This window comes from Rhineura floridana, chromosome 12 (assembly GCF_030035675.1).
Source record: "Rhineura floridana isolate rRhiFlo1 chromosome 12, rRhiFlo1.hap2, whole genome shotgun sequence".
Taxonomy (NCBI): Eukaryota; Metazoa; Chordata; class Lepidosauria; order Squamata; family Rhineuridae; genus Rhineura; species Rhineura floridana.
In genome coordinates this window covers 28,526,991-28,653,819 of record NC_084491.1, presented here as the reverse complement: position 1 = coordinate 28,653,819, position 126,829 = coordinate 28,526,991, and the positions used below count along the sequence as shown (strand labels likewise).

Genomic DNA, 126,829 nt, shown 5'->3' with positions numbered 1-126,829 from the left:
AGTGCCTGGAATCCGTGAGTGGGTGGATGGGAAGGAACAGGCTGAAGCTTAATCCTGATAAAACCGAGGTGCTGCTTGTGGGTAACAGGGGAAGGTTGGGTGATGTTGACCTGAAGCTTAATGGGGTGAGTCTACCCCTGAAGGATCAGGTCCGCAGCCTCGGGGTTGTTCTTGATTCCAAGCTGTCCATGGAGGCTCAGATTTCGGCAGTGAGCCGGGCAGCTTGGTATCAACTACACCTTATACGGAGGCTGCAACCCTACCTCCCTATTCATCAGCTCCCACTGGTAGTACACGCCCTGGTCGCCTCTCGATTAGACTACTGCAATGCGCTCTACGTGGGGTTACCCTTGAAAACGGTCCGGAAACTACAACTGGTGCAGAATGCGGCGGCTCGTCTGCTTACAAACAGCCGTCACCGTGATCACATTACGCCAGTGTTATTTCATCTACATTGGCTTCCAGTTGTTTTCCGAGCCCAGTTCAAGGTGTTGGTGTTAACCTTTAAATCCCTATACGGTCTTGGCCCAGTTTACCTGAAGGAGCACCTCCAGTACCACCAATTAAGCCGCCCGACTAGATCAGCCACGTAGGGCCTCCTCTCAGTCCCACCAATGAAAACAGCTAGGTTGGTAGGGACTAGAGAGAGGGCATTTTCAGTGGCGGCCCCCACTCTGTGGAATTCCCTCCCGTTTGATCTTCGCCATGCCCCTTCCCTGGATATATTTCGCCGAGCCTTAAAAACTTGGCTCTTTGGACAGGCCTTCGGGATTTCCGGGGTGGGCTAAAACTTTTTGTGATTGTTTATAATTGTTGATTGCCCTATATTGTTTTATACTGCTGCTATTTAAAATGGTTATTGTTGACTGCATTGTATTTTATGCTGTATTTATATTGTATTTTATTGAATTTCAATGTGTACGTCACCTAGAGTGGCTTCGGCCAGATAGGCGACACAAAAATTAAATTTTACTTACTTACTTACTCAACAAGTTACTTGCTCTATCCATTGGAAAATCCCCCAGGGCCATTAGAAATCCATCAGGATCTACCAGCCTCCAAGGGCAGACCATCCAAAATTGTCTCCCATCCCAGCAGACAGGAGTAGTTGCTGCAAGACCAAACTTCACTAGGAAGTGGTCAGACCATGACAATGGAGTAATATCCCACCACCACCTACTTCCAAACTACCACCCCTCCCCACTTGGAGCAAAGACTGAATCGACGGTATGCCCAGCTCAATGAGCATTTGAGACAATCCTATGGTCACCATAGAGCAGGTCTGCCTGATCATAGACAATTACATCATGGATTAGCATGGTTTTTGCTATAGTAGTAAGGGGAAACAGTGCTCAACTAGCCTTCTGGTGAAAAAGTAGCGTGCAGCAAAAATATAGCAACCCTCCAATCATTCACTGCACTTTTGTGCATTTTTGGAGGGCTCTGCACTTTCCTTTCAGCACTTTCATGTTCTCACTAACATTTTATGAAAAATGCATCAGCTGCTTATGCCTCCATTCTCCACTCAAAGGCTATCCCCAGCAACAGAGCTTCCTCCTCTTCTGTAAAGCCAGGATATTATATTCCTACGGTTGGGACAGAAGCTGCATAACTATTTAAGGGGCCATAGTAGGAAAGCCTATTTCAGGATGACTTACCTTGGTGATCAAGGGGAAAGGCAGTTTTGGTTGGAGGACAGAATGTTGGAGGGGGGATTATAGGCATTTGCAATCTGTGCCCCTCACTAAGCTCCCATCTCTTCCTGGTACTGCTGGATGCTCTACCATTGTGCCCAACAGTCTGGTGGTGTTGCTGTAAAATGCTAGGTCAGTTCACATCAGACCAAAGGCAGCCTAGTTCAGCATCCTGTTTCCCACAGTGGCCAACCAGATGCCTATGGAAAACCTACAAGCAGGACATAAGCACAATAGCCCATTCCCACTCTTCTTGAGCAGTGAATATTCAGAGGCATGCTGTCTCTGGTTTTGGAGGTAATATACAGTTATCATGATTAGATGTAGCCATTAATAGCTTTGTCCACCACGAACCCATATAATCTCCTTTTAAAGCTGTCTAAAGATGTAATCCAAAACCCAAAGCCCCTGGATGTGGAGGATTAAGATATGGCACATCCAGCCCCTCCCCAGAGAAGGCCCCATGCTGGTTAAATGCCTCCCACTGATGGAAATGCCACCCTATTGGTGGAACCTCATCCACATGCTGAACAGTGACCCAGCGGGTTGAACTCAAGCCCACTGGATATCAAATTGGTGTAACCCCACACAAGAGAGGGTTGCTGGTGGCAGAAATGGGGTGGGGTGTAGGGAGGGCAGATAGCCACTACTTCCAACCCCCTTTCATGCTGCAGCTACACCCACCCAATCAGGTGGAACTTGCACAAGCCAAAAGGTGTGGCAAGGAGGCACACCCATGGGAAGCAATGAGCTGGGTCTGATCCCACCTGACAGCCATCCCCACCTTGGCACAAAGCTGCTCTCTGCATGGTGCGAGATTATGCACCCAATCAACCAATAGCATCCACAGCATATAAACCTGGTCACAGATCACATAATGTGTCTCATGGTACGGCACTCTACTAGATTTCTCATGTGGCATGGCATTCTACCTCATTCCTCATGCTCCCCATGTGGGTACTTTGTGCTTTTCAGGATGGCTTCGAGGAATGGGCACCATGGTGCAAGGGCACTTTGTGTAGCACTGGGCAGTTGCCGGGAAAATGCTGCACTTTGAGAAAAGTTTGTTTCCACAGTAGGGGGAGGGGGACAGACAATGCTAATGCTAACACTTTCCCCTCAAGCTTGACTCCATGACAGGAGTCTTGCAACAGACCCCAGGACAAGGAACAGCCCCAGACACATCTGCAGGACAGATAACATGGAGTCCACCCGCAAGGTATGGCTGGGAACCCTGAGAAAGCCCAAATACACTTCCCAGCCCTCATGTGGAAGACTGGCAGCAGCAGCAAACATCTCCCAAAGAGCCACAGCTATTTCAGCCTTCCACACAGGCCCAGAACTACTGGGGCCACACCCTGCCTCTGACACTCCGCTCACAGTGTATGCAAGAACATGCTCATGCCCCAACAAGCTAATGCGTATTTGCATGCTGTTACAGATCACCCAACACATGCCAGAGCAGCAGTGTCCCTGTTCACATGGATGGGGACCCACAGCCTCCATGTGATAAAAGACCTCTACAACATTCACCAACATGACAGCCACAACTAGGAGCACTCACATGATGTTGATGTGTTTGCTGCCCTGGGCTCTTTTGGGAGGAGGAAGGGAAATAAATAAATAAGGGTGTTGATGGTGTGATTATCTGGATTCTGTGGGGACCACTGGTGGTGTATATCTGTCCTCAGACCTGTCCTGGTTGATATGTTGGAGGTTGGCATGGGCCCAGAGCCCGATCCAAGATCAGAAGTGGCATGAGCCAAACTAGTGTCCCAAGAAGTCCTGCCATCCAGCTCATGATAGAGGAACTCAAAATGGTCCTTTGCATTCATGGAAGGGGTCCTGTAAAGGAGCACTATCAGAAGTGGTTGGTGAGAACTGCTGAGAAGGTCTGGGCTTCCACTTTCTCTTAGCCAGTTTCTACCCCAAGCAATGAAACACCAACTACGGTGCCCTTCACAAGCATGCCCAGCAGGAGTTGTGGATAACAGTGCCCTTCCAGGAAACTTTTTACAAGACTTGGGGCCTAGACAAGAAGGTGCTCACCCTGTTTGTGCCCCATGAGGTGATGTCTGGCACTTGCATCAACAGGTGAGATGCTGAGATAGGGGTGAGCAGGCCAGTTGGCACCTGGTGGTTTGTGTTAGGTCTGATGGTTCATCACTAACTGTGGCCTTTTGTCTCCTCTCCCTTCCCCTCTGCTTGCACATCTCCCCCTGCCAGCTCCTACAGAGCAACCTATGTCAGCAATATGAGCACTACTGACCCACCATGGAGGAGGTGTGTGCGGAGAAGGCTGCAGATGTGCTAGCAGATATTCCAGAAAAGGCAGAATGGCCTCTCCTGCCCATCCTGTGATTCCTTCGCTATAATTCTCATGAAGCCTGGAAGTGAATGTCTCCAAGGTGGCTCCCTTGACTCTGCCTTGCACTTTGTGATGCCCTGTATGCTTGCCCTTCAGGATCTCTCCTGCTGTCTGGTCTGCCAGCCCTTGTGGAGGTGGTGGCTGTCCCCTCCCCAGAGACTGTGCTGAGAGCCCTGGGTGTGCACCATTGTTATTGTTATTGCTGTTTATTATTATTGTTGTTGTTATTATATCCTGCCCTTCCTCCCAGTAGGAGCCCAGGGCGGCACTATGAGAATAACTTTCGCATCTCCCTGTTTGTGGTGTTATCATTACTTGGCATGTGTGTGTGTTGTGGTGGTTGTCTGGAAATGCATGGGGTGCACATGGAGGCTGAGATTGTGGTGCGCATGTGTGTGTATACAGTGGTGCCCTGAGTACTGTATGTACACATCTGATTTGGCATGGTGGGTGGGCAGTGGGTGGTAATTGGGAGATATCAGTGGTGTCCCAGTGGGTGCTGTGGATGTGTGGTTATGTGCTCCACCAGGTTTGGGGACTTTCCACCAGCCGCAGCCCCTCCCAGCCACAGTTGAATGAGGTTTTGATGTAGTGGTTTTAAGGTCAGTGTACTGCCGGCAGTCACTAAACATAAGGTGGATCCTGATAGTTTAGATTGCTCTGTGACTTAGTGGTCATCTCATTCACCACTTCTTGTAGTAGCAAATCCCAAAGTTTTAACTGTGCACTGTGTGAAGTACTTCCTCTTATCTATCTTGAATACCCCACCATTCATGGTTCAATGGTTTTTTTTCTAGTTTTGTGTGACAGGAAGCAAAACCTTCTCTCTGCACACTTTCTTAATAGCATGAATAATTTTATAAACTTGTAGTATGCTCCCCCAATTCACTTTCCCCCCAAAACCAAAGTAACCTTTCTTCGTAATGGAAACGCTGTCTGCTGTACCTTCACATTTCATTTGTCCCTGTGTCTCACTTCTTTCTTTAGGTTCACCTTGAGTTCTTGTGCAGAGCGGGGCCTGTAATATTTTCAGACCCATGAACATGTCACTGGGTCCTGTGGAAGAAAGACACCACAGGAAGCCAGGATGAAGTCATTTTTCTAGACCATGTCTTCATCCAGAGATGGCTGACTTTCGTTCTGCCACACCAGTCTTTGCTGAAATTTCTTTCACGTGTGCCAATAAACTCACCTTCTGCATCCTGTGGAATCTGTATTATTACTATCATCATCTTCTTAATGTCTTTATTTTCCAAAGTTCATGCACCCTTGTGGTGTCGGTGTGGGAATGAGGAGTGATGGCCTTTTAAAGCAGGGTTGCCACTCTCTTCAGAAAGGAACAGGGGCTTTACCCTAGCGCATGGTGTTTAGAGAAATACCTTATCTATCCACTTCAAGACAAAGATTTGTTCACGTTAATTATATGGGAAGAGCTGCTATGAAGGGATCTATGCAATTAATGGCACAGGTGTGTGTGCTTCTCGGCATGCTTCAGCCAGCCTCTGCGCTATGGCTTTTCCCTAAACACAACAGAATCACTTTTTTATTGAGAAAAATATTAAACTGTGAGATTTCCCAGAGAGCGGGAAAGAAAGAGGAATTGTGGAATGGCTGACACAGCTGCATGGTGTGGCTTTAGGCCTCCAAGAAGATCAAAGGAGAGAAGAGTTATTTATCTATTTATTATTTGATTTATATCCTGCCCTTCCTCCCAGCAGGAGCCCAAGAGTTGTTGTAGAGCTAAGGAAAAGAAAACTGAAAAAGAGTTTAAAGAGCAAGAGAAGATTTCCAGTCCTTCCTTATCACAGTGCCTGGATCTGAAGAGGGGGGTATTGATTCAAGGGGGCACAGGTGAGCACTAACCAGGAGCTCCAAAAAAGCAGTGGGAATGCAGGTCTGCCAGCAAATGCAGCACTATGCACACTTGCAGGTAGGGAGATCAGAAGGGGAATTGTATCCCATGGAGGGCAAGCAGGAACACAGGCGAGTTCTGGCATGGTAGAGCAATTTGGTCTGCAAAAAGCTTACAAAAGAATGGGGAGGACCTTGGGGAGTGCTTTCCAGACACAAAGAAGAGGAAGGCAGTTCTCCTTCGCTTTACACAAAAAAGGCAGGGAAGGGTATTAGTACTAATACAATGGGAAAAGAAAGATCAACACTGAGATAACAGAGACTGATCTTTATCTTTTGGGGGGTTGGGGTACAAAAAGAGTTGGGTGCACTCTTTTGACACAGACTCTTACTCTCACAGCTGGCTCCAGAAGGTGGTATGGTTGGACATTTGCTGAGGCTGCAAGACCAGCAGGGGGCCTAATGCTATAACAATGTTATGCCCTGATGGCAGGGTTGCGCAGACATTGCACACATGTGTGCCATCAAAAAAAAGGAAGCAGAGGCATTGGCCTTATAGGGAAGCCTTGGCTGCCATCTTGGTTGATGGCAGGGCTGTGTCCGCAGCGCAAACAGCATTTATGTCAAGGGAGAGGTAGGTAGGTGGAACATGCGTGTATGTGCCGGGGCCCGGGGCAGGCTGAGCCAGCCCTGAGCACCGCCCACCTTGCCCTCCCCGCGTGCCTCTCTTCTTTTCTCCTCGCCAGTCTCTGCAGTTGGCACCTGCCTGGAAAATCCAGGCCACCTAATGGGCTAAGTGGGCGTCGGATAGCAGGGCTATAATCTGGGTAAAACCCAGCTAACCAGGCAATATGGCAACCCTATTTGTATGTTGTACACATCTCCTTTCTGTTCCTTTCAGTAAAATTGTTCAGGTCCTTTATTGCTGGAGAGGGGGCAATGGAAAGGGCCATATCAGTATAGTCCCACTGAATACCGTTTAAACAATACAATCCAACAGGAAAAAAGAAGGAAGGAGAGCTTTAAATGAACATCCAACCCCCAGGCCTCTTGGAGCCCTGAAAAGTTTCTAGAGTTCTGCAATGTGAGAGTTTATCTAGTCAGTCTGATCATTTCCCAAGTAATAAGCTTCATGCAATCTGGGTGGAGGGGTTCTTCAATGATGTTTTTAAAAAAGCTTTTTATAACATCCATCAATGAGATAATTGTCTTACAAGCTTGTAATGAATCCATCTCAGATATTATTTTAACATGTAAGTTTGATCAAACCCAGGTTACTTAAAGGGCTGCCTGCATATAACAGACATAAAACAAAACAATACATAGAACAGGGTTTCTCAAACTTTCTACCCCCAGAGCCCATCTGAGACAGCTGAAAATTGCTGAGTCCCACCAGTCACAAAATGGTAGTGCAGGGGCAGAACCAGTCACAAGATGGAGGCAGAGTTTGGCAAAATCAGCTGGCAGCTACTGACATCACTTTCTGCTAATATCTAAATGAATACTACATAATAATCTTTGGAAATGGCTAAATTCTTTTCCACACTGTTTTCCTTGTGTCAAGGAGTGCCATAGCTCAGTGCCTCAAGTTGTTATATAAATATAGATTATTGATTGATAGAAATGCTGACAACACATATAGAAAGATGACAATGATCTTTGGTAAGTTGGCAACATGAGGCCATTGACCGTTTGCTAAGAAGTCAGCAAAACTGTGAAGAATACAATGAGTAATTTAGACGTTGCAATTTGCTTATCTTGTAGCCTTGTGCACAGTGCAAAAGCACAGAGCATGATTTACCCCCACCTTCGGAATTTGTGTGTGCTGCCAAATGCTTAGAAGATAGGGTATAACTGTATGCCTCTGATATGTGTGCTTCAGAACTCACAACACTGACACGAGTCTATGTGAGTTCTCCACTTGCAAGTGACAATAAAGCCTTGGTTTGCATTTTCTATGAGTCTCCTGTTGAATAATTATTGGGGCCTTCATCCAGTAGGAACGAACCTTAAATTCTAGTGTAACAAAGTTAAGTACAGACATTTGTTCAGGAGTGATTGTGATTCATCCTCCCCAATTTCGGCAGAAGTTGCTGATCCAGAGGCTCTAAGTAAAGACGGCTTTTTCTTTTATATTTTTCTCTGACCACCACCACATTTCTCATGTATTATTTCTGCCCATTTCCTGTAATTTCTTCTTCCTGTAATATATGGGATCGGGTACTTGTATAGTAATTACAGTTACAGTAAATGCCACTGTTTGGCGCTGTTGGCAATTGGGGGTGGAAAGATCTGTCACTTTTGCTTCTCTCAGTTTCTAATTTTTCCAGTCTTAAATTCAGTTCTCCACATTACTGAAGCACTCTGCAAATGTTTCTTTTTAAAAGTCCTCATGAAAATTCTCAAGCATTTTAGTGTGAATTTTTCCTAATAAAACACATTTCTGTAGGCAGTTTTGACTAAGGTACACATTTTTGCAAGCAATTTCTCATCATATAATCGATTTTTGTATGTTATTTTCAGTCATATATTCATTAGTATGCACACTTTCCCCTAACACATGCATATTTGTAAATGTTGTCTGGTTGGTAAACTGCATTGCAAAATTCGAATAAGTGCGAATTAGATGGATTCTCATATTGCATCAGAAAGTGCAGATTTGATAGATTCGACTTGAAATGTGAACTGAATCTAATTTTCTCTCCCATCTCTATTGGTACTAGAACTATATAAGAAGTACCAACAAAGTAAAGTGTTCTTTGTTACTCTGCAAAGTAACTCATAGTGTCTGTCTGCGTAGGGTTGCCATATTGCCCGGATAGCCGGGTTTTACCCGGATTCTATGCATGCCACCAAGCGCCCAGCTAGCTCCTTACGTGGCCCGGATTCTCAGCTTTAATTAAAAAAAAAATTAAGTTTCTAGGTGGTCCGGTTCTCGAGATATAGATAAAAACGTCAGCCACTCCCTCGACTGTTAAATCTTTCTTTAAACAGTACTGTACTATAGCACTTTGTAGCTTTAACCCCGCCCGTTCAGCATTGCAGCCAATCAGGGATTGTGTTTCAGTTTCATTGACCTAGTGTCTAGAAAACAAAATGGTGGTTTCGCCCACCCACCCCCGTTTATCTGAAAATCTCATAAATTGGGTAACTAAGTATATACATTTCAGTTTTTTTTCCCTCTTGTGTGCAGGAGTCGGAGCTTGGGCAGTGTTTTGAAAACCTTCCCAATACTTGCTTTTTGTAAAAGCAATGCTAATCCCATATGCCCAAAGTAAATCCCATTTAATTCAATAGGACTTACTTTGAGTAGACATGGTTATATGTGCTGAAAATCAATGGGACTTTGGAGTGAATGTAAAAAAGAATTATGTTTGTGTTCAAACTCTTTCTGTCTCCAGTCCAATTTTAAAGCAAGTAGGCAGGGCTTACATAGGTATTACAGTTTTTATTCTGTAGGAAAGTAATACTGATTTTTTTTAAAACTAATACTGGTTTTTCTGCAATGACCAACTGGTTTGACAATAAACTATTATATGGGCTGTATGTATTTATACATCTGCTGTGTGTGCATGTGCATGTATGGAGTCTTTCCAACAACCCTGTGAGGTAGGGTTGGAAACCAATGCAGCTCACAACAAGAAATAAAGCCATTTAAAATCCAATGACCATAAAACAAGTATAAACAATTGCAAAACAGCGTAAAGTGGCATGATTCGGAATTTTGGGTTGTGTGAATGAAGTTGCTTATCACTTGAGGTTGCAGTTTTGTCCCTGTTTGAGTAAGCCCCACTTAATACGCTGGGACTTGCTTCTGAATAAATAAATTTAGGATTGCACTATAAATATCTTTACAGTTTGTGTAAATAATAAATATATTTGATAGTCATGCTTTTATACATATTTCTTCATTTATCATATTTTTGGTTTTTGGTTAGGAATCCTGACTGGTTGTGAGATGCTTAGTTTTTTGCCTTACTCATAGGAATCTTGTTGTGGTTGGTATGGTATTACATTTAGGAAAGTGTTACTGCCTTCTGTGTTTTTTTTTCCTATTTGCATTTCACTTATCTTTAACACTCAGTTACAGCCATAGAAGCAACAGCAGCATATGCAAGATAATTAACTCCCATTAGTGATAAGAACAAGAATTTATAATTATTATTTCAATTAAAACAAGAGGCTTATCAATACTTTGAAGAGGACCAGATATTTATTTTATTTCTGAGAACTGGGTCTTTCATGATGCCCGGTGTGTGTGGGGGAGCAGGAGAATAGTCGATAAGACAGACATCCTGGCATTGGTAATCTAATTAGCAAGGTATGTGTGGGGTTGTTGCACACTTCCAGGCCCAGTTTCATTTTGAGTATGGAGGTGGAACCTGTGTAGATGTGGTTGAGAAATTTTGAGTTAAGCAAAGCTCTGCTTTTATAAAACCTAAGAAACATACAGATACTTTGAATGTCTGAGTGCCTGCACCAGTGGAATACTGGAGGAACTTGTAAAACTTGCTGCAACAGTATTTAGAACCGAGCATGTGGTGTGAAAGACTCCTTTTCCTAACATTTTGGCTTGTTCTTCTCCACCCACCACATCTCTGAAATATATTGTATATGTTATGGTTAACCATGCTGCTGCCCTGACTTACTTTATGTTAGTTGCTATTTTGTGTTTTTATTATGTTTTTATATTGATTGTGTATTTTTATTGTTTTTATTATATTTGTAAGCTGTGCTGAGCTCTGTTTTTAACAGCAAAAGGGCAGGATATACATTCTCTTAATCAATCAATCAATATTCCATAGTGTTGGAAACTAGAGTCTAGGCATTTAAGGCTGAAAATGTTGCTTTAAAAAAAAGATTTCTCACATCTTTCCCCAGTTTTTGGTGGTAATTCCTAGGCACAAAAACAGAACAACCGGACAATCCAAGTATTAATATGCAAATATTTGCATAATATGCAAATAATTTTCAAATAATTTGCATAATATGCAAATTAACCTGCCCGGATTTGTGGAACTGGAATATGGCAACCCTATGTCTGCGCCTTCTGACAGAGCAACATCCCCAGCAGAACATTACACTCCTCCTTTCACACTCAACTTGTATCTTATTTCCCCAGGCCCCTTTCCTGGTCCTTTTACATTTACCTCTTTCTAAAACAGCTTTTCTCTCTTATTCCTTACCTTTCTATTCCCAGTTTGTTTGTTTGTTTGTTATTGAACTAGATATCAAAAACATTTAGTAGAAGTCACAATTTTATCCTGATTTTAGCACTTTTTGTTTGGTCCGATAATTTTAATTGAAATGATTTTATATAATCTTCTATTTGCTCTTTTCCCTTGAATTTTTGTAATTTTTAACCTCAAAATGCTTATATATATTCTCTGTATCAACTGTCCTCTCTTGAAATTCTTGTATTAATATTTCATTGTGACGGCCAATGGCTATGAACAATAAAAGGAAACATACATACTGTTATTGACCTTTGATTTCACTTTCTAATGTCTTTCAACATTTCCTCTCCCCCTTTCCTCCCAAACGAGGAGACCTTCCTTCGTTCCCTCCCACACATCCCAGACTTCTGTCTGCCTCTCACCTTTACTGTACTCAGCAGCATGCAAGGAGTTGTTAGTGCTGGCATTGGTCCAAAGAAAACAAGGGTAGAGGTGCATTCTGCATGATGCCATTGACACAAGAATAGTGCATTGGTGGTGGATTTATGCTGGACTGTTCACATACCATTCTGCTTTATTAGTTCTGTGATGCTTCCCCAATGTTACCTCATCATTGCCATCTACACTGGCACTCTTGTACTGTAGCACAATGAAAGCAGAATTTTAAAAAACAACCCCCAAATATTCATGTTATGAAAAGTTACAGGATTTTGATTCCTGTACTGAGCAAGGGAGTTGGACTCAATGGCCTTATAGGCCCCTAACTCTACTATTCTATGATTAAATGATTCCGTGAAAAGGCAATTGCATGGCTAGGGGGCAAAGCAAGCGAGTGAGGAGGTACTGGGCAGGTTGTGGCACTGAGGCCCACCTGAAAGTGGCCTAAGGCCCGCTGGTGAGTCCTGGCCCACTGTTTGAGAGGTACTGATAGAGTAGAAGAAGAGCTTGCATTTAGGCCAGGATTTGTTAATTTTAAACCCTTTCAATCGTTACAACTTGGTGTTTGACTGATGGCTTTATGCTGCTTGTGTGCTGCTGTTTTAGATCTTAATTTGTTGATCTTTTTTCCCAGTGTTGTTTAAAATATGTATTTTATTGACTTTTGTTGGTGGCCTTGGAAGGCTTTACCCTAAAAGAGGAGAATATCCATAACTTAAAGTAATAGGGGGGAAATAGGACAAGCAGTCAACAGTTAAAAGCTGTTTTTTGAAAATAATTCTGTAGGTGTGAATATTGTCTCTACTTGTGTCCACAGAGAAGGTTCTGTGAGGTTGTATTCTGTTCCCTTTTTACACCCACACCCCTTCCATGTGTAATTAGTTCCAGAATAGCTCACTGATAGCTTTCCTGTACTGAGTACAGAGATTTGTGAGGGTTTTTAAAACAGCTGTTTAAAAGCCCATCCCAAGACATTTTGCTGCCTGAGATGCAACAGCCAATGCCACCTCCTCCCCGCCCAAGTCACATTATACCCAAGCCTGGCCAAATTAGTTTGGCACTTGAGGAAGGAAATCCCACTAGCTCCTCTCACCAGAAGTAAAATACAACAATAAGTTAAATAATAAATCAACACTTTGCTGCCCTTTCACAACACCCAAAATTAGCTGTCTGGCGTGGCCAATTCACTCTGCCTAATGATAGGGCTGGCCCTGGCTTTATTTACAGCAGGGGTAGGGAACTAGATTCAGCCATCAGGCCAGACCCCGATTTCTCCAACCCCCCACAGGTCACTTTGACAATCACCATGACATCAGGTGTTCCTTCACCTGTGTGGTTTGATTTCACACTGTAAGCACCAGTAAGCTACCAAGTTTCTGACTGGGAACTTCCTACTGCATCCAATCTCAGTAGGCTTTGCTGTTATCACCAATGAGCAGATCACTGCCACATACCTGATGTGATGTCAGATATAACTTCAGATGTGGGGCAGGTGTGCATGGTTTCAGGAAAATGGCCTTAGAGGTTAAATGAGGAACCCTGGTAGGTCGAATCTGTCCCACAGGCTGGAGGTTTCCCACTGCTGATATACAGAATGACCAGCTGGTGAGCATGCAAATTAGGGTTGCCAGGTTCAGGGTCTGAGACTGATCCTGTATCTTTAGGAGAAGAGAACTTCAGCCAAGTGCAGGTGTTTTTGCAACACTATAATGGGAAAAACCATAAGGTGGAATTCTCCCTTTTCCCTGCATAACTTTTAAAGATACAGAAGATCTCTTGGAGGCTGGGCCTGGCAATATAATAGTTTATTGTCAAAACCAGTTGGTCATAGAACATTTTTTTAAAAAATAAAATAAAATCAGTATTAGTTTCCTGCAAAATAAAAGCAGTGACACTTAAGTAAGCACTGCTTAATTGCTTTAAAAATAGGATTGGGGGGAGAGAGAAAGATTTACACCACAAACAAAATTCTTTGCTATGTTCACACAAAAATCTCATTATTTACAGCACAATTCTAACTATGTCTACTCAAAACTAAGTCCTATTGAATTCAATGCAGTTTACTCCGGGTATGTGGAATTAGCATTGCAGCTTTACTCTCAGAAAAGTGAGTATAGGATTAAAGCATTATATTGGGAAGTTTTCCAAAACACTGCCCTCTTTAATAGCCCAGGGAAATTTAAACTTGTTAGACGCCTTGGCTGATGTTCTCTTCTCCTAAAGATACAGGATCAGTCTCAGGCCCTGAGCCTGGCAACCCTACTGCAAATACATACATGCATTACAAAACCACAGGCTATTTTTCTAGTCAAATTCAAAACTTCATGAATTATCCTTTTTAGCCCCTCATCCTCATATGGTAAGTGCGTATAATATATTCATGAAATTTATAATAGGCAACAGCCATGAGGCCTGTTGTTGTTGTTATGTGCCTTCAAGTCGATTACGACATTTGGCGACCCTATGAATCAGCGACCTCCAAGAGCATCTGTCATGAACCACCCTGTTCAGATCTTGTAAGTTCAGGTCTGTGGCTTCCTTTATGGAATCAATCCATCTCTTGTTTGGCCTTCCTCTTCTTCTACTCCCTTCTGTTTTTCCCAGCATTATTGTCTTTTGTAGGGAATCACGTCTTCTCATTATGTATCCAAAGTATGATAACCTCAGTTTCATAATTTTAGCTTCTACTGATAGTTCTAGTGTAATTTGTTCTAACACCCAATTATTTGTCTTTTTTGCAGTCCATGTACAGTATGCACAAAATTCTCTTCCAACACGACATTTCAAATGAGTTGATTTTTATCTTATCCACTTTTTTCACTGTCCAGCTTGACCTAGTTGAGGCCTATTGCCCAACAAATCCCTATTATTTGTCATGGTTTGAGGCCATACAAATATCTAGAGAATGGGGTGGCAGCATATGCATAACACACAAGTTGGTTTGTATCACCATCATACAGGGACTGATATCTTTTTGACTAGGCTAAGGTTATGCTGATTGACTTTATGGTTCGACAATGTCCTTAGTTCAGAACAGTCTTTATTCAAGAACAGGACGTTACTTTGATCTAAGCAGAGCTGCTTCAGAATGTCCCTACCTGTCAAAAATTGTGTTTGATGTCCAAATGACTATCTCCACATCCCTACTGAACGCTATATAAACAGGCTTTTCTCATCAGCACTGAACACTCACATCAAACTGCCATCATGCAGTTCAGTGCCACTGTACTCCTTGTCCTCATCACAGGCTTATTTGCCTATTCTACAGGTAAGACTTCTATTGTTCTGGCCCCAGCCCTGTAGCCAGCCTTTCTTGTTGGGTGGGGCAGCCACATGTTTTGGTGGGGCATTTGGTGAGGGAAGGCACATAGCACCAGCCAACCCCTTGGTGGACAGGATGCGAGGGCCAGGCCAGGGGAAGGGAAAGGCAATGACCTTTCCCTTCACTCTTCCTCCATGCAGAGTATGTGTTTACATAATTGTGTATGTAATGTCAGGGTAACACAAAATTTAGTACGAGCACCAGGGATTAAATGATTTTTTTATTTTTTTTTAAGAAAAAAGGGTGTTAAGGATATAATGAACAAGGGGATACCAAAAGGTGTTAACTCCTCTGTGGGTGTACTTCCTTTTAGTCTTGTTTAGATTTAGATTTTCCTTCCCGTTAGACAATCAAGGGAAAACGTTTTACCTGGTTGCTATATAAAAGATTAACTATGCGACTGGAAACTAATTGTGGAAAGCGATTGGAATTATTATTATTATTTTGGTGATTGCGGGGTTGATTTTTCTGCCCCAAACTCCTGAAAATGCCTCATGCTGACCTGCACACATGGGGAAGATCAGAAATTACACCTGAGTGGCCAGCCAGCCAGCTAACTGTAGTATGCACAGCAATGTTTTTATTCCTCTAGGGCTATTTTCATTCTTTGTTATCAAGTGCTCAAGGCAAAGAAGAAAAAATAGCCACGATGATTGTGAGTAAAGCGAGTGCTTTAAAAGAGTAAAGGGTTACTTAGGGTAGATATTTTATCATATCACCTTACATTATTTTTCACCCTTTAGCAATAAGTACCCAATCCTGCTCTACTCATCATCAGGGCCGGCTCCAGGAATGCCGGGGCCCTTGGGCATCAGCTTGCCCTGGGCCCCGGCGTGTGCACATTTGCGCTCACGCACAGCCCACCCCGCCCCACCTACCTGTCTCCTGTCTTTTACTATTGCCATTAACCAAGATGGCGGCCACAGTTTCCTAAGGGGATGAAGCCTCCGCTGCCATCTTTGTTGATGGCACGCATATGCGCTATGCGCGCGCATCTCTGCCATCAACTAAGATGGCAGCAGGGGCTTCAGTACCTTAGGGAAACTGCGGCCGCCATCTTTGTTAAGGGCAACGGTAAAAGACAGCAGGGGGGTATGTGGGGAGTCCGCGGCTCACGGAAGGGGAGTGGAGGGGCGGCTGAGGGCCCCCCTGTAGCTCCAGGGGCCGTCAGGCCAGTGCCCAACCTGGCCGCCCTTTAGAACCGGCCCTGCTTATCATAATAACTGCAGAATAAACAAACTCTTACTTCTTACTGCAGGCAACCAAACATGCTCTTTTATTGCTAGTTGAGTAGAAAACACAAGTGAAACAGAAACAGAAAAGCAGAGCAAAGGAAAGTGCAAGGGATGGAGTCTAACTCTAGCCCATAATACAAAGTTCTAATATTTAACTCTTCAAGGTCATGTTACAATTAAGTAACTACAGGGTGATCGTGATCGTGAAAAATCCATCCTCAGTCAGGGAAAGTCTTGAATGAACAGAGTTTGGGGGGCCTTCCAGATGAGGCTTTTGTTGTGCATTGGCCCTGCCTTATTCACTGAATTGTTCAGAGGGTCCTATTCTTAAATTGCTCCTGTTCTTAAAACAAGTTGTCATTCTTTAAATGGAGGCTGTCTTTGTCTGTCATGTCACAAATTAAAAAGTCAACTGAGACAGGTGTTTTTGGGACTATTCTTGTGAAAATGATGTGTTTAAACTGTTTTAAATATTGTATTTTAAATTTCTGTAACCTGCCCTGGGCAATAATAATAATAATAATAATAATAATAATAATAATAATAATAATAATAATAATAATAATAATAATGATGATGATGGATGGGATTGGGAGACATGGGCAGTGTGCTAGTGTTATCATGACAACAATTCTCTGGCATGTGCTATTCCACTCTGATCCTGGGAGGATCAGACAAATGCTACACTTTTGTTCTGTTTGCCTATACATTGCCTGTCAGGCCTTTCAGCTTGGGGCATTCTCCATATTGGATACCTCACTCTATGAGTTGCAGAATCTGCCCTGTAATTAGTGACCCCATCGTAATTCATAATTTGCCTGCTAAGTTACAAAGCCAGTGTTATAAATTCAAGTTTTTGAAGTATCTTCCCATTTAAACTTCGATTAATATGAGGTGTTCAGAAGGATTTTCTTCCTTATCCTCTGTAACAAAGGGAAAAGCATCTCCAAGAGGCTAGGAAGTGTATTTCCTGTTGTGCGCTTTCAAAACAGAGCCAGAAATGTATTTGGAAACTGTTATGGGTGGTATTCTAGTCCTACTCAGAGTAAACCCACTGAAGTTAATAGACATGTAATTTCAATGGGTCTGCTGCCCTGAGTAGGACTTGGTGGAATACAACACTAAATGATCACATAAAATTTTAAAAAAACATGGTGCCCCAATATTAGGACATGGGAGCAGCCATATTTTTTCCCATACAGCCCCTGGAAACAATGTTACATGGTCTCATAGCGCTACTTTCAGGGACATTTCCAGCCACATTTTGAAACACTGCAGCAGAAGTCAGACAGACTTTTACCTTTAAGGAAGTTAAAGACAATAAAGATGGTATGGCTAAAAAGCACTTGGACTGCCACCCCATAGGGCATGATTTATGAAATATAAATCATGTCAGAATTTGAGTCTGGATTACAATAGCAAGCATCCTTTGATCAAAGTCAGGGCTCATTATACATTTGACTTGAGAATTTTGGACATACTACATTCAACAGCACATCACACATTCCAGGTAGGAGCAGGTGAGAGTGAGAGAGAATAATGAATGGACCAATGGAAGGACAGGGAAGAGGTGTGGCAGCTTCATAGTCAGCATGACCTCAGGGACCATCACTAAATTTGCTGTGGTGGTATGCTACAGCCACCTTAAGGGCTAAGAGGGAAACCACAAAAGCAACCTAGTCCCTCTTACCACGAAAACCCCATGAACAGAATATCCAAAATGCAACACGAGATAGTGCTGGAAGATGAGACCCCCAGGTCAGAAGGCACTCACCAAGCTACTGGGGAAGAACAAAGGACAAGTACAAGTAGTGCTGTGACTAATGACGCAGCTGGGTCAAAGCCGAAAGGAAGCCCAGAGGCTGATGCACACAGATGCGAAAGGAGAGTCCGGAGTTGTACGATTAACACAATAGGAACATGGAATGTGAGAAGCATGAACCAGGGAAAGTTAGAAATTGTCAAGCAAGAAATGGAGCGTATCAACATTACAATACTTGGCATGAGTGAATTAAAATGGACTGGAGTGGGACATTTTCAATCAGACAACTACAAAATATTTTATGCAGGAAATGAGAAATCAAGAAGAAACGGAGTTGCTTTAAATAGTGAGAAGTGATGTAGCTAAAGCAATTAAGAGCTACAACGCAAGGTCTGAGCGAGTTATATCAATGAGATTAAATGGGAAACCTATTAACATAACCATCATCCAAGTCTACGCTCCAACATCAAACGCAGAAGAAGAATTGGAGAGATTTTACGCAAAAGTACAGGAGGAAATTGATCACACACCAAAAGAAGATATGATGATAATCATGGGGAACTGGAATGCAAAAGTAGGGAACAGAGAAGAACTAGGAATTGTGGGGAAATGGGGCATAGGTGACAGAAATGAAGCAGGAGAAAGACTTATTGAATTCTGTGAAGCCAATGATTTGTTTCTTGCCAACACAGTTTTTGAGCAACCAAAAAGACGACTGTACACGTGGACATCACCAGATGGTCAATATAGGAATCAAATTGATTATATAATTGGAAACAGAAGATGGAGAAGTTCCATACTTTCTGCAAAAACAAGACCAGGAGCAGACTGCGGTACAGATCATGAACTGATCGTATTGAAAATCAGAGTAAAGCTAAAGAAGAACAACAAAGCACTCATAATGCCAAAATACAATTTAAATAACATCCCCGAAGAATATAAAGATCAAATAAGGAACAGGTTTGAGGCTTTAAACTTAGTTGACAGAGAACCAGAAGAACTATGGACTGAAGTCAGGGACATTATCAGGGAAGAATGCAAAAAGACAATACCTCTAGTTTAAAAGAGAGAAAGACCTCAATGGATGACTGAAGAAACTCTTAAAATGGTTAAAGAGAGAAGGAAAGCAAAAGCAAAAGGAGATAGAAACATGGTCAGAACCCTAAATGCAACTATACAATGACTAGTACGTAGGGACAAAGAAAACTATTACAATAGTTATTGTATAGAAATAGAAAAGGACAACAAAAGGGGAAGAACAAGAGCCCTATTCCAAAATATTAGAGAAATTAAAGGGAAATTTAAACCACGAGTAGGAATGTTGAATAATCAACGGGGGAACACACTGACTGACTGAGATGAAATAAAAGGAAGATGGAAGCAATACACTGAAGAACTCTATAAAAGAGATGACAGGATGACAGATTCATTCACGGAGGAACCATATGATGAAGAACCAGAAATTTTAGAATGTGAGGTGAAAGCTGCTCTTAAAATTCTTGGAAGAAACAAATCACCAGGAATAGATGGCATACCAATAGAGTTGCTACAAGCTACTGAGACTGAATCTGTCCAAATTTTGACAAAATTTGTCAAGAAATATGGAAAACTAAACGATAGCCCACAGACTGGAAGCGTTCAATATATATCCCACTTCCAAAGAAAGGGGATCCCAGAGAATGCAGTAATTACTGAACTATTGCCTTAATATCCCATGCAAGTAAAGTAATGCTCAAGATTCTACAACAAAGGCTCTTACCATATGTGGAGCAAGAAATGCCAGACTTCCAAGCTGGATTTAGAAAGGGAAGAGGCACCAGAGATCATATCGCAAACATACGTTGGATAATAGAACGGAGCAAGGAATTTCAGAAGAAAATCACCCTGTGCTTTATAGACTACAGCAAAGCCTTTGACTGTGTAGATCATGAAAAACTATGGAATGCTTTAAAAGAAATGGGGGTGGCACAGCATCTGATTGTCCTGATGCACAACCTATACTCTGCACAAGAGGCTACTGAAAGGACAGAATATGGAGAAACCGATTGGTTCCCCATCTGAAAGGGTGTGAGACAGGGGTGTATTTTATCACCCTATTTGTTTAATCTGTACACAGAACATATCATACGGAAAGCGGGATTGGACCAAGATGAAGGAGGTGTGAAAATTGGAGGGAGAAACATCAATAATTTAAGATATGCAGAAGATACCATACTCTTAGCAGAAATCAGTAATCATAGAATCATAGAATTGGAAGGGGCCTTGTAAGCCATCGAGTCCAACCCCCTGCTCACAGCAGGAAATCCACAGCTAGAGCATCTCCCGCAGATAGCTGTCCAGCCTCTGCTTGAAGGCATCCAGCGAAGGGGATCCCACCACCTCCCTAGGCAGTCGGTTCCATTGCCGAACTGCCCTTACTGTCAAGAAGTTCCTTCTAATGTCCAATCTGAATCTACGCTCCTGCAACTTAAAACCATTAGACCTAGTCCTACCCTCTGGGGCAGCAGAAAACAAATCTGTACCTTCCTCTATGTGACAGCCCTTCAGGTACTTAAAGAGTGCAATCATGTCACCCCTCAGCCTTCTCTTCACCAGACTGAACATGCCAAGTTCCTTCAACCTTTCCTCATAAAACTTGTTCTCCATACCGGCTATCATCCTCGTCGCCCTCTTCTGAACCCGCTCTAACTTGTCTATATCTTTCTTAAAATGAGGTGCCCAGAACTGAACGCAGTATTCCAGATGAGGCCTGACTAATGCAGAATATAGTGGGACTATTACTTCCCTCGACCTGGAAACTATAGCTCTGTTTATGCAGCCCAAAACCGCTTGTCATTGATACTTGTCATTGTTCCTCTTCTCACCCTCACCCCAGAATCTCTGCCTACAAAATGCACACGTACCCCGATATATGGAAGGTGCAAATTATCAATTCAAAATTATTATTTCGATGTTAACACCAACATGTGTAAGCCATTCACCTACAGTGGTTGCGGAGGCAATGGAAACAACTTTCCACATCTCATTGACTGCATCCGTGAGTGTCGAAAGTCAGGTAAGGACAACGATCATTTGTCAATGAGACTGTTCAGCATCCCAGCCCTACAGCCTATGTCCCTCCTATGCCACTGGATCTACTTTGGAGGGTCCCCAACCCTCTGGAGATTTTGGGGTGGTTAAAAAGGGAGAGGAAATCTCTTCCACCAATGGTGTCTGTTCCTCTGGTGGATAGACACTACTGGGTTTCACAACTGGCTATTATTCTTTTAAATTTTTGTTAACAGCCTTGGGAGGGTAGTGAATCCTGATTGGAGGGTTAATAAAAATGGAAATAAATCAATACATAATGGAGAAAGGTGAAGCACTGCTGCACTGGAACAGGGACTTTAAAAAAAATCAAAGAGTTTTGGCTTCCATTGCTAGAGAGAGGAAAGTGTGATCATTTCTCAGGGTGCTAACATTCTGGTGTTACCTACTCTCCTCCAAAAGAGTACATAAGCATTACTGTCCTTGTTTATTATTGTAAGCCTCTGTAGAAATTTTGGGTTGTAAGTCCTCTCAGAGTAGACCCATTAAAATTAATGAATCTGTTAGTCATATTCATTAACTTTTAAAATAGGACTAGCACTGACTACCACCCATTATAATTAGAAATGAAACCATCATGCTTTAAACTAGGAATGGGGAAGTTGTGGCCCTCTAGCATCTCTGGCCATTGACCATGCTGTGAAGAGTTGATGAGAATTGGAGACCAAAAACATCTAGAAGGACAGGTCCCACACCCCTGTTTTAAGAAATTGACAGAATAGTATGGAAATATTGGAAGATATGTTCTACTTTCCTGTAGTGGATGTCCCTTCCTGAGTGAGGTCCATGACACTCTCACAAACCTATTCTACACAAAACTCACAATTACAATTGAAATAGTCTAGACTACCTTATTCTAGTGAATGCACAGGATCAAGGGTTCACATAAGTTCCCTTTTAACCTTGTGGCCCTAATCTAAGCACACATTGTCTGTGAACATAGGAGATATCCACAGGGGCAGATCAAAAGAGGAAAACCCCACCAAAGATTCTCTTAGGACTAGGGATATACCAGCAAAATAATGGGACCTTCACAGTGGAAAACTAATAATGTTTATTTCATACACATTTAATTCTTAGTTACATAAGTAACATGTATTCCTGGCTCTAGCCAATAAACAGAGTAAAATTCCCCAAACTAAAGTGATGTAATAAAATATGTTAGGCTGTTACACAAAGCCTGTTCAGATAAGCATTTGTTAATGTTATTCAAGCTTTAAAACATACCATTATATAATGATATAGTCATATAAGTCCAGACATCCTGTAAAATCTAAGTATCCAAAACTGGAAAAAAATGAATACTTCCTCACCTACAAAGTTCCAAGGCAAAGCAAGCCCTGAACTTTCTAACAGTAATTGTCAGATGAGGGACCCCGTCCAAAGAACTGGCCTATTGAGAGGTGAGGGACCATGTCCAAAAAGACTAGTAAATTAGGGGTGTTGACACACACCTTTTATAGGATAAATGGACAAATGACAGGGAATGACTCATTATGAAGAATGAATGACAGGGAATGCTGGGATTTTCTCACACTTATCAATCTGGCCATCTCTGAATTCACATGGAGATACCTCATTCTAGTATTAGAGATGTCAGTCAGGCTTCTGTTAGGAACAGGAAAAGCCATAGAAGGAACTGGATCAGGAAAAGCCATATATGGAACTTTTACCTCTGTTTATCTCTGTTTATGGTACACACATGGGAGCTTGGCCAACTTTCCGGAATTGAATGTCAGACTGGAGGGGAAAACAATGGACAGAGGCCTCTTAACCTGTTGGGCTTCTCTTAACACTTATGAAGATGATACCGACAAGGCCAACCCCCTTGCCTGTAAATGCAATGAGGGTTCTTGCTTTCTCCCTTTCTCCGTATCTACATAGAGTTCTTGTATGTCAAACCTAAGTCCACAGATTATCAATAGTAGTCATCCAATGCAGGTGGAGAATAGAGGAGACCCCATTCCAGAATTCTTGAGTCTTGGGAGGTGCCAGAACTTTTCTATTTGGGAATCAGACTTCAGACAGCAGAACAGTCTTTATAATATATGCTATTTATTCATATCTTTCACACTACAACTAATAAAATGCATTCTAGGTAGCCTTAGCCATCATTGCAGAAACAGAAAAATAGGAATACATATCAGCACAAAAGGAGTTGCTGGATATCCATTTAACATCAAAGTATAAAACTTTGAAGGCACATCTTAGTTAAAACAAGTTACAATAGATGAAGGACTGAGTTAAACTCCAAGTCATATTACAGAGGCAAAGTTACAAAGTACATGGAAACATATGTCATAATACATCACTCATCAGATGTCATGGATAGAATAATGGATAGTTCTCCTGCTTTCTTCAATCCCCCACTCCAGCAGAGCTGATGGGTAATGAGTACTATAAAACCTGGCCTTTTATACACTTTCTTATCAAAGGGAAAATGTGTTCCCATGGCCTTATCAGTTATGTTGCCTCCTTGACATCTCTTTCTGCCTTCTCTCTATGCAACCTCTTCAGGCTCTTCATCAGGTCGTTAACCAGACTCTCCTAGTGGGTCTTCTATTCTCAACTCCCTAGAAAGTCTGCTTGCCCTGTCTGCAAGTATCAGCCACACCATATAAGGAGCTTCCTCTTAATTCATGTTGACATTTGCCAGAATGCATTGGCTGTCTGCCCAGAGATCTTCTCTTATACTATACATCATAAGAAAACATTGCTTTATTCAGAAGGGAAGGCAAGCCCATTTTAAAAATGAACGTTTTTTACTTTTTGGCTCTTATGCAGTACTAAGCTATAAGCTACGCAAAAATAAGCAAATGTAAATGATTTCAGCACATTTTATGTATATTTTAAGCCATTATCTGGACTGGCGCATTACAAAGAACTCTGATGGGAAAATCTACCCCTAATCACTATTCTATTAGGGCAGATGGCTAACAACACAATGGATACTCTAGCTAAATATTTTGAGTATCTACCTTTAGAAACCTGATCCCTGCAAGTTTGGACCAAAATTGGGTTTTAAAAATCCTGGGATCATTTGTGTGTGTGTGTGTGTGTGTGTGTTTAGTTGGTGGTCACTGTATTAAAAGGAATTCTGGTTCTCCACCACCAATGCTGCTATAATGTGGTGGACAAAAAATGCTATACTGTGCTACATCACCAGTGGTAAGCTACTAGATATGTATGATGGCATCATTTCCCATTTTGCCCTGTACTTGTCACATGCAGCGCCATTTTTATTCCTCTGCAGTTAGTTCTGACAAAATGTTATTTGCTCACTATTGATTGTGGAGAAAGTATGTATCTCACGTTGTTCCACCCCATTCATTTTAATGCACTGCACTGCAAATGACGGCAGCGGAATGTAATCAATTACATATCGTTTGCAGACTCAGACCAATAATAGCTAATACCTGTCGTATTCACTGGATTGATTTCCATTCCAGGCATAGGATGAATAAGCAAACACTGGCAATTTCCACTCCTGTTTCTGTTTTATCAGAATTCTCCAACATCCCTATAAACTGCCCCTCCCCCAACTCTTCACCTGTGTTGCCCTCCACCAACACCATTGGACCCAATTTTGGGCCCCTTTTCCACACAGGTACCTGAGCTTTGAGCCACTATGAATTTTTGGTTGAGCTTTGTTCAGTACTACCATATCACAGAGCCTCACTTTAGCTTTGTCTATGTCAAGATTAGGCTGATTTCTTTGAAGGCTCCAATATGTCTCCAGTTAAAGCTTAATATTTATTCAATAACAGGATCTTAACTTGAATTAGGAACAGTTCCTGAGTGAGTGTCCAGCTAATTGTTTCAGCTGCCCAAATACCTGTTTCTTTCCTTTATAGAACCCTGTGTTAAAGTGGTTTAACTCAGCCCTGGGCACTCACATTAAACCAGAGCTTGGAAATGTTACTTTTTTGAACTACAACTCCCATCAGCCCCAGCCAGCACATACTGTCTGGGGCTGATGGGAGTTGTAGTTCAAAAAAGTAACTTTTCCAAGCTCTGCAAACACACCATATAGTAACATTATTCTCCTTGTCCTTTTCATAGTACTCCATGCACCCTGGCTGAAGGTGATAGGTGAATCATCATTGAATCACGGTAAGAGTTCCTATTCTTTTCTGCCGTGCGTACCTCAGTGGGATTCATAAGTAGTGCAGAGGGAACATCTGTAAATATGAGAGGGAAGCCAGTCACAATAGGCATATCTGCGCAGGGAACTAAGTACCAAGATGATGAGCGGGGACCCCTTCAGTTTGTCACTCAATTCTGTGAGACATGGGAGCAGGGAAGGGAACCCTACTGGCCTCTTTCTTGGTTCACACATCCAGAAACAAGAGTCTAAAGGTTTGGAAGCTGGGTGGGGCCTCCTTCAACAGTGGAAGTTGTGTGGCTCAACAGGATGGAGCCAGGCTGTACACTGCTTCCAGTTCATCCCTACAGGATTGCAACATCTCCTTCCTTTGACCCCCTCCCAGCAGTATGCTTAATTAAGTTTTTTTTTTACCCTAATTCAACATTAGCCCCACTCCCTGAACTTATTTGGGACTGGCTCCAAGGCAAGGGTGAGTGGCTTCTGGGAAAGACCCAGGGTGGGTCAGACAGATGCCCCTCCCAGGATTGGAGTCACTGGGCGGATCTGGGGGCTAATTGTTATTATCTCATGACCCTAAAGGTAAAGGTGTCCCCGTACTTGTAGTGCGAGTCGTTTCCGACTCTTAGAGTGACGTCTTGCGACGTTTACTAGGCAGACCGTATATATGGGGTGGGATTGCCAGTTCCTTCCCCAGCCTTTCTTTACCCCCCAGCATATCCCGGGTACTCATTTTACCGACCACGGATGGATGGAAGGCTGAGTGGACCTTGACCCCTTTTACCGGAGATTCGACTTCCTCCTTCCATTGGAATCGAACTCCGGCCGTGAGCAGAGCTTCGGCTTATCTCCAGTCAGCCCCTAACTGGCTTTCATTAACCTTGCTATGGTGATATGGTAAATTAGATTAACAGTAGCCCAGCCCCACCTGGGCACTCTCTTCTGTGATTTTACCCATATGACACCATGATCTCTGAATGTCATTCCAGAGTTTCTGTCACTGCCTACTTGGAAGAGATGGGCTCAAGAGTTTGAGATGGGCTCAAAAGAAATGGGCTCAAGAGCAGCAGATACAGCAGATACATGTTCAAATGCCATTGGCATCTGTTGTAGAATAAGATGTTTTGCTTTCCACACACCCCTTTCCTCCTCCAGACCCACCTCCGAAATGCAAACAACCCAAAGAAACAGGATGGTGTAAAGCTAGATTGCCACGCTTTTATTATGATACCTTTAACAAGAGATGTACATCGTTCATATATGGTGGCTGTGGAGGCAATGAGAACAATTTTCTGTCTCTCAGGAAGTGCTATCAGGAGTGTGACGAGTATGGTAAGCAGAGCTTGGAAGATTACTTTGAAAAAGTAATAAATTACAGTTACAGTTACAGTTACATGGCCCCAAACGTAGTAATTACTGTTACAATTACAATAGCTCTAAAAGTAACTGATTACTTTACTTTTTCTCAAAAATACTCACTACAATTACATTTCAGTTACTTTTAAAAAAAAAAACACAAGGTGCTGGCCTTGGCTGCTGCACATCTAAGTAGCCTAAAACAACATTAAAAATAAACACACATACAGAGGTAGTAGAATAATTCTTTTTATCCATAAGATAGCAATGGTGGTCTCTTCGCTGGTAAGGGAGGTGGGGAGGGAGACAGAGGCCACTACTCAGATCTTTGCACATCAAACCAAGTGCAACCCCCCCTGCTCAGCCAGCAAGCATAATCTGTCTCAGTTAACTACCTCCCGGACCCTGCCCTGCCACCAACTAAGGGACACTCACCCAAGCAAACATTTTCCCCTGACATGCAAAAAAGTAAAAATACTGCAAATGCAGCACAGAAGCCAGAGAGGGTGGTGGAGGCCACTTTGTGTGCCAAGTGCAAACACAGTATACACACACACTGTCATCTTTCACCTCCACAGTTCTTTATCTCCATTCTGCTGCTGCCTCCTTCTCCTCCTTTTTCCATGTTCTTGCCCTCTGGCTCCTTTTGCCCTCCACTCCATTCTTCATCACCACCATCCATTTTTTTAAACAATTGTTTTCTCCACTCTACCCGTCTCACTCTCTACCTCCTCCTTCGTTGCCTCCTACCCACCCACAGAGCATGAGGGATGTGCGACACTGCACAGAAGCCCAGTTTGAGGCACATGATTTTCATCCACAAATCAGAGGAGCAGAAGACTTCCCCTGCTTCCCTCCCAAGTAATGCCCAAAAGTAATGCTGGAAACATTACAATTGCTCCTCAAAAGTAATAAAATTACTCCTATTACAATCAAAATGTAAAAGAATTACCCACTTGTTCCTCAAAAAAGGAATGAATTAAAAGCTCTGATCGTAAGGACAACACAATTTTAATTGTTTTTCCAGACATCCCCCCCCAAACCCCTGCACCTTTCTCTTTTCATTATTTATGCGCTAGGGGTATCATAGATCTATCACTGCAATATCATGCCCTTCAATCTTGGGAGAAACAGCTTTGGTACATAGGGGTTGGCATCTTGCAGGTGAATGGATTTTTCTGTTCCTGCTTTTTTTAAAAAATCAGAAGAAATGCAGCTTTTGATGCTAGTCTAGGAAAATTGCACAACCTTCAAAGGGAAAAAAATCAGAAACATGTGCTGCATGGGTCTGGTGTTTGTTTCATACCCTCTCCCAGTAGGATTACATGAGAATCCCATACCATTGACGAGTACAGTGAGGGAATTCAGCCTCTGAAGAAGTAACATTAAGGAAAAAAAAGAGGAAGGGGTTTGGTGTGTGTGCGTAAATTATCACTGGAAACAATGGCAAAAATCAGTTGAAAGCCTGAATGAATAAAAGGTTTTGTCCTGGCATCTGAAACATATCAGACTAGGTGCTAGGTAAATATCATTTGGGACCGCATGCCATAGTTGGGTGGGAACATTACTGTATCTAAACTGACTGCCTTCCATCTAATCTCTGATGGCACATGGAGAAGGGAAGATCTGAATTTATGGGCAGATTCCTACAAAAGAAAGCAGCCCTTGTGATTAATGGGTTCTAAGTGGAGCCCCAATAAATCCTTAGCTGAAATGGCCTAACGTCTGTTGAAGAAGAGATTGGTGACTGGGGGCTAAGAGGTAGCTGTAGAGCATCTGGGGAATTGTTTTGGCTGCTGAAATTTCACTTTTGTCTGTGGCCACGACCATCACCACGACTAGCATACAGCCCTTGTAAGTTGCCTATGAGGGACTGCAACTTTCAGGGTGTAAAAAAGATTCCTCACCCCTATCATATAGTAACATTGTTCTCCTTGTCCTTATAATAGGAACACTTGCCATCTGGGGAAATCCTGATTTGACTGAGGGTAAGAGCTCTATGGCATTCCTCTTCTGACCCTCATATACGTTGTGCCTTCCACTCTTGATAGCTCTCTTCAGTACTGCAGCTTACTTCTTAAGACCTTTTTCAATGTTTCTTTATTATCATCATTATTATTATTGATTAGATTTATTAGGTGCTTGTCACCCAGAAGACTCCAAGCGACTTACAACAATGTTAAAACAAAAACAAATAAAGCATACTATAAAAAGAAAACAATAAAAGAGCAACACCCCTGTGAAGTCACAGGAAGCTTTGGCAGCAGAGCAATAACAGACAACATCATCTCAGTTTATCAAGTGCCTGGGAAAAAAGATAGGTCTTTACCTGGTGCTGAAAAAGATGTCACTGAAGGCACCAGGTAGACCTCACTGGGGAGCATATTCCACAGATGGAGAGCCACGGCTGAAAAGGCTTTCTTCCTTGTCACCACCCTCCAAGCCTCCCTCAGAGGAGAGACCTGTAGAAGGGCCTCCAAAGAAGATCTAAGGGTCCAAGGAGGTCATATAGGGAATGGTGTTCCACAAGATATTGAGTTCCTGAGCCTTAAAGAACATTATAGGTCTAAACCAGCACTTGGAATTGGGCTCGGAAACGTACAGGCAGCCAGTGTAACTGGAACAGGGTTGGTGTTAAATGTTCTGTTTGCCTTGAACCCGTCAACTATTGGACAGCCAGATTCTGCACTAACTGAAGCTTCCAAACCATTTTCCAAGGCAGACCCACATAAAGCACATTGCAATAATCCAACCTTGAGGTTACTGAGCATAAATAACTATAGCTAGGTTATCCCTGTGCAGATAGGGTTGGGCCACCAGCCTAAGCTGATGGAAGGCACTCCATGCCACAGAGGCCAGGTATGCCTCCAGCAACAGCAGTGGATTCAGGAGAACCCCAAGCTATGAACCAGTTCCTTCAGAGGGAGTGTGGCTCCATCTAGAGCAGGCCACACATCACTAAGCCGGTCAGAGGAACCACCCACCAACAGCATCTCAGTCTTGTCTGGATTAAGTTTATCCAGTCCATGATCACAACCAAGCACTGATTCAGCACGTCCACTGTCTCACCTGAAGATGATGAAAAGGAGAAATAGAGCTGTGTGTCATCAGCATATTGATGACAACACACTCCAAAACCCCGCATGACCCCACACAGCAGTTTCATGTAGCTGTTAAACAATATGGGAAACAGAACTGACCCCTGCAGAACTCCATACTGAAGAACCCACGGAGCCAAGCAATACTCCCCAAGAACCACCTTCTGGAGCCATCCATCCAAGTAAGAACAGAACCACTACTTATTTATTTATTTATTTATTTATTTATTTATTATCATTATTTTTACCCCGCCCTTTTTCCAAAACTGGAACTCACGGCGGCTTCCAGATAAAAGCACACATATAATTAAAAACATACAAAAGTCTAGATTAAAATCAAATTAAACAATGTACAATATTAAAACCATTCATACATACAGTTAAAATAATTCAAACTCAGTTTAAAATAATACAGTTAGGCAACAGCTATGCAGCACCCTTCAAGTCCTGTCCTTAACAGCCTTCAATTGCAAAGGCTTGTTGAAATAAAAAAGTTTTTGCTTGCTGACGGAAGGACTGCAAGGAGGGGGCCATTCTTGCTTCCCTAGGAAGGGAGTTCCAAAGCCTCGGGGCAGCCACCGAAAAGGCCCTACTTGGTCGTTTCCACAAGGGTCCCAGGAGCATAGGGCTTGTTTCTCCCAAGCCACAGTGGTATCTGCTCATAGGTACATAGCCTACTATCCATTGGACTGACTGTGCTGAGCAGGCGCTCTTGCAGCCTCAAAATCATGATTTTTGGTGATTCTCGTGGGATAACTGTGAAGAGATTGGCAGCTAAGCTGTGCTCCCCTGCTCAGGCATCCATCTATCCTAACTGACTTAGAGCACTGGAACAAAGCTTTGCTTAGAAGTCATATTCTGGTTCAGAGGTCTTCTGAACTCAACTGCTGTGTTTGTCATCACCCGGAAGATGTCAGTGTCATTCAGCTGCATAATTTATGAAGTGAGGAGGGATGGGATCATGCCCCAGATGGACAACCATAATCTGCATTTGACATGCAGAACTGAACCCAAGACTCTCAGCAAACTGCTTCCCTTCTCACCCCCCCCCCACCATCCTACATACTTGCCCCTCAGTCCACTCAGTTCCGCTTTGTCTTTCTATCTCTAGGGTTCAAAGATCTATCCAGTGACACATTCTGAAGCAGTGAAAAAATATGTGTGGGATGTGCAGCAGCTCCATACTCTCCCCACTGTCTCAAAATGTATCAAGGACATGCAGAAATTCAAGGTTTTTCTGATTTCACATTCCGGTATCTCTCTATAAAAGTCATCAAAACCAAGCTGCACCAAATCCTAAAGGCAATTTTTTCTATGGTAGTATGCTAAACCTGCCTTAAGCAGTCTCAGAAATCACAGTCGCAACCTATCTAGATCTTTTGGTCTGTGATTTTACTTCCTTCTGTCAGTATGACTGTTGGATCCCAATGCAGAGTCTCCATTGTCATCATTGAGATAATCTCAAGAGTTGCAATCACAAACATGGTATTTTCAAGTTTTCTTCTGTCTTTTGAACAATGAAATAATATATAGGAATCTTGTATTTGTCCTTCTCTCCCTCCCGCAATGCCAGCATCTCTGCTTGACACGTGCAAACAACCACTAGATATGGGACCTTGCAAAGCAGCCTATCCTCGCTTTTACTATGATGCCCAAACCAAGAGCTGTAAACCATTCATATTCGGTGGCTGTCAGGGCAATAAGAATAACTTTAGGACTCAACAGGAATGCCTTCGGGAGTGCTCAAGCCCTGGTAAGGCCACAGAAATTTTTATAATGTTTCCAAAGACCCTGCATTATTCTCTTAACATTATTTGTGCAATGCTCCAACTGCAGTAATGCAATATCATTACTTCATGGGAGAGGGAGGAGCTTTGTTGCTGGGGAGCCTTTGAGTCAAGGATGGCAGTAGAGGTAGTTGCACTCTGATGCTAGAGAAAGGAAAAACAGAAAGGAAAGTGCAGAGCCTTAAAAAAACCGCACAGAAGTGCAGGGAATAACTGGAGTGGTGAAATCTTTTTGCTGCAAAATACTTTCTCACCAGAAGACTAGATAAGCACCATTCCCTTTGGCTAGTACAGCAAAGGAACCCACAGCCCCTGCAAAATTATAATGAGTAATAAATAAATACAAAGTTTTTGATAGATTAGTAGTATGGAATGGGGATGTGTCAAGGTATGTCATTCATGGGGAGTGTACCATTCCCATTGGGGTCCATGGCAATCATATAAGCACATTCCACATTTTGTTTACAACTACAGTGGCTACAACCACTGGAATTTTAAATAGTCACTTCCATAGTTGGAAAAATGTGCCTCAGATGAAAGACTGGACAGCAAAGAGATGGCTTTTCTTTAAAAGCAGCAAATCACAGTGGTTTTATACAGTGAGAATGGCCACTTGTGCATTGCCAAAAAGAAAGGGAAATAAGGATATGCACCATCACACCAAAAACGGCAAAAGAGGACACAATTTGGCATAATGGGGTGGGCTAATTTATATGTCTATAAATAACTGCCCTTCTCCATAAAGTAAATTCAACGTGTATAAGATGTGCAAATAGTCGGATGCGGCAAGTTGGTGGCTCAGCTGCCACTGGCAACCCCTTGTTGAACAAAAAGCGAATCCTCAAACTCCCATGGGAAATGACAGTGTGTGATGACTGAATGTTCGGGGGGGGCAGGGAATTTCTGCTTGTATGGGAGCAACCATTTTCTCCATGTGCAATATCCTTGAAAATGGAAATGACAAAGCATGATGAAACTGAGGTTTACTTCCGACTAAACACATATTGATTGAAAATAGGTAAGCTAGCCCTGATCTTCACATGTATCTGTATAAGCCTTGCTGAAGTAAGTGGAGTAAATAGTATCAGAGCCACAGCTAATGTTCTCATGGAAATATATATCAGAGAATCGAAAAAGAAAAAAAATGCAAGCTTTTATGTATAATGTAGGGCAGGCATGGGGAACCATTGGCCCTTCAGATGATGTTGTATTACGTCTCCCATAATCCATGACCATTGGCCATGCTGGCTGGGGCTGATGGGAGTTGGGAATCCAACATCTTGCAGGCCAAGGCTCCCTGTCCCTGGTGTAGGGGCTTAAAGACTGAAATACAGACCAGAAAGTGCTGGTTAAATCCTCACCTCTGCTATGATCCCACAAGGTGACCTCAAGCAAACTACTATAGCTCCCTTCAGGCATTCCCCCATGCACTATTACTTCTGAGTGAGGAACTCCACATGCCCCTACCCCTCATGTCACTGTTGCTGAATCTGCAGCCCTCCATGTGTTGGGACTGAAAGTCTGAATTGTCCTGGTTGCACTCCTTCCAAAAATCCTCTAATGGTTACTGACATTCAGGCACTAAAAAGAATAACATATGTAGGGCCTTGGGTCACCTCCAGACTGTTAGTATTTTGCAGGAGGGATTCAGTTGCTTACCGGAAATGCAGATTTGTAGGCTTAAAGTGGATAAAAGGGCTCTGATGTAACAAATCCACTTTAAACAAATGGAACTTTTGGGGTAAGGAACGTGATGGGAAATGCTCTTGATGGTAAGTGACATAACATTCCCACAAACAAATCAGAATGAGTGCTCAATAAAGAGCAGACACCTCCACACAAATTTTGCACAAGCAAATCAGGATGAACGCCCAATAAACAAGCCATCTGGAGGAGGCCCTCCTGCATCAGACGAAAGGCCTGTCTTGGTCCATCTCTGATCCTGGAGGTAGTATATAGCCATCATGACTAGCCAATAGCCGTATCCACCACAAACTTGTCTAATCCCCCTTTAAAACTGTCTGAGTGGGTGGCCATCACCATTGTGGTAGCAAATTCCATAGTTTAGCCATGCCCCATGTGAAGGAGTACTTCCTCTTGTCTGTCCGGAAACACTCACCATTTAGCCTCAGTTTTTCTACTCTGTGTGTGTGAGAAAACCTTCTCCCTGCTCCCTTTATAACATGTATACTTTTATAAACTTGTATCATGCTCCCCCTAAATTACCTTTTTTCCAAAACCAAACCCCCAAGTAATCTTTCCTTGTAATGGAAATGCTCTCTGTTGCACCTTCACATTTCATTGTCCCTATGTCTCACTTCTTTCTTCAGGTTAACTTTCCGTTCTTGTGCAGAGCTGGGCCTGTGATGCTTTCAGACCCATGAACATGTCTTTGGGTCCTGTTGAAGACAGACACTACAGGAAACTAGGAAAACCTTTCCCCCCCAAAAAAATCATGCTATCATCCAAAAATGGATGACTCATCCTGCCACGCCAATCTTTGCTGAAAGTTCTTGCATGCATGCCAATAAAGCCACTAGTTCCTCTGCATCCTGTGGGGTGATATTATTCTTATTCTTATTATTGGTAGTAGTAGTATAGTCTTTGTCACCACTGCCATCATCATGCTAGATGCCTTTATTTTAAAAAGTCTATGCACCCTTGTTTCAGTGTGGGGAGATTGAAGAAATGGTCTTTTAAAGCATTGTAGGGGCTTCACCCCAAAACATAGTGTTCAGAGGAATGTATTATCTGTCCACCTCCAGACACAGGAGAGTTCAATTTATTTATCTGGTAAATTTATCTTATAGTGCTGCTATAAAGGAATCTATGCAAAATATGAATTAAGTAGCAGCCTCATATCTGGACTTTTAAGAAACCCAAAAAATCAGTGCAGTTATGAAAGTTTCAGTTTGTCATCTTGATTCAAAATGGCATCCACGTGTAGCCAGACATAGACAAAAACCTGCTCATAGATCTCAGAAACCATCATGAAAAATATAGTTAAAATCAGTGCAGTTTTTAAAGGTTGAGTCTTGATTCGAAATGGTGTCCAATTATATCCATGTATTTGGGATGGGCATCATTCAATATTTGTTTATGATCTCTTTAGAGGTCTCTAATTGAACAGAAAACAGACAGACAAGAAAACAATGTTCCAAAATGGCACAGCACATGTGGAGTTCGAAGCATGCTTTCAACCAGGCTCTGGACTATGACTTCTTCCTAAACTAATAGTTGTATCATTACACTTAGGGGTGAGGATCCCTTTCTCAGGCAAGTGATGATGTATGCTCCAGATTCCATATGTTTTAGAGTGTTTTGCTTGGTCTGCAGAAGGAAAATTTGAAGAAAAGAAAGGGACTTCAGCATTGCCCCTTGGCTAAGGTCCCAGGACTGCTGTCTCAATTGGGTTCCACAACCCAAACCACAGCAAACCACAGAGGCAGTTAATCTGTCCTGTCTACACATTCTAACATCTTACATTATTTGTCTTGTGAGATTGGCCTCATGAGCAGAGAATATGAAAGAAGAAGAGAAATGGGATTGACATTGGCCATGGCTGATATGTGTTGTAGGGTTGCCAGAAGCATCCCAAACCCTGAGATTTCAGGGCTGGGCCCCAGTGATGTCATGGGGGCAGGCCCTAGTGATGTCATTAAGCATGATACATTAAGCATCAACCACAGTTGCTTGGAGCATAGCATTCAAACAAACAAACAAAATCTTATTGGAAATTAAGATAGAAATCTTAGCCGAAACAGAGTGTTCCCAAGTCCAGCTGAAGTGATGGGATAATTGCTTTTTCCCTGCTTTGAGAGCCTGGGTAGAGAACATTTAATCTATCTTATTTGCTTTTGGCAAGAAGGGTTAAAGTGCCCTCAGGCCAGGCCAGATGCCAGAAGGCCATTGTAGGAAGAAGGAAGCCTAGTGTTGTGGAAATGTTAAATGGGAACACTCAGGAGTAAAGATGGATGCCCCTGAAGCCTGCAATTCTAAACACACTTGCTAAGGGACTAAGCCCCATAGAACTCAATAGGACTTACTTCTGAGTAGATATAGTTAGGATTGTGCTGTTGGTAAGGCTTGTCTAGGAATCCTCTGCAAAGATATCCATATCAAAGCAGGGTTGTTAACCCCCTGTCTGAAATGCCCTGCCTTTGCCTTTTCACATGGCTGCTGCAAACTTTACAGACTTCACCCTTAACTGCAGTGAGAGGTCTGAGAAATGAGTAAGAGTTAAGAACATTCTCTACCTTTTCCTGCCTACCCTGTGGACAGATATAAACTAACTTTGACAGCCAACCCAATTCCAATGAGTAATAACTGACAGAGAAAAAACACACATGGTTTGGTCTACCTACACAGGCAGTAGCTTGTAGAAACTTTAGCCACACTTCCCAGTATGTGAATTATCTTGGACAAGAAACAAACTCTCATGCAGTCAACAAAGTGCATCATCAGGGTGGTGGGAACTGTAACTGTGAGGGGGAAACTGCACTTCCCAGGATTCTTTGGGGGAAATCAAACAATTTCAATGCAAGTTGGAAGTGCTTTAAATGTATTGTGTGGATCTGCACTACTTCATAAGCTTTCCCTGCATATAAATCATTTTAATTGTTTTTTTAAAATGGAAATCAGCTACAAAGTTTACTGGGTGACCATGGGCTACTCACCATCTCTCATCCTAATCTGCTCCTCAGGGTGAAAACAACAGAGGGGGACCATGACCACCCCAATGAAGAAGGGCACATTTAAAATGTAGAGAAAATAATACTGTACAACCATAGTGTGAAATCAGATACTTATTGAGACATGGTATGAAGAAATATTTATGTATGCATGACTGCCAAAGATGTTAATTATTTATACAGCCCGTAAATATATTTATAGTGCAATCCTATGCATGGTAATGCAGATGCAAGTCCCAATGTATTCAGTGGGGCTTACTCAAACAGGGAAGTGTGCACAAGACTGCAACCTCAAGTGATAAGGCCCTTTATCTACCGAGCCCAAAATTCAGAATCATGCCAGATTAAGCTGTTTTGCAAGTATAAAACTGTTTTATACTTGTTTTGTGGTGGTTGGATTTTACATGGATTTATTTCTTGTTGTGAGCTGCCTTGGTTTACAATCAGCAACCCTGCCTCACAGGGTTGTTGGAAAGACTCCATACACACTCACACCTGAGATATAAAAATACATACACCCCATATAATCGTTTATTGTCAAAACCAGAAGAGAACATGTCATTGCAGAACAGATTTTTATAAAAATAAAAGTAGTGACACCTAAGTAAGCCCTGCCTAATTGCTTTAAAAAATAGGATGGGGCGGGGGGAGATTTACAACACAATCCTTTGCTATTTTCACTCAGAAGTGCAGCTGAGCTACAGCACAATCCTAACCATGTCTACTCAAAAGTAAGTCCTATTGAATTCAGTGGGGTTTACTCCCAGATATGTGGGATTAGCATTGTAGCTGTGTTCCCCAAAAAGTGAGTATAGGATTAAAGCTTCATATTGGGGTTTTCGAAACAGGCTATGAATTAGACAAATACACTGCCCTCTTCAACAGCCCAGGAAATTTAAATTTGTTTGACTCTTTATAATTAGAAAAGTATAACACATTGTAATGGCATCATAAGCTGCACGTACACTTATTTATTTCTATTCAAAAATTATTTGAAAGGTAAAATGCATAATATGCTATTTTTGCAAGTAATTTAAAAAGCTCTGCATGTACACTTCTATTGTAATCAAAACAGAAATTGTTTACTGTGCATGCCTACCAAATTCCTGCTGTGATCTTTTGTTCTAGGACTTGCTATTGCCTGGAGATCAATAGAACCTTGTCAATCACAACCCTGACTTCATTTAAAGGCCTTCATTGAAAAGGCCTCATGCTGAGCTGCATATATTTGGAAAATCAGAAATCAGGCCTGAGTTACAGCCTAGGTGGCCAGCAAACTAGCATAGCAGTAGTGTACACAGCATCATTTCTATTCCTAGGACTTTTATCATCCTTTGCCATCAAGTCCTTAAGAAAAAGAAGAAAAATTGTCACTATGATTGTGAGTATAGTGAGTACTTCAAAAGAGTAAAGGATAACTTAAGGTAGCCATTTTTTCAGTTCACTTTATGTTATCTCTTTATTTCATCCTTTAGCTATAAGCACGCAATTGTATTCTACTCATCACAATTACTATAGATAAACAGACTCCTACTTCTTACTGCAGGAAACAAACATGTGTCTTTATTGTTGGCAGGGTAAAGAACATAACCGAAACTGAAAAGCAGAGCAAATGAAAAGCCGAGGGATGTTTACCTCTAGCCCATAATACAAAGTTCTAATATTTAATTATTCAAGGTTTATGTTACAATACAAGCTGTTTTTTCAGGAACACTTAAGTAATTATATGGTGATCATGATCATGTAAAATTCACCCTCAGTTAGGGAAACTCTTGTGCGAGCAAACTTTTGGGGACTTTTTCACATGAAGAATTTGTTGTGCACTTGGCCTTCCTTACTCACTACATTTTCAAGAGGGTCCTATTATTAAATTGCTCCTGTTCTTAAAACAAGCTGTCATTCTTTAAATGGAAGCTGTCATTATCTGTCACAAATTAAAAAGACAGTTTTTAAAAAAAGATCCTGGGGGGGGGAAGCACAGCTCAGGGGGGCAGTGCACCCATTTGCCTCACCCTGGCTACAGGGCTGCATGTACCACAGTTTGGGAACCCCCTGGTTTATTGTAATTCTAATGCTATGTATCTTTATAAACTGTTTTGTGAGAGTTTTTTTTAATGAAAGGCAATAGAACAATACATTAAATACATGAATGGATTATTTAGTTTTACACAGTATCTTTTCTCCTTAGTTTTTAGGAGATATTTATCATTACGTGTACTTGTTTCTGATCTATTACGGATCTCTAATACGGAGGAGGAAGGCAGATGTTTGGAGTAGTTGTCACCCAACCAGAGATGTAAGAAGGCATCATTTTCCATTCTGCCAAGTATTGACTGCATGCAGTACTGTTTCTGTTCTATTTGCAGTTCATCATCTGTCAAAAACTATATTATTTATCTCATTGCCTATAGTGGTGAAATTACATAATTTAGGTAATTTACCTAATTAATTATGCATATTGCTTAAGTTACGTTGTCATTACATTATTCCACTCCTTTCATTTTAATGCAAAGGAAACACAATGCAAATGGGGGGAGGGACTTAATTTTGCATTGTTTGTGGACTGAAAACAGCAACAATAGTGAATACCGTTTGTGTCCACTGGGTTGATTTCTGTTCTGGATATGGGATAAATAAGTGTGCATCAGCCATTTCTGTTAAAAAGGCAGATTGCACACGAAAGGAACAAAGAGGAAGAAAGGGGGCATCTGTACAACAAAAAGATCATGTTTCATAACATAGGAACTAATGTTAGGATGATGCTGATAGGATTTATGGCTAGCTGAAATGGAACAGCACTTATACAAGAACAGGAAGTTACCTTGAACTATCAGAATAGCTCTCGGGTATTCCTGCTCCTTGGTTAACTGTTCTGGTTGCCTAAATACCCATCTCAGTTTCCTTGTAGAAAACTATATAATGTGGCTTTGATCAACACTGGGTGCTCACATCAAAAAACTACCATGCAGTACAGTTGCATTGCCATTCTCATCCTGGGACTTCTCACATCCTGGTTTGAGCCACTGGGAGGCTCTCTCAGTGAATCAGGTAAGAGCTGCAGTTCTATCCTTTGAAATATATAAATGGCCCCTCAATGTGGGCAATAGTAGATCTTGATCCCCTAGGAAAAAGTGTGCATGTTGCAGATTGTAAAAGGTACTAACCTCAGTCAAACTAGGCATTATTTGGAATGAGTTGGGATTGTGCCTCTAAAACAGGGAAAAGGAATCTGTGGCCCTCCAGAAGTTGCTGGACTTGAGCTGCCATTATCCCTGATCATAAACTGGATGGGGCTGATGGGAGTTTTGGAGTCCAGCTGACTCACTACTCCTGCTCTAAAACAGAGTCACTTACAATAACAAGCCCTTTTGGTGAATGGATCCCAAGCCAGGCTCCAATAGCTCTTTACCTAAAATGGCACAATACTTATAAAAGAAAAGAACTAGGGATGGGGGAGAAATTTTATTCAGTTCAAATTTAAAGCCATATTTTAAAACTTCGCACTTTCTAAAACAACATGAGAACCAAAACACAGCCATCCTTTGAAATGTGCATTTATCCAAAGTTTGCTATGCAGTTCTCCAACTAAGCAATGTTTGCAAAAATGCATATATTAGGAGGAAGTGTGCATAAAAATGTATTAATGAAAATAACATACAAAAATGCACTATATTCGGAGGAATTATTTACAAAAATGTGTACATTAAGTCAAAACTGCCTACAAAAATGTGTGTAATAGAAATTCTCACTAAAACGCTGGAGAATTTTCAGGATTTTTTTAAATTGCAAATTGCTGCAGAAATGTGGTAAATTGAATTTAAGATTGGAAAAACGAGAAACTGAGAGAACTGAAATTGACAGATCCTTCCATCCCTAGTTTGGACTAAGCTTTGGCTGCTCAAATGTCCTTTTTCATTTCCTTGTGGGATACTATAAAAAGTAGTATTGGTCAGCATGGGGGTCTTGCATGAAATATTAACACTATTTTCTCTGGATAGCAAAATCCTATGGGATATCCCTCAGAGATGCAAGGAAGAACTTCATGTCTGCCTTATTCTGACTCGTTCCCCTTGCTTCTCTTCAGTACTGCAACTTTTCCCTTAAATCTTTTTTCATTGTTACTTGCTACTTGGTTCTGATTGGCCTCTCTCTACAAAGCTTGTCAAAACCACCCTGCATCCCATCCTAAAGGCTGCTGGCAAATTTTCTGGCAGTGTGCTAAATCTGCCTTAAGGGATCTCAGAAATCACAGTTGCAACCTCCCTAACTTCAACTGGTCTCTTTTGGTTTCTGATTTCCTCCCGCCCTCCCCAGTCAATATGACTGTTGCATCTCAGTGCAGAGTTCCCATCATCGTCACAGAGATGATCTAAAGAGTTGCAATCACAAACATGATGGCTTCAAATTCTGCTTTCTTCTGTTTTTCCGACAATAAAATAATATATATGAATTTTGTCTTTATTCTTCTCTCCCTCCCACAATGCCAGAATGCAAACAGCCACCAGTAGTGGGACGCTGCAGAGCATCCTATTCTCGCTTTTACTATGACTCCAATACCAAGACGTGTGAATCATTCATGTACGGTGGCTGTGGCGGCAATACAAATAACTTTAGGACTCAAGAGGAATGCCTTCAGGAGTGTGGAAGCTCTGGTAAGGCCATAGAAAATTTTAGAACCTTTCCAGAGAACCCAAAGAGCCGGCATTTGTCTCCTAACATTATTTATTGCAATGGTTCTGCTCTAGCTGCAGTAACATACTATCCTAACCTGATAGAAGAGGGAGAAGCTTTGCTGCTGGAGAATAGCCTTTGAGTTCAGGATGGAACTAGAAGTAGCTGCACTCTGATGCTGGAGAAAAGTGGAAAGGAAAGTGCAGAGTCTGAAAAACCCAACTAAAATGCAGGGAAGGACTGGAGAAATGGTATCTTTTTGCTGTAAACTACTTCATCAGAAGGCTAGATGAGCGCTGTTCCCCTTGGCTAGTATAGCAAAGGATTCCACAGCCTCTGCAGATTTTTAATGAATAATAAAAATGTGCTTGAAAGATTAAGTAGAATGGCATGGGGATGTGTCGAGGTATGCCATTTATTCGTAGTATACTATTCTGTCGGGATCCATCGCACTCATAAGAGCAACTATTTGCAATTACAGTGGTTATGACCACTTGAATTTTAAGTAGCCACCTCCATATACCTGGAGTCATGTGCCTCAGACCAAAACTGAAAAACAAAAAGATAGCTTTGCTTTAGAAGCACCAAATCCGAGAGAGGTTTAATATGGTGAGATTGGCCGGTGGTGCATTGCCAAAAAAGAGAATATGCATCACTAAAAAGGGCCAAAAGAGAACACAAATGTGCATAATAAGGTGTGGGCTAATTTATATTTTTATAAATAATTGCCCTTCTCCTTTCTTGTTTAACTTAATCTAAAGTGGTGGTTCTTAAACTTTGCCCCCCATGGGACCACTTGAAAATTGCCAGCAGTCTTCGCAGACCACTTAATGGTTTTTCTGCTTGATTTAGCCACTTTAACACACTGTGCGCAATACTGTATGATGTTTAATTGTATTTTTATTGCTTATTTCTTCTATTGTATTGAATTCCATAGGATTCCAGTTGTAACACCGTAAAATACAATATAAGAAATCAAACTAGCAATAAAAATACAACTGAAAATCAATATGAATCTTTAAAGCAGACATGCCATGGACAACCTGAATGAAGTCTGTGCACCAGTGATGGTCGATGGACTACAGTTTGGGAACACCTGATCTAAAAGCAAGTTGGTGGCTCAGCTGCCACTGCCAGCCTCCCGTTGAACAAGAAATGAAGCTTCAAATGCCCTTGGGAAATGAGAGGGGCCTAAGGAGGGACCCTTGGCCAGGGCCCAACCTGGCCACCCTCTGGAGCCAGCCCTGCCAGAAATATAGATCTGTGGGTTTAAAGTGGATAAAAGGGTTCTGATGTAACAAATCCACTTTAAATAACTGGCTCTTTTATGGTAAGGAATGTTATGATAAAATGCATTAAAAAGTGTGGGATAACAATCAATTGATAGGAAGTGACATAACATTCCCACAAACAAATCAATAAAGAGCAGACACCTCCACACAAATTTTGCACAAGCAAATCAGGATGAACGCTCAATAAACAGGCCATCTGAAGGAGGCCCTCCTGCATCAGACGAAAGGCCTGTCTTGGTCCATCTCTGATCCTGGAGGTAGTATATAGCCATCATGACTAGCCAATAGCCGTATCCACCACAAACTTGTCTAATCCCCCTTTAAAACTGTCTGAGTGGGTGGCCATCACCATTGTGGTAGCAAATTCCATAGTTTAGCTATGCCCCATGTGAAGGAGTACTTCCTCTTGTCTGTCCGGAAACACTCACCATTTAGCCTCAGTTTTTTCTACTCTGTGTGTGAGAGAAAACCTTCTCCCTGCTCCCTTTATAACATGTATACTTTTATAAACTTGTATCATGCTCCCCCTAAATTACCTTTTTTCCAAAACCAAACCCCCAAGTAATCTTTCCTTGTAATGGAAATGCTCTCTGTTGCACCTTCACATTTCATTGTCCCTATGTCTCACTTCTTTCTTCAGGTTAACTTTCCGTTCTTGTGCAGAGCTGGGCCTGTGATGCTTTCAGACCCATGAACATGTCTTTGGGTCCTGTTGAAGACAGACACTACAGGAAACTAGGAAAACCTTTCCCCCCCCCAAAAATCATCCAAAAATGGATGACTCATCCTGCCACGCCAATCTTTGCTGAAAGTTCTTGCATGCATGCCAATAAAGCCACTAGTTCCTCTGCATCCTGTGGGGTGATATTATTCTTATTCTTATTATTGGTAGTAGTAGTATGGTCTGCACCCTTGTTTCAGTGTGAGGCTGGACTGCACTCCCCATCAGAAAGGAGCAGGGGCTTTAGTGTTCAGAGAAATACATTATCTATTCACTCCCAGACACAGGTGAGTTCAGATTAGCTTCATAGGAAGAGCTGTTATGAAGGGATCTATGCAAAATATGAATTAACTATCAGCTTCTTATGTGGTGTTGCTTGGGAAGTCTAAGAAACAAACAAACAAACAAAAAGCAATGCAGTTATGAAAGATTCAGCCTGCCATCTAATTCAAATTGGCATCCACTTGTATCCAAATATAGACGGAAACTTGCTCCTTGACCTGAAGAACCATAATGTAATATTTGGTTACAATAGTTTAAGAGGTGTCCAAATGCACAGCAAACAAAAAAAGTTTCTAAAATATATAGTACCCTCATACCTGGTGTTGCTCAGGAATTCTAAGAAACCAAAAAATCAGTGTAGATATGAAAAATCAGTGCAGTTACCATCTTGATTCAAAATGGTACCCACTTATTCCAGACATAGACAAAAATCTACTCCTTGATCTTAGGAACCATCATGCAAAATTTGGTTAAAATTAGTACAGTTTTTCCACCATCTTGATTCACAATGCTATCCAATTGTCTCCAACTATTTGGGATGGGCAACATGCAACATTTATTTACGCTATCTTAAGAGTTCTCCAAATGAATAGAGAACAGACAGACAAGGACACAATGTTCCAAAATGGATAGTAGATGGCACAGCATGGGTGGGATTCGAAGCACACTTTTAGCCAGCCTCTGGAGTATGACTTCTCCTCAAATTAATAGTTGTATCATTTAATAGTCGTATCACTATCACAAAGGATCCCTTTCTCAGGTATGTTATGCTGTATGCTTCAGATTCTATATATTTTAGAGTGGTTTGCTTGATCTGCAGAAGGAAAGATGGAAGAAAAGAAAGGGACTTCAGCATTGCCCCTTGGCTAAGGTCCCAGGACTTTTGTCTCAACTGGGTCCTACTCCCCAACCAGCAGTAAATCACAGAGGCAGTTAATCTCTGCACAATGTAATTTTATACAGTATTTGCCTTCTGGGATTGGGTTTATGACCACTGAATATGAAAGCAGAAGACAATTGAGTCTGACATTGGCCAAGGCCGATATATGCGGTCTGGGTTGGTTACCCTAAAAAAATGGTGGCCATATTGAACAGGGCATGGTATTGCCCCTCCATCAGCACAATATAATGCTTTTGCTTGTCCCAGTGCTGAAGTGTGTACTATCTGCTAAGGGTAAGGAACTTTTGGAAGCCTTTCCAGACAACAACAAAGATCCTTCATTTTACTCTTAACATTCAGCATACCCCAGAGCTGTGCCAATGTCCTGCATTAATGTCCTAATGGCAAGGTGTGACAGCACAGGCTGTAGCCAGAACAATGAGGGCGGAGTGCAGCAAGTACCAGCCAAATGAGCTCTTCCGTCTTGTGAACTTTGTTGCTACCTCTAACTGTCTGGGGCTGATGGGAGTTGTCCAAATCACCTGGAAGAGACCAGGATGGAAAAGGCTGATATATAGAGAGAATGTGGCTTGGCAGATCACATAGAAAAGCAGAGAAAGCAGGAAGTGCAGCATATAAGGGATTAATATTTTTCCAGATAATGCTTTTATATTGAGACAATTTTAAACTATGAGGCTTCCCAGCAAGAGAGAGGGAGAGAAAAAAAGAGGGATATTGGAATGGTTGGCACAGCTGCATGGTGTGGCTTTAGGCCTCTGAGAATGTGGAAGAAAGGGAAATTGCAGTAGAAGAAAAAGAAAACTGAAAAGAATTTAAGGAGGAAGAGATTTTCAGTCCTTATCATTACGTCTGGATCTGAAGAAAGGGGTGTTTTCAAGGAGGCACAGGTGGGCACTAATCAGGAGCCCCAAAAACAATGGAAATACAGAAGGTCTGTCAGCAAATGCAACATTGTGCACACTCAAGGGCTGTAGGAACATCCAGATGGGGAATGGTATCTTATGGAGACGAAGCAGGAACTCAAGAGAATTTAGGCATGGTAGAGAAGTTAAAGGTTTGGACTGCAAAAAGTTTTCAAAAGGAAGTGGAGGTCCTGGAGAGTGCTTTCCAGACACATATCCTTGGTGTGAGAACATCCCTACTATTCAAGGTCCTTAGGGTCATCAGAGCCACAGGGTGTCTCTTACCTTAATTATGGGTTCCTGACACTGACAGCTTGGACTCCCCTGTCATAACAGGATCCCTTCCTTTTATTTTCTGTAGTGTAGTGGTCCCTACTGATTCCAAATGCCATCCCCCACACACACCCTATCTCGCCACTGTTCTTAACAGACCCAGATCCTTCTCTATATCTTCTTTGCACCTCCAGTCTTCACCTCCTCTTAACCATGGTTTAAAGTGATGCCTAAATCAGGCATTTGTCCATGCAAAAGTTTCTACAAGGCTTTTCAGCTTGGGCCAATAGAACATGCTCCCTTCTTTCTTTTATATATGACGACCACATCCATCCAGCTGCTTACCTTAACAATCTATGTATGGTACGAAATCGAAAAGCCTTTATGTCTGCCAGACTGAATGTTTTATTTTCCTTAGTTCTCTTGGGTACACACACTGACATTCTAACAGCCTCCAGGCTTTGCTTTGCGCTGAACCTGAGGAAGTAAGGCTGGGACATGGCTACCTGCCATGTAATTTCTACTCGGGCGATCATGAACATCTAATTAACCCCCTGCTGAGATCCTCAGCTCAGACATCAATTGATTGTTATTGTATCGACTTATAAGCCATGTGTCTTTTTGGTAGTTCTAATGCTAGAAAAGACTAGAAAAAAGTTGGTGGACTGAAGAATTTTCTCCTTGGTTGCCTGAATGATTCTGTAGTTCCCAGTTCCTTATTTGCTTGAAATTTCAAAACACTAACAAAGAAGAGTTGACAACTACAGCAACTTCAAACCAAACTTAACATGACTCTGAACCCCAAAATATATGTTGGGGTACCCTGTATGATATATCACTGTGATTGGGGGACTCTCCCCCTCAAGAATAACAGTACATTTATGCAATCAAAATCATCAGGCTTCTGATATTATCATAAATACATAATGATGTCATAAAATCATAAAAAATAAGTAACTGGGGGTGCCCACCCCAAAATATGCTCTGGGACAGGACAAATCATATACTCCAGGAAAGGGGAGGGTGTCGTCTATGAGATGCCACTGCGTCCCGCCTGGCCCAGAGCTTCTGCTGGGCGCAGGGTATGGAGGAGGGCATCTATGCAAAATCAAAGCAGACCAAAACATACAGGAAAAAATAAGTAACTGGGGGTTCCCACCCCAAAATATGCTCTGGGCCAGATCATATACCCCAGTAAAGGGGAGGGTGTCCTCTATGAGATGCCACTGCATCCCGTCCGGCCCAGAGCTTCTGCTGGGTGCAGGGCACGGAAGAGGGCATTATACAAAATCAAAGCAGAAAAAAACATACAGGAAAAATAAGTAATTAGGGGTGCCCACCGCAAAATCTGCTCTGGGCCAGGACAAATCATACACCCCAGGAAAGGGGAGGGTGTCCTCTATGAGATGCCACTGCATCCCGCCTGGCCCAGAGCTTCTGCTGGGCGCAGGGGAGGGATGAGGGCATCTATGCAGACAGAAAGGGTAGAGAATCTTCTTACTCATTCCTCAGACCTCTTTCTGAAGTGAAGAGTCAAATCTGTAAAGAAATTTGGAGCAGCCACATTAAAAGATAAGGGCAGGGCATTCCAGGCAGGGGGTTGCCAACCCTGCTTGGATATGGATGTCTTTGCAGAGGATCCCTAGTCAAGCTTTACCAACAGTACAATCCAAACTATATCTACTCAGAAGTAAGTCCTGTTGAGTTCTATGGGGGCTTAGTCCCTTAGTACATGTGTTTAGAATTGCAGCCTTCAGGGGCATCCATCTTTACTCCCAAATGCTCCCATCTAACATCTCCACAACACTAGGCTCCTTTCTTCCTACAGTGACCTTCTGGTGACTGGCCTGGCCTGAAGGCACTTAAACCCTTCTTGCAGAAAGCAAGTAGGCTAGATTAAATGTTCCCTACCCAGGCTCCATCTTTTAGCTAAGATGTCTAGCTTAATTTCCAGTCAGATATTTTTTTAATTGTACGCTCCAAGCAACTGTGATTGGTGCTTAATGTATCATTCTTGATGACAACACTTGGGCCCGCCCCGTGACATCACTAGGGCCCGTCCCATGACATCACTTGGGCCCGCCCCCAAAATATCAGGTTTTGGGATGCTTCTGACCTGGCAACCCTAAGATGAAGTGAAGCCCACAGAGAGGGGCTTTGCAGTAGTGGCACCCTGGTCATGGAGCAGCCTCCCCAGAGAGGCTCATTTGATACCTTGTCTATGGTCTTTCTGGCACCAAGTGAATATCCTTTTTCTCTGCTATTCAACCAGGCTTCCTAATTGTGTTTTAAACTAATCTTGGGTTGTTGTTGTGGCTTAATATGGTTGTAATATGAGCTGTAAATGGATGTATGCACAGGTGAAGCCTTCTCATGATCCATTGCTTCTGACACTTTTCTTCAGCCATACAGGGAAAATGCAGGGAATGAGTGAATGGGGCAGACAAGTGAGCAACAAACAAGCCTACTCTCGCCCCTTCCAGTGTGGCCTTCATACCATTACATTTAATAGAATTTCTTTTTTAAAAGTCAGATTAAAAGGTGGCAGTCCCAAGTACAGATTTATTCTAGAGAAACACACAAGTCTTCATTCACTGACAAAGCCATGTAGAACCTAGCAGGAATTCTATGACATGTTTAGCTAAGGTCAGAAGGTGTTGATATTATTTATTTATTTATTTATTAAAAATATTTATAAGCCGCTATTTAAAACAGAAACTCAGAGCGACGAACAACATAGTAAAACATATAGATAAAAACACAAATACAACAGTATAGTTACAATCTCAATATTTAGAGGTCACAGTTAGCCCAATCCAATACTTAGAAACTCTAATTATTCATTTAAGTTAAATGCAACCCGGAATAAAAACGTTTTAACCAGGCGGCGAAATGACAAAAGCAAAGAGGCAGAACGTATGTCCACAGGTAACGAGTTCCAGAGTCTGGGAGCAACAACTGAGAATGCTCTATCTCTAGTCCCTGAAAGATGAACTAGTGAAACTGGCGGAATTGTGAGAAGAAAGTCATTAGCGGATCTCAAGGGACGAGAGGGTTCGTAAACAGACAATTGATCGGACAGATAGACAGGGCCCAAACCGTGAAGGGCTTTAAAGGACATCACCAGCACCTTGAATTGGGTCTGGAAGCAAATCGGTAACCAATGAAGTTGCTGTAACAGGGGAGTTGTGTGAACACGAAAACTAGCCCAGGTCAGCAACCTAGCTGTAGCACGTTGGACCAATTTTAGCTTCCGAACAGTCTTCATGGGCAGCCCAACGTAGAATGCGTTGCAGTAGTCCAACCGGGATGTAACCAGGGCATGTGCCACCTTCATCAATTCAGTCGTCTCCAGAAATGGACGCAGCTGGCGGACCAGCCTTAGCTGGGCGAAGGCGCTTCTGGAGACCGCCGAGACCTGGGCTTCCAGATTCAAGGCAGAGTCCAGGAGCACCCCCAAGCTGCGAACCTGGGTCTTCAGGGGGAGTGTAACCCCATCCAACACAGGTAAATTCCCCGTTGCCAGATTAGTCCCACGATTGACGAAGAGCATTTCTGTCTTATCTGGATTTAATTTCAACTTGTTTGTCTTCATCCAATCCATCACTGCAGACAGACATTGGTTCAGGGGAAGAACGGCTTCCTTGGCATCAGGCGGGAAGGAGAAATAAAGCTGAGTGTCATCAGCATATTGGTGATAACGAACTCCATATCCCCGGATGACATCACCCAGCGGCTTCACATGGATATTAAATAACAGTGGAGATAGGACAGAACCCTGTGGAACCCCACAGGTCAAAGGCCAAGGGGGTGAACAGGAATCTCCTAGTCTTACCCTCTGGAACCGGTCCTCCAGGAAGGAGCGAAGCCAGCACAGAACAGTACCCTCCAGTCCTAACCTGGATAGCTGGTCCAGAAGGATACCATGGTCGATGGTATCAAAGGCCGCAGAAAGATCCAAGAGAGCCAACAGGGACACACTCCCCCTGTCTAGTTCTCTCCGAAGGTCATCAACCAAGGCGACCAAAGCCGTTTCAGTCCCGTGGCCAGGCCTGAAACCAGATTGGAATGGATCAAGGTAGTCCGTTTCGACTAGAAACTGTTGGAGTTGAGTAGCCACCACACGCTCCACTATTTTACCCAAAAATGGCAGATTGGAGACTGGCCGATAATTGTTCAAACATAAAGGGTCTAGGGAGGGTTTTTTCAATAAAGGTCTTACACATGCCTCTTTAAGGCAACTTGGGAAGAAGCCCTGTTGCAAGGAGGCATTAACTATTCCGCAGACCCAAGTAGCCAAAGTCCCTCTCGCCTGTTTTACAAGCCACGATGGACAGGAGTCAAGTGGGCAGGTGGTAGGTCTCATCTCTCCTAGTAATTTCTCTATATCTGCATATTGAACAAGTTGAAAGGAATCCATCTTAATAGGACAGACAGAAGCCTGAGGTACATCCTTAGAGACTGCATCAAAATTGGCCTCTAAGTTGGAACGGATCTGATCGACCTTGTTCGCAAAGTAAGAAGCAAATTCTTGACAACGAGATGGCGATGCGTCCATATTAGTATCCAGGTGATCAGGACTAAGCAGGCCCTTAACCACTCGGAAAAGTTCTGCAGGTTGATTAACGGCCGTAGAAATAGACGTGGAAAAGAAGGCCTTTTGTGTAGCTCGTCGTACATATGAGTAAGTTTTGGTAAATACTTTTACACAAAGTCGGTCAGATTCGCTCCGAGTTTTCCACCAACAACGCTCTAGGCCCCTATGGGTACGCTTCATCGCCATCAGTTCATCAGAAAACCAAGGAACCGATTTTGCTCTGTTGCGCCCGAGGGGCCGCTCAGGAACAATTGTATCTAATGCCCTGCTCATCGAGTTGTTCCAAAGGTCGACCAGGGCATCGATAGGGTCATTTACTTGAACGACAGGAGGCTCCCCAAGAGCGTTCAGGAAACCAATCGGATCCATTAATCTCCTGGGGCGGACCATTCTAATAGGTCCCTTCTCCGTGGGGCGATTACGAGTCGCAATTAGTCTAAATTTGACCAGGTAATGGTCAGTCCAAGACAACGGCACTATTGAAGGATCCAACACTCCGCGGTCATTATCATCCCTTCCCGCATAAAAGACAAGGTCAAGGGTATGACCAGCTGAATGGGTGGGACCCGATATTAATTGGATCATTCCCATAGTTGTCATAGCGGCCATAAAATCACGGACATCTCCACAAAGTACAGATTCTGCGTGGACATTGAAGTCACAGAGAACTAAAAGTCTGGGGGACTCCAACAGCAACTCAGCAATCAGCTTCGTAAGTTCGGATAAGGAGGCCCCCAGATAACGGGGAGGACGATAGACCAGTAAAATCCAGATTCTATCTCGACCCCCAAGCTTAAGGTAAAGACATTCGACCCCAGGCAGTTGCGGGATAGGGCCTCTGGTCATGAGGTTAGAATCATGATAGACTATTGAAACTCCCCCACCCCGACCCCCTGGTCTAGCTTGATGTTGCACACAGAAACCTGGTGGGCAAAGACCAGTGAGAGTCACCCCGCCTAATTCGTCCAACCAGGTTTCTGTAATACACACCAGGTCGGCGTGTTCATCCACGATAAGATCGTGGATGATCGCAGTTTTACCGTTAACCGACCTGGCGTTAAGAAGTAGAACTGATAGACCAGGGGAATTGTCGTTCAAGTACACCCGTCTATTTGCCCGAGGTAGTCGTGTAGGGATCGATAAACAACGGTGGCGATAATTCCTATTGACATGATAAGAGATTTTATTTGTGTCATATCTCCCTCTCCCGAGTAAAGTTGACATCACTTCCCCATCGGCAAAGACCTTTGGGGTCAGTAGAGCATCCTCATTGGTAATCCCTAGCATCATTTCTAAGGGAGAAGGTGAGCTAACTGACTGAATCTTATGACATCAGTGAGATCCAGAATCCTCTTGATGGACTAGAACTACATTGTGTAAACTGTGGTGAACACTATCCACTAAAGCATTCCTTGGTATTTCTGGTATGTGGATATTATATGGCGACTCCGATCCAAGGTCAGTATAGGATCGAACCGACCTATACCTCTTATCCTGTAGATTAGAAAGCAATTTTTGCAAGTTATTAATAATATCTTGCTGGGCATATCTCCATCCTTTGTGTTAACACAGTCTAGAAGGTGCGGAATTTCAGACACATGAACACCCTGGGCTTAGGGATGGGCAAATCCATCAGTTTTGGTTCCTCTCAATTTCCTATTTCTGCATTAGTTTGCAACTTAAAATGAAAACACACACAAAAATTAGTACACATTTCTACACACATTCCTCCTAATGGACACATTATTGCCCCATATGTGCATTTTTACTGGAAATGTTCGCTAATGCATTTTTGTATGTTATTGTTATGTTTACTTATATATGCATTTTTGGGCACACTTTGCCTAACATGCAATTATGTACACAGCTTTTGATTGGAGAACTGCATCACAAAATGCACATTTTGAAGAACAGCTGCATTGCAGTCCACATATTGGCTTGGGAAGTGCATGTTTGGTTGGTTCATATTAAAATGCAAAATAAAATAAAATGCAAAATAAAACAGAGAGAATTGTGCAGTATATGCAAAGGGAGAGGAGGACGAAATCAGATACCTGACCAAAATGTGATTGAACTAGGCCACAGGTTTATTGATTACAGCATGTGAACACCAGCAAGGATCTGAATTCAAACAATCCGCCTATTATTCGAAACCACAGCCAACATGCCTGTTGGGGACACCCTTGGGAATTGCTCATGTAACAGTCCCCATTGCGGCGCAAGCCATGCATCTGGGAACCTGCTGACAACCTGAGGTGAGTGACATCAGGCCTCCCCTCCAAGCTTACTATGCCACCCCCAAGACCTCATATGGTGGGGTCCCCCCTTAAATTGATTGATTCTGCTCAATGCCATTTTCTGCCATGTTGTGACATAAAACAGCAACACTTGACAATAGCAATTGTCATTACTGATGGAAAGATGAAAACCTCCCGCCGGCAAGCCAAATATAGTTAGAAGTTTTAAAAAAAATTATGGTCTCATCAATCCGACAAAGTCCTCAGTAAGGAGCTTCACACCAAAAGAGGAAGGGTGGGTGGAGAAGACATCCATGTCCTCCAACCACTGATGCTGTTAAGTGCAATGCCACCCTGCTTCCTCCAGAGCTCTCGTGAGATTCCACAGGCTCTCCAGGGTTTTGTGTGGCCTGGAGCAAGAGACAGTTGACCTCCACTGCTGACGCCGCAGCACCACCCACACCAGGCGGTCCCACTGAAAAGAGAGCAAAAAACTGTGAGTTGTGGTTTGTGACATTCTCACAAGAAGCAGAGTGTTGTCCTGGGGGAAGGGGTGGTGGTGGCAACCTACCTTCTGTCACATCAAATACTTCCCATATTCTTGGCACACAGAAACTTTGCCACTAGGGTACAGGTCAAAAGTGACTGGTTCAAATACCTTTTAAAATCAGAGCTTTGCTACAAATGAACTTTGGCGTGAAGTTTGTACCAAGTCAGCTGGCAAGGCTTGTTCTAAAACCTGCATTTCCTCATTTTAAAGAAGTGTCTTTACATTTGTAAACTCAGAATGGAAAGCAGACATACACAAAAGCTGATCAACTATTCCAAACGTGGGTGGCATGCTTGGAACACATGTATGCATCACGATGGCTATGTTCAGGAACTGCCCTGGGATCCTTGTGGATGTTTTCAGATGACCTGGCTTTATCGTCAGAATGGCATATACAACTTGATAGTTTGGAAAGCATAATTGCTTTGAAACAACTGCACTCTGTTCCAGGTTTATTTCTCATCAGTCAAGACTGTAGCCGAGGAAGCTACTAACAATGCAATGAAAATGAGTAGCATTGACCCACAATGTAGGGTCACAGTGTGAACCTGAAGACAAAAATCTCAATGCATCACTACCAGACCAGTTGAAACTGAGGGACAGAAGAGGCTGTTTGACCAGTAGCTAGTGGCTGACATGGCACCCTTTGCCCAGAACCATGGCACCACATAAGAACAACATGTAAGAGGAACCTGCTGGATGAGGCCAATGGCCCATCTAGTCCACCATTATGTTCTCACAGTGGCCAACCAGCTGCCTATGCAAAGCCTGCAAGCAGGACCTGAGGGCAAGAGCACTCTCCCATCCTGCAGTTTCCAGCAACCGGTATTTAGAAGCAGAATGCACCCAACCATAGAGGCAGAGCATAATCATTGTGGCTAGTAGCCATTGATAGCCTTATCCTCCATGAATTTGTGTAATCCTCTTTTACAGCCATCCCAGTTGGTGGCCATCACTGCCTCCTGCAGGAGTGAATTCCATAGCTTAGCTATGCACTGCTGTGTGAAGAAGTCCTTTCTTTTGTCTGTCCTCAATCTTCCATCATTCATCTTCATTGGATGTGCCTGAATCCTAGTGTTATGATAGAGGAAGAAAAATGTTTGTCTCTCCACTTTCTCCATGCCACACATACACTTCTACCATGTCACCTCTACTTGCCTTTTATCTAAACTAAAAGTCTAAAATCTGCAACCTTTCCTCATTAGGAGAGTTGCTCCATCCCCTGGATCATTTTGGTTGCTCTTTTCTAAACCGTTTCCAATTTGACTGTATCTTCTGGCATAGACAATGGATAATCTCCTGGGAGGGGAAATAGTATACCTGGGACTCTTGCTTCATCAGCAGTTCTTCACACAGGACACATTGACACACGTGAGCACTGGCAGCTTTCCAAAACAAGTTATGCTTCCACTTTGCTTTTTTAGCATCACGGCTGTTGTATTCTTCAGGTTGTTAACATCTCATTATGTTAACAGCATGATGTTTCTTTCTAATCTCATGATCACTCAAGATGCTATGGCCTCACATAGCAGTCAGCAAAATCCAGCACACGAGGAACATGTTTCAACCCCCTAATCATTTTGATGACCCTTTTGGAAATCTTTTTCCAGCAATATGAAATCCTTTTATAAAAAAAATAATGAGCAGCCAGAGCAGTACACAGCATGCTCCACAGATTTATGTAAAGGCTCTACAACACTATCAGTTCCTTTCCTAATAACCCCTGGCATGAATTGGGCTTTTCACACTTACCACATACACTGAGTTGCTGTTTTAATTGAGCTCTCCAGCATGATCCCAATATCTGTTTCCTAGTAAGTACCACAGTTCAAACCCCATCAATGAGAAGTTCAGCTGGAATCTAAAAGCTTAATTAAAGCCTCAGCTATTCAGATGAAATTTGTGCTTCTGAATCTTCATTGCCATTAATATGTCATCACTGCTGTTGATGTGCCTTTAAAACTTCACTGCATAGTTTCTTTGATTTTTTTCATAACTGATACAAACTGAACGAGAAAGGACTTTTTGGAATACTACCTAGAGTGGCTGCCTCTTAGCTGCTCCTGAGCAGGTGGTAGACCTTGACTCCTGACATAGGTGGAAATTGGTCAGGCTTCCTTCTCTTGCATTGAGATTACCTCGGCCGGTGCAGGTCTCAAGGGTTTCAGACAGGAGTCTTTCCCAATCCTACCTAGAGATGTCAGGGAATGAACTTGGGATCATATGCAGGTATCCTTTTCCAAGGTGAAAACAGGATGGGTTAACATCCCTCCTGGAAAATGCAGCTATTGGTTTTAGAATAGATGCTGTAAACAGAAGTACAACATAAAGCTAAATTAGGTCCTAAGGAAGGAGTGACTTGGACAAAACAGTATCTGTACCCACTTAAACCATATGTAAGCCGCCTTGGGTTTCTATCATGGAAAGAAAGGCGGGGTATAAATGAAATTAATAAATAATAAATAAATAATAAACTGCCTGAGTAATTCACTTGCTGGTTGGAAAATAGGGAGTTAGAATGTTCCAGCCAGCCTTATCAATGGAAAGTTAGCATCTATATGTAATGCTTCTTTTGATTTAAAACTGAGATTGATTCAACAAAGATTTGTTGTTTTGTGTAAATTGGACTCCAGAACATCTTTACAGGAAGGAATAGGCTAGTTCAGAAAGATGTAATGCTGGTAATGGCTTTTTGAGGCATACAATTGTGGGTGTGTCCTCTGGTGTCTTCTATTTGGTCAGAAATTATTGTTTGTATTAACTTTGGTTTGGAAAGATCCTTGATATTTGCAGATGTTCACACATATATGGGTTGTATCCAACTGATGGCTATTCAGAATAGATCCACTGAAATTCATGGAAAGTTAGCCATGCCTATTAATTTCAATGGGTCTGCTCTGAGGATGACTACTGTTGAATACAACCCTTTTAAATTATATTCCTGTGATGTGGAGACCAACAGATAGACAATGAAGGTGGATCCTATGAGCCCTTATGGTTACAGAGAGACTTGTACTTCAATGTTGGAAATATAAGCACTCATCATCCATTACTCAATGGGCTGAAGTTCTTACTACCCTTTCTACATTTCAACCTATTTGTTATCATTATCCATGTCATTTGGATATCTATTTGGACATGTTGTTGTTGTTGTTATATGCCTTCAAGTCGATTACGATTTATGGCGACCCTATGAATCCTTTGGATGTATTCATAGGGTTTCATGGTACGAGGTATTCAGAGGTGGTTTACCATTGCCTCCCTCTAAGCCTATAGCACCCAGTATTCCCAGGCTGTCTCCAAGTACTAACCAGGTCTGACTCTGCTTAGTTTCCAAGAACAGGTGAGATCAGGCTTGTTCAGGGTAGTATGGCCGTAGGTTTGGACATATGGACTGTTTATATTAATATAAATATTTAAATTAGGATTGATGGATGTTTCTTATTGTTAATGTGAGCTGACATGGCTTCTTTTGTTTTTCTTACTGCTATATTTGCAACAAAGAAAAATACTCTAAATATAGGGAAACATGAAGAGTCATTTGCTTCTTTCCAGAGTTTTAAAATGTTTAATACTGGAAACTTTTGTTTGGGAAAATGTCATAGCCTGGAAGCTCGTTAAAAGTATGTAGAAACTCCGGTAAGGTTTTTTCCATAGTAACTATTTCCCTATAGCTCTTTTGGGTCTGGATGTTGTTAGATTATTTACTCCTCCAAAGACTACATATTGGGGGACCCTCTAGACATCCTTTTTATTGTGCATTCTTGTTTATTTGTGGTCATGATGCTATCAGGGCAGTCACATGCAATCCCACTTTCAATACCGTTTGCAAATGCAAAATGTTTGGTACAGTCACACTGCTTCATTTCCAATCAGTGCGTGTCCCATAACTTCCTGCTGAAATCCCATAACTTTTAATACCACAAATATTCTGGTTTATTTTTGTACCACTTTTATTGCACTATAGCCCCTCCAGACAACAATAATGTGGTAGCGCTGGGGAAGCATCTCAAAACAAACTAAAGCAGGATAAATCCACCTCTAATGTGCTACTGCTTTGTCAAGAACACATTGCAGAATACCCCTGAAATAAAGCTCCAGTCTGGAGGGCCCCAACGATGAAGGCTCAGTTTGTTCTGTTCCATGGACATGAGAGAAAAAGAGATTTGAGGCCAATAATGCTCAAGAAGCACAATCCACCATTTGCTGAAGAACAGTTGAGTTGATTGGCAAGAAACCTCCAGAAATGTCTGGTAGAGCTGGAAGAGAGTCAGAATTATTTCTCATTGTGACTTTGCTTCATGGGAGGACCCAGTGGCAGATTAATTAGATGTCTAGTGAGAGGTCTCGGACTGGACGTGGAGCTGAGGAAAGAGAGGAGAGTTAATCACAAAGAAATTTGAAGGAGTGTAGACTGTTGTTAAATATGAAAGTGGGGCATAGGCTATTTCTATACCAAAGCATCAGTGTGACCATTAGGGATTCTTTTTTGTTTAGGAGTGGGAGTTGGAACCAGGTCAGTCCAGTCTTATTGTTTTAGCCAGTAACAACATACCATACAGTACACAATGACAATTACAGACCAGCCTATCACTTATTTAAACCAGAACATGTTCATTATCTCTACAGCACAATTTACAACATGATGATAAACATATTTAACATGAGGTTTTGCTGAAGTAAGGATGGGCAAATCTGACATGTTGGGTTTCTCTCCTTCTCAAATTTCAGTCTTCGGTTCTCCGCATTTCCACACCCCACTAGCTAAAACTGATCACCACACTGATCTTACTGAAAAGAAAATAAATTATTGCACTGGAGATATTGGTGGTAATGTTAAAAAAAACAGCAATGGATATTGATTTTTCAGACACTATCTGCTTTTGATTCAAGGCACACAAACTTTAGGTTTTTGGAAATGGCTGATTGACCAAAGCTATTGTGATTGTAAGTTACACATGAAATGTGCTTAGCCTGAATGTAGTGGCAGTGGTAGACTGGATGTGGGCCAAAAAACTGAGCTTGAAACCAGAAAGATGGAGGCCTGATGGATGGGTGGTTCCCATGTCCAGGAGACAGGTAAACTGCATGTTCTGGCTGAGGTTGTACTCCCTCTGAAGAAGCAAGTCTGCAGCTTGGAGGTACTCCTTGATCCATCTTTGTCGCTAGAGGCCCTAGTGACCTCTGTGGCTAGGAGTGCCTTCTACCACCTTTGGCTGGTACATAAGCTGCGACTGTTCCTGGTCCAGGATAATCTGACCACCATGATCCATGCATTAGTAACCTCCTTGATTGTTGTAACATGCTTTATGTGGGGTTGCCCTTGTATCTGGTCTGGAAGGTGCAACTATTGCAGAATGCAGTGGCCAGACTACTCACAGGAGCAGGACACGGGCAACATGCTACTCCGCTGCTGAGAGAACTTCACTGGTTACCAGTCGGTTACCAGGCCAAGTTCAACGTGTTAATTCACAAAGCCCTAAATCACTTGGGTCCAAAGTCCCTAAAGGTCTACCTGATTCTTTATGCTCTGCCTGAGTCACTGAGGTCTTCTGATGGGGCACTGTTGGTGGTCCCAAATGCCCTCGAGGTTTGGCTGGCCTTTACCAGGGGCCGAGCCTTTGGTGTAGGTGGTCCTGCCCTGTGGAACTCCTTGCCAATATTGGTATGGCAGCAGTCATCCCCTGATGTCTTTGATTTTTTCTTTGTAATAGTGAGTTTTTAGTCAGGAAATAATCAGTATTGTTAATTAAGATAAACATGCAGATGCTTTTGTTTGTCTTTTGCTCTTACCGTAACTTTCACACTCATGAACGCAATCATTCCTTTCATCAAAGTTATTATCATTGCCATAACAGCCACCATATATAAAGTCCTCACATCTCATAGTGTTTATGTTATAGTAATAGCGATGATGGATTGCTCTACACGGTCCTGGAAGCAGAGGGAGTTGACATTTTTCAGGCATAGTTGCTGGAGGGGAAGGAGATGAAGAAACAAAGACAAAATGACTCAGATAATCTCTCTCTCTCTCTTTTAAATAACATTATGGCACTTGAAAATAATGTCACTATTGTAAGCTTGCTAATCAATATGTACATCAAGTTTTTAAAATACTTCTGATTTGGGCTCATTAAGTTTGTTCCAAAGAGCTGGCTGTGCTTTTGAATAATAATTAGAACATGCCCAATAGCAGCTGGTGCTCCCTGGGTTGGGTGGTGCAGAAGACATGGTGGAGCCGGAGCCAGTGACAGCCGGTGTCACCCTCTGGACTGTAAGACAGCAGGCAGGAGGAGGCTGGCTGAGGGCAGACTGAAGTTGGTGAGGCAGTGGACTGGCCTCCACTGCCTTTGCCGCTGCATTGGACCTTTTAACACAAGGATGAGAAACATGTCACCCTCCAGTTGTTGCTGGCCTACAACTCCCATCACCCTCAACAAGCATGGCCAATCAGGGATGATAAGAGTTGTAGTTCAACATCATCTGGAAGGCCACAGCTTCCCCGGCCTTGTTTAAGCAATTGCTCGAATCTCAATACCGAAAAGAAAAAAAAATGCAGCTCAAAGCCTTCTTTTTTTTCATCTCTGAAAGCTGCATATTCTGTTCTCCAGCACAAGAAGACATGTCTCCTCTGAGGGCTTTTTGATTTTTAAGGAACAAACATTAAATTAGCTATTCCCGCCCCCATTCTCATAATTCAAGACATACCCCTTTCCTGTAGCAAGAGTCTTCTAACATGCTCCCTTGTCCTTTCCTGCGGATTAGAACCAATCAGAGTGAAAGGAAGTGAGTCAGTCACTGAGAAGCCACTCTTCTCAGTAGTTAGCACACTCTCCTTTCATGCTGAATAGCTCCTAGGGATGTCTGTTGTGGGAGAAGGTGTTAACAAGGGTTTCATTCTCAACCCAGCAGCAAAAAAAGGGAGTGCGTGGCTGTGACTATCATAAAGGGACCCTGCGCTTCTGAATTTGCCACTACGCTACTGGACGGGGAGCCACTGGTTCAGTCTCTGTTATCTCTAGGCAGCACTGGGCAAGACTCCTGCATGAAAACCTGGAGAGCTGCTGCAGGTCAGTGTAAACAATACTGAGCTAGATGGACCAATGGTCTGAGTCAGTGTAAGGCAGTGACACCCTCATAGCAACTGTTTCCACGGGGAACAGAGCATTGTGGGAAAGTGGAAAAGGGTTGACAATTGGAAACGGGCAGTTGGAGTGAGAATTGGAGCTGCTCTTTCGAATGTGAACTATTTCAGGAATTCTGTCAGTTGTGTGGATGTTCCCATCCTCGGGAATGGGATGCGTGAAAGGATAAATCAATTGGTACTGAATTTGCTGAGGAGGAAAGGCGGCATTGGTCAGACCACCTATGTGAGGTAATGATTCTTTACAACAGCAGCCTTCAGAGTTTGCACCTGCTTACCTGATGTTTGGGAGAAGGGAGAAACTACCTGCTGATATTGTTTCTTTGGAAAACACAAAGAGTCAATCAATCAATGGAAATCCTGATGACGGGATAAAGCACCATCACCAAAGGTTGCAAAGATTATATGAACAAGTCAGGATGAACAAAGACAGCGAGCAGGACAAACAGAAATGAAACAACGATGAAAGATTAGAGTTACCTGAAATAAAAGTGAGAGATGCCGTTTGTTGGGACTGAGGCAAGGGGGACTAAGCTGGAGAATTTACTGGAGACAGCGACTTGAACAAAGTGGTTAAGGTGTCATTTGAAAATGTGTCGGTTTTATGTAATAACCAATGACCAATGACTCTGGAGAAATGAAAGCCAGTGTGGTGTAGTGGTTAAGGTGGTGGACTATGACCTGGAAGACCAGGGTTCGAATTCCCACACAACCATGAAGCTCACTGGGTGACCTTGGGCCAGTCACTGCTTCTCAGCCTCAGGGGAGGCAATGGTAAACCCCTTCTGAATACCGCTTACCATGAAAACCCTATTCATAGGGTGGTCGTAAGTTGGGATTGACTTGAAGGCAGTCCATTTCCATTTTTTCTGGAGAAATAAGGAACACCGTACATAGGAATAGGCTGAAACTGTTCCCAAGAAAAGGGAAGGGAGGGGAATCAAAGGCAGTCTGCTGGGGAAGAGGATGGGGAGTGCCCTGTAAGTAACTCCAAGGAAGGGGAGAGAGGCAGGTCAGCATCATAGAACTGGTGGGAGAATCCTGTCAAGTGGACATTGTGGAATCTGCCGACTATGCATGGGGGTGTTCTACCTGGGTGAGGGTAGAACCTGAATCAAGGAAAATTGCACAAGAACGTGATTTGGAGAGCTGTGATTTGGTTGGGGAAGCAGGACAAGAGGTTGCTCAGCAGTGGAGTTTCACCCCAGCATCACAAATGCCGCGGGACAAGTGGATTTGTTTGAGACTAAATAAGGCAATGGCATCACATGGGTGGATTGCGGAAGGCTAGAATGGAACCCTGTGTGACAAGTGCAGAAAGATGAAAGATAGTTTGCAACCTATTTTACATTCAATGATTTCATGTTGCTGAAACTATTAAAATTCTGTGCTGCTATAATCATAGAGAAGAGTTACGTGGATGGGTGTGAAAGTCCAGGGATGGACTCATGAAAACTGGGGGAGTAACATGTCACCGTCATAGCAACAGTTGCCACGATGAGTAGAATGCTGGGGGGAAAGGGGGTTGACTGTTGAAAAAGAGCAATTGGGAGTGAAAGTTGGAGCTGCTCTGTGAGGACGGGATTGGAGAAGAAAAATCTAGGAAGGGAGATAGAGAGAGTCTCTGTGGGACAGAATGGCTATGAGGAGCAGGGGATCTGGAAGCCTGCAGTGCATGTATTAAGGAAGAGACCTATTCATCCCATTTACCCAGGCAACAGGCAGGGCCCTGCAGAAGGAGAGAGTCTAAGCAGCAGGACTTTATCCAGGACTGTTCCTTTTATGAGGCCCCAATATTTGTGAGGGGTTTGTTTAATAGTGAAGTAATTGTTTCTCTCTCTCTAAAAGTCTGAAGCGCTTGCCTGGGTTCAGCATACCCCTCCCAGATTCCCTGAGCCTTGGTCCCAGCAGCATCCTATGCTACTATGTTGCCATGAACACAGCTCAGTCCCTTTGCCTCCCCACCTATTCATACAGTATTTGCCCCCTCATTTGGAGAAAGGCGAGGGAGCAGCATACAGGAGGCCCATAATGGCCAGAGGATAACTGAACTGCAGCTCTTACCTGATATACTGTCAGAGGCAGCCAGTGGCTCAAACCAGGATGCGAGAAGTCCCAGGATGAGGATGGCAATGTGTCTGCACTGCATGGTGGCTGCTTAATGTGACCACCCGGTCATGAGCAAAGCTACTTTATACAGTTTTTTAAAACGGAAATGGATATGGATATTCAGGAAACCAGAACAGTTAACCATTAAGGAGGAACACTCTAGAGCTATCCAGATTAGTTCAAATTACATTTGTGTGCACCAGACCACAAGTTTGTGAAAGTTTGTAAACCAACCCCATTTCCTTGGAGACTCCTGAAGAGGTCCAGTCTTAGGTCCTGATCTTTTTCCGACTGTGCCAAGATGGGCTTCCAGATGTCCCTGAATTACATGGAATGTTCCTTATGCAAGAACATGGTGCCTACTTGAAATAAGACACAGCAGCTCCTCCAGGCTGAGTCTGGTCCTTGGCATTTTTCATTGGCTGCCATATTTAGAGTTCAACACCCCCTCCATTCCATCATGGAACACCATATAAATAAAGTCATTTTAATTCTTAACTGGACATTTGCATCAAACAGCACAATGCAGGGCAGGTATGTGGTTTTCCTCTTTCCCCTGGGACTGCTTGCACCCTTGTTGGAGTGGCGGAGTGCTCCTGGCTGGAACGTTGCAGGTAAGAGCCAGTTCTCCGACTAACCCAAGGTGGAAGCCTGCCGCCAGACTTCTAAGCAGCTGGTCAGGTGCTGTGACAATTCAGGATTTCCTTCAGGTGACCGAGCAGGCTGCTTTTGTGAACAGAAAGTGAATTGGTTGGATTCGGTGGCTTTCTTTGACCATTTAGGCCATGCTAAGTGCCAACAAATATGTGTATACATGCAAAATGGAGAAAGGGGACTAACCTGGAGAAGGGCCATGGTTCAGTGGTAGAGCACCACCTTTGCGTGCAGAAGGTCCCAGGTTCAATCCCTGGCATCTCCAAGTAGGGCTGGGGAAGAAACCTTATCTGAAATCCTGGACAGCTGCTGCCAGTGGTGAGTGTAAATGATGCTGAGCTAGACAACTCAGTACTAGGCAGCATCCTGTGTTTCTATCCAGAGGTTTAACTTTCCTGTTTACCTTTCTGTTATTTGTTTCTGTGTTTGATTGTCACACAGTTTTCCATGGGAACCTTGAGATATTATAGAATGAGCATGCGTCACAGGGTGGTGGTGGAGGTGTAACGGGTATCAGGAGTTGGCATCAGTGGTGTCATTAGGGCAGGACTTTCCGTGATGTAAGGCATATTACCATCTAAAGTGGTGGCGAGGGCATAAGAACATGAAGTCCAGAGTCTAAAATTACCAAGCTGCACCACTGCTTGGCATTGCCAGGTGCCTACCAAGGTCTATACCTCAGCAGAGGGCCCATTGCTGGTCCCCAGAGGCTTCTGGCCTTGCTTAACCTTGTCGTTGCTGCCTGTTCATCTGCCCTCTTCAAGCATGCAAAAAAGTGACCCAAGCAAGGAAATGGAGCATCACCTTCTCCTTCTTATAGACCAGGAATAGCTAACACGGTGCCCTCCAGACATCTTGGACTAGAACTCCTATCAGCCCCAGTAGGGTTGCCAGGCTCAGGGCCTGAGACTGATCCTGTATCTTTAAGAGAAGAGAGAATTCAGCCACGTGCAGGTGTTCTTGCAACTCTGTAATGGGAAAAACCACAAGGTTGAATTCTCCCTCCCCCCTGCACAACTTTTAAAGATACAGAAGACCTCTTGTTTGCCAGGCCCAATGGTGTCTCACCCAAAGGAGAACAAACCTGGCAGTACTTGGATACTTCTCACCATTTATGATAGTGGGGAGCATTCAACAATAATTAAATACCAAGAAAACGACTCTAGTAATAAGGAAGAGAGACAGCATAATGGCCACTAATGGAGACAGCTCAAGACTTCTTTCAAAACAAATCACACAGAAGTTTGTGCTTATTTAATGGCAACAAGAATTTGTTCACGGCAACAATTTAATGGCAACAAGAATTTGTGCACGGGGAAAAAATTATGTGGAACACTAACAGTGACAGATAGCAGGTTGATTTCCAGGCCTGGCCTCCAAGAGGTCTTCTGTATCTTTAAAAGTTGTGCAGGGGGAAGGGAGAATTGTGGTTTTTCCCATTACAGTGTTGCAAGAACACCTGCACTTGGTTGACTTGCTCTTCTCCTAAAGATACAGGATCAGTCTCAGGCCCTGAACCTGGCAACCCTAAGCCCCAGCCAACTTAGCCATTGGTCAGGGTTGATGGCAGATGTAGTCCACAACATCTGGAGGATGCCATGTTGACTACCCTGTTAAAGACAGTGGGTGGTATCCAGTGCTAGTCCTCCTCAGAGTAGACCCGTTGAAGTTAATGGACATGACTAACTTCGGTTCATTCATTTCATTGGGTCCACTCTGAGTAGGACTTAATTGACTACAACCCACTGGGCCCAGAGGGACTGGGCAAACAAATAAGCCGCAGTGACAATGGCGAAGAGGAAAGGCCCCACTCAGGAAAACGCCCTCCCCAAATCTGGATGCATAGGCACTTCCTGCATTCTAGTGCAGGGCTGGGGCACCTCAGACCCAGGTGCCAAATGTGGCTTCGGGACTCTTCACACAGGCCAACAGTCCTCCCCAGGCTGCACATCTCTCACTGGCCCAGCTCCAGCTGAATCCTTGAACTGTAATAAGGCCTCTAGTTGTTGCAGCGGTGTATTGACTGCCGGCGTTTGCACGTTTGTGCCAGGCACCCAGAACCCAGCAGAAAGATAGCAACGCACACTCAGACAGTTATAAGTTTTAAGAGTCTTTACTGACAGGAATTTTACAGACATGAATTCTTCCTAGCTCTCCTAGCATACTAAACACCCCCACACCAAGTGGTTTCAGTTTCAAGGCTTTATGCCTTTCCAGCTCTGTACAGCTGCAGTCTGTGTCCTTGGACTGCCTGCACAGTTTTAACCCATTACTGGTTATTTCAGTTCTGTCTTTGTGGAAAATACCAGACACATACATCTCAGTAGCCTACACTAGTTTGCCTCTATGGAGAGATGTACATGTTCGAACCTCTGGCTTTTGCATGGCCAGCCTGTAGCTTCTATTACAAAGGTAAGACTCACATCTGTTGCCCTCCCATCATTGGCATGCCCCTTTCCCCAAAGGTTGCCCACAAGGTAGTAGGGATGGAAGGATCTATCAGTTTCGTTACTCTCTCAGTTTCTCCTTTTTCCACTCTGAAATGCAGTTCTCCACATTTCTGCAGCAATTTGTAATTTTTTAAAAAAATCCTCATGAAAATTCTTCAGCATTTTAGTAAGAATTTTTCCTAACAATTTTTTTGTATGTAGTTTTGACCAAATGCACACGCTTTTGCAAGCAATTTCTTTTAGTGTAATGCATTTTTGTATGTTATTTTCAGTAATATATGCATTTTTATGCACACTTTCCCCAAATATATGCCTTTTTAAAAAACATTCCTTGGTTGGAGAACTGTGTCACAAAATTTGGATGAGCACAAAGGATGGCTGTGTGTTGGTTCTCATATTGTTTTGGAAAGTGTGGATTTGATAGACTTAACCTTAAATGCAAATCAAATTTCTTCCCCATCCCTACAAGGGAGTGTGGCCCCCAGACCCTGTTCCAATGTCTGTGAATAGGTCAGGGGAAGAGTCTTCTCCCACCTCCCCAAACGAATGTTCATTCTAGACAGATGGGTACCTGAAAAGAGCTTGTGTTTCAGAAAATGTATATTAAATATACATGTTGTTTTCTCTGTCACTCTTACCCACCCCCCAGAAGCTTTGCGGACAATATGCAAACTGCCCTATGATAAGGGGAAGTGCAACGGATATTATACTCGCTATTACTTTAACCTCGAGACCAAAGAGTGTGAAAAGTTTGTTTATGGTGGCTGCTATGGCAATGGAAATAGATTCCGCACGATCAGTGATTGCAAACAGATGTGCACACTTTCAACTGGTAAGTTTTTTGGGTTTTTTAAGCCTCAATGTACTGATTTCTTTTAGCCTCAATGCATCAAGGCCTGAGCGGTATGGGATTTCGGATTAGACATCAAGGCAATAATACTCTATGGCTAACATTGGACCATGCAGAGGAACCAAATCATAGTTAACAACTAAACACAGGTGTGTTTGTGTGTGTGGCATGCAACAAAGAGTTTTGTCAAAAAGATATTAGGTTAGATCCAGTCCAGGGCTGGGGAACTTGGGGGCCAAATGTGGCCCTCCAACCCTCTCTGTCTGACCCCTGTGAATCTTCCTTAGCCATAGCCTCTCCACAGGTCACCACCCTCACCAGCCCTGCTTCCCACTTTCCTTGAGTGTTTTTACCAGTAGTGTAGTGGCAAATTCAGAAGGGCAGGGTCCCTTCATGGTAGTCACAGCCACACACACCCTTTTTGGCTACTGAGTTGTTAATGCCTTCTCCCACAACAGCAGACATCCTTAGGAGACAATCTGCATGAAAGGGGGGAATTAGCTGCTGAAAAGAGTTTTCTCAGTGGCGGACTCACCTCCTTTCACTCTGATCGGCTCCAATCAGCAGGAGAGGAGAAGGAAGCAGGTTCGAAGACTCTTCTCAGTGATGAACACACTCCTGTCATGCTGTTTCGCTTGTAGGATGCTGGAAGCATAGGGACCCTGCTGGGACCCTGCTCCCAAAAAAGTAAGGGTTGTGAGATCCTCTGAGACCCTGGACGACTACACCCCTGGTTTTTGCCTGGCTGCAATGTGTCCTTAAAGTCTGATCATGCCTCCTGCTTGCTTGGAGGGAGGCTAGAAATATGTGAGGGTGTGTAGAAACCCACTATTTGAAGGGAATATTTACACCCATTTCTCCATCCACGTTTGGCCATGTCCAGCACTGGCATGTGGCCCCTGGATGTTGAGCATAGTGTATGAGTGTGTTTGTGTCAGGAGAGGTGTTCCATAAGGTATTGTGGTCCCAAGCCGTGAAAGGCTTTATAGGTTAAAACCAGCACTTTGAATCTGTTGAACAGCATGGGGGACAGAACTGACCCCTGCAGAACCCCATACTGGAGAGTCCAGGGTGCCGAGCAATGTTCCCCAAGCACCACCTTCTGGAGCTGACCCGCCAAGTAGGAGTGGAACCACTGCCATGCAGTACCTCCCACTCCCAACTCAGCCAGTCGTCCCAGAAGGATACTATGGTTGATGGTATCGAAAGCTGCTGAGAGATCAAGGAGAATCAACAGAGTCACACTCCCTGTCTCTCTCCTGACAGAGGTCATCATACAGGGTGACGAAGGCTGTTTCCATGCCAAAACCAGGCCTGAAACCTGACTGAAATGGATCCAGATAATTGGTCTCATCCAAGAGTGTCTGGAGCTGGCCTGCCACCACTTGTTCAAGGACTTTGCCCAGGAATGGAACATTTGCCACCAGCCTATAATTATTAAGATTTTCTGGGTCCAGGGAGGGTCTCTTCAGGAGTGGTCTCACTACTGCCTCTTTCAGGCAGCCAGGGACCATCCCCTCTCATAGAGAGGCATTAATCACTTCCCTGGCCCAGCCGGCTGTTCCATCCCTGCTAGCTTTTATTAGCCAAGAAGGGCAAGGATCCAGCACAGAAGCGGTTGCACAAACCTGTCCAAGCACCTTGTCAACGTCCTCAAGCTGCACCAACTGAAACTCATCCAAGAAATCGGGACAAGGCTGTGTGCTCTGGATACCTCACTTGATTCACCTGCTATAACACTGGAGTCTAAGTCCTGGCGGATGCTAAAGATTTTATCCTGGAAGTGCGTAGCAAATTCATTACAGCGGCCTCAGATGGTTCTACCATGTCCCTGGGACCAGAGTGTAATAGCCCCCGGACAATTCTGAAGAGCTCCGCTGGGTGGTAGAGTGATGATTTGATAGTGGCAGCAAAATATTGTTTTTTTGCTGCCCTTACTGCCCCTAAATACAGCTTACCATAGGCACTTACCAGTGTATAATTGCATCCACTAGGAGTTCATCTCCATCTGCACTCAAGCTGTCTCCAATATTGTTTCATCGCTCTCAGCTCTGGGGTATACCATGGAGCCGTATGAGCTCTACACAGGAGAGGGCGCTCAGGAGCAATCATGTCAACCACCTGGGTCATTTCTGTATTCCACAGTTCAACCAGGGTTTCGATGGGAGCGCCAGCCCTATCAGCCGGAAAACTCCCCAGAGCCCTTTGGAAACCATCTGGATCCATTAGTCTCTGGGGGCGCGGACCAACTTAATAGGTCCCCCACCCTTGCAGAGGGGAAAAGCCACTGTAAATCTAAACTTCAGCAAGCAGTGATCTGTCCATGACAGAAGGACTGATGTAAGGCCCCCCACATTCAGATCACCAACTCCATGTCCAGTTGCAAAAACCAAGTCTAGAGTATGCCCTGCTACATGTGTTGGGCCAATGGCATATTGGGACAGTCCCATGGTTGTCACGGAGACCATGAAATCCTGAGCCGCCCTGGATAAGGTGGCCTCGGCATGGATGTTGACATCCCCCAGAACCAACAGTCTGGGGGATCTCAACAGTACACCCGAGACCACCTCCGTCAGCTCAGCTAGGGAGTCTGTTGGGCAGTGGGGTGGGCGGTACACCAACAGAATCCCCAGTCTGTCCCACTGATCCAACACAAGGTGCAAACACTCCAGACCAGTAGTTACATGGACAGGTTGCTTGCAGAGGGAAATGGAGGTCCTATAGACCACAGCAACCCCCCCCTCCCCAACCCTCAGGTCTACCCTGATACTGAACCAGGTACCCTGGCGGGCATAGCTGGGAAAGACTGACTAGTTTTTCAGAAAAGAGAGGCGGAGATGCACTGGACCACCAGAATAGTAAGTGTGTCTCTACCCTAAGTTGCTAGCTTTGGCATTCTCTGGGCCCATCCATACCAAACCACAAAATCCACGTTTTCTGTAATTGATTATACAGTTGTATGGACGGGCCTTCAGTTTCTATCACAGTTTCTTACGTGAACCTTGATGCGTTGGAGAATATGTAGAAATGAATGTTTGTACAGAGGATTCTGCCCTAACTTAACTGATACGCAGGTGCCTCCTATGTTCAAACAAATCCAAGTAGGTCAGAGGAGGATCCTATCCCTCCCCCAAAGCATGCTCATTCTAGACCAGGGTAGCCAATGTGCTGCCCTCCAGCAGTTGTTGAGCTGCAACTTCCACCATTCCTGACCGCTGGCTATGCTGATGGGAGTTCACGTTGAACTATGTTGGGAGGGCACAGTCTTGGCTACCCCTGGTCTAGATTGCAGAACACCTGAGAATGGTTTGTGTTTTAAAAAAGAGATCATGCTTTATCATCCATGTTGCTTTTCTGTTTCACTCCAGAACACATGCCTTTAATATGCAAGCTGCCCCCCAAAAAGGGGATGTGCCACGCAATCCACACCCGCTATTACTATAATATGGTTCACAATGAATGTGAAAAATTTGTTTATGGTGGCTGCATGGGCAATGGAAACAGATTTTACACTGTCGAAGAATGCAACAAGAGGTGTACCCATGCAGGAGGTAAGGTGGAAATTTGACCTCGTTACTCAGGTGAAAAACCTCTCAAGTTCCAGCAGAAAGGTTTTTCACCCACATAGGTCAAACCTCTGACACGCTTTTTATTAGTCTTAAAGTACAAGTTCAGTAGTTTGTGTTTTTGATCAGGCAGAAAGGAAATCGTGTCGAACAGCTAATAATAACGATGGGTTCACCTTTTAATTTTTTTTGTAAATTACTTTATTTATTACATGTATATCCTGGCTTTCCTCCAAGGAGCTCAGGGTGGTGTACTTGGTTCCCCCCCCCATTTTCTCCTCACAACAACCCTGTGAGGTAGGTTAGGCTGAGAGGCACTGACTGGCCCAGGGTCACCCAGTGAGCTTCATGGCTGAGTGGGGATTTGACACCTGGTCTCCCAGGTCATATGCCAATACCCAAACCATTACACTACACCAGCTCTCTTGGGAATATGACTGAAAGGCAATATAAAATAGTAAATAAAAAGATATAATACTAAATAATATAAGAGCACCATCAAACAGTTGGAAAAACATACAAGAACATCAAACAGTTGTATAGGGGAAAATAGTATTTCTTCTTCATAGTATATTTATTTTATTTTATCTTATTTTATGTTAGGCATTTATATAATGTGCAGTCATTAGCATTTCTAAATGGTGTGCATAAAAATATACAGAGAATAAAACAATAAAAATTAATCATAAAACCAAACAGAAACCTGAACACTGCAGTGAAACGCCAGCTGGAATAAAAGAGTATTTGTCGTGTGCCTAAAATGCAGTAAGGAAGGTACCTATCGAATCTCAGACTGCATAACTCTATACATTTACAGCACACACACACCCTGAAAAGAATCCTGGGAACTGTTGTTTACCCCTCACAGAGCTACAATTCCTAGCACCCTTAATAAACTACAGTTCCCACAATCCTTTTGGGGGTGCTTTTAAGGTATAGTGTGTACACAGCCTCAGTTGAGAGGGAGAACTGCAGGCTTTGACCCACAACACTGAATGTGTGGGTTCTAGTAGTTACAAGCCATGCATCTGAGTCATGGGCAACCACCAACAGAGGCAGAAGGTTAAGCTGTTATCTCAGCCACAAGGTGGCACTAGAATGGTTGTGTAACATTTTCATTGGCTAGCCAAAGCAGAATAGTCTGGGGTGGGTCAAAGTTTTGTTAGTCTGGGTCCTGTCTACATGTGTTTATTCTATACAAGGGACTGGGAACCTATGGCCCTCCTGATGTTGTTGGGACTCTGACTCCCACCAACCCCTGCCTTCACGGGCAACTGTCAGGGATGATGGGAGTTGTACTCCAAGAACATCTAGATCGTTGGGATGGAGGAGAAATATGATCCCATTCGCATTTAAAGCTGAATCTATCAAACTGGCACTTTCCAAAACAAGATGAGAGCTGAAACACAGCCCTCCTTGGAATTCCCACTTGCCTGAATTCTGCAATTCAGTTTTCCAACCAATGTTTACAAAAATGCACAGCTTAGGGGAAAGTGTGCAAAAAATGAATATATTAGTGAAAATAACATACACAAATGCATTGTATTAGGGGAAGTTACTTAAAGAAACTGTGCATGCCAGTCAAAACTACATGCATGTTTATCGTACAAAAATGTTGAAGAATTTTCATGAGGATCCACAAATTGCTGCAGAAATGTGGAGAACTGAATTTAAGATTGGGGAAAGGAGAAACTGAAAGAAATGAAACTGACAGATCCTTCTATCCCTGCTGGAGGGCCACAGGTTTCCCAGTCCCGTTCTACACAGATTAATGTCTGAAAAGGGCCCGAGTTTCAGTTTATTTTATTATAAATTTCCTTGTCAATCATTGTTGTTTTCCCTACAGAAATGCCCATAGTATGTAAAATCCCTAAAGATCCTGGGTATTGCTCAAAACAAATTACTCGTTATTATTATAACCAAGAGAGCAGGAAATGTGAAACATACACTTATACTGGCTGTGGTGGCAATGCAAATAATTTCCACAGTGAAGATGAATGCAAAAAGACATGCAGATTTTAACAGGTAAAGTGGAAACATGTTGTTTTTAGTCCCAAATATAGACTTTTTTGGTCCTGGATTTCTGATCAGACAGGAAGACAATTGTGCTTAACAGCTAACATAAGCTCAACAAGAAATAAATAAAAAGACAAATCCTGTCGTTAGGTTTTCAAACTATGGCCCCATCCACACTGTATGTTTAAAGTGGTATCATACCATTATAAACAGTGATGGCTTTCTCAAAGAATCCTGGGAGCAGTAGTTTGTTAAGGGTGCTGAGAGTTATTAGGAGATCACCATTGCCTCACAGAGCTATAGCTTCCCTTCTTTTCAGGGAACACTGAGAATTGTAGCTCTGGGGGAAGCCATGGCTGTTTAAAGGGGTATGATACTGCTTTAAATGCATAGTCCAGGTGGGGCCTGAACTGGAAGGAAATGCAGGGGAAACATAGAACATGAGTTTTATAATGCCAGAACAAAGAGGCATTTACAGGCATTAGGTGCTAGGCCAACCTAGCCTTGAAAGGGTAGTTGCTAAAGATTTAATTTAATTTAATTTATTGGATTTCTTAGTCGCCCATCTGGCTGGCCATCCAGCCACTCTGGGCGAAGTACAAAATGAACAAAATAACACAAAATGATGCTATAATTTCCTTACACTGCAGATTTCTATGGATCTGCCTTTAACCAAACCTGACATACTCCATTATATGTTGGAAAGGGAGCTTCTTTTAACCCATGCATCTTCCCCCAACCCTTGTCCTTTTCTAGGCAACTTTAATGTCGTGATCCTTATTTTATTGTCTCCCTGTGTTTATTTTCTCAGAGCAACCCTGAGCCATTCAGACCAACCCTTGTCCTACAGCATTTGCAAACTTGCCAGTATATTGGCAGGTCCCATAAAACAAAGGCACCAAGATAAGTTGCGGTTTTGAGGCTTTGGTCTCTTCTGGAATCTTCTGCATGTGCTCCAGTAAACTCACACCTTGGCATCCTGTGAATTTTACATCCTGGATATTATTCTCTTGCCACTTTTTCCTGTTCTTGCCCCATTGTTTCTCTGTGGGAGCCAGAGCATCTTCAGGCAGTGATGTGTCGTCTAATCAAATACTGTACTTCAGCAAGTAGTATAAAGTGTTCATAGCAATGCACTACCTGAAAGCTTTTGAGGCATAAGAAAGGGACTGTGAATCCCGAACAGTCATTCTTGATGTAATTTGCCACTGATTCTTGTGCAAGGAAGCAGTAATAGTTCACCCGTGGGGTTGCCAGGTTCAGGGCCCGAGACTGATCCTGTATCTTTAAGAGAAGGGAAAGTCAGCCAAGTGCAGGTGTTCTTGCACCACTGTAATGGGGGAAAATCACAAGGTGGAATTCTCCCTTCTCCCTGCACAACTTTTAAAGATACAGAAGACCTCTTGGAGGCCAGGCCTGGAAACCAACCTGCTATCTGTCACTGTTTGTGTTCCACATCATTTTTTCCCCGTGCACAAATTCTTGTTGCCATTAAATAAGCACAAACTTCTGTGTGATTTGTTTTGAAAGAAGTCTTGAGCTGTCTCCATTAGTGGCCATTATGCTGTCTCTCTTCCTTATTACTGGAGTCGTTTTCTTGGTATTTAAATATTGTTGAATGCTCCCCACTATCATGAATGGTGAGAAGTATCCAAGTACTGCCAGGTTTGTTCTCCTTTGGGTGAGACACCATTGGAGATGTACCAGTAGTGTGGGGTTGGACTAGATGTCCTTTAAAGTCCCTTCCAACTATATCATTCTTTGTGGGTGGTATTTGTCACCAGTTGGGTACTTGTAATGTGGAATTGTAGCTTCATGGACTCCATGCATCTATTCCAGTGAACAGATAAATCTGGGACCTAGGTCCACTCCTCTGCCACTGACAGTCATCCACCTCCAAGGTAGTGGCGAAGCTTGAACTAACCACATCATAGGGTACCATATCATATCTAAATAACACATCTGTTAAGGGCATGAACCTTAGTTGTAATTTCCTGGCATTTTGGAGCTTGAGTGAACATGGACAGTCCTTAGTACACTGTGTTAAATCAAGTTGTTTTTTAACTGAATTTGATTCCCTTTTGTGAAGGATATGCCTACACCTCTCTGATCAGGCAAACTTGAAACTGAAAATGAGAAACTCAGTGAAAAAGAAAAGAAAAATATCATGGTTAATAAGAATGCATGCACTGTTTAGAATGGTCATACAAATTATCTTATGCCTATCAAGTAGCTAACAGAGCAATCCTAATCACATCTATTCAATCAGAAGTAAGTCCTATTGAATTCAGTGGGTCTCACTCCCAGGTGTTAGGATTGCAGCTATTAAGGGAAACAAAAAATTTCTGATGGAGATGTCAGAGGGCGTTCACAAACTTATCTGCAAAAGTCCCAAATGTCTCTGATGTTTTTGAATTCTTTCTCCTGCCACAGAGAGTCCCCTCTCCCAATTATAGTAACAGTGACTAGGAGTTGCCCTCTGTGGAAAAATGGAAATGGACTGCCTTCAAGTCAATCCCGACTTATGGCGACCCTATGAATACGGTTTTCATGGTAAGCGGTATTCAGAGGGGGTTTACCATTGCCTTCCTCTGAGGCTGAGAGGCAGTCACTGGCCCAAGGTCACCCAGCGAGCTTCTTGGCTGTGTGGGGATTCAAACCCTGGTCTCCCTGGTTGTAGTCCAACACCTTAACCACTACACCACACTGGCTCTCTGTGACAGAATGGTTATTGTTCATTTTAAAGTTCTGTTTATATTAAGGTTGTTGAAGTGTGACCTTCCAGATGTTGCTGGACTCCAACTCCCACCCGCCCCAGCCAGCATGGCGAATGATCTGGGGGTGATGTGAGATGTAGTCCAACAATATCTAGAGGGCCAGTTTCCCCATCCCTACCCTATCTCCTGTCCTAAGCCACTTGCATTTCCATATGGAACACTATATAAAGGAAGCTGTGTACTTGTTACTTACTCCAAACTGTGGGCACACCACCTCTTTTGTGTCTTATTCAAATCAACCAGTTGGACACACAATACACTAGCATGATTAACAGCCAAAACAAATGAAAGTTTTATTGGTTCAATAATTCAAATCAAACAAGCAGTGTAATCCTAAACAGGTTTACAACAGCCTTTGATAGGATTTACTCCTTTAGAAACAAGCAGCCTTGGCAGCAATATTTACCAATTCCTAGTGACAGCCGTAGGTCTAAAGCTCTGCTTCCTGGGATGGCCAGGCTGTTATCCAGATCCCCAATGGGAAAATTCACACAGATCTGGAAAATGCTGATTTCCAACGTCTCTTTAAACGTAAGTAGAGCTTCTACTTGTTGTAGTTTGGAGTGTTCTTGTTCAGTTCCAGCCTGTTCAGTTCCAAGATAACTCCATTACATTCCCCACTTCCATCTAATTTTCCATTCCCCTCCCTGCAACAGATAGGAAGCATTATGTGTTCACAGAGCATACTCAGTCCTTACTGAGCTCTTCCCCCACTAAAGAGTTTTTGTACTTCTGCAAACCCTGGGGCTCCCGCAAGCCTGTTGTTACTTCCCTGTTGTCTGTGGATGATGGCATTTTGGCTACAAAAGGAGTGACACTCACTTCTGAATTTTGAAAATACAGGGAACATGGGGGCTCCCACAACAATATGTTGCAATACGGCATGCTTCTGTGTAGGGGAGAAGGCGATAAGCTGATGGAGTTTCTAATATCAGAATCTTACATGTTTCTTATGTCAGAATCACTTCACACTTTCAACATGAGTGGAGCTGATCTGAATCTAAAACCAATGGATCTCCTGCTGTTAATTTGGCTCTGAGAGTACAGTGTATCAGGAAGAAGAAAACTAGCTGAGTGTACCAGTGAACTTACACATAATTGTTAAAGCTGGGGTAGCCAACATGGTGTCCTCCATACTTTGGACAATAATTCCCACGATCAGCCCTGCTCCCAGCTAGCACGGCCAATAGTTAGGATTGATAGAAGTGGAAGTCCAAAACATATGGAGGATGCCACATTGAATACCCGAGTTAGGCCATCTTAAGTCTTTTCATGTTATTTATACATCTCATAAATGAGATAAATCGCACCTTTCCTCCAAGGAGTGCAAGGCAACATATATGACTGTCCACACACATACATATCACAACTCTGTGAAGGAGATAGGGCTGAAAACTTCACGGTCATCTGGGGTCTTGGGGGATCTTAGAGTCATACTGTTTTGGGAGCAGGGTCCCAACATCTCTAGCATCCTGCCAGCCAACCAGCCTGAAGGGGAGTGTTAGCCACTGAGAAGAGTCTTCTAACATGCATTTTTTGTCCTTTCCTGCTGATTGGAGCCAATCAGAGTGAAAGGAGATGAGTCAACCACTGGGAAGACTTCTCAGCTACTCACCTTTCATGCTTATTGGCTCCTAGGGATGTCTGTAGTTGTGGGAGAAGGCATTAAGAAGGATCTCATTCTCAATACAGCAGCAAAAAAGAGGTGGTGGTGTTTGACGATCATGAAGGGACACTGCACTTCTGAATTTGCCACTACGCTAGGGGTCTATGGCTGAGTGCCAATTTAAACCTGGGTCCTGTGATTCCAAGTCCAGCACTCTAACCACCTCAGCATGCTGGCACTTAGATTAATACTGGCTGTCACTCTAGCCAGGCCATAACACAAGCACAAACCATTGTTCAGACTATCCCCCCCATCTACCTTCCGATATTTCTGTACATCATTATGCACCTCCACATACATTACATTAAACACCTCCACATTTACAATCTGAGAACTACCCTGCCCTATGGACAAGTAGGCTAACAGCACGCATTTGTGCATGCCTACTCAGAAGTAAGTCCCACTAAGTTCAGTGGGATCTGCCCCCCAGGAGGTGAGCAGAGGCCTAGAGCCTAAACGGAGGATCCTCCTCTTTTAATGCATGCTTTATGGAAGAGTGGGGGGGGGTTCATACAGCAACTGTGGAAGCTCCGCAAGCAGACGATACCACCTCTCGGTCGGTGCAGCGGACATGGGGACGTGACTATGATCTTGGGGGAGTGGCCTCAGGCACAGAGCATTTCTCATTGGACGCCGAGAAAAGAGCACCCCCTCCATTAGGACTACAGCTCCCAGAGTGCCCTCTGCAGTCCCTCCAAGGCGGTGCCATGGACTCACCCGCCTGTTATGCCGAGCAAAGGAAGGTTCAGAACTACGTTTCCCAGAGGGTGTTTGCTGCGCACAAAGATGACCTGAGCCTCGGCCAGGGGAACTGTTTGTATCCACTAGGACCGGTAGCCACGGAATTTATACACCGGCACCAAACGGTAGAGACTGACAGGTGTGTGGCAATCTGGATGAGGTCAGTTTGGAGAGTCTCTGGAGGTAAGAGTGAACCCAGAGAAAGAGGGGCTGCAAACAAGAGGTCGGTTTCCATACTGTCTAATTCTGGGTGCGGGGATAGGAAGAAATGACTGCTTCTTTTATTTTTATTTTGGATGAGAGCGAAACGAAGTTGTATCTCAGGCACTGCCAGGAGGCAGGTTTTACGCGTTACAGAGCTGTGTTCGAAAATCCATGGGTACATGTGGCAGCAGCATATAAATTATGCGTCTCTAAGTCGATTTCGACTTATAACGACCCTATGAATCGGCGACCTCCATTAGCATCTGTCATGAACCACCCTGTTCAGTTCTTGTAAGTTCAGGTCTGTGGCTTCCTTTATGGAATCAATCCATCTCTTGTTTGGTCTTCCTCTTTTTCTACTCCGTTCTGTTTTTCCCAGCATTATTGTCTTTTCTAGTGAATTATGTATTCTCATTATGTGTCCAATTAAATCTTCTAGAGAGTACACCAGTAATGCTTGTCTCTCGTTTAAGTTACTTTACCTTGTCAGCTATTTTTCTTTTCTTTAGCGGGCTTCCTTGTCCCATTGAACCCAACGGAGCTTACTTCTGTGTAGACATATACTGGATTGCAGCCTTAATTACTTCATGATGTAGAGATTACCTAGCTCACAATTGAAAGGACTACCATAAATTCCCCTTTGCCTTCCAAGCTCTTAGGTTGCAATCCTGAACAAATTTACTTAGGATAATCCCCATTGGACACAATGGGCCTTACTTCGGTGTAAGCACAAGTGTGGTCCATGATGTGGATAATGGATAATGTAATTAATTTAGTATTGCTAAGAAAATGCAGTACATTAGTTATCTGAAACCAATGTATTGGATAAAGAAATCTAACAAAAATAAATAAATACAAATGGTCTGATATTGAATCAGGAAGGGCCATACCTCAGTGGTACATCACATACTTTGCATGCCAAAGGTCCCAGCCTCAAACCCCAGAATCTCCAGGTAGGACTGAGTATACAAGAGACCCCTACCTGAAACCATGGAGAGCAGGTTCCAGTTAATGTCGATAATAATAGTCTAGATGACCAGGTATAAGGCAGCTTGTATTGTTCTGGTGCTCCTAAGAGTCTCTGAGATACCTGTACAAGAGAACCTACTTAAGCAAGTATTCAAGTTGCAAATCTAGGTACCACGACGTCTAGAATTTCCTTCTCCTTTGACACAGATTTGCTGTATGGCTATGGGTATATTCTGTAGTTTTTCAGACTGTGTTCTAGGAATCGATAGGATTTCTTGAAAACTTATCAGAATTTCTTCAATAACGAAGATCAGTAATAACAGGCAAGCTTCCTTGAAAGGCAGGTTGCTCCAACAACATGCATCAACAGGGAAGCCTTTAAGTATGTTCTGGAGTGAACACTCCATTATTCACACAGTGTGATGGTGTAGTACTAAAATAATGAACAAGACCTAGAAACCTGGGGAAATAAAAAGATCTTGGCCCGGTGCCTGAAACTTGTCCAGCTCGGTTTGATCATCAAATGTTTGTTTGTTTATTTATTTATTTATTATTTGATTTATATCCCCCCTTCCTCCCAGCAGGAGCCCAGGACGTCAAACAAAAGCACTAAAAACGCTTTAAAACATCATAAAAACAGACTTTAAAATACATTAAAATAAAACGACTTTAAAAACATTTTTAAAAAGCTTTGAAGATTTCTTAAAAAAAATAATAAAAAAAACATATTTTTTTAAAAATCAGCCCTTTAGGGAGAGGTAGATGGGGCATGCAGGCAGGCATCGTGGGTCTGCGCGGCAGTAGGGGGGGTGCCTGGGAGCAGGGTCAGGAGCCGACACTGCAGCGGATCACGGAAGGGAGTGCTACCCACCCACCCTAAGGAGGGGGCCCTCAGCCAGGGCTCAACCTGGCCTTCCTCTGGCACCGACCCAGTCTAGCTGTGTGCACTTTGTTTCCCTTCTTCGCTACCCACTAGGGTCTGTGCTCCTTTGTGTGTCCCTCTCTTGGCATGAACTGTTCTTGAGGTCATTGGGTAAATCACCATGATTCTGTCATTTATCGTATGTTGTTATTATAATTGCTTTTATATGTATTGATGACTGTCCAGTATTTTACCTATTGTTATTAATGTGATTACATCTGTTATTGTATTTTATCTCTTTTAATGTATGTCGCCTAGAGTGGCTAATTGCCAGATAGGCGACAAACAAATTAAATATTATTATTATTATTATTATTATTATTATTATTATTATTCATAACTCACTTGCCTTTTGTGCCTGTTCCCAAGATCCAGCTCATCTGCCTCCTTACTTCATCCCAGCATTTGATAGGATCCGTTTTGGTACAGTATCTGGGATTTTAAAATTCCGCCTGTCTAGCGAATTGGGAAAAGCTTCTATTTTCCATTACACTTTTGTGTATGCCAAAGCAAACAGTAGCTTCTGTAGCTTATGCATAAAAGAAATGAAAGGTTTGCCTCTGGTTTAGGGCTGTGAATTTGATCTACCTGCTCTTTTTGTTCTACAATAAGAGGCCAAAACATTTACAGTAGGGTCTGCTTATATGGCGGGTTCCGTTCCGGACCCCCGTCGTAAAGCGGAAATCGCCGTAAAGCAGAACCCCATTGACTTTAATGGGGCACATCGCACAAAAATGCTGCAAAATGCTGCAAAAGCAGCAAAATCGGCTTTAAAAGAGGGGAGGAAAGCCGCCACATTAGCAGAACACCGAGAAGCAGAGCGCCGGGAAGTGGGGCCCTACTGTATCCATAGGCAAGTAGCAGCAACTTAAACCTGGTCTTATATCTTTAAGACAGGGTTTGATTATACATATACCTCAAAATGAATTAGCTTGTCTCAAATTGAGAATACAGTACGATGATGTGATCCATTAATTTGGCTTAATTTGGAAGTGTGGGTAAATGTCTGTATGATTGTCTTCTGTCCTTCAGTGCAACAAGATACTGCACCATCATTTCCAATCTCTTGGCACAGCACAAAGTGCTCTCTCCTCAATTCAGCAAGGTGCAAACACTCTCCACCAATCATTCTACATCACACAAAAGAAGCATGAAGCAAGGAAACAAAAACAGACTATTTTATAATTGGTTGTCAAGCCTATTAAAACCAATAATTTAAATTGGCCAGAAAAAAACTGATTTAAATCAAGTTATCGTTGGATACTATTTCATAAGTTTCATAATGAATGGTGCAAATCTAACCACCAAAACATTTGTTGAGGGGATACTTTGTATTATACAGCCATGAGAGTGGCTATATACTACAGCAAGCATGGATTTTTCACATTCCACAACATTAAATTGAAAATACACCCCATGCCATTCTGATGCTTCCCATAAGCTCATTTCAAAACAAAACCTTACAAAACGTATAGTCCTGAACTCAAATGTTTGCTTAACAACCGAGGAGGAGATTGGATGGGTGGGCACTGGGCAGAGAGAAAGCCTCTTTCCAAAAGGAAAATATTGGGAACAGTATCATTCTTTTCAGGGTTTCCCCCACATTTTTATTCTACAGCAGGCACATCTGGCCTCCCACCCAAATTTAAACCAAGGCTGTCCCTGGCCACATCCACACCAGACTCCTATTTTACTGTAGGCTGTCATGGCTTCTCCCAAAGAATCCTGGGAATTGTAATTAGTGAACGGTCCTGAGAGTTGCTAGGAGACATCCTGTTCCACTCACAGAGCTTCAATCAGAGTGGCTGACTGTTAAACCACTCTGGCCACTGGAGCTCTGTCAGGGGAATAGGAGTCTCTCCTTAGCCCCCTTCACAAACTACACTTCCCAGGATTCTTCGAGGGAAGCCATGACTGTCCGAAGTGAAATAAAGGTCTGGTGTGGGTTGGCCTCCTGATTAGCCAAGCCCAGCAGCTGGGACTCTAGTTTTTAGAACATTGACAGTTGGTTCTTACTGAGCATGCCTGGCCTTATCATTGAGTTCAATGCAAAATTTCTTAAATTAATTGAAACTCAGCCAAGCATTTCGTAAACTTTTAAACTGCAGAAGATGAAGGTCGGAGTATGGGGCAAGGTCAATAATAGGATTACAGATACTCTGTAAACATGGCTGATTTTTAATTAATTTCAACGAATTATGAAAACTGACAGAAAAAAGTCCAAAAGGGATCTGGTTTTTCTCTGTCTTTTTATGCTTTGAATTCTTGATTCTCTCTGACTGTTTTGTGTATCGCCATGAAAATTTAGGGGGTTGTTAAGCAAGCGTTTGTGAGTTCAGGACTATACGATTTGTAAGGTTTTTTTTAAAAAAATGAGCATATGGGAAGCATCAGAATGGCATGGGGGGTATTTTCGATTTAACATTGCAGAATGCAAAAAATCCATGCTGACTATAGTATACAGCCACTCTCATGCAAGGATTCTCTGTCGAAACAGTAGTAACACAGGAAAGAAGCAAAGTAAGAAGAATACCAACAAACATACAAAAATGTCATTCTCCATCTTGGAGATGGCAGGTGGCTATAGGTACATTCTTAAACCTCAAGGTTCTTTTGCCTGTTGGTGAATAATTAATTTAGATAATTTGATTTTCCTAATACACAATACTGTACACTACTTAATCAATGAGTAACATTACTGGTTACCTCATTCAGATTATTTATGTAATCAGATTATTTATTAATATTAAGCTGTTTATCAAAAACTTAGTATTTCCATTTTCCCTCAAAAAATCCAATTTAAAAGTTTAAAAATCTAATTTAAATCAAACCAATCATTTTTTAGTTTTAATCTTCTCTGGCTTACTAACTAGAAAGTGAATATAGCATTGGAGTTGCATTTGTGTGTTGAAAAACGCTACTTGCTTGAAAGAATTGGTGGCTTCTGGCCTGGGGAACAGGAAGGGAGGTTATGAGGCAATGTCTCCTTGTCATCCCACAGTCAACAGACAGGATCCTCTTTGCAAAGTCTGGCCTCTTGCGGTATAATTAAATGATGATCTCAGGATGATTCCTGTTTACAGGATAACCACAACCAGTAATGAGGTTGTGTTGACATTGTAGAAAATCATCAACATCCTACAGAGTGTGTCCCAGTTAAAACAATGCTCCCAAAACAATGCTCCCAAGAACTTTTGGGACACTAAGAGCTGCTAGTCTTGAGCTGATATGGATTAATTTAGAGAGGTTATTATAAAATGTTTCTACAGTATGAAAAAAGGATGTTGTAGTTGGGACTTCCCACTTCCTTTTTCAAATCTACATGGTTCTTCATGTTGTTGATTTTTACTATAATTGTGAGCCACCTTGCATATTTTATTTGGAGGTCAAAGGCGGTGTACATGGGTCTTCCCCTCTCCATTTTATCCTCATAATAACCCTGTGAGTTAGGTTAGACTGGGAGACTGCATCTGGCACAAAGAAACAAAAACGGGCCTTTTCTTGCCTTATAAACATGTAGGTAGGAACGTGGAACTCCTTCTGTTGCTGTTTTGTTGGAAGTGATGTGTCAGCTACAGCACCTGCTTGAAATCTCTATGCACAGATTTATTATCCTTTAAAATAATAATCAGGGGACAAATATTTATTGAATTCTGAAGGGGTTAGTTAATGATATTTGGACCCTCTGTCATGACTGAAATAATGATAGTAATAATAATGATTTCTGCCTCTCCCTCTTGCATATACGCTTGGGTATGAAATCGGGGTTCTAATTTATTTTTGTGATGAAGACTCCGATATGACAGATGGGATGCTATTCCCTGACTGACATGAAACTGAATATTTTATTTGTACGTGGCATGTGTTTTGTCATTCAGCATGATCCATGGATGGAAATGCTGTCAAGTGAACATAGTATTACTACAGTGCAATGCAATATGTGCTTACTCAGAAAAGACCAACTGATTATAAATTGGTCTCACAAAGAATTGAATCCGTAGGCTGAAATCCAATACATGTCTACTCAGAACTTCTCAAAAGTAAGCCCCATTGGATTCAATACTTACTCCAAGGTAAGTGTGTATTGGATTGCAGCCTTAGTGCTGTCACATTTGATTGCCTAATGCTTGATTCGATTTAATAGTGGCTTGTATTTATTTCTGTAAAAGGGAAAGATTGACTATTGTATTATCTTATATTGTAGCGATCTTATCTTTTTCTTTTTAATTCTCTAGATTTAAAACCTTGGAATAAGGACTGCAAAGCCATCTGATTATTTTTTGTCACTTCTTTTTTTAAAATAGCTTACTTCAGGTTTCAAAATAAGAGTAATGTAGTTCTCAGCCTTGGCTTGTTGGGGGTGGAGGAAGAAATATTTTAAGAGTGCAATCCTTGTATACATATCTACTAAGAAATAAGCCCCATTAAGTTCAACGGCCTTCCTCTCAGATAAGTGTGTCTAGATTTCAGGCTCTGTCTTAAAGTCGTAAGAAACACACACACCAAATAAACCACAAACACACCCTGCGATGTTTTTCTTAATTTTTACTTTATTGCAAAAACAGCTGGGTGGTCTGCGAGAGTGAATAAATACGCGCGTCTCCATAGCAACACTGTATCCTTCCCAATCGCGAAGGACCCTCCATCTTCTCTTCCCTTACTGCGCTTGCTCTATGCCTCAGGAGAGCCTCGGAAGGGCGCATGCGCGTCTCCGTAAAACTCGGACTGGCTCTTAAAGGCGCTGCCTTGTTAGCTGCCGTCTGCCTCCTTGTCATCCAGGGAAGAGGAGGGGGGGGTGCTGGTGGGGTGCGCCTGCGCGGTGGGTTCCCGGCCGGTGCTGCCCAAGGAGTTGATTATTCAGCCTTTCGTGGTGGCCGAAGCGGCCTGTCAATCGCTTGTCAATTGCCGGGGTCGGGGCCGCCGCCACCACCACGGACTCCGAGGGCCCTGGGCCGGCAAGTATTGAAGGGCTTATATAGATATATGGAGAGGGAAGACGACACACCTTTATCCCCCCCCCGACGCCTTCCCCAGTGCTCTTTTCTCCACCCCTTTCCCGGTCCTTCTTTTCCTGATTAAAAGCTCCAGTTGCTCCTGGGTTTCCTTTGATGATGATGATGATTATATTATTAATTACACTTACACACCACCTTTCCTCCAAGAAGCTCAAGAGTGGTGTACAGGTTTCCCCCCCCCTCCATTTTATCCTCACAACAACCTTGTGAGGTAGGTTAGGCTGTGAGACAGTGATTTGCCAAGGTCACCGAGTGAGCCTCATGGCTGAGTGGGGATTTGAATCGTTGTCTCCCAGGTCCCAGTCCAACTTGATTCGGCCCCTCTGTGCCTGCCTCCCCCCCCAAAAAAATCCTCTCTTTTTGTAACCTTATACCTTTCCCACTGAATTAAATTGATCTCTCTCTCTGTCTCTCACTCACACACACACACACCCTTAATGATTACAACAGTTGTGACCTGCATCCTCTCATTCTTTTCTGCTCTGGTGATCTAACCCCTCCCCCCTGCTTTTTAAAAAAATTACTCACCTTTCCATGGCTTGTTTCTCTCTGGTCTTCTATACACAATACTTAATCTCTTTCCTTTATAAACCTTCTGCTCCCTCTCTTCATTGCAGCTCCTAATCGACATTACTTCTATATGTTATCCTTGTTGATATGACTGACATCCTAGTGTCCTTTTCTGCTTTGGAGGACCACCACACAGTTCAAGTCCTTTGTTTCTGTTTACCTCCCCATGCTGTTACTAACCCCTGCTCTGCTGTTCATCCAAACCAAACCCTTTAAATTGTGAAGCCACCCCTGCAATTCAACGCCCCTGCTTCCCATTCTTCTTCTTTGCTGTGGTTGCGCTCCCCTTTTTCTCTAACTTCAGTAGCCTCATTGCTGTGCTCTTGCACTCTTCTTACCCTTATCCATCCTTTTCTGGGCGTTTCTGAGATCAATTTAATAATGAAATGTGTAGCTTTATTTCCTCCTGAAGTGCCCTGAATTTCCATTTTGCTGTAGAGTAGCCATCCCGTCGGGCAGATGCTCCCAAGAGATGTGTGGGTATTATTGCTGATTGTTTTATGATTTTTCTGAAGGTTTGACCTAGCACCTATTTTCATGCATTTATTTGTGTAATTTATGAATGTACCCTTCATCACAGTGTCCTATTTGACATATGTCAAATCTGAGCGAATGTGGTGGCTATGAGACTGACAGTGCAATCCTAATCATGTCTGTTTAAAAGTAAGTCCTGTTGAATTCATTGGGACTTACTCCCAGGTAAGTGGGGTTAGGATTGCAACCTGAACTGTAAACCAGGAAGTCTCTGGTTGAAGTATTGCCACAGCCATAAACTCGCTAGGTGGTCTTAATCAGGCTGTGGTTCTTTTAGCCCGTTGTTGTTAATATGGGAGTAATAATATTGGCCTACCAGACAGGGCTAATGTAAAGGTTACTGAAAGACTTCCTTCAACTTTTAAAAAGGGTGATATAAATACTCAGTATTATCATGACATTGAATTACAGCTTTAATGCTGTAGGCTGTGTTGTGGGCATTTTAATCAGAGTGCTTGGGAATTTGCTAGGAACGACTGATTCATTTTTGGCAAGAGGATGAATGAACAGTGAGATCAGCATAGAAATTTTGTTCACATGTAGAATGATTCAGTGAGCTGTGCTTGTACATCGTAGTCCCTAGGGTGGTGTTAGGCGTATTTCATATACTGGAGCTGGAAAAATGCTTGTGTTAGACTGAAGAGCTTTTCTTAGGAATAGTTAATGCCCATATGTGAGGCCAGGTGTTGGACTACAACCTGGGAGACCAGGGTTTGAATCCCACATGGCCATGAAGCTCACTGGGTGACCTTGGGCCAGTCACTACCTCTCAGCCTCATGAAAACCCTATTCATGGGGTCGCCATACGTCGGAATCGACTTGAAGGCAGTACATACACAATTCATAAGCATACTTTGCATCTAACTCTCAAAGCTCTGTGCAATGGTGAGAAAGTAGTGTCATCCTCGCTTGAAATATGTATAGCTGAGGCATTATTTGGAAGGGATTTTGGTTGCAGTCAAATACTTGTGTATTCAGAATTATACTCACTAAAAACCATGGTACTGCTGTAGCATAAATGGGTAGCAGATGTATGGGACAGGTAGGGCACATGTACACTGCTGATTGTAAACCAGTTTGAAACAGTTCTAATGGACCCAGATCCGCCAGAGGGTCATGGAAATTATAATCAGAGCTTGGGAAAGTTACTTTTTTGAACTACAACTCCCATCAGCCCCAGCTAGCATGGCCACTGGATTGGGCTGATGGGAGTTGTAGTTCAAAAAAATAACTTTTCCAAGCTCCGATTATAATTTTGTGAGAATGGGGAAAAAAGTATAAACAGATTCTTAGCTCCTTCACATAACTGTAACTCCCACAGGATTTGGATGTGAGCCTTTAGCTAACTGGATGTAAATCTGATTTCAGTCTGTAGTACTGCAGACAGGCCCTAAGAAAATCCTTCTAATGACATAGAGGTGCTATGTTTAACAGTTCCCTTTGGAGCAACTTCACCATTAGTGGTCTAACTAGTCTATACCAGTGTTGAGTAAATGAAACAGAAAGAAAAAAAAACACATTCTGCTTTGAACAGGAATGTGTGCTTTCCGGACATAAGTGGAAAGTGGTTTCTATGGCCATGTGAACAAAAGTCTTTTAATTACCTTTTGCCTATAACTGGAGGCAAAAAGAATGGCATATTAATATGAGACTTGAGAATCCAGTGCAATACCAGGATCAGTATGAATTTTGTTCATGAAGCATTGGAAATCGTTTTTTTAAAAATCAGTTTTTTCTATTTTCTTTGTCTCTAGAATTGCTAAATAGAACCATTTCACTGATAGACAACTTATTAGTTATGCTTTGGAAAAACGTGTAACTTACTAGAATGATGGCAAGAAAAGCTGTCATCTACTTGAACCGCAGCGGAAATAACATTTTACTTATAGCTAATTTAACTCTTATTTATTTATTTATTTATTTTATTACATTTTTAGACCGCCCTATAGCAATAAGCTCCCAGGGCGGTGTACAGCATAATAAAACAGGTTAAAATACAAGTGGATGTAAATACAATACACAATAAAACATAATTAAAAATTTTCAATTTTAAATTCAAATTTTAAAATTTTTAAAATGCCTGGGTGAAGAGGTAGGTCTTTACCTGGCGCCGAAAAGATAACAAAGAAGGCGCCAGGCGTATCTCATCAGGGAGGGCATTCCATAGTTCGGGGGCCACCACTGAGAAGGCCCTAGCTCTAGTTATCGTTCTCCGTGCCTCCCTATGCGTTGGGACACGGAGAAGGGCCTTCGACGTCGAGCGCAGCGACCGGGTAGGTACATAGCGGGAGAGGCGTTCCGCCAGGTATTGCGGTCCGATGCCGTTAAGGGCTTTATAGGTAAGAACCAACACTTTGAATCTGGCCCGGAAACATATTGGTAGCCAGTGCAGCTGGGCCAGGACAGGTGTTATATGATCAATTTTTTTTGTCCCAGTAAGAACTCTGGCCGCAGCATTCTGCACCAGCTGAAGTTTCCGAACCGTCTTCAGAGGTAACCCTACGTAGAGTGCATTACAGTAGTCCAATCTAGAGGTTACCAGAGCATGGATAACTGTGGCAAGGTTCTCCTTATCCAGATAGGGTCGTAGTTGGGCTACCAGCCGAAGCTGGTAGAACGCATTCCGTGCCACCGAGGCTACTTGAGCCTCCAGTGACAGGAGCGGATCTAATAAGACCCCCAAACTACAGACCTGCTCCTTTAGGGGGAGTGTAACCCCATCTAGGGCAGGTCGGACATCAACCATCTGGGCAGAGAGCCCCCCCACCAACAGCATCTCAGTCTTGATAACTCTTGAATCAGTGGTGTTTCTGGTGGCCTCTGAAGGAAGTGAGTCTTTCATTTTGGAAATGGAAATGGACTGCCTTCAAGTCGATTCCTACTTATGGCGACCTTATGAATACGGTTTTCATGGTAAGCGGTATTCAGAAGGGGTTTACCATTGCCTTCCTCTGAGGCTGAGAGGCAGTGACTGGCCCAAGGTCACCCAGTGAGCTTCGTGGCTGTGTGGGGATTTGAACCCTGGTCTCCCAGGTCGTAGTCCAACACCTTAACCGCTACACCACACTGGCTCTCCTTTCATTTTGGACATTATGCCAAATTACTGCTCATGCGAACCATAATTTGAAAACCCATTTCAAACCTTGTTTTTTTGATGCTAGCTTTCTACCCTACCACAAACTATGGGTTGTCAATTCATACATCACACTAAGCTGTGGCTAAGCTTTGTTAACCATGGCTGGATGCCTGAATTCAGTCAAAGTCTAACTATTTATAATTGCATCGTAATTAGCCCTTATTACTTTTCCAGTGATGCCCCTCCATCCTCCCTTGATTCATTCCCCCACTGTTTAAATTTAGATTTTATACTACAGGCGGGCCCCGCTTATACGGCAGGTTCTGTTCTGGACCCCCGCCGTAAAGCGGAGATAGATGTAAAGTGGAACCCCATTGAGTATAATGGGGTGCGTTGCGCGAAAATGATGTGAAAATGCCGCAAAATCGGCTTTAAAATGGGGAATGAAAGCCGCCGCATTAGCGGAATGCCAAGAAGTGAAGCGCCGGGACGTGGGGCCCTACTGTACTTGGAGCAGAGATCTGTCTTTTCTGCTTATGCTGTTCTGTACAGAGATATGTACTGTGATGGTGCTATATGGAGCAGCAGCCTAAGGAACATCCAGCAATGTCTAATTAGGATCTTACCATTTTACTCAAACAGAATCAATTGCTTAGCCATTTTGAATAGCTATTTAAATGTTCACTAATCATAGACATCTGTTGAAGCTTTGTTGGCTTCTGGCATATTTCCCTTGCCGAGCCCTCTACATAGTGTGATGTGATCACCATCTGCTTTGCCATCATTTGCACTCACAGTAAATATTCTTCCCAATTAGGTTTGATCACAGTTTTAGTACTTACAAATTCAAGCACATCTATGGAGTATTGCTTTGGTTGATATTATAAGTGTGATTTCATAGCTGAGAAAGAGGAGATTCGGAATAGGCATGTGACGTGAAGGCAAAGGTTTTAGGGCTTGTGTTTTGTGATCCCCACCTCCCTGTCCCTCTGAATAAGTCATGTAAGAGAGAGAATTTCCATTTATCTATTACATTTTTGGTAAAGAAGAAGAGTGATATAGAGACAAAGGTAGATATGGAGAGTGAGCTTAGAGGCTTCAAATGACTTGGACTGGTTTGGTATATCTGTAGATGAAGGAACTGCACACAGATATTAGTGCCCCTCCAGCAATTAATGCAAACCACCACTTCCTCAAGGATTGCCAACATAGCTCTGTGGTAGAGCACCTGCTTTGTATGCAGAAGGTCCCCCGTTCAATCCCTGGCATCTCCAGCTAGGGCTGGGAGACATCCCTGTCTGAACTTCTGGAGAGCTGCTGCCAGTCAGCATGGACAATATCGAGCTAGATGACCATTGGTCTGTCTTGGTAAAACACAGCTTCCTACATTTCACATCCCAACCTAAGCCATGATGGCTGAATACTGGGGCAATGTGTTAATGCCCAATTACTTGTGTGTGTTATGGCAAATGGGACGTTTTGCAGATTCTTTGGCATTGTTATGGGTTGCAAGACTAGAGATGATCTCAGAACTTCATGCAAGTCAAAGACATAATTAGTACTGGTATAGTCCAGGGAGTTGGAACACTTTTAAACATCAGTTATACATTGCAGTTAAGCATGATTCAAATAAATGCAACTATTTTATTTATGATTCAGTACGAATGATTTTGTTGATCCTATAATGCCAACCTGTATTTTTCTTTTCTCCCTTCTGTCAGACTCGACTACTTTCCCATCTCTTCACCATGAGACAGGCCTGGGTTCGCTTCTTCCCTTCACCCTGTAGTTGATAGTTTTAGATGTGGCGGCAATGCTGGAGTAAAGATGGCAGACAGTGTCAAGATCTTCCTTAATGATCTCATCAGGGTAAGCGTTCCCTAACTTCTTATTATATGTAATATCTATATGCAAAATGTGTTTATAGGCTAAAATTAAAGTATTTCAAGTATTTCCCATTAGATATTAAGATGTGTGGATGCTGGTTCTCTATAAAGTGTCGAGCAAGCCTCTCTACAGTAGCACAAGCAAGGAGTGTGTCTGAGACCCTCCATGGCTGTTCCCATCAGGAGTGGACATTCAATGTGGTAGAGTAAAATGACTGCCAAAGCAAATTTCCCTGGGGTCCAATTATGAATTTTTTTAATGTGAGCTGATAATAGGCTTGTACACTAGGGTTGCCAAGTTCTTGGCCTGAGATTGATCCTGTATCTTTAGGAGAAGAGAAAGTCAGCCAAGTACAGGTGTTCTTGCAACTCTGTAATGGGAAAAACCACAAGGTGGAATTCTCCCTTCTCCTGCACAACTTTTAAAGATACAGAAGTTCTCTTGGTTGCCAGGCCCAGCCTCCAAGAGGTCTTCTGTATCTTTAAAAGTTGTGGAGGGGGAAGGGAGAATTCCACCTTGTGGTTTTTCCCATTACAGAGTTACAAGAACACCTGCACTTGGCTGACTTTCTCTTCTCCTAAAGATACAGGATCAGTCTCAGGCCATGGACCTGGCAACCCTATTATACACATCAAAACATGGTTGGTTGCTACAGGAAAAAACTCTCTGGCGCACTGCTCTTCTTTCATGCTTCTTAATTGGTTTCTTCCTGGTTTGTGGCAAACCATACAGCTCAATTGACAAACTGTGGTTTATACTTGCCCTCAGAATCTGATTTAATCTCTGGTGTGAAATCCTGATTTGAAAATCAAGAGCAAACCACAGTGCAGTGCATGATGGGTGGGGCACCTTGGCTCTCCAGATATTGCTGGACTCCAACTCCCACTATCTCTGACCGTTGGCTATGCTGGCTGGGGCTGGTAGAATTGGAGTCCAACAACGTCTAGAGGGCCACAGGGTCCTTATCCCGCTGTAATAGTTTAGGGATAATGGTGAACCAGGAGGTAACTAGGTCATGAACTTGAGGCTCCATGTTAAATCCAAACAATGGTGATATGATTATGTGACTTTGATGGATGATATGCTAATACTTAAAAAAAAGAAGTATGTACTGGCTGCAAACGACACTGGGGTGGGATATATGTTTGAAAACTAAATTTGAATGATTGAATATGTGAACTGCACCGTGCTTGCTTATGTAAACTGTTTCAGAATTCCTTCTCTTCCTTAATGTGCTTGCTTTTATGCCTCCCTTCTGTCTTTATTGGATTGCTATCTAATCTCATAAAATGGTCCTTACATATGATAATGGCCAACTTTCTGCAAGTTCAAACTCTGTATATTTTACATGGAAACCTTAATTTTTTCCCTGTGTCTTTCTCCACTAGTCTTATCTCCAGTTGTGATGATTGCATTTACCTTGTTGCTCAAGTGTCTTTGGCTCCTCTGTCTTCTTTTCAGCTTAGATTCAATCAGCTTTCCCATCTTCCTCCATACCACTGCAAAAAATCTGCTCCGTTTCTCCCTTTTCCTTCTAAGTTTTTGGTCTGTGATTTCACACTTTGCAACAACCAAATGTGCTTCACAGTGGCCTCCCTGCATTTCATCTCGATAACAGTTATCTCTGTTCAGCATTCTGCTACCAGAATTAGCCACCTTACTGACTATTTTGATCTGTCAACCACTCTTCAGCTTCTTTCATTGGTTTCTTGTTTCGCTTTTTGCATCCAGCACATGTCTCTTGTTCTTATTTGGGACCTTATAGATGCAGCATTTTGCAAGTCATTAGAGTTCTGAACTGGAACACTATTCTCATTCAATGTGCAAGTTTGGGGGTGCTGATACCAAAGTGAATTGCTGCTGGTTCATGTCCTAGGATAGCAGAATCAGACTAGGTAGTACAACTACCACTGCATCAAAACAAGAACTAGCTCTAAACCTTGTAACAGGAAGTACCTATCCTCTTGACCTATCATCATTGCTGCTGGTTCTACTGCAGCTTACCTTTCATCCCACATTCCCTACTAAACCCCTGCTTGCATCCTCTGTTCTTTAGTCTTCTTTGGATCCCTTATTCTTAAAACCAGCTCTGCCCCTTATGCTGAGAAATCCCTTCCTAGACAATCCCTGCAATATTGCTTCAGTTTCTATTTTCAGATCTGTTCTTTAAAAGTTGATTCTTTCACAGTTATCTCAGCCGTCTGGATTTTTTGCTGTATCATTTTATTGCTTTTTCTACTCTCTCCCTCATCTGTCTTGTAGCCCAGTTCTGGTGCCTGTTTCTTCAGGAGTAAGACCTACCAAATTCAGTGGTACTTGGACTCAGATAAATGTGCACAGGATTGCAATCTTACGTGCGCTTACTTGGGAGAAAGCCCCATTGGATTTGGTAGACCTTCCTTTTGAATAAATATGCACAGTGTTGGATCATGAACCCCTTTTCGTTAAGGGTTTGTCCTTGAACAGCACTTTAGAAGCAATAATAAGAGTAAGAATAATTTTAGTGAACTTGTGCTTCTTGTTTAGCCTTGCTATAAGTCCACAGAAGTTACGAACCTGACCTGAGGGGGCAATTTCATTTCTAATCGCTTGGATTCTTACTTGCCACAGGTGACTAAGTGAATGGCTGTTTACAAGCCTTTTCTTATTATTGGTACAACCTTAAAAACTAAAATGAAGGGCTATTCTCTGTGAGCCTTGTGGAATTTATGCTTGTCAGTTTAAATTATACAAAGTTATTGTACTGCGGAGAAATTTCAGCTTCATTTAAAATACGGCAGGCCAAACCACTCATCTCTTCTGGCCGCATGGGAGGAGTGGGAAGATGAACTGCACAAATCTTCGAAGGAGTAATATTTCGCCAAAAGAGAAAACAAACTACTTTCTGATCGCCTTTTAACAATCTAGGTCACTGGGCAGCTAATACAAGGTGTTGCTCGTGGATTGGTCTTTGGCTATAATTGAGAAGGCTGGTGCACTAACTTGGCTGGAAAGTCACTGGCAGGCACCCTGGCCTCTCATTTGAGAAAATGTCAGAAGGAAAAAGAAAACATAAAGCAAGTATCTGAACTGTTCCAAACACTTGAGGTATTCAACGGGCTCCGTTTTGCCACATGGTAGGATGGATTGTGGTTTCCGGGTGGCCTCTTGCCTGGGTTATAGCCAGGGCTCTGTATGTGTGTTCACCTTGATTCCATTATTGTGTCAGGCAGATGTGAGGTTTGGTGCATCATTCAGCATGCTAAAAACACCTTGTTTTTCTTTCTTTATAAAAGTGATGTTTCTAGACCTTTAGGATTTGAAGATAGATTTGAAAATGTGTAGATAATGCCTGATTGAAATTTCAGAAACCCAGCAGGAGTTATAGTAGGTTTTCCAGTAGCTGGAATTCCATCTGTCTGTACATTCTCATGGTTTTAAACCATATAATTCTTGTATTACCTAATATTAGAATTCCTTTATGAATTATAAATGATAATCATGATTAAGTATGCAAAATAAGCATAGCATAGGTTTACTTATTTTAAATAATGTTGCAGATTTTGGCTTTTCATGGTGCAGGATTTGGCTTATTTTAGCATTTGTGAAATTCCTGTTGGGTGTGTTCATATGAACTAGCATCATGGTAGCTACAAGCTACTGCCAGTGCAATTACTGTTGTTTTCATTGCCTTGCAGCTCTTTAAGCCTGTCACTGCTCTGACACTGATTTTGTCTAAAAATTGTCTAGTAGTTAGAGCCATTGTTCATATTACACAAAACGATGTGATGAGCTGTAGAAATCTGCTCTTATCACTTGTAGTCTGGAGGTGGTGGGTGTCAATTTTTTAAAAAAATGATTAAAATGAATATAGTCGACTAGAAAATCAAAAGACACAGGTTTTAGTATTGTCTTCACCTGTGTGCTAGTTTACATAATGGAGGGAGATTTTTAGACACAGGGAACGCTTTAAAAGGTGACCCTCCCACTTGCTGCCTCTAGTGGGACAGTCCAGAATTCTACCACTTCATTCTGTCTTGACTGAGCTTATATGCAGGAGGGAAGGCATATTTCTTCACCTGATGTAAGAAGAAGCCCAGTTAAGTGGTCCCACTCTGAGTAAGTTCACTTGAGTGATCCTTCAGCTCAGACTCTTCTCTCCCTCCATGGGAATTTGGTCAGTAAGATGGGAGGAAGGTACATGCCGTCGTTGAGCTGGCAGAACAGGTGAGACTTTTCCTTTCTCCTTCCCAAAGTGATCCAGTAGCTCACAGACCAGAGTTGTCGCAACTTAAGTGATAAATCTGTACACTTCTTTTGTTCATTTTTCCTTCCCCAACTTGTTGGATTTAGACCTGATGCGTTTTCTCTTTCTCTAGGGAATTAAGGATTCCATATGGGGGATCTGGACAATCTCCAAGCTGGATGCTCGGATCCAGCAGAAAAGAGAAGAGCAGCGAAAAAGAAGAGCAAGCAGTGTGCTTGCCCAGCGAAGAGCACAAAGTGAAGAGAGGAAGCAGGAGAAGTGAGTGTGGGAGGGTTGGGAGTTGGCTTTGCCTCTCCCCCCTTTTTTATATACCAAGATGAGAATTATTTTACAAACCAAAATAGGTGTGACTAAAAATAGATGATAGCAGCACTGTGGTATATATAGAAGTAGGAACATTGTATCTTTATATTTCTAAATATGGTGGGCCTTGGAAAAGATAATTGAAAAGTAAATTTATTATCCTACTCCTAAATGGGGGTCCTGGTGGTTTCCCATCCAAGGGACTGATCTGGTCCGCACCTGCTTAGTTTCAACATGAGAAGTTACCCAGCTACCCACTAGGCTATAGATAAGTAGAGATATGACATGATTCTTTTAAGGTATTAATTTGAGTGTCTTGCCCTGTTTGAGAGAGAGTTGGGCTCTGTATACATTCACACTGTAACTTTTGAGAAGCCTTCACGCATTCCCCTTGTTTCTCTTTAGTGAACCCCGGATAGTAAGCCGAATCGTTCAGTGTTGTGCGTGGAATGGAGGTGTATTCTGGGTTAGTATATTTTTGTTGTTTTAAACATCTGAGCATCATTGACATGATTGTGTAGCTTCAGGACATGTAAGCTTGCTTGCTTGCAGTAATACTGCAAATTGAGGAAAAAACCAATAAGTGACTTAAATCTTTACTAAGCCTAAAGGTAGCATTAGTTTAAATACATTACTGAATTGGTTTGTCAGTGTTTGCTATCTCAAATTAGGGTTTTTCCCCAAATGTTAAGACATACATATTGGCTTCGAAATGCAGCCTACTTAATTTTTCTGCTGCTTTGTTGCCAGCTGTCTGCTGGCCTGCCCACAAAATGCCCATGAGCCACTGGAATGTCTAGACTTACATCTTTGGGAACCCTTCCCTTCATAAACCAGCCTTTTCATCTGTGAGCCTATTTCTCAGACCTCAAATGCTTCTGCACATCCATATCTAGAATTGGCCTTAAGCACCAGTGAACTGAGTAGTGTATTTGTTCCAGCTCTGCATTCAGTTATTGTGGTAGGTATAATGGATGTTTCACAGTCTTAACTATTGATTGTGGATTTTAAATTTCCATTTAGAACATGCCCTGGCTGGTGAAGAAATAGTATGGCAGTACTGAAAGGAAACTGTTCAATCATTCATTTTGGCTGCATTTAGAGGAAAGGTGTTTGGAACTGTATGTCTTGTGCTCTGTGTTTTAACAGGGAGATAAGAATTTGTATTCATTGTATTGAAATGAATACTTACTGTTGTCTGCTTCTGTACATGAATAATATCCAGTGTTCAGTACAAGCTTTTCCCCACAGATTTTGGCTTTTATTTACAAGCAGTAAAGCAAGCTTCTAGCTCTTAAAGCTGCATGCTTACAGCTGAGTATTCAGGTGTGGGCAATGGGAGCTGAAGGAACTGTATTCCTAGAATGTGGTAGCACGTGATTTCTAGTGATCAGGGGGCACAATTTTTGGCCCAGCTCCACAACCTACTTTATCTCCATGGCTGTCTCTATAGCTATGTTGATTTCCTCTGCAATTGCCTCTGCAAAAACAAATATTTGTTCCTGGTGCTTCAAAGCCCTGAGTTGGTCAATATGCTGCCTTCCAGATGTTTAGGACTACAACTTCCATTAGGCCAAGTCTGCATGGTCATTGATTATGGATGATGGGAACTGTAGCTTACAACGCTTGGATGGCACCATGCTGGCTACTCCTGCCCTAAATATTACAAAAATAATTTAAGCAGATATATATGGGTGAGTTTAACTTCTATATTTCTAGCACAGGCTTTCAGATTCCAGATTCCTGGAATCTAAACTTTGGTATTTTAAATGGTGAGGGGAAAGCACCATACACACAAGCCCCTTCAAAGCTGAGATAGTCACTTGTCTGACAGTTAGCCTGTTTTGGAGTGGAATTCCAAAGTATGTGGGTAGACAGGGTGGCAATCTAAATGTCAACTGTAGGCTCCATGTCTGGTTGTTCCTTGATGGTCGGTATGCTGGGTTGATGGCCAACACAAGTCCAGTTGTGTTGATCTTAATTCAGAGTGGATTTCCATGTGTTGGCAGAACTCCCAACATCTGTTGCTTTTTGCTGTGTTTCTCCTAATCATGATTTCCTGACATACCCAGTGATGCAAGTGAAAGGGGCACCTCCCAATAATTTTTGCTAAGGTGCTTAGCAATACAGTTTTCTGTGCTGCTGGAAATTATCCTATTGTGCATGCATTTGTGTGTAGAGGGGAATAAATCGGTTCCTGGGAGAAAGTATAAACTTGGAAAATTTGCTAATAGACCCGAGATCTCAGGATGATGAATTGTAGAAAGGAGTGTGACTGCCTGAACATGTAAAACTGTAGTAATTTCATTCTTTGCTTCTTCCTTTTAGCTTAGTCTCCTCTTGTTCTACCGGGTATTTATACCTGTACTTCAGTCAGCCACAGCACAAATAATTGGTAAGTAGACAAGTGCTCAGGCATTAAACTGTCAAGCAGATAATTGCTTGGGTCTTGGTTAGCCAGCCATCAACTTGTGTAAATGTGGATCAATGACTAGCTTTGTATACCTGAGGGACTTGCGCTTCTTGAACTGCTCTGCAGCTCTGCATGGCAAATCTCTTTAGAAACAGAGCAGAGTTTTTAAAAGTGATTTGGAACCTGGTATTCAGGGGTCTGCCATTCAAGCAAGAGAAAAATCTGTTAGATACACCCACCTTGCTCAGTGCACCTAAAATAGCTTTTTGAATCCTGTCCCAAGTCTTTTGAAAGTCTCAGTGCTTTGGTCCCAGACCTTGGGGCTGTTATTTGTGTCAAAGGATGCTCTCTGCTAGCAGTGTGGTTCATGATGCTTAAGTGGTGCATGCTCTGTCTCGCAAGGAAGGATTTCAGAAGAGATGCATGTTTAATCTTTAGGAACCCAGGAAGCTGCCCTATACAGAGTCAAGCTTAGTATTGTCTAGCTTTGTATTGTCTACACTGCGGCAGCTCTTCAGGGTTTGGGGCAACATTCTCTTCTAGCCCTACCTGGAGGTGCCAAGGATAGAGCGTGAGACCTTTTGCATGCAGAGCAGATGCTCTTATCACTGAGCTACAGCCCTTCCCCAAGAGTAATGGGTGCTTCCCATGTTTGTCTCTTGAAGCATAAAAAGCAGTCTTGTGTGGCACCTTAAGCCTTGTTAAGGTGCCACAAGATTCTTCGTTGTAATTATTAATAGAAACTTTGTCTCTGGAAGGTGACCCCTCATTACACAGTGATGTCTGGTCTTGGCTGGAATTTATCCTCACCTCCATCTTCAGTGCCCTGTGGGTTCTTCCCCTCTTTGTGCTCAGTAAAGTTGTCAATGCCATCTGGTTTCAGGTACGTTATCTTGCCAGGAAGGTGGTAGTACTCCTTTAGTGCAACGCTCATCAACTGAAGAGGTTACAATACAGATGATTTCATTGGTTTATCTTATTCCATCTGGGCGTGGGATGTTTCACGTACAGCAAAATCTTGTCCTATTTTATTCAGAAATAAAAACCCTAGTTTCAGTGGTGCTTATTCCCGAGTAAGTGTGTTTAAGATTGCAGCTGAAAGGTGTATCGCATTTGGCGGGTTCATGTGGTGTGTGTGTGTGTGTGTGTGTGTGTATGTATGTATTTATTTATTAGATTTATATCTCACCCTTCCTCCCAGTAGGAGCCCAGTGCAGCAAACAAAAGCACTAAAAATACTCTAATTTAAATTTAAAACATGTACACACATTGGTGCATACAGGCTTGCACACACCTAGATATAGATACATAAGCACACACTGCTGCATACATCCAACTTTTTTTCAGACCTCCATCATGTACCCTGTTGTTCCAACTTGATCCCTTTTCTGGGTGTTTTCTGTATGGTACTGCACAAAATAGGTACAGCTGTGTACAGAATAGGTGCAGCTCTGCAAATTCAGCAGTCAATAAAAGGAAAAGGTGTACATGTGTGGTTGTGCACTGATATGGTACTCTGTTTGTAAAAATCTAATCGGCTTCCATAGCAGAAGGAATTAGAGTAGTTATCTTAGGCAAAAGTCTGTCTGTATGTAGTACAAGCCCTTAAAGCTTCCTGTTCTTCATTGTGCGTTAAAAACAGCCATCTTTTCTCCCTCAAGGATAGGAAACAGCGCCTTGAAAATTAAATTCAGCAGTGCTTACTTGCAGAACAGTAACTAATGCTATTGACTCTTATCTTGGGAAAATATATGAATAATATCCTTTCATTTCTGGATGAGATCTTGTATTTATCTGTGTATTTTTCTTCAAATGTTTTACATAATATGGTTTATATTTTCTGTGTGTTTTTTTTTCTTGTAAAAACTACATTGCAATGACCACTGATTCTAAATAACAAGAGGATTAAATCTTGTATTAAGGAATCAGTTGTGCTAAAACGTTTACCTGTGTTTCAGGACATTGCTGATCTGGCATTTGAAGTTTCCGGAAGAAAGCCCCAGCCTTTCCCCAGTGTCAGTAAAATAATTGCTGACATGTTGTTTAATCTCTTACTGCAAGCTCTTTTCCTCATCCAGGTAAGAGCAAAGGGACTCGGGCTGCACAGACACTTAGTAGAATAATAGAAAATGGAACTCGGAGATCACCTAGGCTGTGCACCTGGCTGTGAGGCAAAATTGTGCATCCACAAGGCTTTCAGGAGGCCAACCTATGGATTCAGTCCATAAGGTGCCTAAAGCAGACAGCTCTGCAAAAAGCTGCTCACAGATAAAATATTTCCAGAGAAGGGGCTGAATTGAGTACCTCTCCTCCCTTACCCCACGTCACTAGCCAGTCTGATGTGGGTGGCAGTTCTTTCCCAACTGCAAATGCTGTAATAATCTGCTACACTCTCTGCATGAACAAAAAACACTTCTGCAAAGCTATCTCAAGGAAAGTTATTAGGTACAAGTTCCCAGCTGCACAAAAGGTGACAACAGGCCGATTTTCATTGCTCAGATGTAGATACTTGGACTGCTGGTGCCGTGCCTCTAACCTCCGAGTGTGAACGATAAGAAACTGTTGCCTTACAAGAATGATTAAACTTTAGCCATGCCAAAATAATAGGGGTAGATGGATTGAGATGAATGGATGAGAAGAGCAAAAGCAAATGTCTCTCAGCTATTTGGCTTTTTTGGCTGGCGATGATGGCCAATGGATTGTGCTTGTGTTGTGATTGGAAGACATCTGCTTGGCAGGAAAAAAAACCCTTCTTGTCAATTCCTTCTTGCCCTCCACAGGGTATGATTGTAAGCCTGTTTCCCATTGATATCGTCGGCCAGTTAATCAGCCTGCTTCATATGTCGCTGCTGTACTCGCTGTACTGTTTTGAGTATCGCTGGTTTAACAAAGGTAAGCGCTTTTCTTTGCTTCCAAACCGTTCCAATATTGGGGTTTTCTTAATTTTTAAAAAAGTGTAGTCTGGTCCATACATACTTCTGTGTATTTTATGGTTGGAGTCCCAATGGCAGTAATGGGTGAATTATATGGAAGAGTCCCACACCACAGCCCTCAAGAAGTGTGGTGCTGCCATGGGACTTTTCTGTGCAATTCACCCATCCCACATGGTTAGTGGTTCCAAATGTTGCCACTACAACAGGTAATAGGGAACCTTTGGCCCTCCAGTTGTTGCTAGACTACAGCTCCCATCATCTCTGGCCATTGGCTGTGCTTGTTGGGCTGAAAGGAGTTGTAGTTCAGCAACCTCTGGAGGGCTGAAGGTTCCTCACACCTCCAGCACAACATGAGATCTTGTCTGTCTATGAACTGCCCCTCTGGTGTGATGTCTGGGATGTTGGACTTTGCTCAGTTGTGAAGTGCTTTGGGGAATGGCCTTGAGCAAGTAGCAATCTTTCAGGCTTAACCTATTTCAGAGGATTATTGCCAGTCTCTAAAATGTCATTCTGAACTTTATGAAGGAATGCAAGATGTACATATATGAGGTAGATGTTTCTTCCGTTCTCTATTTATTGGAGGAAATTCACCAGTTAAGACCAGACTATTAAAGGTAAAAGTATTAAATAATTTCGTTGAATACTTGGGCATATATGGATGGGTGGCTTCAAGGAATTTGTCATCTGGTAACATTGTGGAAAATTACTATAAGATTATCACCTAGGGAACATTATTTTTCTTGGTATTTGGGAGGGGCAAAGGGTTTCAATGAGGGTAGGAATTGTATGGGTATATAATCTACACACACACACACACACACGTGTGTGTGTGTGTGTGACTGTTCAAAAATAATTTGTGCAGGAATTACATCCCACCTCTCCATTGATAATCTCCAGGCAGCTAAAAAAAGGATCATTGCGCAAAACAGTTGGAACAATTCAGTTCAAAGTCATAGCAAACATCAGAATCATATACTGGGGGAAGGAATACACTGCAATAATAGGATGGAGTGGACTGCAGTCCACCAAAGCTTAAATCATAATAAATTTGTTATTTCTTTAAGATGCCACAAGACTTTTTTTGTTCAATAAGGGGGTTAAAGCAGAATAAAATTTGGAACACAAGAACTTTGATGTATAAAATTTCAAGAAGAAAAAATAAACTTACTGCTTGTTTGGGATTGGGGGGTAGAAATACAAGGGTGATTGTAATTGTAAGAGTATGAAAGTAATCTAACTACCAATGAAACTAACTAAAGACCTAAGTAAGGACACTTCTCTTCGAAGGCCTCTTATTCATGCAGTCCTAAACATGCTTACCCAGAAGTAATTTCTACAAATTCAGTAAGACTTATTCCCTAGTTAGCATGGTTAAGATTGCAGCCAGAACTGTATGCTGTAAAAATGGGTGAACAATGTTACAGGAATCGTCATGTTGCTATATGTGCTTCTGCAGGCATATTTCTGCTCCATTAATAAGGGTGCTGAGAGTGGTTAGGAGACTCCTATTCCCCTAACAGAGCTACAATTCTTAGAGTGATTTAGCAATCAGGCTTGCTTCCTAGTAAACTCTGGGAATTGTAGCTTTGTGCGGGGGATAGGGGTCTCCAACAACTCAGCACCTTTAACAAACTACAGCTCCCAGGATTCTTTGGAGGAAGGTGAAAGTGTTAAAGAGGCATCATAGTGCTTAAATTATGGTTGCTGCAGATGTGGCCTTGGATTGCATAAGTTTCTAGATGGTCCCTGGGGAGCTTCCACCTTCTGGATATCATTGCAGAGATCTAGGAGCGTGAGTTCTATGCACTTCTACCTTCATTCTTCTAACACTTTGTGTTGGGGCTTTTATCTTGTCAGGAATTGAAATGCATCAACGGTTATCCAACATTGAAAGAAACTGGCCGTATTACTTTGGATTTGGTTTACCATTGGCTTTTCTCACTGCAATGCAGTCTTCTTACATTATCAGGTGACTTCTTTGGAGATTGGGAACGTTCTTTTTTCTTTTTATGTTCCAACAGGCAAATGCAAACCATGTTAATAAATATAATGTAAAGCAGCAGAACCGGAAGGGAAGGTGTGGAATTAGAGCAGCCAAGTTGATGCCCTACAAGTGTTTGGGGCTACAACTCCAATCATTTCTGACTTTGGCCAGGCTGGCAGGGGCTGATAAGGGGATTCATGCAAAACGAAGAGCATGAATGGTAAAAAAAAATGTGATAGAAGGAAGTGGGGTGAGAAGTTGTGAAGACAATTCTGGAGTATGTGGGTAGTCAAGATGTATTTTGCCCTATACAACATCAGGAAATACTCTTTTTCCAGAATGTTGTGCCCTTCCCCCATGCAGCTTGGTAACAAACAGGTGGAATCGAAGAGGATGGGAAAGAATAAAAGGACTTCAGGCTGAGTCCTAGGTGGTTGAATCCAGTGCCAGTCCTACTCACAAGTAAACCCATTGAAACTAATGGGCATGACTAATATAGGTCCAGTAATTTCAATGGGTGTACTCTGAGTAGAACGTAGTTGGCTACAACCCAAAGTATCTTGCAGGAAATGATAGGATATGTTCCATTAAGTCCTACTCAGTAAAAACCCATTGAAGTTAACCAAACTAAGTTAATCATTAACTCCGATGGGTCTCTTCTGAGTAGGACTAGGATTGAATACCACCCAGTGATTAGCCTGCGCTGCAGGCCAGGTTCACACAGGCATAGTGCTGAGATCCATGGATCTGTGCAGAGGTTGACAATCCAGCCCTCGAACCTACCTTTGCAGGAGTGTACTGAGCAACATCAGCATAGACAGAGGGGCAGGCATTTGCCAGGGGAAGGAGGATTTACACTGAACACAAAGCTATTGGAAAGGCTTTGCATTAGTGCAGTGGACTGCAAGGTGAGAGTAATTAATAATGATTGTTTGGGTAGGATAAGTACCCCTTAATTGCTGTTGTGCGAGGAAAGGAGTTTGATCTCTGGGTGGTATTATCTTTGGACTTATCATTAAAAAGGCTGCAGCAAAACACAGCAAGGAAAAGGATTAAACTTGCTAGTTTGTCCTGAATCCGCATTCACTTCGCTCAGCTCTGCTGCTGAATTCCACAATGTGGAAACATGCTTGCGTTTCAAATTGTTATAATGGTCTTTGCTCATAGGTCTACTTTCACAGGTCTTTCTGTCAACTTTGCTGCTGCATCTTGTGGTAATACATGTGTGTTAACAGAAATAATCTCAAAATAAGGATACCCTGACTAATAACATACTTATTTTTCAGTGGCTGTCTCTTCTCCATTCTTTTCCCCCTGTTTATCATCAGCGCCAATGAGGCTAAGACACCAGGGAAAGCATAGTACGTATCCTCCCCTCCTTGTGCAATACAAAATGGTGCCAAAGGGACCCGCCAGTGGGCTGTGAGTTCTATTTTGAGCCTTTACACTACTACCTTGTTGTTGCCATAATTCTGAGTGAGTTTGCCTTCTGTTGGTGAACTGGATAACTCTGAGAGGCCTGACAACAAGTTTAGCATTCTCAGTATTTCTGATTGATGGCATGGGGTGTGCTTGCTATTTGACCTGGGGAAGCCCGAGTCTTGATTGGAGAGGGAAAGAGCCAAAAGAGGCATTTATCTTTCGTGTAGAGTAAATGGGACAGAGTTACGATTCTCAAATGAGTACAGGTGCCGCTTGTGGCTACTAGTTTTGTGGAATAGAGGAATCACTTGGAGCAGTGATTTTTTGTGGGGGGGAGGGGAGGTGACCTAGCTACCAGAGAGAACATCATGGCATAATAGAAGACTTATATCTCAATAAAGTAATTAGTTTAAAAAGCGTTACTTTCAGACTGTTAGCAGTGGTGGCTGTGGATAGTGAAGCGCAAAAGTGTTTGCACCCATGGGTCTAAACGGTGAACTTAAAGACAAGAATTTCAGCAGTGGGTCCCCTTAGAGCAAGGGTTCTCAACCTGTGGGATGGGCTTCAGAAGGTCAGTGAACTGGGCACGCACAGACAAAAATTCCAGTGCAATAAAATTGTATGCAAAATTTTGTGTGTATGTGTTCATGTGCATTTTTCTGGGGAGGAGGGCCATAGCTTTCATCAGACTATCTCTCAAAGGCACCTGTGACCTAAAAAAGGTTAAGAACCACTGCCTTAGAGCAAGTCAGAGGAACCTTTTTAGCTAGGGGCCACATTCCCTCATAAGGGACTTTCCAGGGGCCACATACCAGAGACAAAAGTGGGTAGAAAAAAATGATTCTTACATTTGCAGAGTGGACTGCATTCCACCCATGCAAAGTTGAAAGGGGTGTGTGTGATATATGTGCACATGACCCCCCCCCTTCCATTCAGGCATGCAGGAGGCATCATTGCAGTTCAAGGACACATTCCAGCCAGACAAAAGCATTTGAGGAGTGTGGCCTGAAGAAAAGTGTAAGAGCTGTGTTCTCTTTGCATGAATTGATATAAGGCAGAATTCTTGAAGGGCCAAAGTGCCCAATGTTTAGGGTGGACCAGGGAGCCTTTGAATGGGAGCTAATAGCCATTGTCTTATGTTCCAGCCACTTCCAGTTGCGCCTCTTTTCCTTGGTGGTCTTCCTCAGCAACAGACTCTTTCACAAGACAGTTTACCTTCAGTCTACCCTGAGCAATTCTTCTTCGTCCGATCGACTGCCCTCGCCCCATTCATCACCTGCCAGACAAAAGGCTGCTTTGGAGCACTGAACCATAACCAAAGCGGGGAGGAAGGGAGAGCACTATTCCTGGTCATTGTATACATGTTCCTGTGATGCAGGGAAGGGCAGTAAATGTTCTGCCAAGGGGCTTGTGCATTCTCCTTCAGCCCCCCCCCCCATCATTGCTGTGAGCCCCAGTTGGACACTGGTTTTGTGTTACACACAGTGTGTGGAGAAAAATATTTGGAGGGCAGGGAAGGGAGAAGTGGAGCCTGGCTTTTTTTTTTTTTTTAAAAACCTTTTGTGAGTTCTTCAAAAGCCAGGTTCTTAGCTTGTTTTTCATATCGTGCAATGGACCTGTGCCTGTACATTTTTTTTTGTATACTCCACCAACTTTTCCCAAGCCATTTCCCCTCTTCTCCAGGATGAATGATTTTTGTAATGCATATTTTTGTCGTAGCTTTGTGATGCTGATGGGGTCGTTCTGGTCAACTGCACCACAAGTGTTTGGGTTTTCTCAATGATCATAGTTCTTTGTATATTATATAACTCAGGTGAGGATTTTGTAATCCCTGTTGCAGTGAAATGAAAAGTGGATCATGTTGCTCTAGGTGCAAGATCAAGATACAGAGTGGGAGGACTCCGCCGCCTTTTCTTGACGCCTGGTGTCATCAGTACAGTTCTTTCTGCCAACTGACACATTTTGGTAGTGTCACATTTGAAGGACCTTGACAGGTGCCACTTTAATGGTTTTATGTTGGAAGGGTTTCGGTTTTGATGGATGAAACAAACTCCTAATCTTAACAGCAGAATGTATGAACTTAAAAAAAACAAACACCTCTACATCTTTGGCGCTTTTTTCAAAAACTTCTGAACTTTCAAAGGAAAAATATGAAAAGTGTACGGGTAAGGTCAGGCACTGAAGTGGAAGCATGTTAACATCTGCGGCTGGGGGTCATAACTGCAGTGTAAAATTTTGTTCTGGAAAAAAGATGATGCTTGTAAACATTAGTGTCTTTCTGGATCCTGGTGGTGGTTGACAGCAAAAACCACAATGGCAGTTCCAAAGGATATCCCTGAAAAACTGTTCTTTTCTTACAGCACATCTGTGCAGGATTTTGAGTTGCTAAATCTAGGTATGCCTTTGCAGCAAAAAGACTTCAAGTCACTGTTAAGAGACTTTCAGCTCAAATGCAGCCTGGCCTACAATTGTTGTCCCAGCCAATTTAGAATGATGTACGTTAAAGTGCTCCTGTGTGGTTGTAGTTGCAGCTGAAACTAACTACTAGACAGTTCAGGATATGTGATCTTTGTATATGTCTGTCTGTCTGTGTACATACTTAACTGTGTATGCAAAGGGAGCACAATTGATCCTGATTTCACACGGTGTTCCTCATGTCAAACTTCTGTAGGGCCGACAACAATGAAATTCAGAAAAGCCCTTTGGGTTTTGTAGAACTGAGGTCAGTCTACAGATAAACTTTTTCTCTAGTATTTTCAAACTGAAATATTAAATGGAAAAAAACCCTCCAGCAACTTGATTTTGTGATTGAATTGTGAAGCTGATTTCATCATGGTCCTGGAAGAAGGGGGAACTTTGGGACCTACTATATATTTTGGAAAGTTGTCTCTGCCCTTTATGCATTTGGACATCTTTTAAGATACTGCATTATGACTCCTAAGATCAAGGGGCACGTTTTTGTCTGTCTGGATGCCATTTTAAATCAAGATGGCAGACCGAACCTTTTAAAACAGCATAGATTTGGATCACTGATTTCACAACTGCAGTGATTTTGTTTGTTTGTTAGAATTCCCAAGCAACTCTGGAAATGTCGCTACTAGTGAGATTTTTTTTTTAAAAAAGTTTTCTTACAGTCTTTTTGTTCTTTAAAGAACTAATGGCTCTGACTACTTAAGGCTTCAGTTGTTTGGAAGCAAGCCTTGCTTAATTCTATGACACTTACACTAGTAAAGTCTGGGTTATAATTAAGATAAACCAAAAAAGTCTTAGTTTGAATCAAGTTTCTATAAAAGAGGTGTTTCCTACCTCTGAGTCCCATCCTCTTGACCAGAAGCACTACCTTCTAAAGACAGTTTAGAATTTAGTTGTACAGCTCACTGCCACAAGCAAAAAAGGATGTTTAGCTCCTCTTTCCCTGTATTTTAGTACAGATTTAGTATAGCTTATTACATCATCAGAATGTTCTGCATTAGCTGTTGAGCAGCAACAGGTGAAATGTGATGCCAGGACACAGGTAAGTTATGTTAGACATTATGGGAAAGGAGATAAGCTATTTTATGTGGTACCTGTGAGTTTAATGTAGTATCTAGTTTGGCCCTCATAGGAACAGAAGTTCTGCCCCCTAATTTTACCTGTCTTGAATGAAGCAATATTAATCAGGCAGAAAGGCTCTTTAATAAATAGATCTTCAGTCATTATAACATTCCTGCCTGATAAAGAGCAGTATCTGTCTGAAATGTGTTGGGGCTTCTTAAACAGTGGTAATAAGGAATTATTACCTGCACCTCTGAATAATTTACAGTACTTAAGGAATAAGGAAATGTACTCTGCGCATATGGAGTAGTGCACTTACTGGGCCACGTTTCAAGGCTGAGAAGGTGCTGGGTTGTAGCTCAAATTTAAGTCCTACATTGAGCACTCTTATCTCCAGAATGTACAAGCAAAAAAGGATTGTCATGCAGTTACATGGGACTGCAGCATCCATAGATAACACCTATGGCAGAGATAGGGAACCTGTGCCCCTTCAGATGTTGCTGGACCACTCCTGGCATCCCTGCATGTTGGCCATGCAGGCTGGGGCAGATGGGAGTTGAATTCCAATACCATCTGGAGGGCTACAGGTTTCTCAGTCCTCACCTATGGCTGGCTAGCTTGATTCTTTGCTAACATGCCATCTAGCAACTCTGGGTGAGTAAATATGAAAAAACATTTTACACATCAAACAATGCAATGATCTACATATGGAATAAATGCATCCATGCATGCAGAAAAAAATGAATGAATACAATCAAATTGGTCTTGGACAACTACATGTTACAGACTTCGTCTCGTAATAATAATCCAAAGTAGGTTAGACTGAGATAGTGAATGGCCTAAAGTCAGCCAGGGAGTCTCACGCCTGAATGGGTATTTGAAACTAGCTCTCCCTTGTCTTCCACATTACCTGCTGCAGCTCACAGGCTTTTGTAATGTGAAGCATAGACCTTAAGAGTGGCGCTTATGCTTTTTTTAACAACTCTGTATTTCTTTAGCAAGTGTTTAAATGTTTAGAACCACAGCTTTAAAATCCAGCTTTTTTCTTAATTATAATAAAGTTCTTATAAAGCTTTGCTAAATGCAAAGCAGGTGAATGGCAATAGGCTGCTATACATTCGCTGCCCCAAAAGAGTCTTGTGGTAACTTAACAAGTAATACATTTATTATGATACAAGCTTTTACGGGCTACAGTCCACTTCATCAGATGCATGAAGCATTATCTCAAGTTGCAAGTACCTGTATAGGTGGTTGCAGGGGGGCTGTAAAAAGTGAGGTCAGCGAAAGGAAATGCAGAAAAGTAACAGTAGTGATTGACAAAAGTTTTTGATGACAGAGGTTATAGCATTAGAAGCCAATAATGCATATAATATTCTGATGTGCACTATTCACAAAAGCTTAACCTACAATAAATTTGTTAGTGTTTAGGAACCATAGGAATCATTGTTTTGCAGGAAAGAATAGCACCGTTCCCTGGCAATTGTTACAATGGAATTCACTAAACAGTAAGGCAGGATATGTTTTCTTGGACTGGAAAATAAAAAATCCCATTTGCTGTCTGTGTCTAAAGCTACTGCTTAGCCATTACATGATTAGTAAGAGCAAGTATATGGTTGGATGGAGAAATATGGTGTTCAAATTGGAGGTCTGATCATGGTTGCTCCTTAACTCTTGTAGGATGTCCCTAGATTGTACAATTTAGTTAAAAGGTGATTGGTTAATCTACACAACTGATTAACTTTTTTAATAGGCCTGAATTAAAAAGGCTTTTTATCAATGAATTTGAGCAATTTTTACAGCATATGCATACTGTATAAACACCCACAAGTCTGCTTACATGTTTTAAATGTCTCATTCTAGTCCACATGACACTTAAATACCCCCTCTAATATTTTGCCTATAAAATAGCTTATTTTAGCATTATTATTATTATTATTATTTATTAAATTTATATACTGCCCGACTAGCAATAGCTATGTAAAAAGCATTAAGTTAAAAATGGTAACAGGATATGATTGTATTCAACTAAGCCCTACTCAAAGTAGACCTATTGAAATTATAGAATGTAAGTCATGCCTTATTAGTTGCTTGATAACCAAAGGTCCCCAAGCAACTTACACAATGTTAAAACAACAGATAAAATACTATAAAAATGTAACAATAGCAGTGGCGCCTACATGCAGCTCCAAGAAGGTTTGGCAGCATATTAAAACAAAACATTCATGCATGGATTTTATTGGGTCTACTCTGAGTAGGACTAGCATTGAATACCACCCATACTGATTTATTTAAGCCAGTGGTTCCCCGTGAGCTTGATTCAGATGGCCTATGACATATCTAGATTTGTGGTTGAAGAGGACAGACAACACATCCGTTATATAAATATGTCATTTTCCCTATATTGCATTACAATCTGAATTCTATGGAGTACATAATATATAAGAAAGGAAACAATGAAAAGCATACAGCACCTAGCACAGTACAATTGCTACAGCAGGCAGAAAAGTAGCCTGCCATGATCCTCAGCAATTTTCAGGTGGCTGGTGGTGTGGGAAAGTTCAGGAACCACTGATTCAAGCCATCTCAACGTGAGAAGGGGGGTATATCTCTGTTGACAGTTTTTTCCTAGTTTGTTTAAGGATGCATTTTGTACCAATTAATTGTAGTGAAGGCAGTTTCTCTGTATATTCTTATCTCCTTCAAAACCCCAATATGAAGCCCCAGGTATCTTAAAAAGCAACAACAAAAAAACACAGAGAAAGATTTTAGGTGCACTTCTTTTACAGAATCACAGGTCAAAGGGGGGGGGATTTGCTGTCCTTTTTAAAAAAAAAAATACTTAGGGTTATAGCCAGTGTTAGCCCTGCTCTGAACAGACTCATTGACATTCATGAACCTAAGTGAGGGTGTAATCCAATACACAGTTACATGGGCGTAAGTCCCATTGAATCCAGTGGAGCTTACTTCTGAGTAGACATGTATTGGATTGCAGCCTTAGTCATGTCCATCAGTGCCTGTGAGTAGAATTAGCCCTGGATCCAAACCCTCGTGTAGCATATCACCTATTATTCCATATCTAGATACACTAATATGGAGTAAGCCAATATAAATCAATGTATGTTCTCCCAAGTGTGGGTGTACAGCAGTACATCTTTGAAGGCTGCTCACATTTCATCCAGCAGTGTAGTGGCTAATTCAGAAGCGCAGGGTCCCTGCATACTAGCCACAGCCACACATCCTGCCTTTTTTGCTGCAGGGGTTGAGAATGAGATCCTTGTTCATGCCTTTCCCCACAACAACAGACATCCATAGGAGTCAATAAGTATGAAAGAGGAGAGTGTTAGCTACTGAGAATAGTCTTCGGCTCTGAAAGGACAAGGAAACATGTTACAAGACTATTAGTAGCCACCACACTCTCCTTTCATGTTGATTGGCTTGTAGGATGCTGGAGACAGGAACTATGACCTGACCCTGCTGCCAAAAAAGTAAGGTGTCTAAGACCCCACCGCCCCCGACGACTACATCCCTGATTATCTTCGAAAGTGCTCTTGAAATATAAGGTACTGCTACCCCGTTGCGATGCAGACCTACATTCACTTACCTGGGAGTAAGTCTTATAGAACTTAATGGGACATATCAGATACGTATTGGATCGCAGAGCGGAGATCATCTCGCTCGGCCACCCAGACTGCTTGTCCAACCGTCCTTCGGCCAGCCACGCCCCCTTCCGTAACCTGTCACGTGGAGACCCATAGCCACACCTCTTCTACTGTTCGTATCTGCCCCTATTAGCCCGGAGCGACACGTCACTGCTCTTGCCTCAACCAAGCTTCTCTCGTACCTCAAGACAGCCTTCCTCGACAGCGCTCTTTCCCCCCCCCCATACCCACACCACCAATCGAAGGCGGAGGCGGTGGAGCGTGTGTCTCAAACTTCCTTTTCGGTGAAAGACACAGCATTCGCCCAATAGACTTTTCGGTTAGGTAGGACCTCGAGAGTGATTGACGTCGACCTCCGCCAGTAGTTTCCCGGCAGGTTGGCCCCGGTGAGGTGGGCTGTCTCTGCTACAAGGAGTGGGTGCGCGTGGAGCGGATGGCTGAGGGAGCGGGGTGGAGAGCGGCTCCCGTGTCACAGGTGAGGAAACGTCGCCCTCAGTAGAAAGGAGTGGACGCCGCTGCAGGGCGGTGTGGATGGCGGCCGTTTCAAGCACGGGCAGCACTTCCTGAGGAAAAGGGGCCTGGTCGGAGCCTGAGGGAGCGGGTGGAGGCTGGGGCGGCGGCAGGACCGCTAGGCGGCAATGGGCTTCGCACGACGGCGGAATGAGGTGGCTGATTCCTGAGGTGGTAAACGTGAGACTGTGCCACTGCGTTCCGCAGTAGCCGGAGATGCTTTTTTTGAGCGCCTCATCGCCTCTGACACGTATATATTTGTCCCAGGTTAGAAAATTAGCACACCCGGTATAAAAGGCTGCTTTATTATTTAATGCCGTTATTGTGCGTGGCGACTTGCAGAGTGTAAGGCTACGGGGTCGTGACCCAGAGGAGCTCGCATTCTGCAGGGCACTGGAAAAAGGCGGTGAAATCTGCGAGAAGCATGAGGGAAACAACCACACAAAGGGCTTTTTACAAGCAGAAAAATAGCATATGGGGAGGACAGATAGCCCTAGACGCCTCTTTTATCATGCTAGTTTTCCACATTTAAAGACTTTGATTGCATCCATACCATACATTTAAAGCACTATTATACCACTTTAACAGCCATAGAGACTCCTGGGAACTCTAGTTTGTTAAGGGTGCTGACCTCACAGAGCTACATTTCCCAGCACCCATAACAAACTACAGTTCCAAGGAGTCTCTACAGCTGTTAAAATGTATAACAGTGCTTTAAATGTATGATGTGGATTTAACCTTCTTTAAAAGGTAGTGGGATCTTTAAGTTGTGATTTCCCCTCCTTCCAAAACACTTGAAATCTAAGGTGGTATTGCCCATTCTGCCAGCACCTCTTGGTCTAGCCTAGTTTAGATGGAGACAATATATTCTTACTTTATTAGGAAAAATGCCCACTTCCACAAACATCGCAGTCGTATTGAACCTGTGAAGCAAGATATCTCTTTCCTATTTAGGCTACAATCCAATATTTACCTGGGAGTAAGTCCCATTGAACCCAGTGGAGCTGTATTGGATTGCAGCCTTAGTTAGTAGCCTCCTTTCTCACAGGGGCTATAGCTGTAGAACATATATCAGAAACACCCATGTTGTCTCTAATTGAAATGCTTTTGGATAACAGGGCTGGCAAAAAAAGTCATGCCTGAGGCCTTGGAGAGCTAATGTCCACCATTTCAGACAGCACTGAGCTAAATGGACTGTATGGTCTTACTCTTGTAAAGAGGAGCAGCATATACCTGTGTGTAAATCAACACTAGCTAATCACATTCATGTCTATGCTTAGAGGTTTCATCTTGGGAAGGCACATTTAGTCACAGCTTCTCAACACTTGTACACACCCAGCAAAACATGCCTCTAGGCCCATGCCCACCATCAGCATGCCCAGTCAAATAGGGTTCCCTATACAAGGCCTTTTAACTCTATAAAAATGCACCTTGGGTTCAATAACATTATATTAATTGGATCACCATGGTATAAAAGAGGCACAGAAAGCATTGCATCTCCATATCCCATTTAAAATCATATGTTATTTCTAGGACTGTTACTAGATATAAAGTACTATGTCACAATTATTCATTTTCACACCTTTTGGGAAAGTGCAGTCATCGAGGTCCATAGAGCCACATGCCAGTAAACATATGCCTTCTGTTCCTATGGGTTGGACCCCAACAGTCATGTAGTAGACATCCCCAGATACAGAACACATGTCACCTCCAGCTCTGTAGAACTTGAGGGGATGAATCCTCTCATATAATAGAATAAGATAGTAGGGTTGGAAGGGCCCTATAAGGCCATCAAGTCCATGTAAGATATCTTGACTGCTTTGACATATTCTTTGGTATAAATAGATCAGTTTCTGAAAAGTTCTATTTGAATGTCTGTGTGATGAGGATGGTCATATCTGGACCACAGTAGGGCCCCACTCATATGGCAGGTTATGTTCCGGACCCCCACTGTAAGGTGGAACCCATTGAATAGAATGTTGCGCGATGCCCAAAAGCCGCCGTAAAAGCAGAACAAGCGCCGTATGAGTGGGGCTTTAGTCTAATTGCGTCTAGGTGAGACTGCTGTATTAGTGAAGCGCTGTAAAGCGAAACGCTGTAAAGCGGGGCCCTACTGTAGTAAGTAAAGCATAATCTTGGAACTTGAAAAATCTAATCTAATTCAGCTGTACTAGTTGTAGGTATGCTAGTTGGTGTAACATGTCTATGTGTGTGTATAACTATCTGTTAAATTTACTTGCCTTTTCATTTTCACCAAGGAGGTCAGTGTTGCATATATGAGTTTAGCATCTTATTCTCACAACGGTTACATGAAGTAGGTTAGATTCAGCATCAATGACTTGGTGCAGCCAGGTTTTAAACCTTCCTGTTTATCTAAAGTTCCCTTCAGAATTGGGAGATGGAACTGTTCATGTTTGACTGAAAAGGCAGGAGTGGTGGATGGAAACTTGCTGACTTCCCAATAATTTTGTATCCCAAATAGTATGGCAAATGGCTGTTCAGTGGGATTCTGCAGCTGAGGGGGGCATGCCAAATGTAAGCCTAAGAGAACCTGGTAGAACATGCATTTTGAATTATGTCAATCCAGTGGCTGTTCCTGGATAGGAAGAATCTCATTCATCCTCCTATACTGTATACTCTTGGCCTTGCAGTTATCAGTTTTCCATATTCCTGGATAAGTTGTATCTTCACGGACAGGGATTTATAGATGCATCATGCTGAAACCATCCAGCGACTATATTTTTCTTCCCCAGCAGTAAGCTGCTACATTCCATTAATGCTTTATAGGCCAGAATCTTGTGCTCAGGCAGCTTGCCCCAGTCTGGGAGCCACAGGATGAGAGCCCTTTTGCTCTTGCCCTTCAGCTTGCACCAAGGGTTTGTACCCTTGCCAGGGACGAGTTTAAATAGGAACCTGGAGAGAGGGGAAAATGCAGCCTTTATCAGGGTCCCAGCTGCACCTCCTTTCACTAACAGACACACACCACTAGCTCCAACCTCCAGAACGTCTTCCTTATTGGCATAAGAAGAGCTTGCTGCATCAGGCCAATGGCCCACCTAATTCAGCATCCTGTTCTCACAGTGGCCAACCAGATGCCTCTGGGAAGCCCTCAAGCAGGACCTGAGCACAAGAACACCCTTCCTGCAGTTTCTAGCCACTGGTATTCAGGAGCATACAGTCTCTGGCTGCTGAGGCAGAGCATAGCCATCAAGGGTAGTAGCCACTGGGGATAGCCTTATTCTCCATGAATTTGTCTAATTCTCTTTTAAAGAAGCTGTTGCTTATTTATGCTTTCTATTTATATAGAAATGTTTTGTTAATACAATAAAACCTCTGTTTGGTTAATCACAGTTATGTTCATATATATGTTTAAGTGATTAACGGAATCCTTATAAGGATCCAGAGCAAGCTTGAGAGAAGCTCTGTTTGTTGCTTTCAAAACTGTCTTTTTTATATTTGAAAATTTGTAGCTGTATAATAAAGAAAATTCTGTTCAGGCTGCTTTTGTACACTTTAGGAATACTTTAGCTGACATAGGCTTGTTTTATTCCTGAAAGCTGCTGTGTTGTTTCAGACCAATTGATGGGGCCATCACAATTCTATGCATATCTACTTGGAAGCAAGCCCCATTGAGTTCCATAGAACTTACTCCCAGATATGTATCAGCCTTCGAGGCTTATATTGGCAGGAGGTGATATTGGATCAGTTGCTCTGAGAAAAGAATGGTTTTGTGGGGGTCATTAAGATTTTAGGTTGGGATACAAGGGATATCTTTGTATATGGGCTGAGACATGACCCAGGAAACACGTTTGTAAACTTATAATTTACACAGCCTGTAGACTTGGTTATACCAGTTCATATTTTCTTAGCTTTGCTTATCTCTCTTTCTGTTTTCTTTCCAGGTATTTAGGGATTGCTCATTGTTGCCTTTGCTAAAATGACCAAGTTAGGCTTCCTCCGCTTGTCCTATGAGAAACAGGATACTCTCCTCAAGCTCCTCATTTTGTCAATGGCAGCTGTGTTATGTAAGTTTGAGTTTAAAAAACTCTGGTTGGGGAGGATGACATGGCTATAAGCAAAATCGGCATCTTCTGGTTTATGTTGTAACTTGGTGCTTAGACTTCAAGTTTCCTAACCCTACGCTAGTTGTTTCTCTGATGGTGATAACATTTTCCAGCCATTAAGCTTACATATCATGAAAAACCAGCATTAAAAACATTTACCAGTGCAAATGCATGAATATTTCTTCTTCTTTTTCAGCTTTCTCTACTAGACTTTTCTCTGTATTAAGATTTGAGAGTGTCATTCATGAATTTGATCCGTAAGTATCCTCTATCCTCTTGCTGAGCATATCCATCATGGCTAGTAACCATTAATAGTCTTATTTTCCATGAATCTGTCCAATCCTCTTTTAAAGCCATTCAGGTTGGTTACCATCACTGCTCTTCTGGGAGTAAATTCCATAGCTTAACTATGCACTGTGTAAATAAGTACTTCCCTTTGTCTGTCCTGAATCTTCCAACATTCAATTTCATGGGATGTCCATGAGTTCTAGTGTTATGAGAGAGGAAGAAAAACCTTTCTCCATCTACTTTCTGCATGCCATGCATAATTTTATCTACTTCTATTATGTTACCTCTTACTTGTCTTTTCTCTAAACCAAAAAGCCCCACATGCTGCAATCTTTCCTCATAGGGAAGTCACTTTATTCCCTTAATCACTCTGGTTGCCCTTTTCTGAATCTTTTCGAATTCTACAATATCATTTTCAAGGTGAGGTGACCAGAACTGTACATAGTATTCCAAATGTGACCAGACCATATATTTGTATAATGAGAGATGCAAGGTGTTTTCACCACCAATGTCCAATATAATTTAGAGAGGGCTGTATAAGGCAGCACACTATGTTCTGCTGCGTGAAAAACGATATATAAAAGTCATTTGGAAATAGAACATAAGCCTGGGTGCTCCTAGTTGCTTGAAATGAAAACTGAATCCTTGAAAGTGTTTGCTTATGCATTTGGAGTGTTTTTGTTTGGGTCTGATAAAGATCTTATTTTCAAACAAGAAAAATTGCTCAGCAATCTGGCTGGCACTGATTTATTTATAAGATCTGGCAGCGCTTTTCCATAAGAACCTAAGATGAAAACTGAGGTTGTAAAATGAGCAGCAAACAGTGCTTCCAGTGTTCAGCTTGTGAGGGACTCAGATTTCTGTTGTTATCACAGGTATTTTAACTACCGCACAACTCGCTTCCTGGCAGAAGAAGGTTTCTATAAATTCCACAACTGGTTTGATGATAGAGCATGGTATCCACTGGGTAGAATCATTGGTGGAACTATCTATCCAGGTAAAATCATGACGTTTCTTTAACTTGTTGGAACAGCATAACATTGTAGTTTAGTCCTTTTCTTAAGTTATGTGGATGAAAACTACTGGATGTTGACTAGAGAGACTTGGGGATGCTGCCTTGTATATTCCAAATGTGGTGCAGCCAATCAGAATGGCTGTAGTGTTCCATTACATTAATTTAGAGTAAATATTCTACCAATATCAGAGAGTCTTTACTTGGCCACTTGGAGGTCAGGCATGAGATTGGGCTCAGATTTCCAAGCCCTACACCTAGTCAGTCTGTGCTGCTTTTGGAAAATTGGTGATTCCTTGCCAACAGCACATCTTTATTTCCCTCTTTCTCAGGTTTAATGATTACATCAGCAGTGATTTACCATGTTCTGCACTTCTTCCACATTACAATTGACATACGAAATGTGTGCGTTTTCCTAGCCCCCCTTTTCTCCTCCTTCACCACCATAGTAACGTATCACCTCACCAAAGAACTCAAGGTAAAGACAAAGATAGCGCATGCTTGCTGTGTTGTCTAGTGCTAGAGTTATTTGTGCATCACTTTAAAAGAGCTGAGGCTGGTATTGTTGGTTTCGAATGCTTGCTATATTGTCTCTTAATCATGATTTATTATTTAGTTAATTTTGTGTGCATGGCCTTAAATTCAGATACATAATGCAATTGTAATTTTACTCACAAAAAGTTTCATATGTTGTAACAAGAAAATCCACATTCAGCAGTTACTGCAACCTCATGAACGTTAGGCCTGTACAGATCTTGACCTGGAAAACAAGGGTGATGAGGGAAGAACAATTGAGAAGCATTCTGTTGGTCTTGCATCTTGAAAGACAGCCTGAGCAGTCAAACTTAGTGTGATTCACAAGTTTCCAATGTATCCATGGGCATAAAGATTGTCTGAGCCTCCAGATGCTTAGCCTAGGTAGGATCACTGTGTCCTAGCAATCAAATCTGTCTGTTGGCGTGAAGTGAGATTTACATGCATCTTAAATACGAAGATAAGGCACATTGTGGATGCTGAAGTAGGAAAGCCATGCCTTTCCACCAGTGTTTTTTTTTATCTTGGAACTTTATTTGTTACCAGAGCATGTTGGTTTTTCTTTGTTCATAGTACTTTTAATTCCTTCTGGGTGTTACCTTCCGCCCCCCCGCCCCCCATGCCTCTTGCTCCCTTGCAGGATAACACTTAGAACTGAGAGAAGCATCTCTGGATGTACATATTACAGTTCTTGTTAATGACTTGAGCATCAATATCTTTTTTTCCACCTAGGATGCAGGGGCAGGTCTCTTGGCAGCTGCAATGATTGCTGTGGTGCCTGGTTACATCTCTCGTTCTGTTGCTGGATCTTACGACAATGAAGGTAAGATCAAAGTTTAAAATGCCCTGCATGCTGCCAAGTGGAAATTGCATGATGGGGATTTCTTCATATGGGTGACTTCTATATCCTGTTTATTTCCAGGTATTGCTATATTTTGTATGCTTCTGACTTACTACATGTGGATCAAAGCAGTGAAGACAGGCTCCATTTATTGGGCAGCCATGTGTGCACTTGCCTATTTCTACATGGTAAGTGATTTTTTATAATGTTTTGAATTTCTTGAACAGTTTGTCAGACATCAAATTACTCTTCCATCATTAGAATTCAGTAGAGTGAGTTGAATTCAACCTCAAAAGGTCTCCCAAGTTGACTATGTTTTGTACTCCTGGAACCAGGCTAAATCAGTTAAGCTATCACATCACTGTAACTTTGTGAAGGGACTAGGTATTAGTAATAAGAAATCCTGTTAAGAAATAGTGTTACTACTGTATTATCATTTGTGATATTGGGCACAGTCCAATCTGTTTCTTCTACTAGCTAACAGTGGTCTGAGTGATTTGCTTGTTTTAACAGTTGTGTGTGCCTTAAAATGTAAATAGTTAAATTTTTTTTGCTTTGTGAGGTAAACAAAGCTTGGTCTTTGTAATATTTTGGGATATAATTACTGTGTCCCCTTTTACCTTTTTTCAGGTGTCTTCATGGGGTGGGTATGTGTTCCTGATTAACCTCATTCCCCTTCATGTATTGGTATTGATGCTTACTGGACGATTCTCCCACCGGATATATGTAGCTTACTGCACAGTATACTGTTTAGGAACCATCTTATCAATGCAGATTTCATTTGTTGGCTTCCAGGTGAGAAATCTGAGATACTGAGAAAAGTCAGTCATATGTGACTTTGTGCAAATCATTGGCTAGCAGAACTTTCCATTCTGTATGATAGAAAAAGATCAGATAATCTACAAGGATCAAACAAATAGCATTTTGTCAATTAATAGAGTATTATTGCATTGTTACCTCTTCATAACATGTCTCTCTTACCATAAAACAATATCCTGTCTTTATTATGCTAGCCACAGAGCAGCATGGTCTTTCTGGCCTTTTTTCTTTATAGTAAAGGGGTGGTTTTTATATGTGAGACTGTTGGCCAGAGACAGATTATTTAGTTGTCACAGAATGCAGCTTAATTGTGCCCGTGTGTTATTTCTTGCAGCCTGTCCTGTCTTCTGAACACATGGCTGCCTTGGGTGTATTTGGCCTATGTCAGATTCATGCCTTTGTAGATTATTTGCGCAGCAAGCTGAACCCTCAGCAATTTGAGATTCTCTTCAGGAGTGTAATTTCCCTAGTTGGGTTTGTCCTTTTATCAATAGGAGCTGTTCTGATGCTGACAGGTAAGGTGATGTTAATGCTATTAAAATGCATGTTTCTGTAGTATTGTAGGAATATTAATCTGATGGTTTAGGAACAGTATTTCCCTTGTGGGTAGAAAATTTCCCTGCTTTTGACTATCACAATTTTTGGTTGAAATTTGTTTCATTTGGCTGTTGCATGCATGCGATAACTGTACTGTGTAAGCATACAGTTTGACTATCCTGGGAATAATAGTTTTTGTATCTTTAGAAGCAAGTTTGTTGTGGCAGTAAGATACAATCTTGAAAGGAAAAGCACCCTAACTTGGAATGGGACCAAGGAAGTCCCAACAGGCTTGGAATAGCTTTGGTTAATTAGGTATGCTTTAAGTAGCAAAAACTGAATAACCCAAAATAGGCAGATAATTTCCTTATGTGGTGAGTTTCTTTAAAGAAAGGGGGGATGAGGAACTGTGCTGATGAAATTAACTCTGCTTACCTGATAGCATTGAAAAATAAAAGTCATTAGGGGTCCATCATGTTTTGTTTTCTGTTTTAGCAAACTGAACTTTTAAAGCAAAAGTAAGTTATAGAATATGCAGATTGGAAATGAGACATTGTGTAAATTTGCTGAGAGATATTGACTGCATTTTAAATTTGGATCTATCTTAATCTCACACAGGAAAAATCTCTCCATGGACTGGCCGCTTCTACTCACTACTGGATCCTTCCTATGCAAAGAACAATATTCCCATCATTGCTTCAGTCTCTGAGCATCAGCCTACCACATGGTCATCCTATTATTTTGATCTGCAACTTCTTGTTTTCATGTTCCCAGGTGAGTGTAGCGTAGCATGGCTTTTTAAAGGTTTTGCCTTTAAGAGGACGAGAAGAAAGATCTTTATGCGGAGAGAGACTTAGTGTGTATTGACAAAGATGCCAGTACTCTGAAGCCTTTGGAATGTGTTGCTTTGAGTTTGTGATTCTGCTAGTCCCTAATGCAGCCTTCCATCATCTAATGCCCTCCAGATATTTTAGATTACATCTCCCATCATCCTGACCATTAGCCATACTGTCTGGAGCTGATGGGAATTGTAGCCCAAAGTATTTGGAGGGGCCCCAGATTGGGGAACACTCCCTTAATGTTCTATATCTTACTCTCTGTGTAGATGTAACTTGGCTGACAGATGACCCACTTCTACTTCTCTTACAGTTGGTCTGTATTACTGCTTCAGTAACCTGTCTGATGCCCGCATTTTTATCATCATGTATGGTGTAACCAGCATGTATTTCTCTGCTGTGATGGTGAGTATTGGATGAAGACTTACCATGGGATTGGCCGATTTGGGAGAGTGATATTTATATAACTGTGTAAAATAAAACATACATATTCTCTTATTTTACCTGAATTGAGTCAGATAAGAGACATGGTCCAGGAATGGTAAGTAGTCTTTTCTTATGGTGAAGGTGGTTAAAGATTGAACCCAGCATCACATCTGATAGTTTTTTTAGTTTTACATCTTGGTGAATCAAGTATACATTTATGGCTGAGTGGCTTGGAGACATCTGTACATTTTTCTAATGGAATGTTCTTTATAATTTCTGCACGCATGTGTGCTCTCTCTCTCCTTCCACAATTTTTATTTCATCTGCATAGTAGCCAGACACTCAGTGTGCTGCTGTCTTCACAGGTTCGTCTCATGCTGGTATTGGCCCCAGTTATGTGCATTCTGTCTGGCATTGGAGTCTCCCAAGTGTTATCAACTTACATGAAAAATCTAGATATCAGTCGACCAGACAAGAAAACAAAAAAGCAGCAGGATTCTACTTATCCTATCAAAAATGAAGTGAGTAGTTGTGTGAGGTTACTTGTTAAACTTTGTCATCATACTTTTCTGGCAAAAATACAACTAAAAAGGTGAATGTAGGGTACTCTATCAGATGAACACAAGAAGGAAATATTGTGGGAATTACACTGGAATAGTTAATAAGCCACCTGATATATGTGGAGAACAGTTTTTCTGTTACAAGTTAGGTAGATTCTGTATAGCTTCTGAGTGATTATTAACATCTGTTTCACAAGATGGTGATCTTTTACTACAGTAATAACTTCAGTGTTTGCATGTTTTTATGGTCACTATTGCTTCCTTAGGTTGCCAGTGGTATGATCCTAGTCATGGCTTTCTTCTTGATCACCTACACTTTCCATTCAACTTGGGTAACCAGTGAAGCCTACTCTTCTCCCTCCATAGTGCTGTCTGCTCGTGGTGGTGATGGCAGCAGAATAATCTTTGATGACTTCAGGGAGGCTTATTACTGGCTTCGTCACAATACACCAGAGGTAAAATATCTGCAGGGTTGGTCTCTCTACACGCACTGTGTTTGTTTTAGGTGTGGTGGAGAGGTTGGCGGTCCTGTCCTGAAGGAGCAGGTGTGATTCTTGCCTTTTGATGGTCAGAGTTTAGACTAAAGCTAATATAAATACTTCTGATATCTCATTCATAAAGATTCCCAAGGTAAATAACAATATAGAAATATAAAATCATTAGTTTTAAAGCCAGCAATATTTAAATGGATAAAACTATCAACAGATGCTGTAGGAGCAGGAATGATAAGGTCCTTGTTTGGACCGCCTTCAAGTCGATCCCGACTTATGGTGACCCTATGAATAGGGTTTTCATGGTAAGCAATATTCAGAGGTGGTTTACCATTGCCTTCTTACTGAGGAATAAAACAATGTTTTGCCTAAACATCAAGAAGGTAACCTGGCAAATAGGTGGGAGTTCCAGAAGTGAGGCAAACTGAAAATACTGTCTTTAGTTGCTGCTGATCTCACTGCAGAAAGTGGGAGGACACCGAGAAGGGCCTCTGAAAATCTTGATGGCAAGTTCATATTGGAGCAGATGGTTCTTTTAAATCTTGCATTTTGGGCATCTGCATATATTTTCTACTTTGATTTAAAATACATGAGGCTTCATGAATGTTCAGTTACTACCTAATCCATTATGAATTTGTAATGTCATTATATTCAAGGACTGTTGCCCATTCTGGGAAATTGGCTTACATTCTTGGCATTGGTAGCTGTCTGAATGTGTGCAGCCTCTAATTGTCTTGGATGAACTTCAAGGTGGAGGGGGAAAATGCTTGCTGTCAGTTACTGAATCGGTTGAATGTTGAACCTTCAGAATCTGTTGAACCTCCAGAGTATTTTCTAGTTGGGTTTTCTAGATGGGAAGATTATGCAGAAACAGAGTAAAAATTAGCTGACTCCACCTCCTAATTACTTAAAACACTATAATGAACTGGCTTTCTATAATTCTTAAATATTTTCCAGTACTTTTTTTAAAGTTTTTTTTTTAAATTGTAAGTCACGTAATGTAAAATGACATGTGAAGAACCTCCAGTCCCAAGCAGAATGGTTTCTAATTACAAATTAGTTTATAATCACAAATAACTTGTAAGCCTGTAAACAATGGCAAATCAATCATACTTACATTTTCAACAAATGTGTGCAAAAACCTGCTTCATATGGTAACTTTATGAATTTCCAAGAACATTGGTATTACCATTCAACCGATAAGCCTAGGATAACGACCAAAAAGAGCATTTTTATGGCTATTCATTGTTTTTCCTCCACCATCACAAATCAGCTCAAACATATCTAGTGCCTTTTGTGTGTTTTAGTTCAGTACATTGACTGCCTTTTCCTATTTTGAGCTCAGGATGCAAAGGTTATGTCCTGGTGGGATTATGGATATCAGATAACAGCCATGGCAAACCGAACAATTCTTGTGGATAACAACACTTGGAATAACACCCACATTTCTCGAGTTGGTCAGGTAAGTAAGTGCAGGAGCTCTGAGAAATGCAGATTTTCTTCATAGCGTTCCAGAGAAACCATGGAAGCATGTTAAAATTTTCTCGAGTCCTTGGGATATAACCTTTGTGGCTGCTATTAACTATGAATTACTAAATTGAGTGTAGGGATTTAGACCCCTACTTTATTCATAAGTCATAGAATGTATAGTAACTGATATATATGTTTAAGGTGTGGTTTGTTTAATTTTCAGGCCATGGCATCCACTGAAGAGCGAGCTTATGAGATTATGAGGGAACTGGATGTCAGTTATGTGCTGGTAATATTTGGAGGCCTCACTGGATATTCTTCAGATGGTAATCTCATGTTTCTGCTGTGCAAATTTCCCATGAAAGGAGTTTTTGTTGTTTAGTAATAATGCCTTTATTTCAGTGTTGTGCTAATATTCCCTGTTGATTAGTGATAAGTGTGAGAGGGAATTTTCATGTATTATAGTAGTGTAGATGTTGGGAAAATTCTTTACACTATTCCTGTTTTCTGTGTAAAGAGTCCATCAGTGGTCCAAATGAGCCCTGTTAATCAAGAGTGGATGTTTTGTTTCTGCTCTTGTAGTATGTTAAGCAACTGAGTGTCCCCCTTTGAAGACCTTTGATATACAGAGCTAATGCCTTTACTGATGTTCTGCTGTGTTACATTGACCAGACTGAAGAAGAGTTACTCAAATCACATTGCTTTCTCTTCCTTAGATATCAACAAATTTCTGTGGATGGTGCGAATTGGAGGGAGCACAGACACTGGCAAGCACATAAAGGAGCATGATTACTACACACCAACAGGAGAGTTCCGTGTGGACAGGGAGGGCTCTCCTGTGCTGCTTAACTGCCTTATGTACAAGATGTGCTACTATCGCTTTGGACAGGTGTACACAGAAGCCAGTGAGTGCCTTTTATCTGAACACTGCAGAACTGAGAACTGGAAATGTTACTAGAAGTTGGGGTTTTGGATGATACCTGGTTCTCTTGGTATCTGTTCTTCTCTCTGACACATAATTGGGGGTCATAGCATAATAGGACTGTGGCAGGAAAGTTTTTTTTTTTGTAACATGCTACATCCTGTTTAATTTGCTTCCCCACATTTGAGCCTTACACTGAACAAGACATTGCTGTGTATTGATGGAAGTCTGGGTGGGGGTAAAAAGTATACCTCGAAGCATCCAATTTTTTACTAACTTGACAAGAGTTCTTCGGGTGGAAAAACTAGCGTTAATGGGGGATGAAGTATGTGGGGAGGGCATGAGAGAACTTGTTGAAGCTACTTTTGTTCATAATTCTCTCTCCCCCTTCTCTCCATTTTCTAGAACGTCCTCCAGGTTATGACAGAGTGAGAAATGCTGAAATCGGCAACAAAGACTTTGAGCTTGATGTACTGGAGGAGGCATATACTACAGAACACTGGCTAGTCCGAATATACAAAGTAAGCAAGATCTAGGTCTTGTCACTTGCCTAAATGAAAGGGGGAAAGGTGAAAGCAATTGGGTGATGTCTTCTGTTTATGTACATAGTATGAGAAACCTTCCCATAGCATTCTTGCACAAGGCTTATGTCCTTGGTTATCTTGGATTTAGCAAAGGCTATATATTTTTTGGTTGGGAGTTTATGATTGCTGTGGCACATGCAAACTGTTCATAGTTATATGGGAAGTCCCTGTGCTTGTACTAGACTTGGCAAATTATTTAAATTTTGCTCATCCTCGGAGAAAGGTGTACACTTTGCTCAGCAGCTGAAGTGTAGTGGAACAGAAAGTATTCTTGATTGCCAGAGTTATGTGGTTAATCTCTGAAGCAAGTTAATTTTCTGTGTGGACGACAGTCTGAAGTCAAGAATAATAGGAAAGCCTACTGATGACTCCATTTCATGGCAGAGATGGTCATCCCTAAACTCATTGAAATCTGTGGGTTTAGGGCAAATATTCATTTGTCAGCCTAACCCTATACAAAGGTTAAGGAAGGGAGAGGAGTCGTTAATGGGCAAAAAAAGAAACAATGAAAATCATGGGAAGCAGTTGCATGAAGTCCAAGATGAACAGAATGTTGATTTTTAAAACCTCAAGATTTATTTTTAAAATTGCAAATACCAAATTTCTCTTTTTTAAAAAAACTTAGGTTTGTATTAAATCTCAAAAATCATGTTAGAATTCATCTCTAAAATGTCTCTCCCAGATACATTTAGTTGAAGGAGGATTTTCTTTGTATACAAATCCAGTATGATCATTTCTCAAATATACTTATTTATACTCAACCCCCCCAACAGACATTTCATTTTCCCATGATGAAGATAAACTGCTCTAGTTTGTCCAGTAAATATCAGTCCTTACTTCAGCCTATCAGCCATGGGCATTACCTTTTTATGTGGCTGGGCCAAGGTAGAGTAAAGCAGAAAAGAAAAAACAAAAACTGTCTATTATGCTGATTTCTATATTCCCATATTTGACCTGACAAACTGTCAGGGCTACTAGTCACAAGAAAAACCCTATGGTGATATTTTAAAGGTGTTTTGTGTAATGGAAAAAGCCTGCAAAATGTACATAGTGCCATGAAGATATGCAAGGCCTGGTTCAAAGAATGAAACAGTAAAGTATTATTTACATGATAAATAATAACTTATTTGTAAGTGACAGTGGTTTGGTCAAATTTGCAGTATTTAGTTTAGGAGCTATAGAAGTATCAGTGGGAAACTTTATTTACATCAATTTTAAATCTACCTTTAAATCAATCCACTCCAGAATGAATGTTGGAAAGTGTAAGAATACGAATATTAATCTAACCCATTCCTGCTAGCTAGCTCCCTTAGTATCGTTGGGTGAAACTTTTTTGGAACTAAAAAAGATGCCACTCCTTTTAATGTTAGTAGTAGTCTTGCTTTGCAGTGTCTGTTTGCATCCTGCCACTGAGTTTTTTTTCTCCAAGTTACAGAAGGCATGGGAGAGAAATGTTGCATGAGTCTCATTTACTTCTGGCATATTATATATCTGTTCTAATTCTAATAAGGTCATTAAACCTGTCTTCCTGCTACATTTTGGCCTAGGATGAGCCACTACATCATAACTGAAGTGAAATGGTGATTGTACTTTTTATCTAGTCTGGATAAAACAAGTGGAGCATGTTAAATTACTAGATTTTTCAACAGCTCAAAAAGCACAGAGACCGTTTCTCTAATAAAGATGTAATCCATTGCTAATTGCTAGATTAGTTATTATAGCTTTCATCTAAGAGGTCTGTGTTTCTATTGGTTTAGGGATTTTTTCCCTAGTAAAACTGAAGTGTAGAAAACGGAAAAAATAATATTTTTGTCTTAACAGGTAAAGGACTTGGATAATCGTGGATTGTCAAGAACGTAATTTGCCTTCAGATATACCACAATGAGCACTGACCGAGCCTTTGCCTGTGAAGCAGATGGGTGTTTTTTTATACTGTTTGTCAGTAAGAAATAGGAATTTAATTGCCCAGGAAATCCTGTCCTCATGTAATGAACCTGTATTAGATGGAATGATTTTTATAAATACGAATCAGCTACCAAATCAGAGATAGTAGCTTTATGATGGGATAATTAAAAAACTGTATGAAAACGTTGTGTATTTGTATTCATTTCTCTTTGTCCCTCCACTTGATGGTTCACAATTGTATTCCAACATGATCATACATTTGTAAGTGAAGAGAGAGGGTCAGTCAACAATTGAATCACCTCTCCTAGTTGCCTCTTGTAGTCCAGCAGCTTTATTCTCTTGCCTCTTCCACCCGTGTAAATGGGCTAGGTTCTTGCTATTGCTATTCTTAAGTAGGTTTTCTTTTGTAGAAGGCATCCCTGTAAAAATAGTTTCTTAAAATTTGCTCCAGTGAGCTTTCTCTTGTGCTAGTAACCAGAAAGGGACCAGAGTCAGACCAAAAATAAAATATATGAGAGTTATTGAAAACATGGTGCAGAAATGATAAAAATTACAAACTCAGTAACAACACTATAAGAATAAAAAGAATAGGGGAATGAAATATGAGAGCAATTTATAAATGGAAAACAGTATTAGATTGGCATATAAAACAATTAACCCAACAGCTACCCAATAAAGCCTGTATAAAACCAAGCCCTAAACCGCATTCTCTTAAAACTTCCACCTGTCCAAACTAGCCCAAACTATATAGCTAACACTTAGCTATATTTACACCTATAGTAACTTACCCTAAAAAGAAAAGGACAAAGAATGTGATGGCTAGGGACAGGTTCAAAGTAAGAGATCCCTTCTTCTCTCAAAGAGAAGGCAAATTGGCCTCCAAAGGCCATGGAACAAGCAAGAATGACCTCTCTGACATATTGTACTGCCCTACATATTTGTCAAAATGTAAACACAATTTGGGTTGGTCTTTCACAGTCCAATCCACT

The 126,829-nt window shown here is 42.2% G+C and overlaps 4 protein-coding genes and 1 long non-coding RNA gene across 9 annotated transcripts; 3 read left to right on the top strand and 2 right to left on the bottom strand.

The window, feature by feature from the left end:
• Positions 1 to 56,372: 56,372 nt before the first annotated feature.
• LOC133368672 (uncharacterized) lies at positions 56,373 to 63,194 on the bottom strand. 2 transcript variants are annotated; one of them, XR_009758726.1, is made up of 3 exons: positions 63,109 to 63,194; positions 58,191 to 58,370; positions 56,373 to 56,761 (listed from the first exon to the last, which is right to left on the bottom strand). It is a non-coding gene; the product is annotated as an uncharacterized LOC133368672 (long non-coding RNA). The 2 variants fall into 2 exon arrangements; XR_009758725.1 differs by lacking the exon at positions 63,109 to 63,194 and adding an exon at positions 61,606 to 61,694.
• A 1,168-nt stretch (positions 63,195 to 64,362) lies between these two features.
• On the top strand, positions 64,363 to 72,685 carry LOC133368671 (BPTI/Kunitz domain-containing protein-like). 2 transcript variants are annotated; one of them, XM_061593169.1, is made up of 5 exons: positions 64,363 to 64,716; positions 65,404 to 65,586; positions 68,973 to 69,155; positions 71,017 to 71,195; positions 71,998 to 72,685. In XM_061593169.1, exons 1-4 carry the CDS (start codon positions 64,659 to 64,661, stop codon positions 71,190 to 71,192), a joined length of 600 nt encoding a protein of 199 aa, XP_061449153.1. In that variant the 5' UTR covers positions 64,363 to 64,658; the 3' UTR covers positions 71,193 to 71,195; positions 71,998 to 72,685. The 2 variants fall into 2 exon arrangements, with proteins under 2 accessions (XP_061449153.1, XP_061449154.1); XM_061593170.1 differs by lacking the exon at positions 71,017 to 71,195.
• On the bottom strand, positions 72,373 to 84,111 carry LOC133368771 (uncharacterized). Its single transcript, XM_061593385.1, has 5 exons — positions 84,009 to 84,111; positions 83,278 to 83,412; positions 76,347 to 76,453; positions 74,370 to 74,547; positions 72,373 to 72,470 (listed from the first exon to the last, which is right to left on the bottom strand). Exons 1-5 carry the CDS (start codon positions 84,109 to 84,111, stop codon positions 72,373 to 72,375), a joined length of 621 nt encoding a protein of 206 aa, XP_061449369.1.
• Positions 76,332 to 105,639, top strand: EI24 (EI24 autophagy associated transmembrane protein). Of its 2 annotated transcripts, none has more exons than XM_061593168.1 (11): positions 76,332 to 76,509; positions 89,382 to 89,529; positions 93,906 to 94,051; positions 94,502 to 94,562; positions 96,425 to 96,491; positions 97,268 to 97,392; positions 98,468 to 98,587; positions 99,290 to 99,401; positions 101,300 to 101,411; positions 102,713 to 102,787; positions 103,994 to 105,639. In XM_061593168.1, the coding sequence occupies exons 2-11, from the start codon at positions 89,488 to 89,490 to the stop codon at positions 104,154 to 104,156; spliced, it is 1,023 nt and encodes a 340-aa protein (XP_061449152.1). In that variant the 5' UTR covers positions 76,332 to 76,509; positions 89,382 to 89,487; the 3' UTR covers positions 104,157 to 105,639. The 2 variants fall into 2 exon arrangements, with proteins under 2 accessions (XP_061449152.1, XP_061449151.1); XM_061593167.1 differs by having other exon boundaries at positions 76,332 to 76,553.
• Positions 105,640 to 110,205: 4,566 nt separating this feature from the next.
• STT3A (STT3 oligosaccharyltransferase complex catalytic subunit A) lies at positions 110,206 to 126,023 on the top strand. Of its 2 annotated transcripts, none has more exons than XM_061593165.1 (18): positions 110,206 to 110,516; positions 114,454 to 114,576; positions 114,812 to 114,872; positions 115,779 to 115,900; positions 116,248 to 116,393; positions 117,182 to 117,272; positions 117,372 to 117,478; positions 117,921 to 118,085; positions 118,444 to 118,624; positions 119,265 to 119,420; positions 119,796 to 119,887; positions 120,274 to 120,429; positions 120,735 to 120,923; positions 122,305 to 122,421; positions 122,653 to 122,755; positions 123,146 to 123,334; positions 123,757 to 123,872; positions 125,757 to 126,023. In XM_061593165.1, exons 2-18 carry the CDS (start codon positions 114,489 to 114,491, stop codon positions 125,793 to 125,795), a joined length of 2,118 nt encoding a protein of 705 aa, XP_061449149.1. In that variant the 5' UTR covers positions 110,206 to 110,516; positions 114,454 to 114,488; the 3' UTR covers positions 125,796 to 126,023. The 2 variants fall into 2 exon arrangements, with proteins under 2 accessions (XP_061449149.1, XP_061449150.1); XM_061593166.1 differs by lacking the exon at positions 110,206 to 110,516 and adding an exon at positions 110,523 to 110,818.
• The last annotated feature ends 806 nt before the right edge of the window (positions 126,024 to 126,829 follow it).

What these genes read in the sequence shown, in the direction of transcription:
- EI24 (XM_061593168.1), top strand. Translation starts at nt 89,488, where the DNA reads ATGGCAGACAGTGTCAAGATCTTCCTTAATGATCTCATCAGG. An exon ending in AGCCACAGCACAAATAATTG is followed by an intron (nt 96,492 to 97,267) that starts GTAAGTAGACAA and finishes TGTCTCTGGAAG; the next exon opens with GTGACCCCTCATTACACAGT. An exon ending in TCAATGCCATCTGGTTTCAG is followed by an intron (nt 97,393 to 98,467) that starts GTACGTTATCTT and finishes CCTGTGTTTCAG; the next exon opens with GACATTGCTGATCTGGCATT.
- STT3A (XM_061593165.1), top strand. Translation starts at nt 114,489, where the DNA reads ATGACCAAGTTAGGCTTCCTCCGCTTGTCCTATGAGAAACAGGATACT. An exon ending in TCTTGTTTTCATGTTCCCAG is followed by an intron (nt 119,421 to 119,795) that starts GTGAGTGTAGCG and finishes CTTCTCTTACAG; the next exon opens with TTGGTCTGTATTACTGCTTC. An exon ending in ACATTTCTCGAGTTGGTCAG is followed by an intron (nt 122,422 to 122,652) that starts GTAAGTAAGTGC and finishes TTTAATTTTCAG; the next exon opens with GCCATGGCATCCACTGAAGA.
- LOC133368671 (XM_061593169.1), top strand. Translation starts at nt 64,659, where the DNA reads ATGTACATGTTCGAACCTCTGGCTTTTGCATGGCCAGCCTGTAGCTTC. An exon ending in GATGTGCACACTTTCAACTG is followed by an intron (nt 65,587 to 68,972) that starts GTAAGTTTTTTG and finishes GTTTCACTCCAG; the next exon opens with AACACATGCCTTTAATATGC. An exon ending in GAGGTGTACCCATGCAGGAG is followed by an intron (nt 69,156 to 71,016) that starts GTAAGGTGGAAA and finishes TTTTCCCTACAG; the next exon opens with AAATGCCCATAGTATGTAAA.
- LOC133368771 (XM_061593385.1), bottom strand. Translation starts at nt 84,111, where the DNA reads ATGTCGATTAGGAGCTGCAATGAAGAGAGGGAGCAGAAGGTTTATAAA. An exon ending in GAGAAACAAGCCATGGAAAG is followed by an intron (nt 83,413 to 84,008) that starts GTGAGTAATTTT and finishes TTGCCGGCCCAG; the next exon opens with GGCCCTCGGAGTCCGTGGTG. An exon ending in GCCGGGAACCCACCGCGCAG is followed by an intron (nt 76,454 to 83,277) that starts GCGCACCCCACC and finishes TACCGGTCCTAG; the next exon opens with TGGATACAAACAGTTCCCCT.